Source organism: Paroedura picta, chromosome 11 (assembly GCF_049243985.1).
Source record: "Paroedura picta isolate Pp20150507F chromosome 11, Ppicta_v3.0, whole genome shotgun sequence".
Lineage (NCBI taxonomy): Eukaryota > Metazoa > Chordata > Lepidosauria > Squamata > Gekkonidae > Paroedura > Paroedura picta.
The window spans coordinates 3,190,862-3,332,448 of record NC_135379.1 but is presented as its reverse complement, the minus strand read 5'-3'; the positions used below and the strand labels follow the sequence as shown (position 1 = coordinate 3,332,448).

The 141,587-nt window shown below is 49.7% G+C and overlaps 2 protein-coding genes and 1 long non-coding RNA gene across 9 annotated transcripts; 1 reads left to right on the top strand and 2 right to left on the bottom strand.

The window, feature by feature from the left end:
- The first annotated feature begins 24,979 nt into the window (after positions 1 to 24,979).
- ADCYAP1R1 (ADCYAP receptor type I) lies at positions 24,980 to 113,099 on the top strand. 7 transcript variants are annotated; one of them, XM_077304777.1, is made up of 18 exons: positions 24,980 to 25,492; positions 48,633 to 48,788; positions 59,980 to 60,085; positions 72,044 to 72,151; positions 76,464 to 76,499; positions 77,934 to 77,972; positions 80,207 to 80,322; positions 81,168 to 81,265; positions 81,757 to 81,889; positions 86,140 to 86,293; positions 88,176 to 88,236; positions 89,643 to 89,712; positions 90,943 to 91,034; positions 97,659 to 97,700; positions 99,625 to 99,708; positions 103,641 to 103,770; positions 104,185 to 104,226; positions 106,451 to 113,099. In XM_077304777.1, the coding sequence occupies exons 2-18, from the start codon at positions 48,738 to 48,740 to the stop codon at positions 106,637 to 106,639; spliced, it is 1,551 nt and encodes a 516-aa protein (XP_077160892.1). In that variant the 5' UTR covers positions 24,980 to 25,492; positions 48,633 to 48,737; the 3' UTR covers positions 106,640 to 113,099. The 7 variants fall into 7 exon arrangements, with proteins under 7 accessions (XP_077160892.1, XP_077160891.1, XP_077160894.1 ...); XM_077304776.1 differs by having other exon boundaries at positions 106,438 to 113,099; XM_077304779.1 differs by lacking the exon at positions 97,659 to 97,700 and having other exon boundaries at positions 106,438 to 113,099.
- Positions 113,100 to 113,242: 143 nt separating this feature from the next.
- LOC143821138 (vasoactive intestinal polypeptide receptor 1-like) lies at positions 113,243 to 140,856 on the bottom strand. The gene is made up of 13 exons (XM_077304783.1): positions 140,639 to 140,856; positions 127,740 to 127,839; positions 126,752 to 126,859; positions 126,153 to 126,262; positions 124,531 to 124,628; positions 123,907 to 124,039; positions 122,382 to 122,535; positions 120,622 to 120,682; positions 119,782 to 119,854; positions 118,968 to 119,059; positions 117,742 to 117,871; positions 116,538 to 116,579; positions 113,243 to 114,998 (listed from the first exon to the last, which is right to left on the bottom strand). The coding sequence occupies exons 1-13, from the start codon at positions 140,672 to 140,674 to the stop codon at positions 114,819 to 114,821; spliced, it is 1,317 nt and encodes a 438-aa protein (XP_077160898.1). The 5' UTR covers positions 140,675 to 140,856; the 3' UTR covers positions 113,243 to 114,818.
- Positions 130,249 to 136,287, bottom strand: LOC143821139 (uncharacterized). The gene is made up of 2 exons (XR_013225696.1): positions 136,082 to 136,287; positions 130,249 to 130,506 (listed from the first exon to the last, which is right to left on the bottom strand). It is a non-coding gene; the product is annotated as an uncharacterized LOC143821139 (long non-coding RNA).
- Positions 140,857 to 141,587: the final 731 nt, after the last annotated feature.

Here is a 141,587-nt window from a genome sequence, read left to right as displayed (position 1 = left end):
ATGTTCTGGGAAGTGAACCAGAAGGCTCCTGTACACAGAAGGTATGGGGGGTAAATATTGATCCAGGGCCCTAGAAGGAGTCATGGGTCATCACTGTTCCTCGCATGCAAGCGGCAACGTTTATCACAACAGTAGGGACCACGCCAGATTCGAAGCGCATCCCTCGGAGACAGGCCCAAGCGAGATGATGCGAAAGCTGTGTCGGCAACATTATCCCTGCGCTGCATCAAGCTCCGCCGTCGTTTCTCTGTCTAAATAATGAAATGGGCAAGGGCAGGCTGCCTGCCACGGGGACCGCATTTATCTGTGCTGAAAAGCGGAGCGGCCGGCTCGAGCAACCCCATTGTCCCGGCGCAGGAGAAAACACTCCCGACGACGTCTCACCGCAATCTGGACCCATTTGGTTCCGCCACAACAATGCAGCATGTTTGCCTAATGCCTCTTCTGTCACGGCGGCCTTTGTCAAACCGCTCTGCGCTCGGAGAGAGAGAACCCTTTCGGAGACGAGGAACAGACACCGGAGAGGGGGGGGGTGAGAGCTGGGGAGTTTTCAGAGGCTCTCGGGCTCCAAGGGGGGTGTTGAGCTGGTTTTCAGGTTAGGAGGAGAGCTGCCGACTCTGGGGATCTGGGTGGGTGGCGTCGGAGGGAGCAGCTCAGAAGAAGAGCTGGGGTTTATTTGCACTCCGCTTTTCACTACCCGGAGGAGTCTCGGAGCGGCTTACCTTTCCCTTCCTCTCCCCGCCACAGGCACCCTGGGACATTGGTGGGGCTCAGAGAACTGCTCTGCGAGAACAGAATTAGGACTGGTCCGAGGTCACCCAGCTGGCTGCATGTGGAGCAGGAGCGGAGAATTAAACTCGCTTCGCCATATCAGAGGCTGCTGCTCCGAACCACTGCACCACACTAGCTCTCCTTCTGGTACTGCCGTGAGCTGCGACAGATGCTCTGATCTGTGCTGACCACAGGCCCAGTGTCGGTGTGAGCGACTCAGCATGCTGTGGCATCATGGGAGAGAGCACTGCAACACTTGATCATCCCCTTGAATTGGATGCCTCTCTTTGCCTTCATTAGGCAGGTGCCCTCTGACCCCTCTCGATCATTCTGTCTTCTCCCTCCCTCCATGTGGCCTTCCATGGAGATGTGCATCTCTTTCTATCATTCTGTCTTCTCCCTCTCTCCACATGGCCTTCCATGGGGATGTGCATCTCTTTCTATCATCCTGTCTTCTCCCTCCCTCCACGTGGCCTTCCATGGAGATGTGCTTCTCTTTCTATCATTCTGTCTTCTCCCTCCCTGCACGTGGCCTTCCATGGAGATGTGCATCTCTTTCTATCATTCTGTCTTCTCCCTCCCTCCACGTGGCCTTCCATGGAGATGTGCATCTCTTTCTATCATTCTGTCTTCTCCCTCTCTCCACGTGGCCTTCCATGGGGATGTGCATCTCTTTCTATCATTCTGTCTTCTCCCTCCATCCACGTGGCCTTCCATGGAGATGTGCATCTCTTTCTATCATTCTGTCTTCTCCCTCTCTCCACATGGCCTTCCATGGAGATGTGCATCTCTTTCTATCATTCTGTCTTCTCCCTCCATCCATGTGGCCTTCCATGGAGATGTGCATCTCTTTCTATCATTCTGTCTTCTCCCTCCATCCACATGGCCTTCCATGGAGATGTGCATCTCTCTCTATCATTCTGTCTTCTCCCTCCCTCCACGTGGCCTTCCATGGAGATGTGCATCTCTTTCTATCATTCTGTCTTCTCCCTCCCTCCACGTGGCCTTCCATGGAGATGTGCATCTCTTTCTATCATTCTGTCTTCTCCCTCTCTCCACGTGGCCTTCCATGGGGATGTGCATCTCTTTCTATCATTCTGTCTTCTCCCTCCATCCACGTGGCCTTCCATGGAGATGTGCATCTCTTTCTATCATTCTGTCTTCTCCCTCTCTCCACATGGCCTTCCATGGAGATGTGCATCTCTTTCTATCATTCTGTCTTCTCCCTCCATCCATGTGGCCTTCCATGGAGATGTGCATCTCTTTCTATCATTCTGTCTTCTCCCTCCATCCACATGGCCTTCCATGGAGATGTGCATCTCTCTCTATCATTCTGTCTTCTCCCTCCCTCCACGTGGCCTTCCATGGAAATGTGCATCTCTTTGCAGGCCTCTCTGTAGGGACAATGCCCTCATGCTCCCACGCACAAGATGCTGGACCAGCTGGCCATTTGTGATCGCGAAAGCACTCTTCAGATGAGGCTTTTGACAGAGCCCCACGGTTCCTTTAAGACCGACAAAGATTTACTCAGGGGATAAGCTCACAGGTGCATGCACATTTCTTCAGTGACCAGTGCGTGCATGTGCGCATGAATAAAACATCGTTGGCGGGGGCTTACAGGGATTGTAGTCCATGGACATCTGGAGAGCCACAGTTTGGTCTCTCCTGCTCTACAGGATGTCTCCCCACCCCCAAAATGTACCGTGTTAATGGGCTGTAAAGAAGGCCGGGCCTTTTGCAGGGGTTCATTGAGTAACCTCGGCCCTTCCTATAGACATTGAACTGCAGCTGCGGAATCCAGCTTAATAATGTGTGTAAATAACAGCTCTCGGAGGCCTACAAATCACTCAGTAGCGAGAAGCTTTTTCAGGCTTTATTACCACGTTGTGTTTTGATGGTAGGCCTGTAATAAGATTTTTTTTTTTTTGTAAAGCACGGCAAGCCAGTGTGTGCTGATGGGAGCTTCCCCTGCTGTGAGAATGAATTTTACATTAGGTTCTTCATCAATATCCATTACCCACAATGTTCTTGGTGATCTAAATGTGAAATATGGGAGCCAGCTTGGTGTCGCGGTTCAGAGCAGTGGTTTCTAATCTGGTGAGCCAGGTTTGATTGCCCGCTCCTCCACAGGCAGCCAGCTGGGTGACCTCAGGCTAGTCACAGCCCTGGTAGCCACCGTTCTCACAGAGCAGTTTCTCTCAGAGCTCTCTCAGCCTCAACCACTTCACAGGGTGTCTGTTGTGGGGAGGGGAAACGGAAGGTGAATGGAAGCTCCTTCGGGCAGTGAAAAGTAGGGTATAAAACCCAACTCTTCTTCTTTTAAGCTTGGGACAGGGATTTTTGGGAAAGGGACTGAGAACACAACAGTCAGTACTGTAATGACCTTGTATAGATTAACGGTGTGGCCTCATTTGGTCACTGCATCCCCAAAAGGACATTGCGGAACTGGGGGGAAAAGTTTAAATGTTGAAGGTGCGGAACCCCAGAGCGTAAATACGAGATGGGGCGGAGCACCAGACTGCCTTAGTGGACAAGATAATTTTCAGCAAGAAGAGAAACAATTATGTATAGAGAGTATACTAGGCATAGAAACTTTGTGTTATCCCAGCTGCACTGGCTTCTGTGTGAGGACGAATCAAGGCCCAGGTGCTGGTCCTTACCTTTAAGGCTGAAACAATCTGGGAACCTGCCTGGGATAGATAAGAATTTTTTTAAAAAAATTTTTCTTGCACTCCAGTATATTGCTGACTGCGGAAAGAAATGGTTTTATCAGTCAATCAGGCTGATCTAACTTCATTAGACCCCTTGGATTGACAATAATGACGCCAAGAGCAGGAATCACAGACGTCTGGCCCCTACGCCGGAGGAATGGTTGGCACAACAGTTTGGTGCCTAGAATTTCCCAGATGGAGATTTTCCCCTGAAACAAAATGGCAAACATCCCCCTTTGGCGCCTGCTAATTTCTAACGAGGTTAAACCGTGCTTCTCCAACCCCACCCCATGGCGAGGGGCTAGGAGAGATCTCCCTGTACAGATTCTTGGACTTCCCTGAGACTAATCTCCCCTTCTGCAACGTCCCTGAGCTGCAACCGATGCTCTGGTCTGTGCTAACTACAGTCCCAGTGCTACAGTGAATGACTCGGCCTGCCTGGACATTGGGGAGGCTGGATTACTCTCGGTGTGAACGGGTTCAGCATTATCTCCTTGAATGGAATGCCTCTCTTTGTCTCAGCCTGGGGTCACAATAAATCCTGGATGGGAGACCACCAAGGATGACTCTGCAGAGGGAGTGGATGTCAAACCACCTCTGCCTCTCACTTGCCTTGCAAGTCCCATGCTAGAGTTGCTAGAAGTCTTCGATAGGAAACCACCAAGGAAGACACTGCAGAGAAAGATGATCTCAAGCCACCTCTGCTTCTCCCTGGCCTTGGGAGCCCTTTGCTGGGATCGCCATAAGTCTTGGGTGAGAAGCCACCAAGAAAGAGCCTGGAGAGGAAGGCAACGGCAACCTCCTCTGCTTCTCACTTGCCTTGGAAACCCTTTGCTGGTGTCACCATAAGTCTTGAACAAGAGACCACCAAGGAAGACTCTGCAGAGGAAGGCACCGGCAACCCATTTCTGATTCTCCTTTGCCTTGAAATCCCCTTGCTGGGGTCACCAGAAGTCTTGGATGGGAGGCCACCAAGAAAGACTCTCTGCTTCTCTTTCGCCTTGAAAACCTCTTGCTGGGATTACTTTAAGTCTTGAACCACTAAGACCACAAAAGAAGGCCGGGGCAACCCATCTCTGCTTCTCTCTTGGCCCTTCAAAACCAACACTTCTTCTTCTTGAAATGAAATTCTCAGGTCAATATTTCATCAACATTTCAATGCTGCCAAAACTGTAGATCCATAAATCCAGGGAGTGGGGCCATGAGCAGCCAAGATAACCTGCTCAAGACTTCAAAAAGGAGAGGACATGGGGAGAGAGAGCCATCGCCAATGGCATAAAACCACTTCTAGGAAACCCTGGACTTTATATTGTACCTCTCTAGGAATTGTTGGAAGCCACAGAATTTCTGGCAATTCCTGGAGTAGACTGCTGTTCCTTTGGGGTTTCCCCCTTGGAGACGATATCACATCACCAGTAATTTGGGGGGGGGAGGAATCTCCTAGCACCATGATGGCAGTGAGAAACTAGTGGCTGGGTGGACCATCGCCTGTTCCCGCTGTGGGGTGTGCTGGTGGTGGCAGCCAGCATCATGTAGATCCAGAACTCAGTAATCCTGATGTGAATGGTTTTACTTCCAAGCAAACCGGGTGAAGGATTGCGGCGTTAACCCCCTGCTCTAATCTCTGCTCCCCTTCCCCAGCTGCTTGTCAGTCCAAAAGAGGATTAGACAAGTGGCTCACATTAGACTGTGTTCTTGATGCGCATAATTACTCTTAGCATCGAACCATCGGGCTGCATTCAATGGCAGCATTTCATTTGGGAGGGAAAAGTGGAGTGCCCTCCCCCCTTCTTTCATCCACCCACTTCTAAAACAGGAGCCGTATTATTTACCAACCTGGACAGCAGTTTGGAGAGCCTTAATTGATTTGCGTTTGGATAGCAAGCGGAAAAACCGGTCGCACGGATGAAAGGCTCTTTAGATGTGTTTCTTACGCTTTCATTTCCTCCCGCTCTCCTGCCTTGGCTGGGGAACTAATTTCCAGGTGAGAATATGCTATTAACGTTTTGGCTTTCCGACCCCCCCCTCCCCTCCCCTCCCGCCCGGTACTCTGAACAAGTTCGCCCGTAGTATTTTCATTTTCAAATCGCCCCCAGGGTTCCATGGAGAAAATTAAACATCGCTTGGATATTTACTTCTAATGAAAATCATGACACGCAACGGGAGAGATCGCGGTGATGAAAATCTTCATAAAGGCCGTTGCTGAGCTGGAAAAGGAACAGGGAGGGTGAAGGAAAAGATGAGGGGTTGGGGAAAGGCCGAAGGGCCTGGGACACTTCACTTTAGAAAAGAGACGGTGAAGAGGGAGGTTTATGTGCACAGGATGGAGAGACTGCAAGAAGAGGATTTTTTTTTTCAAGAAAAGGGGAAGCTTCCACATTCAGAGGCACCAAGCGTCTGATGTCCAGAGTTTCAGAGTTCTCTCAGCCTCACCTACCTCACAAGGTGTCTGTTATAGGGAGAGGAAGGGAAGGTGATTGGAAGCCGCTTTGAGGCTCCTTCCAGGGAGGGAAAAGCAGGTTACAAAAACCAACTCTTCTTCTTCTTCTTCTTCTTCTTCTTCTTCTTCTTCTTCTTCTTCTTCTTCTTCTTCTTCTGTACATACACTAGATCAGGGGTAGTCAAACTGCGGCCCTCCAGATGTCCATGGACTACAATTACCAGGAGCCCCCTGCCAGCGAATGCTGGCAGGGGGCTCCTGGGAATTGTAGTCCATGGACATCTGGCGGGCCGCAGTTTGACTACCCCTGCACTAGATGGTAAATTCTAGGATTCCCAAACCCATCCTTTTCTTCTTACTACAAAGACATTGAAAGCCTTAATGGGGTGGAAAAATAAAAACTGAACCTAAACATAGTCTAATGTTGATTTAAAAAAAAAATGTATGAAAGCAAATGATCCATAATATTTCTTGATGGGTTTTCTCTGCTTCCAGATGCTTCTTACCTGTAAACACAGTTTGTTGTTTTAATCCAGCTTTAAAATTCTCTCCCCAGGAACTAACAGACATGCTCAAAAATGGAGAAGATGATTATTTTCGACGCCACCAGGAACAGAGCTGTTTGCCCGAAACAACCAGCGGATAACTTCGCTTGGGTTTCAGGGGAACTAGCAGCTCCCAGGGCCCCTCGGATGGGGAAACAAGAAACAGGCGCTCACTCATGCTCCTATTGACAATGGCCTGAGAGTCCAACTGGGTCGGCTAATTTCACCGATTCCAGATGCTCAAAAGCCGCAGAGGAATATCTACTGTCTCTGGATCTCGTCAGCTGGGTCCACGTCCTGCCAGTTGTCATTAGCTGAAGGCTTGTTTCCAGGAACGGCTGAGAATGCCCATTTCCCCTTTAACATCCTAACAGGCCTCCGTTCTGGATTCTTAATGGGTCCTTTTCTGGTGGCATAAGAACATAAGAGAAGCCATGTTGGATCAGGCCAATGATCCGTCCAGTCCAACACTCTGTTCCCACGGTGGCCAAAACCAAGGGGCCATCAGGAGGTCCACCAGCAGGGCCAGAACTCCAGAAGCCCTCCCACTGTGGCCCCCCAAGAACCAAGAAGACAGGCACAGTATTCCATCTCTCCCTTGTGGCTAAGAGCCCCTCATGGACCTCTTCTCCACATGTTTATCCAGGCCTCTCTTGAAGCTGAGTATACATCAGGGCACCACAATTTCCTGCAGCAGGGAGTCCCATATATAAAAGTATACTGGGGTGGGGGGCAACGACACCTAGTCTTGTATTTACATAAATACTACAGATTTTCTCTTGCGGGGAACAGGGCAAATTTACTTTCATATCCCGCTCTGCTAACTTGTTCTACTGGGTTTTATTTTGTCGCTGCTTCATTTTTTAGGGATCATGATCTGCTTTGATTTAGCTTTTCTGTTGGATTTCGGCTCACGTTGCACATTTATCTCGGCCTGTGGAAAAATCATTTTTCCATAGTGAAAGTGTTTAGATAAATGCTTTCATATCGAGGGTATTGGAGGCCCAAACTTTCTGATCCTGTCGAGCCTGGGAAGCCAAGCAGAGTCTGCCCCAGTTATTATTCGCACTGAAAAACCACCTGCATGACCTTGGCCAGTCTCAGTTCTGTCAGTACTCTCTCAGTCCCACCTGCTTCACAGGGTGTCTGTTGTGGGGAGAGGAAGGGAAGGCGATAGTGAGGTGCTTTGAAATTTCATCAGTAGTAAAAAGCAGAGTACAAAAGAACCAGCTCTAGTGTAGTGGTCAATAGCGGAGAATTATTATCTGGCAAGCTGGGTTTGATTTCCCTGCTCCTCCACATGTAGCCAGCTGGGAGACTAGTCATGGTCCTGTGAGAGCTGCTCCCACAGAGCAGTCCTGTCAGAGCTCTCCCAGCCTCACCTCCCTAACAGGGTGCCTGTTGAGTGAAGAGGAAGGGAAGGCAATTGTAAGCTGCTTTGAGACTCCTTCGGGCAGTGAAAAGTGGGGTATAAAAACCAACTCTTCTTCTTGAATAAAACTTTGTTGGTCTTAAAGATGTCACTGGACTAAAACTTTGTTCTGTGGAAACTGGTCTTCCTAATCTGCTACTAGCATTTTTAAGGAGGCCCAGTCTTTCCTTTAAGAGCACATGTTTTCTCCTTTGAAATGATAAATGCAGACTGGGAGATGGGGGCATGTTTTCAGTAGCAAATGGGATTGGAGGTTGAAGGGTTAAAGCAGGGGTAGTCAAACTGCGGTCCTCCAGATGTCCATGGACTACAATTCCCATGAGCCCCTGCCAGCATTCGCTGGCAGGGGCTCATGGGAATTGTATTCCAAGGACATCTGGAGGGCCGCAGTTTGACTACCCCTGGTTTATTACATCGTTCTCAAAGAGCTCATGGGAATTGTATTCCAAGGACATCTGGAGGGCCGCAGTTTGACTACCCCTGAGTTAAAGGGTTAAAGCCCCTCTCCTTTCTCTGCATGGTGCTGAGGCCAACTGAGGCTGCCCAGCTTTGGGATCTGCATTCTGCTGATGGAACGGTGACACGGTCATCTCAGATTCTCGCATTTTGTCCCGTTAGGCCCACAACAACAACCCGGCCTGTAGGGGAGGGACGTTGGTGGTATGGTGACCAAAGTCATGGCAGATGTGGCCTCACTTTGAACCTGAACCTCCCGCTCAAAACCTTTCTGCATCTGGGGAAAACAATGTCACCGTTTGCAGGGACAATATTGACCCTGGGGCATTTGCAGAGCGTTTAATACGAAACAGATGTTGGCCTTCCCATATCGAGGCGCAAACACCCAAGGGGCTCCGTGTCGGTGTTGTACACATCTCAATAATCTTCTGCACCTGCTCCATGGACGTTTGTGCTGCTTTGAACCGCTCCCATTCGTCTTGCGACCGTGCTGCTGCATTGGGACAGGGCAGCTTCTCTGCTGAGAAAATTCGGGCTCTGCAAATTAAGAACATTTGGGCAGCATGTTGACCCTGCATAAGCTGATGTCATCTGAGAAGAACAGCTTGAAACTGCTCGGAAGAAAGGAAGGGTTGGAGTTACGCATCTCCGGTTCCCCCCTCCCCACCCCCCACTCTGTCAAGGGAACTCCTGTTGTTTAGCTTTTCCCCACCGTCTAGTTCTCGGAACAACCCTGTGAGATAGACCAGTCTGGGAAAGAATGTTTGGTCTGGGGGAACTTCCTGTCCAGCGTTCTCATCCCTCCATTGCTGAGTCCCTCTCGGATGGGCTGGTAGGACTTCCAGGGCTGAACAAAAGCTCTTGAGGAAGAATCTGCATGGATTCTATCTGGGAAGATTGTCCTTTCTCACAATCTGGATAACACGATTTCAACCCACGTCAGCCACCCATCTATGTCTCTCCCGCCGTTTGCAATCCCCACGGCAGAAGGGCTTTTATCTTCGAAGGACATCCAGAACAAACTGAAGTCTGCATGTTCATACTTAGAGGCCAAAAGGCGGCCAAAAGGCGACCAGAAGGACTCGCTAGAGCAGAATAAGAGAGAGTATCGTGAAGGATACTCTCCACCCCCTGTGAACTGACTCTGGTGTGGGCATGTGGATCGGTTTCAGGAGTGTTGCAGATGGTCAACGACATTGTGCATAACGGCAAAACTGTAGCGATTTCAATTAGTAACCATTGTGCTATTTTGGACGAATGCGGAACGGCTCCTAGGTTCACCTCCAGTGGTTCCTTAGAGATTAACAAGATTTTGCTTTAGAGCACGGGTAGCCGAATTGTGGCTCTCCAAATGTCTATGGACTGCTAGCAAGGGTTCATGGGAGAACTGGGTTTGAAAACCCCGCTCCTCCACATGCAGCCAGCTGGGTGACTTTGAGCTAGTCACAGTTCTCTTGCAACTCTTCTTGCAGAGCAGTTCTCTTAGAGCTCTCTCAGCCCCATCCAGGAAGGGAAGGTGATTGTGAGCTGCTTTGAGACTCCTTTGGGTAGTGAAAAGGGGGGGGTCTAAAAAGCAGCTCTTCTTTTTTCAGATCCTGGCTTTCTGCCTGCCTCCGATTAGCTGAGCAGCCCAGCCTTCCCCCCATCAGCCGAGAAATTCGACTTGAACTGAGCCAGGCAGCGGAAAGGAATCCACATGGATTATGTCAGCGGTGCTGGACAAATGGGCACAGAGGACAAAAAGAGCGCACGAGCGATACGGATCGATTCTCTTTGCCAGGAACAGTTATTCCTGGACTCCGGCTGTCTGGTACATCCCTGCCCTGGCAGCCAGAGCCGGTAATGAAATCAAAGCTCATTGCGAGGCGGCTGTTTGCCTTGGAGAGGGGCCCATGTGGGAAGTGCTTGACGCAACTGACCCCAGCGGATGGACTGTGCCGCTGCGCATGGCTGCAAATGTCTCACAGCTGAGCCGAACCGCGGTCAGGAACAGGCCAGGAGGCTTGCTAGACCCTTAAAGAAAAGAAGAAGACAAATAGAAGAGTTGGGTTTTTGTACCCCACTTTTTACTCCCTGAAGGAGGCTCAAAGTGGCTTACAAGTGCCTTCTCTTCCTCTCCCCACAACAGACGTCCTGGGAGGTAGGTGAGGCTAAGAGAGCTCTGAGAGAACTGTGACTGACCCAATGTCACCTAGCAGGCCTCATGTATCTCAAAGCGGCTCACAATCACCTCCCCTTCCTCTCCTTCCAACAAGCACCCTGTGAGGCAGATGAGGTGGAGAGAGCCCTGAGAGAACTTGGGGGTTCTTTTGAGGAGGGGCTCCTGCAGCCACACTGCAAGTTTCATTCCTCTACCTCAACCCCACCCCCACCCCCCATAGCTCAGGAAAGACAAAAATGAGAACTTCCCCCTTTATCTTTCCCTTTAAAGTTTAAATGGCCACTTGCTCGAATCACCGAATCACACTGAATTGTTATCCGGCAATTCAGTCAAGGTCAATTTGGCCACTTAAACTTATTGTGAAATGGCTGATTCATGCCTGAATGAAGGCTGATTTGGGTACTTTTCAGCCGGATTAAATTGTCTATGCAGCAGAGCTCGCTTTTGACTACACTGATTTTCACTACCCAGAGAAATCTCAAAGTGGCTGACAATTCCCTTCCCTTCCTCTCACCACCACAGATACCCTGCGAGGTAGGTGGGACAGAGAGAGCTCTGAGAGAACAGCTCTAAGAGGACTGTGACTGGTCCCAGATCACCCAGCTGGCTGCATGTGGAGGAGGAATGGGGAATCAAACCCGGTTCTCCAGATTGGGGTCCACCGTTCTTAACTATGACACCACACTGGCTCTCAAGGTCAGGGGTTACATGATTGCCGTGAGCCAAATCCAAGCCTGGATAGATTCTCCACTAACTATGTTATCATCGGGGGTGAAGTCGGGGTGCCTGTGGAGGAGTGGGGAATCCAACCTGGCTCGCCAGAGAGAAGCTGCCACTCTAAACCACCACACCAAGCTGGCCCAACCACTACACCCAGCTGTGGTCCCTGATTCCCACTGCCTCTACCCCTGAATCTCCAGGGGTTTCCGAACTTGGAGTTGGCAATCCTGCCCCTCCCGGTGGCAGCCAGGGGGACCGGACTGCCCTCTTGCAATCCGCGACCCCGCCAGCACCGCCGACCTCTGGAACGCTGCTTTGACCTGCAGCTCCCTCCCTGCTGGGACCCTCCTTTTTATAGAAAGCCTACGGCTCGGTCTCGCCTAACCTCGTGGCCCAGATGCCGTTGTGAAAATCTTTCTCACGGTTGTTTCCCAAGACCAGGGAGGCCTGTTGCATTGTGTTTTTAGTAAAATAAAATGGGGGGTGGGGGGAGAGACACAACAACCTCCATCCATCCTGGAACAGAAGGCATCGTTCTGCCGGGTAACGGTTCTTTCTCTCTGTTGCGCATCTCGCCGGTTGCCAGCGAGGGGATTAAAAGCAAGGCTGGCCGTGCATTGTAATGGGCTCCATTGGTATGCCATCTGCGGGACCTCCCTCGCTGCAGGTTCCGACGCATTTTGCAAACTGCGGCAAAGGACAGGGCCGAGGGATGCCGCGCATGGCGGCTCAGCTCGACAACAAACATTAGCTGCAGGGCCGGTTAATCCATGTGGCATGTGCCGTGGGCCCTGCGCGATTCCTTCCCTCTATGGAGCACGGCCATAGTCTCCCTCTCCTCCCCCCTTTTCCCTCTTTAAGGACTCTGGAATTGACACCCTTTTCCACTGGGCGGGAGGGGGGGGGCTCCTCTGACCCCAGTCTGGCTGCTCCCGCTGCCATTGTACCCTGCGAGGTCCCTGCAGATCCTTTCACTAGCCCTGGTGCTCCGGGCCCCATGAATCCTTAAGTCACACCAGGTTAGCTGACTTTTTCCTCGAGGGGAAGCAAATATTTGCAGCCACGAGATGTCATGGGAAACCCCTTAGAGGTAGAAGAGGGAGTGTCGGGAACCTGATGTGTTTGGCATCTCTCTTCCTCCTTGCAGAGCTTCCGCTGTTATTCACGACTATTTGGCTAAGAAGAAGAGTTGGTTCTTATATGCCGCTTTTCCCTACCCGAAGGAGGCTCAAAGCGGATTACAGTCGCCTTCCCATTCCTCTAAGGAGTCTTATGGGCCGGAATGGACATCAGAAGACCCTCCTGGGTCCACCTAGTCCAGCACTCTGTGCTCACAGCCCCCAAGCACCTGCCTTTAGGAAACGGACACGCAGGCTACCCCCGACCTCATCAGATCTTGGAAGCTAAGCAAGGGGGGCCCTTCTTAGTACTTGGATGGGAGACCACGGAAGAAGTCCAGGTGCCAGGGTCAAGGGCAGAGACAGTGTATTTTTCACTTAGACCTGGATGATCTTCATCTCACCAGGAAGCTAAGAAGCTGGGCGAGGTGAGCAGACGGGAGACCACCAGAGTTACTATGGAGAAGCAGGCCACAGCCAACTCTAAAACAGGGGCAGTCAAACTGCGGCCCTCCAGATGTCCATGGACTACAATTCCCACGAGCCCCTGCCAGCAAATGTTGGCAGGGGCTCATGGGAATTGTAGTCCATGGACATCTGGAGGGCCGCAGTTTGACTACCCCTACTCTAAAACATCTCTATCAGTCAGCGGCAACGAGGGAAGCCTTTCCATCGCCAACAGCAGCCCTGTGAGGTAGGCCGTCGGGAGAGTCACTAGCCGAAGTCCGTCTTAGGCGTTTCATGGCTCAGTGGACGGTTGAATTTGGATCTCCTTAGCCCTAGCCGGTCCTTCCTGGCAAGGCTGTCTCCTGCAGCCCTAAGGGCCTGTTAAGTCACAGGCATGTTCTTTTTCCCAGTCAAAAGACAAAATTCTCTTCAATTTCTCTTTGTAGTTTTCTGCTCTACCACAGGGTGGAGCTCTATGGATCCTTTTTTGTAACTTCAGCCGTTGCAGTTATTTTAGGTTACACACCAAATGGTGGCGCTCTAGAATATAATCACAATAAATCTTTATTTTTTTTTCCCGAGCCCGCCCTCCCAATATAGCTCTGCACAGGTAAACAACATCATCAAAAATATGCCAACAATAGAATTTAAGTGGGCAGCCGTGCGGAACAAATTTTGAGCCCAGGGACACCTTTTACAATGGATGAGCATTTGTGTGCATTCATACTTTGGGGCAGAGTGTAAGAGTGAGCGCATCGCTTCCCAAAATCTAGCTGTGCTTTTTAACTATCCCAGCATGCGGGTGATCTTGACCCACTGGCTGTTCTTTTCAGCTACCCGGACCAATCTGAATTCTGGCAGCCAGATGTACATGCAGAGCTACATGAATGCGAATGTTTGCAAGAGAAACCCCACCACCACCCCAAACAGGGACACATCATACCCTCTGAACAGATGTCAGCCCAAATGGCCAGCACATGGATGCATGGGAGGTGCCCTCATTTCGTGCGCTTTCAATGTTTCCTTGGGCTCCCATAATGGTGGTTTTAATGGCATATTGACGGTGCTGCGTCTTTTACAGCCATGTGACAGGGGCCGGGGACGCTGGCAGGCATCTGATGCTTTCAAACGATAATGCGACGGTAGATGTCTAAGTTGGCGTGATTTAATAACTTTGCTGGTGCAGCATCTGTCTCTGAGCAAAGTCCCATGTCTCGGGTCCATCTGCAGCCTGACTTTCATCTATCCCCGGTTCACCATCCTGCACAACTTAAGAACGTTTCAGGGACTTGTTATCAGGTGGTTTGTGTCAGGATCTGACACTGTGACCAGTTGAGTCTGTGGAGCCCTGGGGTCACACATGAACACACACGAAGCTGTTTGCATTGAATCACACCCCTGGTCCATCCAGGGGTATTGTCTATTCCGATTGTTAGCTGCTCTCCAAGGTCTCAGACAGGCGTCCTTCCACATCACCTCCTGCCTGGTCCTCTTACCTGAAGATGCTGGGAACTCAACCTGGGCTCTTCTGCATGCCAAGAAGGTGCCCTCCTGCTGAGCTTCCAGGCCAGCCACGCCATCCAGGTCAGGGCAAGAGACATTCAGAGGTGTTCTGGCATTGTCTGCCCCTGCTGAGCAGCCTGGGACTCCCTTGGTCATTCCCATCCAGTTACTGACTGATCCCACTTGGCTTCCAAATTGTGATGGGATCAGGCTGATCTACACTATCCTGGTCAGCTGGGCAACACCTGGACAACTCTCTCCTTGAAACCCGAAAGGACTGCCCAGCAAATTTCAACTCAATCTTTATGTTCAACAGAGATTATGTCTCAGGCCTTCAAAGGACCCTGGAGGTAACCAACCTCAAGGGAAAAGTTAACCTGTTCTTCCTGTATATCATCGAACCATAGATTGGGAAGGGGCCATCAAGGCCACCTAGTCCCACCCCCTGCTCAATGCAGGATCAGCCTCCAGCATCCAGGAGAAGGATCTGTCCAGTCACTGCTTGAAGACGGCCAGTGAGGGGGAGCTCCCCACCTCCTCCGGCAGCCCCTTCCACAGCTGAACTAGACTCACAGAATCCTAGAGTGGGAAGGGGCCATGGAGGCCATCTAGTCCCACAACCCTGCTCAGGGCAGGATCAGCCTCCAGCATCCAGGAGAAGGATCTGTCCAGCCGCTGCTTGAAGACGGCCAGTGAGGGGGAGCTCCCCACCTCCTCCGGCAGCCCCTTCCACAGCTGAACTAGACTCACAGAATCCTAGAGTGGGAAGGGGCCATGGAGGCCATCTAGTCCCACCCCCTGCTCAGGGCAGGATCAGCCTCCAGCATCCAGGAGAAGGATCTGTCCAGCCGCTGCCAAAGTCTATTCCCAAAGTCTATTTCCTTCCACGACGAATCGCTATCTAATCATTTATTTATGGCGAGTGGAGCTCGTTGTCACCCGAGCATGGTTTTTTAATTATGGTATCAATTTTTTAAAAACGGGGGGAAAGGTGGAGGGGGCAACTCCGCTCCATGGGGACGCTCACCGTGGCTTGTCAAGCTGATCGGCTCTTGCAGAGGCGCAGCCTTGTTTATGGCCCCCAATCTGGCGAGCCGTCACGATTTTTCTTCCGAAAGGGGACTGCCAGTGACTTTCCAGTGCTTTTCTCCCGCTGGCAATCTCCGGGGTGGGCTGCGGATCATTAAACCCACCTTAGAGCCCCCGGGGTCGGTGAGCGGATGCTGAAGCTAGATTTCAGTTCCCAGGTCCTCCTCCCACTCGGCCACCAGCAGGAGGATAAGGGGGGATGGTTGCCAAATCCACGCTGAGACACGACTGGAGATTGGGGGATGGACCCTCAGCAGACTTCCCATCTATTTGGCTCTCTACTTGACGCAGGGGTAGTCAACCAGCGGTCCTCCAGATGTCCATGGACTACAATTCCCGTGAGCCCCTGCCCGTGAAAGCGGGCAGGGGCTCATGGGAATTGTAGTCCATAAATATCTGGAGGACCACAGGTTGACTACCCCTGGACTAGAGGACAGCGATGTGCAACATGGGAAATGAATAAACCTCGCCTTGGCCAGGGCCTGTTTTTGAGAATTTGGAGACCTCCATTTATTTTCATCTGCCCCGCTGGTCCACAGGTATGACTAAGAGTCCACACCTTGCCCATCGTCTGTGACTCCCCATTCCTCCATATGCAGCCAGCTGGGTGACTTTGGGCTCATCTATGCGAGGGAAAGACCCAGAGTCAGGGGAGGAAATGTAGCAAGCTACTCCTCTGTGGGTTTGCCCCGCAGTAAATTGTCCCCAAGGTGCTCATGCGTGAGGCTGCAGGAGACATGGAGGCAAGGCCTCGGGAGGAAAAGGGAAGCGGGGTGTCCTGTTCTTCCCAGCGGACGGCCCTGGACAAGGACCGGGTGGCAGCAGTGGCTACTCAGAGAAACCCTTTCCCAACCCTCCCAGAGTTGGCAACCAGGCAGGAAAGGGGGTGGGCAAGGTGGAAAAGTCAAAGCAAGCCTGTTCCATCACAGGGCTTGCAGAGTAAACGTGGCCTCTTCCACCACAAAGGTTTGTGTGTGTGCTTTTTTTGGGAGGGAGGGGGGGAGTATTTCTCCTGGCTCAGGTTAGCCCAATGCACACGCTTAGAGGTAGCTCCACTTTGGATGGAGCTGTATCTCCCCTCCTTGGGCCTGGGCCGTAGCTGCTTCCATAGCGATCGGCTTTTCAGCCCAGCTTCCTTCTTGGCCCGCTCTTCCCTCCGCTCGGCTCTCCCCTTGTTCACATTATCAATGGTCAGCGTTTGAACAGCAGAGCTGCTCTGGCACGGAACCAGCTCCTGGCGTGGCTTTGTACCCTCGCTGTTCCTGTTCCTGTGTGTGTGTGTGTGTGTGTGTGTGTGTGTGTGTGTGTGTGATTTTAGCTGCACAGGGCCATTCGGTGCCCGTGTGGTTAAACTCTCTTTTGTCAGAGGAGGCGAACTATAGTCATTGGCCACGGGGAAAGGTTTCTTCGTCCGGACGGAAGCCTAAACATATCATTTGCTTTTACCCTCGGAGCCAACTTCCTCGCAAACCCCCAATCTGGGATGGGCCTTTGAGCCAACACTCGAATCATGGAACAGCCGTGTCCTTCCAAGGAAGGTTGCTGGACTCCAGGTGGCACCTGGAGATCTCCTGCTCTTGCAGTCGATTTCCAGATGACCAAGATCTGTTCCCCTGGAGAGCCAGCCTGGATAGAGTCTGCATGGAGCTTTTATTCCAATCCCAGGTCGATTCAGTCCCTGCCAGCTCCACTGAATGCGATTTCCATTTTGATTTTGTCCGATTTAAATTTTCCCTCTGCAACAAGCATGATTGATCCGGAGTGACCCTGCCTTTACCCTGCAATATCCTGGAGTAGATATAACCCTCAATATTTGAAGAATCGGATTGAGAAAGCATGCAGAGCTCTGCCTGCTTAGAATTTGTTCCTGAACACCAATTCTCTTAGAGCTATTCCTGCAGAGCAGTTCTCTCAGAGCTCTCTCTGCCCCACCTACTCACAGGGTGTCCGTTGTGGGGGAGGAGGTATTTGTAAGCCACTTTGGGACTCCTTCAGGTAGTGAAAAGTGGAATATAAAAAACAACTCTTCTAATCTGGAGAACCAGATTTGATTCCTCACTCCTCTGCAAACAGCCAGCTGGGTGACCTTGGTCCAAGTCACAGTTCTCTCAGAGCTCTCCCTGCTCCAACTACCTCGCAGGTTGTCTGTTGTGGGGAGAGGAAGGGAAAGGTGTTTGTAAGCCGCTTTGGACTCCCTCAGGTCATGAAAGGCAAGGCATACAAAGCCAGCTTTTCTTCTTCTCAACAGCTGCCTCGGTCTTCAGCGAACCCACATCGGAGGTCCTTTGGCTGACTGGATTCCCATAGGGCCTAGTAGCTTCTTTCCAACCCAGGGAGCAGCCAGAGAGGCCTGAGGTTCAGGTCACGACCCAAAGAAAGCAGGAGAGGAAGAAGGACGGTCACGAGTGACAGGTGAGCGATCGTGAGCTGGAGCCCTGAAAGACCAACGTCTGAAAGCCTCGTCCCAGACAGCATCTGTCTCTGCCAGGGCAGGGAGGCGGAGGCGAGGCAGGCGGAGGAGGGCAGCCCATGAATCAAAGACAAGAGCGATCAGAGAGGAAGGGAGCCCTCTGCGCTTTCCTGCCTCAAACTGGCCATTAATAATGCCAGAAAGGTCTGTCAGCAGGGAAGGTGGCCCAGAAAGCAGGCGAAACGACCTGCAGAAGAGGAGTCGCGGCACACTTGCAGTTAGAGAAGCCCCGGTGCTCGAGACACGCTTATAAACGTCTCTGTCCTAAAAAGGGCTGTTGCCAGCTCCTCCTGCTCCCAGCCGAATGTAGGTCACTTGTCGGGGAGGTTCTCTGTCTGCGGATCGGTGTGTCGAAATGAGGCTTAGAGAAGTCTGCATGGCTCTGGGCAACCTCCCTTCCCGCTGGAAAGACCGAGAGAGCCTGCGGGGCGGCCAGAGCCCAGTCGGCACAGGAGGGCTCCATCATGAGATAGCATCAACCACGACACGATGGGAAGCAGGTTCGGGACTACAAAGCCCATGCCGCAGTGTCGCTGGGAGCCACGCTTGTGCGGGTCAAAGTATCTGAAGGCTGTGATAGAACGGAAATGAGGGGAGAAAGCTTATAGAAGTCTGGCTTGCATTTTGTGCAGCCCCCCTCCCTTTTACGGAAAGGAGTGAGGGTACATGGAGTGCTGCTGGATCGGCGGAGGCTCATGGGAACAAATATATACAAGACTCAGTCCAGAAACACCATGTTCCTGCATGGTCGTACAAGAGAAATACTGTCTGTGTAGCCTTGAGAAGACGTCACCCACGATACAGCAGGAACTGCTGCTGAAGAAGGTTCAGGACTACAAAGCCCATGCTGCAGAGACACTGTGAGCCACACCTCCATTGGTGAAAGTATCTGAAGGCTGTGATAGAAGTGAAATGATGGGAGGAAGCTTTTGGAAACAAATACATAAGATTCATTTGAGAAATACCATGTCCCTGCATGATTGCACATGGGGAATACTATGTCGCTTCAACAGAACATAATCCATGGTACAACAGGAACTGCTGACAATGAAAGTCCAAGACTACAAAACCCATGCAGCAGAGACATTGTGAGCCACACCCGTATGTGTCAAAGTATCACAGGGCTGTGATAGAACTGAAAATATCGTAAGTATGTCATGCAAAGATGGTCCACCAAGGAAGACTCTGCAGAGGAAGGCCGTGACCAACCACCTCTGCTTCTCCCTTGCCTTGAAAGCTGCTTGCTGGGGTGTTGGATGAGAGGCCACCAAGGAAGACTCTGCAGAGGAAGGGATGTTTGGAGGAGGTTTGCCATTGTCTGCCTCCACATTGCACCCCCTAGAGTTCCTTGGAGGAACTACTGCCCAAATCCTTGGAGGTCTCCCATCCAAATCCTAGTCCGAGATGTTTGGAAGGGGTTTGCCATTGCCGCACTCCTAGGCGAGATGGACGACATGGCCCTGGAGGACGAGGAGGGGGGAGTGACAATAAGCAGCCCCCTCCCCCAATTGTTTTCCTGAGGCTGCCACTTCGGTTGTCCTCAGCTCTTGAAAACGAGAGCCATTTGTTTCGAGAGGAACACGTAGGACAGAACGAACAAGCTTTTAAAAATCTTTGTAAAGGAAGAGGAGGAGGAAAGGCCATATTACAAAGCCGAGGATTCAAAGCCAGAGAAGATGAAAGGCGAGAAACTCAGAAGATCCAAAGTCCAAATAGTCCTTCTCAGAGGGGCATTCTCCTGGTCTTTCAGAGTGTATCGATGGTGCCAGATAGATTGCCTCTTCCGTTTGTGTACCCCCTAAACTCCTGAAATCTCTTCCTTCTCTACAGGTGTCCTGTTATTAGGGGTTGCTGTGCCCTAGGTAGTGGCTACTGGTCTCCTGAAATTACTACAGGTCTCTGGTCCCACTTTTCCCTACCCAAACGGGTCTCAAAGTGGCTTGCAATCACCTTCCCTTTCTTTCCATTTGAGGCGGGTGGGGCTGAGAAAGCTCTGAGTGAACTGCTCTTCAAGAAGAGCTTTGGGACTGGCCCAGGGTCAGCCAGCAGGCCTCCTGTGTCTCAAAGTGCCTGACAATCCCCTCCGCTTCCTCTCCCAAATAACAAACCCCTTGTGAGGTCCCTGGGACTGAGACACATGCCAAAGAGAACTGCTCTTTAAAAAGAGCCCTACAAGAACTGTGACTGGTCCAAGGTCGCCCAGCCAGCTGCACATGGAGGAATGGGGTATCAATCCCAGTTCTCCAGATTAGAGTCATAACCCTGGGAGAGCTCCAGGCCCAACCTGGAAGTTGGCAACCCTAGGTTGGAAGCTGGGGTCTTCCAAGGGGGGGCTGCTGAGAGTTGAAGTGCATTTAAAGTCTGTTCCTTGAATCTCTTTCCTGGAAGGAGAGAGCTGGGAAACTTCAATCCAGAAAGAAATCCAATTTATCTGACAGGACCTGTTTTCTGCACTGACTGGACTGTGTCTGGACTGCAGTGTTTGTGTGTGTGTGTGTGTGTTTCCTGGCCTCCACCTCATCCCTGTGTTCTCCCCCCCCCCCCAGTAAGAGACTTCCAAGGCAAGGGAGAAGCAGAGGGGGTTGGCCATGGCCTTCCTCTGCAGAGCCTTCCTGGGTGGTTCCCCATCCAAGACTTCTGGTGACTCCCAGCAAGGGGCTTCCAAGGCAAGGGAGAAGCAGAGGGGGTTGGCCATGGCCTTCCTCTGCAGAGCCTTCCTGGGTGGTTCCCCATCCAAGACTTCTGGTGACTCCCAGCAAGGGGCTTCCAAGGCAAGGGAGAAGCAGAGGGGGTTGGCCATGGCCTTCCTCTGCAGAGCCTTCCTGGGTGGTTCCCCATCCAAGACTTCTGGTGACTCCCAGCAAGGGGCTTCCAAGGCAAGGGAGAAGCAGAGGGGGTTGGCCATGGCCTTCCTCTGCAGAGCCTTCCTGGGTGGTTCCCCATCCAAGACTTCTGGTGACTCCCAGCAAGGGGCTTCCAAGGCAAGGGAGAAGCAGAGGGGGTTGGCCATGGCCTTCCTCTGCAGAGCCTTCCTGGGTGGTTCCCCATCCAAGACTTCTGGTGACCCCAACAAGGGGATTTCAAGGCAAGTGAGATGATTGGCCATGGCCTTCCTCTGCAGAGCCTTCCTTGGTGGTCTCCAGACTTCTGGTGACCCCCAGCAAGGGGCTTTCAAGGCAAGGCAGAAGCAGAGGTCTTCTTTGGGGGTCGGTAGACTTTGCTTATCTTCCAAGATCTGATGCAATCCGGCTCCACTATACTATTCCACATAAACTACCCTCAATCAAATGCTGTTCTTAAAAATAAGCTTTTCATGCTTTTTTTAGCGGTGTAATTTCTGAGCAGATGTAATTGCTTTTGATCTGCTTGAAGGAACTGAATTTTGTTCCATTCAATCTGATCGTTCGCTGGATGAGTTATTTTGCCCCGAGTGACAACTATTAGAATATACGTTCAGTGAAATGTATGACATTTGAAAGGGTAGGGAATTTATTCTTCTTGGGGCCATTCGAGGGGAAAGAAGGAGGTTAATCCTTTGCAGTAAGGCAATTCTATTTCGCACAACAACAACAACTGACCACCGGAACAAAACAGGTATGGGACAAGACACACAAGAGCATTTCTGGTGGAAAGGCATTCGGTGCTTTCACATGTGCTAAAACATCACGCAGCAAAGTGGGCCAAAAGCGTGTCCTTTAGTGCGCATGAAAGCGCCCAGTGCTTTGCTGCGAGACACAATGCAGTGTAGCAGAGACAGTGTGGGACCTCAGTCTTGGAGACTCCACAGGCTTGTCCTCATTCTGTCATGGGGGACATTGGGCCGATCCCACAGTCTCAGCCTTGCCCACCTCACAGGGTTATAGTGAGGATACAAGGGGGGGCGGTATATAAATGCAATAAATCTTTAACACTCAGATGCTCTTAATATTTGAGCTGTGGACTCCAGGGCAGAGCCGGTCCGCCCTCTCTTTCCAATCCATGGGCCAATCAGGATGTGCACAGTCCTGATTGGCCCGTGGACTGGAAAGAGAGTCCGGACTGGCCCCCAACGAACCAAGTGAAGGGCAGTCTGGTGCAATCGGCGACAGGCTGCCCCTGACCGCCGCAGGGAGAAGAGATTAGTGGGGCTGGTTGGGGGGGGGAGAGAAGGGAGTTCCTTGCCCTAAAAAGGCCCACCAAGGCTCGGAGAGGCTGCAGAAGGCCTTTTGGGGGTGGGGGAGAGCTTCCGGGAGGGGGGGGGAGTGAGGAAAGGGGAGGCTAGCGCGTGTTGTATTTACAGATGCAACGGGGTTTAAATCTAGTAAGTAAATACTCCACATTGGGCCTCCGTGGGAGAGAACAGCAGAGGATAAATATAGGAGAAAGCTGATGGGCAGGGAGTTCAGGAGGGACGAAAGGAAGCACTCCTTTGCACAGAGCGCTCTTAAAATGTGGGATTTGCACCCAGAGGCTGCAGTGATGCCAAGCAGATGCTCTGCCCCTCCCCTAGGCTATGATCGATCCGCTCTTCTTAACGGTGCCCCGCTATAAACATGGAGTCGAATGGAGGAACACCCCGCCTGGAGACGTACTCTGGAATTGGAGATCTGGTCTGGAGGTGGGAAGGAGCAGCATTCTTTGCTTAGCTAATTTGGGGGGATATGATTTCGCCTCCCCTACGCTCACCTCCGGGGACTCTACGGGCAGATGGCTAGCAGGCTCCCTCCTCTGCCACCTCCTCTGTGTTTATGCATGGAATGTGAGCGCCTGCTGGCAATGGGAGCTGCACAGAGAGAGGTGCCGGCTTCCAGAATAGCTTGCTGGGAACAGCCGTGGGAGCAGAGGACTGTGCTGGGATGCCAAGGAGGGCTAGTTCAAATCTGCCCAAGGGAAGGGCTAGATATTTTTTTTCTTAAACCTTGGCTCCCCTCATTGGCCACGGTCCCATGCCAACCATCCCCCCCCCCTCCTTTCACCCAAGGGAGGCAGAGAGTTTGGACGGATCCATGTACTGGAACAGTGAGCGAACAAACATCATTTTGCAAACCATAAAGCGTCAAAACTTTTGTTACTGAGCTGGTTTGTGCTGGTTCTGACCACAGTCTAAATTTGATAGTGGAGAAGGAAGGAAGGAAGGCGGTAGGCTTGCCAACGCTGTCTTGGGAAATTCCTGGAGATGTGGGATGGCTGGCTCTATAAGGCAGAGTCTGAGGAGGGCAGGGAGCTCAGAAGGGAAGTATTTTCATGGGGACTCTCAATTCTCCTGGACTTTGTGGTCCACCTTCCTGGCAGGCCTCTGGAGATACCATTTCCTCCAGGGGAACTGAGCTGCGCAGTCTCGGAAATCTGGCATCAAGGACAGAAAATGGGGGTAGAGGAAGAGGAACAGATTGAAATAAAGGGGGAGCAGAAGGAGAAGGGAGGGAGTCCTCTGAATCAGGCAGGGGGGTACCAGGGCCTGGAGAAAAAGAGACTTTTCTCTTTTCGGGAGCACTTTCCCAGCCTTTGCCTAATCAGAACTAGAGAACAGAGGGTGGGAATATTGAAGGGCATTTTATAGAGCAGGGGTGGCCAAAATGTGGTTCACCGGGTGTCCATGGACTACACTGCCCACGAGCCCCTGCAACACTGGCAGGGGCTCATGGGAAATGTAGTCCATGGACATCTGGAGAGCCACAGTTTGGCCACACCTGTTATATGGTTTCCAGGTCTGCCCTGGTGGTCAGCGGGGGGTGGGAGTAGGGTTCCCAGATCCAGTTTGGAAACTGGTACTGGTTGGGGGATGGAGCCTGGGGGAGGATAGGGAGTATAACGCTATAGGGTCCCCCCCTACAAGTATCTATTCTCTCCGAGGGGACTGATCTTCCTAGTCTGGAGATGAGCTGTCATTCCGGGGGATCCCTGGGTCCCACTTGGGGGCTGGCCTCCCTAGTCTGATGGTGTATCATATCATAGACCATGCCATTAATATTCATGGCTGCTGAGAAGAATGAGAGTAGTGCCTTTTCTCCTCCCTCCGGAAATTATTCTTGCTCTGAAGGTTTTCGAAAATTCCTCACAAAAACGTCTAGGCGGCAGGGTCTGATTTATTATGCTGCTCCCGCAGAAGCAAAAGTGACAAGGCCTCTCTAACAAATACCGGCATTTGTACAGTTGCCAACTCTGAGGTGTGAAGCTCCTGGACATTTTTATTCAGGGGCGACCCTGGAGGGGGGGGGGCCTTGGCAGGAGAACATGTTTTAGAGCTGACTACCCCAATGGGCCACTGAGGTTGTCCCCATCTCCTCCTGCCTGGTCCTTTCCACTGGAGACAGTGGTGATTGAACCTGAGACCTTCTGACCACCCCAATGGGCCACTGAGGTTGTCCCCATCTCCTCCTGCCTGGTCCATTCCACTGGAGACAGTGGGGATTGAACCTGAGACCTTCTGACCACCCCAATGGGCCACTGAGGTTGTCCCCATCTCCTCCTGCCTGGTCCATTCCACTGGAGACAGTGGGGATTGAACCTGAGACCTTCTGACCACCCCAATGGGCCACTGAGGTTGTCCCCATCTCCTCCTGCCTGGTCCATTCCACTGGAGACAGTGGGGATTGAACCTGAGACCTTCTGACCACCCCAATGGGCCACTGAGGTTGTCCCCATCTCCTCCTGCCTGGTCCATTCCACTGGAGAGGGTAGGGATTGAACCTGAGACCTTCTGACCACCCCAATGGGCCACTGAGGTTGTCCCCATCTCCTCCTCCTGCCTGGTCCATTCCACTGGAGACACTGGGGATTGAACCAGAGACCTTCTGACTACCCCACAGGCGTTCTCCCAACCAGCCATCTCCTCCTGCCTGGCCCCTCTAACAGGAGATGTTGGGGATTGAACCGGGGACCTTGTGGGTGCCAAGCGCACGCTCTGCTGCCGAGCCACGGCCCCTGCTGGCCGCGATCCCCCCGCCAGGCTCCGTCCGGCACCTGGGCTGCCCACCGCCCCGCGACTCCCCGCCCGCTCCACGGAGGGACTCTGATTTAAGGGGCCGGTGGGCAGAAGCCCCGCCCCCGCCGCTCCCCGATTGGCTCTCCCCTCCCGACCCCTCTCCGGCGATTGGCGGCCGGCTCTTCCCACCGCCGCGCTCCCCCCTCCGCTCCGCTCCCCTCCCCTCCCCTCTGGCCGGCGGGCGCCGCGAGGGAAGCCCGGGCAGCTTTCCCTGCAGGAGCGGGAGCCTCGTTGGGGACCCGGCGGAGGGGCTGCGATCCCCGTGCCCTTGGCCGCTCGAGAGACCCTGCCCGGAGGAGAGCCGCCGCCCGCTGCCTTGCAACAAAGTTTGCCGCCTCCGTCCTCCGCGGGACCCGTCTCCAGCCCGCCAAGGCGCCCCCCACCCACCCAGCCACCCTCCCACCCGCCCGCCCGCCCCCTCGGGGCAGAGCCGCCTGCCTGGGGTCGCGGGGAAGCGATCCCCCAACCGCTTGCGGGAGCGCCATTGCATCCTTCCCCCCGTTTCGTGGGGCTCCTTCGCTGCAGCAACCCGGAGGGCTCTTTCCCCGCCGCCAGCCTTGCAGCAGCCGCCCGCCTCGGCCCCGATCCGAGCTCCGGAGCGCGCCTCTCCGGGAGCCCCCCGCGGACTTCCACTGCGGCTCGCCTTCCCTGCGCGAAGGGCCATGGTAAGACGCGGGCGCTTGGCTGCCGGGGCTGGGGCTGGGGTGGGTGGGTGGGGTGGGTGGGGTGGGGGCTCCCCCCTTGCTCACCGCGGGGCTTTGCAATGCAGGGGAAGCATTGTTTGCACACACCCACACACAAAAGGGGGGGGGGGTCTTGCAGAGAGACAGAGAGAGAGAGAAAGGGGTCCGGGTTAAGGTTCTGCGGAGAGATGTGGGCTGGTCGTCTTGGAAAGGAAAGGGAACACATGGCTCCTATGCCTGGGGAGGGGGATTGGAGAGGTAAACGGGGTGGGGGGGGACTGGTCTGGCTGGAGAGTGTTGGTATGTGGCTCACGTCGGCCGGGGGATGCGGCATGGCTGAGAAACTGCCCCCCACCCATGTCCGCCCACCCCGGTCAAGGCGAGGGTTTTGAATGCCCAAAACTGATTCCCAAACCAATATGAAGGTTTGGCCTTGGCCCTGCTTGGGAGGGAGGTTCCAAAAGCCACGAGAGTTTGAGCAGGAAGGAAAGGGGGCCATGCGCGTGTGCCTCTTCTCTCTCGCCCCTCTCCATCCATGCTTTCCTGCATACTGTGCTCTGGAACATGGCTTGCCCGTGCACTCGGGATTCCTCCAGGCTGAGCTCCGAAACGAACCCCTTAAACCAGGGGTAGTCAAATTGTGGCCCTCCAGATGTCCATGGACTACAATTCCCATGAGCCCCTGCCAGCGAATGCTGGCAGGGGCTCGTGGGAATTGTAGTCCATGGACATCTGGAGGGCCGCAGTTTGACTACCCCTGCCTTAAACGTTTTCCTTGGGCCGGCTGGAACCGATACAGTTCCCCAAAAGGGAGGCAGCGTTCTCCTGGTGGCGAAGGGGTTAAAAACCCTGGCTGCTCATGGCTCCCAGGGTGTGGGTAGGTGCTCCCCCCATGCCGCCACTGTTTGGACAGCTGGTTTCCATATCGTGGTGCTCCCAACCCAAGGAGAAGCCAGCCAAGGGATCTAGCCTGAGGTAGCATGAATGTGGGGGGGTGACTGGGGTTTGTGTTGAAATGCTTATCCCCTCTGGGTAGGGGCCGGGGGTCAGTGGTAGAACATCTGCTGGCCATGAAGGTCACGCCCTGGCATCTCCAGTTAAAAAGGACCAGGCAGGAGGCGATGGCAGAGACCTCCACCTGACGTCCTGGCGAGACCCTGCTTGTTTCAGTAGACAGTATTGACCTTGTTGGACCAAGGACCAGGTTCAGTAGAAGGCAGCTGCACGGGAAGCTCCAGGGCTCAGTGGCAGAGCATCAGCCTGGCATACAGAAGGTCCCGGGTTCTGTCCCAGGCGTCTCCAGTTAGAAGGACCAGGCAGCAGGGGATGGGAAAGATCTCAGTGGCTCAGTGTTGGGCCTTTGCTTGGCGTGCACAAGGTCCCGGGTTCGATCCCCGGCATCTCCAGTTGAAAGACAGGCAGCACGGGGTGGGAAGCACCTCTGCCTGAAACCCCTGAGTTGACAAGACTGGCCTCGATGTATCCAAAGGTCTGATTCGGTGGAGGGCAGCTCCGTGTATTTACGAATGTGTCGGTGGTGAGAAAGCAGCTGCTGGTCAGAGTCTACTCGCTTTTAGATTTATGCCTTCATGGGTTTAATGTACCCCATGGCTCCAAATCTCTGAATATTCCAGCCGACAGCACCTGCATGTGTCAGCGTGGGTTTTCGCTCTAATCCGAAAGCTGTGGTATGTTTTCGGGAATCTGGTGTGCTTCAACTCCGGGTCGCGATCTGGGATCGAACACAGTGGAAGCCAGAATCAACAGGAGGCAACATTGCACCTTTCCTTGTGCCGCTGGTGCCCTGTGTCTGCCTTGTGATTTCGGGGTGGGGGCAAGAACGCCACACCAGTGGAGATCAATGCAGGTTTTCACACTGCCCTTATCGGGCGCTGGCATGGTTGAAGGAGGGGGCTCCATTTCATGAGACTTGACGGTTTTAGTGAAGTGGATGTCTGTGTTTTTATTCATTTGGGGGCTTTGGGCGCCCGAATTGCCCCCTTTCCTTGGGAGAGAGACAGTTGGGTGTTTTGCGTGGAAGAGCAGAGAAGGCTTGCTCAAGGAACATTCATATAAATTTTTAAAAATGTATATTACTTGTTGCTGAATACTTAAGGCTGGAGTTGAGAGAGGTTTCAGAGGGGGACGCCATGATGCGGGCTTGAAAAACGTCGAGTTCAGAGGGAAGGTAGTGTAAATAACAGCTTGAGGGAGCCAAGCTGGTTCGGTGGTGAAGAGTGACGGCCTGTAATAGTTGGGTTCCCCGCTCCTCCTCCGCCTGCAGCCAGCAAGACGATTTTGGGCCAGTCACGGTTCCCTCAGAGTTCTCCCAGCCTCACCTACTCCACAGGGTGACTGTTGCGGAGAGAGGAAGGGAAGGCGACTGGAAGCCGCTTTGAGATTCCTTCAGGTAGAAAAAGGCAGGGTATATCAACCAGCTCTTCTTCTTGAGAGCCAGCATGGTGTCGTGGTTTAAGAGTAGTGGCGTCCAATCTGTACAACTGGTGATTCTCCACTCCTCCTCCACATGCAGCCAAGCTGGGTGACCTTGGGCCAGTACAGTTCTCTCGGAGCTCTCTCAGCCCCATCTGCCTCACAGGGTGTCTCTTGTGGGAAGAGGAAGAGAAGGTGATCATAAGCCATATTGAGACCCCTTTTCTTCTTTTGATGTGTCCTCAGAATACTCCAAGTGTACATTCATACTAATGCCAGCTTTCTGTTCCTGTATTTTTTGTCTGGTCAGTGGAGGCATTAGTATGAATTTACACTTGGATTTTAAGGAGGCTGTATTTTAAGTCTTGGGTTTTTAATTTTAATTTTAATAACTATTAATATTCAGTTTTACAACACGCGCTACCCCACAGAGACTTGAGCACATTGGGCCCTCCCCCAATCCAGAGCTGGTAACCCTAGCTCAGGGGTAGTCAAACTGCGGCCCTCCAGATGCCCATGGACTACAATTCCCATGAGCCCCTGCCAGCGTTGGAATTGTAGTCCATGGGCATCTGGAGGGCCGCAGTTTGACTACCCCTGCACGAGACGGACCTCTGTCATATTGAATTGCAGCGTTCTATTTTCTTCCCGCTACTGATCAGTGTTGCTTTAATGGTAGCTTTTAATCATCCAACCAGCTGTTTTATGTTTTGTAGTTTAATAGAAACAGTATATTTTTTTTAAAGAGAGATAATGGATGGATGATTGATTATTTATTATTTATTGCCAGTGAGACAGAGAGTTTCAGCGGACCAATCCAGATTCAGATCTCCCCTGTACTATGAAAGCGTCAAGAGACCTCGGGTTTGTCATCTTTAGCCTGCCTATCTTGCCTAATTTGCAGGGCTGTTGTTCAGATACAGTGGTGAGGCCCCCACCCGAAATGCCTTAGAGGAAGGGAAGTTTTGTTGTTGCTGTTTGGTCTCGTGGCACCTTTCGGCATTACGCATGGTTTTTACAGAACTTCCAAAGCCAAAACAAGAAGGAAGGAAGGAAGGAAGGAAGGAAGGAAGGAAAGGAAGGAAGGAAGGAAGGAAGGAAGGAAGGAAGGAAGGAAGGAAGGAAGGAAGGAAGGAAGGAAGGAAGGAAGGAAATTGGAGTGGAATAGGAAGGGAGGAAGGAAGGGAGGGAGGAAGGAAGGAAGGAAGGAAGGAGATTGGAAGTGAAATGAAAAGGAAGGGAGAGAGGGAGGGAATGCACCTTGTTATTTTAAAGTAATAATTGTACTCTTCTTTTAAAAATGAACTACTTTAGTGATAGAAAGGTGGAACGCGGATTTGGGAAACCAAATAAACAGCGTATTGCCTTTTGGATTGTTCGATAGGGGAATGCAGGTAGAAAGACCAAGGAAAGCCTGGCACCGCTGAGCAAGGGTTCTGTAGTACATCTCATCTCCTGTTGCCTGAGCAGCCACAAGACCACCTTTACGCTGTAGCTAAATTGCTTGTCTTTTTGCTGGAACGTTTTGCAGGATCGCTTGTCTCTATAAATATGGATGAAAAGCTAATGGTAGTGACCTGATCCAGGGGAAAATGACAGGAATGTATGGGGTTTGAACCACGGAGCTGGGAAAGTCCTGCCTTATGCAACTTTCCCGTGTAAGAACAAACCAGACATGCATCAAGCGCTAGAAAAAAACGGGAGGTCAGTAAGGAAAACACGGGATTGTGGTCTAGGTTCTCAGTGGCCAATGAGCAAAACCGAAGTTTCAAGGTCAGAGGGGAAAGCTGACGTGGCCTCCTGATCTCCTTCCACTGTGCCATGCTGCAGAAAGGTGCAAGAGTTAAAACATTAAACACATGTAATTTCACCATCACAACAATCTGATAAGGTAGGCCAGTATCAGTATCAATCCCAGCAAGGATGAGCCCTGTAAGCTGGATGAGTGGGAGACCCCATAAGCCACTCCGGGGACTATGGGGGACACAAGTGACACGAACTGCAATTTGGGTGAATTGTAGCAACTCAGTTCCTTACTAGGACCCTGGGAAGGACCCATATTGGACCTGTCCTCCGAGAGCTGCACTGACTACGGGTTGAATTCGGGATCAAATTCAAGCTATTGGTTCTGACCTGTAAGGCCTTGTGTACCCAAGGGACCGCCTCTCCCAAAACGCCCCCAGAAGAACCCTAAGTTCATCAAGTGCAAACATGCTCACAGTCCCGGGCCCTAAAGAAGTGTAACGGGCCCCAACCAGGGACAGGGCCCTTCTAGTCCTGGCCCCAGCTTGGGGGAATTCTCTGCCAGTGGAGACCCGGACCCTGACGGAACGCAGGGGCTGTAAAATGGCACCAGGCGTACGGTTGAGGCCAGAGCAAATAAATAAAATCAATAGCCCCCCTCCCCGCAAATATACCAGCGTAGTAGTAAGAATAGACTAAGTGATATAAAGGGGCACTGATTAGAATTTTGTGTTTATAGAGAATTTTAATAAGTTGTACACTGCCCCAATCCTATTTTGGGTGGGGCTGAATAATAATAATAATAATAATAATAATAATAATAATAATAATAATAATAATAATAATAATAATAATAATAATAATAATATTTAAAATGCCTCCTGTGAAGGTCATCCTTTTTAAACTGCCTTTCTTGCAAATAAACTTCAGCATTTCCCTCCCGAGTTTTTCTTTTATGAGTGCGAAGAAAAAAACCTCTCTTTCTCTCTGTTATTCATCATGCACATTTCCCCACTATGCTTTGAAGATGGGGGGGGGGGAGGGAAACCACCCACACAACTAAAAGCTGTTTCACATTTGGCACAGAGCTTTTTTGAGTAGGAAGGGAAATGATGCAGACTTTGGGCTTCCTTTTTCGGGGGAATGATCTGAGCCATGAGAAGATAGAAATACATTTTTGACCTTTTTTTTTTTCTTTGGGGTTGGGAGTTCTGATGTCTCTCTCACTGGGGGAGACATAGCTGTGTAGAAATGCCGTGACAAATTCAACAGTCACGTACGTCATTTGCACCATCCGCACAACAACTTTATAAGGTAGGCCAGGATCAGTATGCCTGCATTTGCTGGTGGGCGTGGGGCAGGATGCGTTAGGGCAGGGGTGAGCAAACTGTGGCCCTCCAGATGTCCATGGACTACAATTCCCATGAGCCCCTGCCAGCATTCGCTGTCAGGGGCTCATGGGAATTGTAGTCCATGGACATCTGGAGGGCCACTGTTTGTTTGTCCCTGCGTTAGGGAATTTGTGGCAGAGGGGCCCTTGGTCCTGGGGATCTCACTTGGGGTTGCCATCTCTGGCTTGGGAAATACCTGGAAATTTGGGAATGGAGAACATGGGGACGGTGCTTTTTTGGGGGAAGGAAGGGCAGTCAGTAGGATATAGCACCACACAGCCTACCCTCTAAAGCAGTCGTTTACTCCCAAGGGAGTGATCTGAATCATAGGGAGACCAGCTGTAATTCCAGGAGATTTTGGCCCTGCAAGAGGCTACGCTCCAGAAGCATGCAAAATATTATGCACCAATAATAACCCCCAAAATCCTTAGTCCACACACTGCACGTTATGAAAACAGCAAGATGCATTGTGAGTCCTAACCGACCCTGGAAGAAGATATTCTAAACAGGAAGCATTCCCGGGTGTTCTGTTGATCATCATTTGCTTTCGGAGAGTGTTTGGCAGCCAGAAATTGTGACTCCATGGTAGATTTCCACCAAGCAAGAAAAGATAACCGGCAAAGAAAGATTCTAACAGAGGCTTTTCGTGCTGTGGCGGGACCAAGGACCTGGAAGGCTATTACTGTAATCCTATGCTATTTGTTAATACATGCAATGTGTTTTGGATTCAAGTCTCCACTGTTTGTACACAGTGTTTGGTATCCTTCCAGAGCACACATGCATGTTACTGTGTGTCTTGTTTGTTGACCTACCAGGAGACTTGCATCCCTGGATTTCCTCCTCCTCGCGGTGGCACTTAAACCAGTTTGCATTTGATTTTCTGCTTCGCCCCCATGGAGGACACTAGATTGCTCTCTATGAACGTTTACAGCACTGCTCAAAAGCGGAACGGAAAGTTACGAGGAGTGTTGCAATCGGTCCCTATAGATTTCGCCTGCTGCAGGATTAACGCAGGCCTCGCTTCTGCCTGTAAAACGTAAACATAAAAATGGAATTTCTAAATCACTGCAATGCGAGCCCAACGTTACAAAATGAGTTCCAGAAACCACCCGGGCGTCTTATTACACATCTGCAGGATCCCACTGCAAAAGTCGTCTTTCTTTTGTTTGGGAGTACAGGAACAGGAGATGGCGTCTTGGCTTTGTCTCGGGGAGGTAGAGAATAGGAAACTGCAAACTGAGGACCATGCATTCTCTTCAGGTGACTACCTCTACCTTGGTGCAAAGGTTTCCCCTATTCCAAGTTCTTGGTGAATGTCACAAGAAGAAGAAGAAGAAGAGTTGGTTCTTATATGCCGCTTTTCCCTACCCGAAGGAGGCTCAAAGCAGCTTACAGTTGCCTTCCCTTTCCTCTCCCCACAACAGACACCCTGTGGGGTGGGTGAGGCTGAGAGAGCCCTGATATCACTGCCTGGTCAGAACAGTTTTATCAGTGCCGTGGCGAGCCCAAGGTCACCCAGCTGACTGCATGTGGGGGAGCACAGAATCGAACCCGGCATGCCAGATTAGAAGTCCACACTCCTAACCACTACACCAAACTGGCTCTCAGTTTTACAACACGCGCTGCCCCACAAAACTCAAAGTGTGTGTGGGGGAGGAGCCTTTTGTGGAAGGAGGCGTGGGAGGTAATATTCCGCTCCCTGTACTCTCTTCCACAATCCTTGGCAGGTTCAAACAGCGGGTGAGAGGGAGAGGATGGTTTCTTCCTATATGATGGACTTCTGAGCAGCAGAAAAAGCTAGAGGGACACATGCTGTGCTTTCACCAAAGCCTTTCATAAGAACATCACACCAGTGGCCTACCAGTTCCTCTGGATGACCAACAACAGGGCAGAGAGGCCTTCACCTAATAGTCCTGCTGGGTCAGAGCAATGGCCCCTTCCATCCAGTGTCCTGTCTCACCCAGTGGCCTGCCAGTTCCTCTGGATGACCAACAACAGGGCAGAGTGGCCAAGGCCTTCTCCTCAGAAGAACCGCAGAAGAGCCCTGCTGGGTCAGACCAGTGAAGGTCCATCTAGTCCAGCCTCCCGTCTCACCCGGGAGCCAACCTGTTCACCTGTAGGGCCTTATAAAGGCTGCCAATCAGAACGTTAATTTCTAAAGGGGGGAGGCCTCGTCTACATCTCCCTGAGGCCTCAAGAGTAAGAGTGAGCTGTTTAACCTGGCAGGGCTTCGATCCTGAGTAAACATGGCCGCCTGGCGTCTGGGGAAGCACGTGTGAAATACTTGGAGCCCTGGAGTGCGACGCTCATTAGAACGCTCTCAAGATAAAGTGTTTCAATAAGTGGCCTGAAGTGTCTGTTTATTCACAGAAACTTTTGCACGGTAGCGAAGTCTCGGGAGAGGAGGGGCATGTAATAAACCAGCAGGGCTCTCCAGGAAGCTGGGAATCCCAGAGGCCATGCAGATCACCTCTTGGGCTTTGAGAAGGGCCCTAGAAGGTTTGCGTTGTGGCCACTCATTTGGGTTGGTTTCTTGGGGAACAAACTGGCTTTCAGTGGTGGGTGTTTCTCCTTAGGGGGCCTGTGTCTCCCTGGACAGCTGAATCGCCATTATGCATGTCTTATGCATGAGCCAGTTTGGTGTAGTGGTTAGGAGTGCGGACTTGTAATCTGGCATGCCAGGTTCGATTCTGCGCTCCCCCGCATGCAACCAGCTGGGTGACCTTGGGCTCGCCATGGCTCTGATAAAACTGTTCTGACCGAGCAGTGATATCAGGGCTCTCTCAGCCTCACCCACCCCACAGGGTGTCTGTTGTGGGGAGAGGAATGGGAAGGCGACTGTAAGCCGCTTTGAGCCTCCTTCGGGTAGGGAAAAGTGGCATATAAGAACCAACTCTTCTTCAACTCTTCTTCTTATTATGACTCGGTTTTAGGTAATATTTCATTTTCCCCGTTGGGATCTTCTAGCCCTCTTTCTGCACCTGCATTGCAGGCCTTTGTACTGAAATGTGGGGTTCCAAGGTTGAAACGAAAACGAATGAGGGGGACCCATCTTTGTTTTAGCTCACAAAGGAAAAGGAGGCAGCGGGGAAGAGGGAAGCCCAAGGGAAGCGAAGGGAAAGTCCACAACAAGTCAGCCAAGAGGTGAAGTCAGCAAACCATAATTAAAAATATAATTACACTCGATGTTTCAAAGCAGACAGGGGTGATGTCCCCTTTCAGCCCAACACAATCGTAGGTGCTTCATTTCTCAAGTCTGATGTTCCCGATTTTGCCTAGGAAGATTTCCCAAACCTGTTTAGGAATGGCTTGCAATGTTTCTAATATTGTTGTTTTGAAAGGAGAACGCCATTTTGCATTTTCATTTTTTTTATCTTTTCATGATGCTACTTTCAGGGATTGAAAGATTTCTTTCTGTGGAAAGTACCTTAGTAGGTTGTGTTTATTAAAAAAACAAACAAAACAAGAGCCAGTATATTGTAGTGGTTTAGAGCGGGGGTAGTCAACCTGTGGTCCTCCAGATGTTCATGGACTACAATTCCCATGAGCCCCTGCCAGCATTTGCTGGTAGGGGCTCATGGGAATTGTAGTCCATGAACATCTGGAGGACCACAGGTTGACTACCCCTGGTTTAGAGCAGTGGCCTCTAATCTGGATAGCTGGGTTTGATTCCCCACTGCTCCTCCACTTACAGCCAGCTGAGTGACCTTGGGCCCTCCCCAGTTCTCTCAGAGCTCTCTCAGCCCCACCTACCCCACAGAGTGCCTATTTTGGGGAGAGGAAAGGGGAGGCAATTGTCAGCCACTTTGAGACTCCTTCGGGTAGGGAAAAGCAGGGTTATAAAAACCAACTCTTTTCCTAAATTATCACCTGTGTTTTTAAATTATGCCCATTGTGAGCAGCAGGACAGGCAGCTGTTGGCCCCCCATAGAAAGGAAAAAAAGACCCTGGTTGTTACAGGTGGCTGTTCTTGGTGCTAAACCAGATCCCCTTATAACCGGGATAGTTAGCATCTTCTAAGGCTGCCAGTTCCCCACTCCACACAGTTCTCTCAGAGTTCTCTTAGCCTTGCCCCCACCCCACAGGGCGTCTGTGGTGGAGACAGGAAGGGTAGTCAAGAAAGAAAGAAAGAAAGAAAGAAAGAAAGAAAGAAAGAAAGAAAGAAAGAAAGAAAGAAAGAAAGAAAGAAAGAAAGAAAGAAAGAAAGAAAGAAAGAAAGAAATGGCTCGAATGACCCTGGGTGGTTTGGGAAAATAGAGGCAGGAAAAGGTACTCCGGTGAAATTAGTCATGCATCAGCTTTGCTGCAGAAAGGCGATCTCTTCTGCCGAATGGGAACGGGCAACATCATGCCCAGCTGCTGCCTGTGGGCTTCCTCCCTTGCAGCTCCTGCCTTCCTCGAATGCTGCAAAAGGGGACTGTCCCAGAGGGCTTCCATGCACAGCTAATCGGGTTCCGGCACACAAAACGGTTTTACATCCCGGCTGGGATAAATGACCGGGGAACGAGAGTCTCGACTTAACAAAATGTTTGACAGGGGAGGCACTTTGAGGCTGCACTCACTTGTTCTGATACTTCTTACTTCTTTGGGGATCTGCTTTCCATACAGAAGGTGCCGGGTTCAATCCCTGGCCTCTCCAATTAAAAATATCCGGTGGCAGATATGAAACCTCGGAGAACTGAGTGCTGATCTGAGTAGCCTCCTGACCTTGGAGGGCTACAGTTCCCATTTAAACATATTGTTAGTCTTGAAGCTGCTCCCAGTCTCTGGCTCTTTTCTACAGACTAACACGGCCACCCATCTGGGCCCATCTCCATAGAAGGCACCACACTCAGCCCTGCAGGTATCTGAAGAAGTGAACGGCGGCTCCCAAAAGCTCCTCCCTTTGCCTGAATGTTGTTGGTCCTTGAGGCGCTCCTGGACTTTTGCTCTTTTGTCCTGCTCTAGCCATGGCGACCCGTCTTGACCTAGCTGGAGAAGCAAGCAATGATGCACGAAAGCTCCTTCCCTGCCACCCATTTGGTTAGCCTTCCATTGCCGCTGGACTCTCTTCTCCTGCTCCAGGCAAGCACAGCTACCCATCTTGGCCTCCCTCCATGGAAGTTAGCCATACTGAATGGGACTCCAGGGGTCTGAAGAAGGGAACAGTGACTGCCAAAAGCTCCACTCCGGCCTCAGTTCTTGTTAGGCTTTAAGGCGCTCCTGGACTCCGGTTCTTTTCTACCGCTAGAGACAGACTGATGCATGCAGCCTTCTTGATGAGCCAGCTACTAAAATAAGCGGAACTGGGAGGGAACGTCCATTTCACTGGCCCCTCCCTCGCCCCAGCAATCCAGGCCTGCTGCTCTTACCCCATCCTCCTTCGCATCCCGATGTGACAATCCTATTAATTTCCTCGAAGCCCCCTACATTCAAGATCAGGATTCACTCCCGCCCCTCTCCCCCCTGGCCCTGTAATTGCCACTTTTCAGGGGCATTTGTAGGAAGGAAGAGGAAAGAAACGTGTTGTTAATGGGCGGCCCCTTCTTTTCTTCTGTTTCCCCCCCCCCAAAGCAAAAGAACATCTGTTGGAAACAGCTGAGATGAGGGGAGGTTTTAAAAATAGAGCACCCCCCCCCACGGGGCTTGAATGAGCAACCAACTCCCCAGGAATGATCCTTTTCATTAAAAGAAAAGAGGAGAAAAACAGCTGGGGATTTTGTACTCTGCTTTTCACTACCTGAAGGAATCTCAGATCGACTTACGAACGTGTTCTTCTTCCTCTCCTCACAACAGACACCCTGTGCAGCAAGTGGACCCGAGAGAGCTCTGAGAGAACTGGGACTGGCCCAAGGTCACCCAGCATGATGGGGACTCCCACCCTGTTCTCCAGATTGGAGGTCGCCACTTTTAACCATCACACCAAGCTGGCTGTCATGAGATGCCTTTTCCTAGAATTTGTGCTTATGTGTGTGGAATAGATAAATGCAGCTGTGCTTGAACACATCTCCAGGGGCGTCGTGAGAACTCAAAAACACCTTCCTGGCACTTGAATTGTTTATTTGCACATTGCCTGAATGATGCCCAAACAAGACAGAAAGGAAAGCAGAAGGACTCTGGGAAGGAAAAAATGATTTTGATCTGCACATTGGATTTTATATATGCATGGGGGGGGGGGATATAAGAACCCTGCTGGTTCAGACCAGTGGTCCATCCAGTCCAGCCTCCTGTCTCACAGAGTGGTCAACCAGTTCCTCTGGAGGGCCACCCACAGGGCAGAGAGGCCGAGGCCTTCCCCTGAGAAGACCCACAGAAGAGCTCTGCTAAGTCAGACCAGTGAGGGTCTATCTAATCCAGGATTCTCTCTCACACAATGACCAACCAGTTCTTCTGGAAGGCCAACGACAGGTCACAGAGCCCTCCTGGTAAGATAATGAATGGAACCTCCATCCGCCTCTTGGCCTTTTCAAACGCTCATTCAAAAGTGTTCCTGGAACGGCTCTCTTGCTAGCTCCATCTCCTCTGCTTCCGAGCACCCTTAGTCAAAGCAGTGGAAGTTACTCATTTCCTCCTGCAATGGGAGAGGGTGGTGGGTGAGGGGGTGGGTGGGTGGGAGAAACCTGCCTTTCAGCTCATTCTATTTCTCTCCCGCAATCAGCCCAGGAAGGGAAGAGAGAGGAGCAAGAAGAATGGAAATGCTGTCAGGGCCTACAGCTGGGGAGACAAGCTGGTAATGACTAAGGCCACGAGTTCCACTCTGCCTGTCAGAAAAGCCGCAGCCTCCGTAAATTGGTATTCATTGTTGTCAGTGTCGCAACACTTGCTGGTGGGTGAAGAGCGGCCCAAAGGAACCCAGTGGAGAATGGACTGGAAGATTCGATGCCCCCTGAGCTTCACGGGAGGTGGAAGCCTGACACTGTGGAGATTCCTGCTTTGATCGGCCCTCCCAGAAACTTGGGATTTTGATACGGAGAAGGATTTTGTGAACCATGCTTTTAGGACCAAAAAGGTCTCAAAGTGGCCTTACGTTCCTCTCCCCACAGCAGATACCTTTGTGAGGTTGGTGAGGCTGAGAGAGCTCTCAGGGAACTGTGACTGACCCATGGTCAACCAGCTGGCTGCATGTGGACAAGGAGTGGGAAGTCAAATCTGGTTCTCCAAATTAGAAGATTCTGCTCTTAACCAGGCTAGTCAACTAGAGGAAATATCTACTCACCAGAGGCAAGTAGGTGTAATCAGTAGGTTGAGAAATTACTGTTTACCAGATTAATTAATGAGAACCAGTTTAAACTAGGGGGTATGCAAAAAGGCCATGGTATTTTTTTTTGTTCAGGCATTTCCTGATACCATTATGGTATTCAGATTCAGTAAATATTATGGAATGCTGAATTTTTTGGATTCCATGAGTCTGAGGCATTTAAAGGGACCAAGATCACATCATTCCAAGCTGCAATTTTGGAGTTTGGAGTGCAGAAGGCATTTAAAATCATTTCTCTCTCTACTCCTAGGTGTGATGTCTGAGGCATTTAAAGGGATCAAATTCCCTTTAAATGCCCACTCCACTCTGAATCGCAAAGTCACATCTTGGAATGAGGCGTGAGTCTGAGGCATTTAAAGGGATCTTGGTCCCTTCAAATGCCTCAGTCTTCACAGCTTGGAGAGAGAGAAGGCATTTAAATGGCTGATTGGTTACCCCACCACTGTTTTGTATGTTTTGAGTTATTGTTTTTATTGTATTTTATTTGAAACCTTATGGTTTTAATTGTAACCTTCCACGAGCCAGCTTTCTGATAGCGGTGGGGAATAAATCAAAATAATAAAGGAATAAATAAATATTATTTCGACATAAAGAAACCATCGTAAAACCTAATGAGTACAATCTGAGTTCCACAAATACTATAAGGCAAGTGGCCACACATGCAGAAATTACCTCCAGTGAACTGCTCTAAATACATGTATTCAGAAAAAATATTCAACCTGCATCTAATCCGAATTCATCTTTATGAACAAAATAGAACATACAATAATGAAGACAAAATTAATGCTTTACCTTTTCAGCAGAATATCATCAAATTGCACAATAATAGAGTCCATCAGCTGCTTTGGAGGGCGAAGTCTATGGTACTGTAGGCAGCTGTGGTTCCTCCCCAAACTCCGCCCTTCTCAGGCTCCGCCCCCAAATCATCAAGTATTTCCCAGTTTGGAACTGGCAACCCCAATAAAAAGCATAATATTCACAGGAAGATTGAAAAGCAAACAATAAAGATGGGCTCCCTACTCAGTTTTCAATGTGTCAAACTGAAATTTCTCATGCGTCCCTCCATTTTTTATGGAACTGTTGGTAATTTGTCAACATTTAGTGGGTTTTTTCTTCTTCTTCTTCATCTTGATGGATGTGATCCTTCCTTGAACTTTCCTTCAAGATTAGCACTGGGCCCCTTTTGGGGGGTGGGTGGGCGGGAGGTCGCATTTAGCATCTCGTTTGGTTTTTCCGTGACTCAGCACCGCTAAGATCTTAATTCCTCATTTGTTATTCGGCTCCGACGTGTTTGTCGAGGGAGAGGAATTACTTTCATTTTTCTCCCTGACACTGACAAGTGGTTTGACGAGGAAGCCTCGGCAGCCGTGCCCCAGAGAGCTTTCTTCGGAGCCGAAATAAATTTGAGGGAAGGGGGAATCAAATTATTGAGCAAATTCTCCTAATGAAAATTTACTTGGTAAACATTTGGCAGCATTGCCTCTTCTTCGTTCAAACTTGCCTTAAATATATTTTTTACAGTATTCTCAATTACAGCGAACACTTGCTGAATTCAGATGAGCACACGATAGCTTCCTTTGTATGAAGTTCCATTCTTCGCTCCCCAAATCGAATTCCTCTAAATCAGGGGTGGCTAAACGGTGGCTCTCAAGAGGTCCAGGAACTACAATTCCCATGAGCCCAGCCCTAAACGAAATAGGAGAACTACACTATGGTCACCTTTGGAGGCATTGCTTTGGAGGTTGGCACCTCCTGAGATTAGGCAGGTGGCAACTCAGGAGAGAGAGTTCTTCTTGGCCATGGCACCAAAAATCTCTCCCAGGGAGAGTAGCTTGTCTTTTTCTGCTGCCGGCAAATGAAGGTGTCTTTAATTTCATTTGGCATTCCATCAGCGAGCCCTTCTTCCTAACTTGGGTTGCCGGGTCTTTTTTTTTTTCGACAAAATAAATTTTATTCAATCTTTGGTTATTGACAATAGTTGTTCATGTTATAATTACATTTCTCATTTTCTCCCTCCCTCACTCCACCCCCACCCTCCACCCTACCTGCCGTTTCCTTATAACTCTTTCAACCATGTACACAGCTTCTTGATCCCGCTCAAGGCTTTATTCTTACTCTCCCTGTTCCCAGTCGACCTCAACCAATGGAAATACTTTGTCCAATTACTATTTATCCTTTCCTTTTTCTCTTCCCATAAGGCCTCCCCTCTTAAACAGATCACAATTTCAGAGCTAACATCCTCATAGAGATACTGAAACCAGCTTTCCCATGTCCACTTTGATTTATCTTTCCATCCCCTAGCAACAGCGGCTTGTATTGCAAGTACCATGGCTTTATATAATTTGAGATCCTTTTTTTCCTTTAAATCATATCCCAAAATACCTGCGAACAGCATATTTGCTTCTTTCACTATTGTAATTCCTAGAATATTTTCCATTTCCTGAATTATATTTCTCCAATATCCAGAAACTTCGGTACACTCCCACCACATATGTATATAATATCCCTTATCCTTTCCACAGTGCCGACATTTTGGGGTCAGCCCTTTTATCATATACGCCAACTGGGCCGGCGTTCTATACCATTTCCAAATTAACTTTCTAGTCATTTCCTTATAATTGTCTAATTTTATCTGTTTATTTCCCTTTATAATTTTATGTACTACTTGATCAGGCAATTGGATGTCCCTCTGCCATTTTATTTGAATCACACGTCCTATATAATCCTCATCGCTTACCATTAGCTTATATAACACCCCCACTACTCCTTTTTTTGCAGTTTCCATTCTTTGCATAGTCCCCTTCATCCGACTATCCTTAGATAATATCCCTAAGCGTGAGAGTTTACTCATAGCCTCGTATAGTCCGTGGACCCTCAACCAATTCCTTTCCCCCAACAATTCCATACATTTTTCTTTTGATATCATTACTCCCGATTGGTCTAATAAATCCTTTACTCTATTCAACCCTTTCTTTTTTAAATTTTCCCACCATATAGGGTCATCTAGTTCTTGTAGTAATTCTACTGGTATCCATTTCACGAAGTCTGCTGACCATACTCCTTCCCATCTTTTCCAGGCTCTGAGGGCAACCGCCCTCGGCCCTGTTGTTTCTTTAGTTTCTAATGTTAAATTCTTTGTAAACACCCCCCATTTTCCTTTCCCCTTATTTACTTCGTTTTCTATCCTTACCCATTTTCTTTCTCTGTTTATCTCCGCATCCAATAAATGTTTAATTTGAAATGCCTCAAAGTATCTCTCTAAATTTATTAGGCCCCATCCCAACTCCTCTTGTGGAATATAAATTAATTTTTGTTTAAACCTAGCTATTTTGCTTCCAAAAGTCCAATCCCTCAGCTGTCTATTCCATTCCTTAGCTTGTATTCTTGGTACTTCTGATGGGAGTACCTGGTATAAATAGCTAAGCTTTGGAATTAAAAACATTTTAATTGCTCTAATTTTAGTTAATATATTCATTGTTTTAGACTTCCAAGCCTTCATGTTTCTGCGTATCTTCTTCCATATTTCCTGGTAGTTATTTTTTCCTATTTTGTTTATTCTTTTAAAAATTTTTATGCCTAAGTATTTTAACATTTTACATCCCTTTGGTATATCTGTTTCTTTCTCCACTAATATCTGATCCCCCTTAGGTATGTTAAAATATATAATTTCGGATTTCCCCATATTGACTCCTAACCCTGAATATTGTTCAAAGTCCTTTAATATTATCTTAATTTCCTTGGCTGCTGTTAGTGGATCTTTAAGTACCAGAAGAATATCGTCTGCAAAAAGATTAAGTTTGACCTCTTCCTGACCCACCTTATATCCTTCTATTCTAGGGGAGTTCCTTATTCTATCTGCCAAGATTTCTATAGCCATTACAAATAATAGGGGTGACAATGGGCAACCCTGCTTTACCCCCCTTGAGATTGGAAATTCTTTTGATCTGCCTCCATTTATCCATAGTGTTGCGATTCCTTGTTTATAAAGCTCTTTTACAGCTTCCAAGAAGCTCCCTTCTATTCCACTATCCCTTAGTGTTTCCCAGAGAAAATTATGTTCGACGGTATCGAAGGCTTTGAATATATCTAGTTTCAATAGTGCCAATTTCTTTTCTTTATGTTGCTGTTTATGTGCTAGTACATTTAAAATATTCCTTATTGGGTGGAAAATTTGTCTGTTTTTAATAAATCCATACTGGTCCTCCCCTATTATTTTTGGTAATATTTTTTCTAATCTGTTAGCTAAGACCTTGGCGAATATTTTGTAATCTTGATTCATCAAACTAATAGGCCTATATGAGCCAACATCTTTGGGATCCTTAGACTGCTTTAGTATCACCACCATCTCTACCTGTTTCCATGTATTGGGGATGTTTCCGCCTGTCATTATATCGTTAAACAAATATGCCATTTCTGATATTAATATTCCACTCATTTCTTTATAATATTCGGCCGTATATCCATCTGTCCCCGGGGATTTTCCTATTTTTAATTGTCTAATTACCCCTTCTATTTCGGATGCACTTATATCCTTATTAAGGGATTCCTGATCTTCTTTAGTTATTTTTGTGTACCACTTCTCCTTGAGTTGCCCTTTTCCTGAGGACTCATATAAACTTTGGTAATATTTGACAAACGCTTCTCTTATTAGGTGCGAATCCACCAGCTCCTTCTGGCCCTGTCTTATGCTTTTTATTCTCTGTTTGTCTTTTTTCCTCTTTAAATATTTGGCTAATTTCTTTTGTGAGTTTATATTTGTTCTATGCCATTCGCTTTTAATTAGGGTTTCCCTTTTCCACACTAATACTAAATCTTGGGAGTCTAGATCATTTTTTAAGATCTGGATTTGTCTTTGCCGTTGTGTGTCAAATTTATTTTGCTGGTGTGCTTGCAGAATTTTTATCTGCCCCAATTTACTTTCAATTTCTTCATCTCTCTGACGTTTTAATAACTTTTCCGTCCAGATTAGGTGTCCCCTCATAACGGCCTTCGCTGCGTCCCACACAATATGGGGCTCCGCCGATCCTATATTTTCTTTAAAATAATATTTTAGCTGTTTCACTATATTTTCCCTGTTTTCTTTTTTACTTAGAACTATGTTTTTGTATCTCCACCTCCCTTCCGATTTTTCCTTTTGTATCGTCAAGTCCACAATAATTGGAGCATGATCCGAGATCAATATTGGCTGTACTCCTGCGTCATTAATCTTCAGTTCCTGTGAATCTGAGATCAAGACATAATCAATGCAAGTATATTTTTTATGTCTCGCGGAAAAAAAGGTTGGTCCCGATTTTTTGCCCATTGCTTCAAACACTTCGATTAGGCCCCATTTCCTGACCTTCAATGCCGAGAGATCCATATTAAAGTCCCCTGCCATGACTATTTCTCCTTCGCTATAAGCCTGTATTCTTTGCAGGATTCCCCGCATGAAACTCTTTGATCCCACATTTGGTGCATACACATTAACCAAAGTAAATATTTTTTTATCTATCTTGCACTTCAAGAAAATATATCTACCTTCCTTATCCACTTTACGCTCCAGTACCTCCAGATTCATATCCCTTTTTGCCAAGATGGCTACCCCCCTTGCCTTTGCCGTTCCCCTTGCCTCTGCCACTACTTCCCAAAGTGGAGAGGACAGAATTGGTTTAGTATCTTTTCTGGCCTTATGAGTCTCTTGAAGGTATATTAATCCTACCTTTAGTTTCCTAGCCAGAGCTATGAGTCTATATCTTTTCACGTTTGAGGTCAGACCGTTCACATTCAGAGACAAAAGTTTGACCATGACCCGAACTGTACCTTTTATAGTTGAACAAAGTAACAGCAGTAATCCCCACCCTGTGCAAAGAGTTCGTACACACAGAAAGAACCTTCCTGTTCCCTTTCCACTCTTCTAGGTTCCACTGGTCCTTTCCCTCTCCCCCATCCCTACTTATCTATTTTTATTTATTTTTACTATTGAAACCCAACACTTTCTCCCCCAAAATTAGTATTACAGCTTTGGACTAGTTTGCACTCGACGTTTTTTACCCCTCCCTCCTGAAATGGGAGATCTGCTGCTCTCTTCTTCTATCATTCCCCCCTCTTCTTCCTCTTCTTCTTCGTCAGGGGGCTGAACCCCCAACTCAGCTAGCATTTTTGACGCTTCCTTCTCGTTTCTTGCCATGTATCTTTGTCCGTCTCTGAACACTATCAGAGTAGCCGGATATCCCCAGGAAAAGAGAATGCCTTTTTCCAAAAGTTTTTGAGTCCATGGCTGTAGCCTCTTCCTTTCCTGGAGTGTCTCTGGAGAGAAATCTTGACGTACAGTCACTTTCCGGTCTTTATACTGAGGCTCCTTTTTCTTTTTAAGTTCCTTGAAAATTGATGCTGCTTGCTTCTCCCGTGCAAACCTCACTATAATTTCCCTTGGAGTCCCAGAAGCTCTCCTTTCTCTCACCCGATAGGCTCTTTCTATATCGTTCTCCTGCAGTTCCAAACCTTGGTTTTGCAGCCATTTTAACAGCTCTTTCTCCACCTCTTGCCGTGGGATATCTTCTGAGAAGCCCGTAAATCTCAAGTTTGATCTTCTTGTTCTATCACTCAGTCGCCCCATCTGGGCAGTAAGTTGATTTATCCTTCGGTCATTGTTATCTGCTTTCCTCTTAGCTTCCGCCGCCACCTTTTTTGCCTCTGCCATCTCTGCACCGACAGAATTCACTTCAGCCTGCAGGTTACTAAGGTCCCCTCTTATATTCTGTTCCATTTTAAACAGCATTTCTCCCACTTCCTTTAGGTTTTTCGGTGGATTGAATTGTGCAGGTGTGGCCATTTCCACGCTTGTTACCAGCAGCCTTGAGAGCAAGAGAAGCTAATTAGCAGGCTTTTTAGTCTTCACTTACAGATTCTGAAGTTTTCCTTGGCAGCCGTCCAGATGAGGCTTCCGAAGATAACAAATTTATTTCCCAAAAAGCTGTTTTGTTAATTTGTTGGGTTATAATCTCTTCTGTTGTCGGAGCGGGGAAAAAGGCGACCTCTTCCTTCTACCGCATGCGCAGAACCGGTTGCCGGGTCTTTTGACACTGCCCGTGGGAGATGGGCAGGAGTGTTCTGGGAGCGGAGAAGGAGATGAAGATGAAGATGATGATGTTGGCATGTTGTAGACATTGAAATGCAACACTCTGGCTTTTGAGCACAACTCTGTAGTAGAATTTGCTTCAACCCACACAACAAAGCCACTCCCACTTAGGCAGAGGTTTTTTACAAGTGTAATATATATATATACTAGTAATTAAGCCCGCTGTAAAAAAAATACAGCAGGCACTAGCCGTTCCCTACTGCCCTGGCAATGGTGGGAAGGGCTGGGTGTATCAGGAGGTGCTTCGTGTGTCTTGCAATTGGTCCCTTGGCGCCGGACTGACAATCGGAGGGCCCAATCGGCAGGCGCTTTGCGCCTGCGGATTGGGCCCTCCAATTGTCAGTCCGGCGCCAAGGGACCAATAAACAGATAAGCAATCCCACAGATTTGGGCTGATCCTGCGTTGAGCAAGAGGTTGGACTAGATGGCCTGTATGGCCCCTTCCAACTCTGTGATTCTATGATTCTATGAATAGGACTATTTATGAAAGATATATTCCTCAATGTGTTGGTGTGAGGATTTCACTCCTGCTTTTGTTTCTGGGAAGAAGGGAACGTTTTTGACTCTCTGCTTTAAGAAAAGGTTTAGAAATGCCTGGTATTTGGCAACTGGGAATCCAAGGCGGACTATCCCCTAAATAAGGACGTTGGGAGGACCCCCACCACTCCTTTGTAGAACACCCCCCTCCCCGACCCCTTTAAAACCCCACAGGCTAGGGCTTTTTATCCCTCTAATGTTTTCTTCATGCTCAGACTTTGGAAAAGCAAGTCCAAGATGGCAGGGAGTAAACGCGGCTCCGAATACGCGGCGCAGTCAAATTTTAAGCCATTATATGATAATTATATAATGGAACAGTCACCCGGTAATTACCCAACTCATTACGGAGCGGAAACCGACAAGTCGTCGGAGGATAAACTTTTTAAATGTTTAATACTGAGGCGGTTCTTCCCCGTCATGGAATGTGGAAGTAATGGATTATCCCTCGGCAGGAAAGAAATGCCCCTCAGTTCTGGGCTCGCAGTGGACCCGCTCCATCGGGGAAGCTTGGAGGTCTGGTGCAGAACCAGAGGCAGCCAAGGAAGTTCCAACTTCTGAGTAGGGAAAGCCGGAATAGGGAAAGCCAGGCTAGGACTGTTCATCGATGGAATCTGCCCCCACAGAGGGTAGGGGGGACTCCTTCGCTGGTGGGCTTTTTAAGTCTCTGAGAAGGTGGGGGTCTGTGCCGGATGGCCCTTGGTGGCCTCTTCTGGCTGGGTGTGATTCTGATTTAGTTGTAATTCCAGGAGAACTCCAGGCCCCACCTGGCAGTTGGCAACAGTTGCTGGTACGTTTGTCATGGCCTAGTGACCCTCCATGGAGGCATGAATGAGTGAGACTTTGTGTGTTTAGCAAATAACCATCAGGAAGGGGGAAAAAAACCCTTTATGTTCCTATCTAAGGAGACCTTTTCTCTCCGGAGTGACATTCCTTGGGGTTTTGTGCAAACAAACGCCATGCCTCATTAGCCCTGAATGGCCCCAACAGGCAGAGTTAAGCTCTGTGGCTTGACAAAAAGACTTTCTGTGGATTCAAAGGCCGTCCTGGGGGGGGGGGGGTGGAGGAGGGAGCAGGAAAATCCAGCTGATTGACTTGCAGTAACAGAGATGGTTACACGCAGGCTTTGAACTCGCCACTCTTTTGGGTTCCTGCTGTGGCAGGGACTGGATCGAGCGCTAGCCCTGAAAGCTGTCCACATGCACTTTCCCAGGTCTCAGGCAGATGTCTCTCCCATGACCCACTGCCTGGCCCTTTTAACTGGAGGTGCCGGGGATCGAACCTGGGACCTCCTGCATGCCAAGCAGAGGCTCTACCGCTGAGCCACTGAGGACTCTCCCATGACCCACTGCCTGGCCCTTCTAACTGGAGGTGCCGGGGATCGAAACTGCGACCTTCTGCATGCCAAGCCGAGGCTCCACCACCGAGCCACAAACCCACCCCTCAGTGGCACACACTGTCACGTACTTGCACCTCCGTGCCCCATCCCGCTGGTCCTCATGCCACGCCGACCAGCGAACGTGACTTTGAACAGTCAACACACCGTGGCGTGAGACAGATGTTCCACACACCAATTTAGGACGCTTTGATAAGATTTGTCAAAGTTCTCCGCGAAGACGTGTGTTTCGTGCGTTTCTCACATTCGATACAGTTTCTGTCTTGTGCACAGTGTGCTCGTGTGGTGCTTTTGGGGAGGGGGGGGATCGAATCATCGATGGAGCTTTGGGCTGGCTGAGGCCGTGTGGATGTGGAAAGGGCCCGCTTTGCTGCAGTGTCCTTGGGAATGTAATTAAAGTACTCCCCCCCCATTCCCCCCCCATCTCCAGTGAGGGCGCTTGAGGGCGGGAGACACTTGTCTCTCCAAAGGAAGGGGGAGGCTGGCGATATCCTCGTTGTTATGTCAACCGCGGCCTTCTTGTGTCGAGATAAAGAGGCAGAGAGGCCTCTGTATCCCCGTTGCGAAACAGTTCTCTGTCTCTCCCTCGTGCGTGCCCAGTTCTCTGTCAGCCCTTTCCTGTGTGAGGGAAACACGCGGATATTTGCCAGGGCCTTGGTCGCCCTCTTGCACGACAGCAGGGGTTTCAAAGCCTGAAGGAGTCCCAAAGCAGCTCGCAAACAGTTTTCCCTATGGGGATGGGGCAGACTCTGGGGCAGGGGGAGTCAAACTGCGGCCCTCCAGATGTCCATGGACTACAATCCCCAGGAGCCCCTGCCAGCAATCTAGCACGCGTTGTATTCCTGATTGCAACGAGCTTGGCTCCTAGTCACTCAATATGTCATAATCCTGCCCGCCCCCATAAATACTGTGACTTTTATCCATCCCGCACATATACATCCCCATGCCTATGAGTGAGGCCAAATTTAGGAGCCAGGATCCTTTACTGATTTCCCCCATCACCAGCAGTTTTGTTCTCAAAAATCTGATAAATATTTGTTAAACCTCTTGCATGTCAGAAACACCGATATCCTGCCAGCAGAAATATCCTTTTCGCCAGCATTCATATCCCAAAGTCCTAGGCGAGATCTTAACACCTTGCCCTTTCCTTTTGCTTTCCACATCTGCTTATTTATTAACATTCCATCGCTTACACCTGTGTCTCTGTTGCACTAGTGCCTCCACACCCCCATTTGCCTGCTTCACGATTTGTCCCCTTCCTTCTTTTGCAGAGGTTTGAAGAGCCCCAAACTGAGGTCTGCCGGCGTCTTGCACACTTCACATAGGAAAACTTTTCTACCCTTTCGTTGAAGACTGCGGGTTGTGCGACAAGCGAGATGGCTGTCTACTGGAAAGCTTGTGTGTTGGCAGTTATGTTCCTTCCCACGGTAAGGAGCACCGGAAATATTACCTTGATGCGTTTATAGAAAAAATCAACACTGCATTTCGGTTTGATAGCTCAGTGTTGAAACTTATGGCAAAATTTTCATTACAAACACTGCGGTGGCACCCTGACGGTAGAATATCTTTGCCTCTCATCTATGTGTGTTGCCTATGTTATTGTCTTTTTGATGCTAAGTAAAGTTGTGAAGTTGTCCTTTCTGAATGGTTTGCTGTCCGTCTAGCCCTTCTCAGTGCAGTGTGTGTGCGTTCCCTTTTTTATCATCACAACAGTTGTGAGTTTCCTGCATTTGCAGGGGGTTGGACTAGATCAGGGGTCGTCAACCTGTGGTCCTCCAGATGTCCATGGACTACAATTCCCACGAGCCCCTGCCAGCATTCGCTGGCAGGGGCTCGTGGGAATTGTAGTCCATGGACATCTGGAGGACCACAGGTTGATGACCCCTGGACTAGATGACCTTCAGTGAGTTCCGTGACCTCCCAGATCCTGGGCCCGCACTCTTTGCTGACAATGCACAAGGTCTACAAGATTGATCTTATCTCTATAGAAACTTTCTGTGCCAGATCTCCGGGGATTCTGCAAGAGACAGTCATCAGAGCCTCCCTCTCTTAGCGGCAACCGTCTCCAACCCATGAGAAGTGCTCTGAATAAAATAAGAAATTTGCCCTTCTTCATACTGCTGGGTCCTTTCATCTTCCTCTAAAAACCAGAAGCACATTACGAGACAGCAGTGTGGTACCATGACATCAAATCCAAGGTTTTGGCCATTACCTTTAAAGCCCTAAATGGACTGAGATCCCGGAATCTAAGGGTCAGCCTATTCCCATATGTCCCCCAAAAGAATTTAAGATCTAAAGAGCAAAATCTGCTCAATTACAACACCCCCCTACCCCCCCCCCCAGGACTTTACATTCAAGTGAGAAAAATCTGCTAAAGGTCCCCGGCCCTAAGGAAATCAAGCTGGCCTCAACCAAAGCCAGGGCTTTTTTGGGCTTGGCTGTGGCCTGTCAGAATGCTCTGCCAGATGATATCAGGACCTCGGACAGTTCCACAGGGCTCCTGAGAGGGAAGTGTTCGGCCAGACAAATGGTCAAAGCCAGAAGTAACATCTAATCCCGTTGGCCTCTCTGCCTGACCTCGCCAGGCTGAGAATGGTCAATTAATATTTTAATGTGTAAGACTTTAATGTACATGTTTTTATTGTACGGATTTTATGTATGGTGCAAGATGTAATCTGCCCTGCGTATCTGAGGACAGGGTGGAATATAAACCCCATAATAAATAAAATAAAGGTTTTATTATTTTAGATTGTTCGGATTAAATCTTAGCTTTGCCAAATCCCTCATGACAATCGGCAGGGGATTCGCCTTCCTAAGGAGGAAGGAGGGCCCTTTGTGTCCCCATCCGTAGATGTAAATATCCGCAGATAGGATCCCTCTCGACTAGAAGAAGAAGAGTTGGTTCTTATATGCCGCTTTTCCCTACCTGAAGGAGTCTCAAAGTGGCTCACAATCGCCTTCCCTTCCTCTCCCCACAACAGACACCCTGTGGGGTGGGTGAGGCTGAGAGAGCCCTGATATTCCTGCTCAGTCAGAATAGTTTTCTCAGTGCTGTGGTGAGCCCAAGGTCACCCAGCTGGCTGCATGTGGGGGAGTGCAGAATCGAACCCGGCATGCCAGATTAGAAGTCCGCACTCCTAACCACTACAACAAACTGGCTATTAGAAAATGCTGTTCCTTTACCAGCTGAAGCCAGTGGTTTGCCTCTCCCCTGATCGAAGCTTGACGTGGTTGTCCAGGTTGACCAAAGTCACTGTCTCGTTGTTTTTCTGTGCCCTCCTTTACTTCTGCATGGCCCATCTATTCTAACAGCCCCTGACATATTTCGGCTGGCAGCCTGTCTTACTCCCCAAGGTCACCTGAAAAGAAGGTTTCCACAAAACCCGTAGTGAGGATCCAGGTACGCTACGGTGCCAATCAAAACGGATATCTGTATCCTCAGATAGAGGAATATCGCTCTGGTGCTTGGTGTGTTTTCCTTCCTGCCTCGTGTCTTTAAGACGCCGCTCCAGATCCTGTGGAGGCATTTTCGCCAGGAAAGCTCAGCCAAGGCACGGAAATTACAGAGGGAAGGAGAGGGGCGGACCTTTCTTTTGTGTCCTTGTCCCTTTTAACTGATGACAAAAGGCACCTGAGAAGGAATTTGATTTGTGAGTCACAACCGCTCCTCAGGGCCTGGGGACGGCATTTGAAAGCCGACTGCATTGCAGGTGTTTTAACTCCCGGCCGTAATTCAGTCAGGTGGGTTTCTGGTGCGCAGGATCGGCGCTTCAGGCTTGGAGTGCGCGGATAATAAGGCAGTGTTTAGAATGATAGCTCTCCCCACCCCAGAAGGTGTGAACAAAGCTCTCATGTGCTAATAACAGGGTGTGAAAGAACACTGTGAATGCTGGAGAGGTAAATATCAGCCCAGGAGATATCCATCTTTATACATGGATCCTCACTACAGGTTCTCTGGAAGCCTTCCTTTCCGATGACCCGGGTTCGAATTCCCATTCCTCCATCATGGGGAGTCTTTAGACTGGTTGCTTGCTTTCAGCCAGAACTGCCTCGCAGGGTTGTTGTGAGCATTAAAGGGGATAGCAGGTCTACTGCCCTGAGAGCCTTGGAGGAGGACCCAGGAGACCTCACCTGACTTCGAATCCCCACTTGACTGTGCAGCTGGCTTTGACCTTGGGATGTCGCTCTTCCCACCTGATCTCCCCTGCAGGGTTGTTGTGAGGAGAAAAGGGGAGCCGCGTACACCACTCTGTGGAGAAACTAGATCGACAAGTCACTTTCCCTCGTCGTTTTTGACTTCTCCCTTCCCCGGTCTTCTAAACGAAGAAGAACAGCCCCAAGGGGAGACCAAGAACCAGCGAAAAGCCTCCAATGGCCACCAGTTAGGTGGTGTGATCTACAGCAGGGGTAGTCAACCTGTGGTCCGCCAGATGCCCATGGACTACAATTCCCATGAGCCCCTGCCAGCGAATGCTGGCAGGGGCTCATGGGAATTGTAGTCCATGAACATCTGGTTGACTACCCCTCATCAACAGGGGAGAAACCAAGAAACTATAGAAAGGGGAGAAACCAAGAAACCTTAGAAAGGGCTGCCCCCCCCTTTATTGGGGGTTTCTGCTGCTTCCCCAAAACGCTACGCTTGCCGGGAATGACAGAAAGCAGCCTGCCGAAAGAAATTTCGGATTTGGCTATTAATATACCCCAGGCTGTAATAAGCTTTGTTTGGACTGCCGAATCAGCAAGCGGCTTGCCTGCAGCGTCAGCAAAATGAGGCGGTGGAAGCGGCTGGGGGGTCGGAAAGGAGGAGAGGGCCATGGAGGCTGTACTAATGGGAAAAGATATATAAAAATTAGAGGAGCGTCACTTATCTGCTGCTGTCCAGCTGTCTGGTCAAAGAATAGCGAGGCTTTTAAATATGCTCCGTGCCCTTCAGCGATTCCCAAGCGATACTGGATCCCTCCAGGCCCTCTTGAATCTAGCGGTTAAAATTGGGTTCATCATCATTTTGTAAATCTTCTCCCCCCCCCTCTCCTTCCCTCCCCTCCTCTTGCAGGCTTCTAACTGCCCTGCCGAGTAAGGGATGACCAGAGAGCCAGCTGTGTGTTGGGGTTAAGCTTTTGGAACTGGGATGAAGATCTGGGTTCGAGGGAGGAAGGTGGGAAGCCGTTGATGGGACTCTACTGAGTTCCGGTGAGCCAGTGTTGATCCTGCCAAGACGGCACAAGCACGGAGATGTTGGAAGAGCTCCATAGTGTCATCAGCTGGGGTCATTGTCTCTTAAAATTATTTATCATATGGTGTGGTTAGTCGCCAGGAGATCCGGGGATTGGCTGGCAGCCAGGCAAGGGATGTTCGGAGGTGGTTTGCCAATGCCTGACTCTGTGTCATGCCCCCTAGTGTTCCTTGGAGGAACTGCCACACGAATCCTAGGAGGTCTCCCATCCCAACACAAGGCATGGTTGGCTCTGCTTAGATTCTGGGATCTGACAGGATTGGCTTGCTTGGGCTATCCAGGTTTTATAGCCTGCAAGCAGGCTCAGGATGGTCCACATCACACAACACCGATACATGTGTACTGTTGAAATTACAACTAAAACAGAAATAAAACCTTGCAGTGCTCAGATATCCCCTTTGATGCATTGGGGCGGGGGTCAGGGCGTAGGAAGCAGAACCAGAAAAGAAGGTGCTAGTTGGGTATTTTTAGACAATGATCCTGCACCCCCCCCCCCCCCGCCACAAGGCCTACATTTCCAAACAATTGCAAGACAACCAGCCCGAAAGATCACACGAGGTTGATGATGTTACTGGCTGATGTCATCCTGCCCTCCTTGGCAGATCTGTGATTCAGCACGTTGGAAGGAGAAGCTATTGCAAGGAGTCATGATTCTCTCGGCGGTTTGCTTGCATTGGGATGAGCCTTTGGCCTTCGGTGGCATTGCCTTGATGGCCCCCTGATGCTCGGGGAGAGATTAGTCTGACGTGCGCCTGAAGCTATGGCATCGATGCCCCTGTGTGTCTCACCCTTCCCTGGGGTCTGCTGGAGAGACTGCCCACTATGTGGTTAGGGGCACGGACTGGGGTTGGCCATACCTGGTGATCCAAGAATTTGAGGAAGGAGTGAGGCACAGGGCTAGTTAAAGTGTTGCCAACACGAATACCGGCAACATCTGTCATAGGGTGGCTGAGGACCAAGAGGAGGATTGCAGGTGGGAAAATAGGGGGCACAACATCTGCTGCACTGCTACATCACTTCGGGGCCAACCCTAGATGTCATGTAGGGTAGCTCTAGGAATCCCCAGGAAATCTGGGATCAAACCACGGACAGACAACGACAGCACATAGGGCCGAGGCCTTCCCCTGCAAAGGAGCTGATCCAGCAGGGCACTTCTTATGTTATTATAAAAGAGAAGGCCTCGGTCTCTATGTCTTTTTGTGGGCCCGCCAGAGAATTGGTTGGTGATATTGTGTGGAACAGGATGGAGGCCTAGTCACTCCTTATGATCTGACCAGAGAAGGCCTTGGCCTCTCTGCCTTGTTGTTGGACCTCCAGAGGAATTGGTTAGTCACTGTGTGGGACAGGAACCCGGACTAGATGGACCACTGGTCTGATCCAACAGGGTTTTTCTGGTGTTCTTTCCAGGTGAAGGCCTCTCTGCCCTGTTGTTGGCCCTCCAGAGGGACTGGTTGGCCATTGAGTGAGACAGGAGGCTGGACTAAATGGGCTATTGGTATGATCCAGCAGGCCTCTTCTGATGTTCTTCTGCAACAGACCCCTCCCCCCTTCTTCTCTGCAAAAGACCCACCTGGTTATGTGAACTGGACCACCTGACTTTCCCATTTCAGAGGCTTTCTTTGGAAGTCCCAAAAAGAAAGATCAGCCGAAACACTTCCCTGATTACTATCTGGCTCTGAGTGGAGCAAGAAAATGACAAAATCCACCCAGGGAGAAAGTTTTAATTGGTTTGGTAATTAAATTGAAACTATCCTGCTCTCATCTTGGCTGCGTCTCAGTGTCCTGTGAAGATCTCCTTCTAATTGTGTCCCCAGAGGACTTTTGAAAGGGAGAGAGTTTTATCAAAATGAACAGTTTGAAGAGCTGGACTAAAAATGGACATGGGGAGAATTGGCAGCTGGGATTTCGAAACCAATGGACTTTTCAAATCATTGCCATTCAAAAAATAAATAGAGCTGAGAAGACCGCGGTGTTGATGCCTGTTGTCCAAGTTGGAAATGGCTCTGCTCAAAACTCTTCAATGGGATAATTAGGCTGAAGTCTGTGCCCGGTATTGGCTTCGCTTACGGCCTCTTCCTCTCAATGACCCTTTTCAATCTCTCCCCTCCCTCTTCCCGGTATGGTCTTGGGGAAAGAAGGAATAAAAGTGGGTCTCTTCCCAAACTAAACCAGGACCTGTGTGACACAATGTCCTGGACGTACCAATTCCGAAACATCACCTCAGTGAAACAATGGATCGGACCAGGGGTCCATCCGGTCCAGCCTCCCGTCTCACACAGTGGCCAGCCAGCTCCTCTGGAGGTCCAACAACAGGGCAAAGAGGCTGAGGCCTTCAGAGAAGATCAGAAGATCAGAAGGTAGTGGTTGACCACCTCTGCTTCTCAGTTGCCTTAATTCTCAAATGGGAGACCACCAAGGAAGGCTGTCTGTCATCCCATGTTTAGCTCTGTTCTGTGCAATTAAACTGAGATCGCCGGCAGTTAGGCTGGCTACCTTTGTTCACTGCTGAATAGGGTGGTGGGAGGGAAATGCGGGGGGGAGGAATGGCATCCCCTGATTCTGTGATATCAGTTCAGTTCAGTTTATTTACGGTTCTTTGACCAGCAAACTCTGTGATATCACATCTGGCCGGGCGACAGGAAGTGACACCATCATACTGTGGGACATTCTAGGATCCTTCCGATACTCTATGGTGGAAAAGCACAGAGTTGCAGTGCAATCCTAGCTGTCGCTTCCAGTGATGCAGCGAGGAGTGATGGGGTCTTGTTTCAGCCCCAAATTTTACCCGCCAACCTGCTGAGCGGCAATTCAGGACGAGGGCAGAAGGATGAAAGCAAGCAGATTGTCGACCCCAGCTTCAGTGTGTATGTTTGCATCATAAATTTTTGTGTGTGAGAGAGAGAGACAGCTGGGAAGCCCCCCCCCCACAAAAACCCCACTGCAAACAAAGAACCCTAAAACTGTTCAAACCAATGGCCACCCCCACCCCAACCCCAATAATTATTTCCATGGCAGCAGAGTTGAGCAGGAGTAGAACTCAGCACAAAGAAAGATTCTTGGGCAATGTAGGCGAAGCTGATTGAGGCTATATCTGTGCACTCTGCCATTGAGCTATGGGGTTGCCAGCTCCTGACTAGGGAATTCCTGGAGCCAGATGGGGCGGGGACTAGGGAAGGCAGGGCTTGGAGAGGGGAGGGAACATGTCACAGAGTTTTCCGTGCAAACCAGCCATTTTCTCCAGGAGAAATGATTTGTCATCTGAAAATCAGCTGTTAGTTACAGAAGGAAGGAGAAAAGCTGAGTTTTGTACCCTGCTTTTTACAACCTGAAGGAGTCCTAAAGAAGGAGAAGAGCTGATTTTTATACCACGTTTTCCCAAAGGAATCTCAAAGCAGCTTACAATCGTCTTCCCTTCCTCTCCCCATGACAGCTACCCTGTGAGGTAGGTGGGGCTGAGAAAGCTTTGAGAGAACCGTGACAGGCCCAAGGTCACCCAGCTGGCTCTCCAGATTAGAGTCGGCCAGTCTTAACTACCGCACCATGCTGGCTCCGCACTGGCTGGCATCTCCTCCTCTGTGTCCATAAGTCCTCGGCCGAGTTGCTCTCGTATTTGCCTTTTAAAAAAACTTGGGAGAAATTATGGCAGATCTATATTCTCTATGGCTGTTAAGAGTCTCTCCTAGCTAGGCTCCCTGGAGGGATCTGCAGAGCAGTGAACATCATTAAATTTTAAGAGGGAGCTGGCTGGATCCACAAAGGACGCTGGGGGAGGCCTTTTGATTTAGTGTCCCCCAAGCAGACTCCTTGGGGCTGTGGGCTTTTGCGTTCCCCTCTGATTTTGGAGCAGCGCCGTTTCTCGCCTCCCAAAGGGATCTCACATGGCTGACGACGCGACTATGTTTTCTTTTTTGGTAAAAGCATCGTCCGCAGGATTAGAATCGGACAGGCGCTGTGCTCTTTTCTCGGGGGGTTTATTGAACAAGAACAGCAGATCCCGAAGCCGTGATATGGGGAAGGGACAGGCAAGTTAGCCTATCCCTTAGAGAGGAGATGTCGTGGAGAGGAAGCCCCACTGCAGCTGGCCAGATTTGCTTCTCGTTGAACATGCCGACAGACGCACCTGAAAAGGATCTGTGGAAGAAAGAGAGTGGAGAGGAACTCAACATACATACAAGGAATGGACCAATCAGAGAGATCTCCTCTGCTTCTCCAGACTATGTCCTGAGTTTCCGGCCTAGATGGAAAACACAGGATTTTTTTTATTGTATTTTATTTCCTTCATATGTATCTAGAACAGTCTTTCTTAACATTTTTACACTTGAGACCCCCCTGAAGCATCCTTCAAGGCTCTGGGAAACCCCAGAAGGGGTGCGATAGAAGGAGGAGGAGGAGGAGGAGGAGGAGGAGGAGGAGGAGGAGGAGGAGGAGGAGGAGGAGAAGGAGAAGGAGAAGGAGAAGGAGAAGGAGAAGGAGAAGAAGAAAGTTAGTTCTTATATGCTGCTTTTCTCTACCCAAAGGAGGCTCAAAGCGGCTTCCATTCACCTTCCCTTTCCTGTTCCCACAAGCGAAACCCTGTGAGGGAGGGGAGGCTGGGAGAGCCCTGAGATTACTGAAAAAGAAGAGTTGGGAAGCAGAGCTGTGTTCATGCCCACTTGTAATCCTCCGCATGAACACATGACATCATTCATGACAGGCTTCCTGCTTGTTTGAGCAGCCTTCCTCCCTGCTTGCCTCCGGAACAGTAGTTGAACAGAAGAATGATTGCAGATAACAGTTAGAACAGTTAGGTCAGTCTCTCTCCTCTCTTTCTGTACCAAGTTGTTTCTCTTCTGAATTTAAAAAAAAAACTGTTTTATTCTTTAAGCAGCCTTGGCGTATTCCAACTCTGCCAACGTATTTACACCCCACCTTCCTCCCCAAAAGGAGACACAAAGCAACTGGCATCCTTCCCCTCCCCTTCGTTTTATCCTCACAACGACCCTGTGAGGTAGGTAGGAGAGAGTGAGGCTGGCGAGCTCGCCTCCGTGTCATCTGGTCGCCGTGTCATTTGCAGCACTCTTCACATTTAGTAGGCTGTTTGGGAAGTGGCAAGGCCTGAATAGGCCTCTTAATCCCTTTTGGATTTTTTTTTTAAACTCGCTGCCAGATGTATGTCGCGATTATAATAATTTGCCATCCATTCACGGTGGGGAACAAGAGCCCAATCAGAAGCCCTTTCTGGCGGGAAACCTGTTCAGGCGCCTGCCTTTGTGGCGAGCCCAGATGGCGCCGATTCGTTGCTCCAAGGCCAGCCAATCGCATCCGTACATGAAGCGCCCCAATCTGTAGCAGATGCAAATGAGAAATAATAAGACTCATACTGAAGTGTTTGCACGCGCCTTCTTGAGCAAACCCAAAGCGTCTGGGATCCGTGCAAGAGCCTGTAAAGCCGGCCAGTCTGATCCCAGTGATGCAGCCCAAAGCGGGACAGTTTGGGATGGTCAAGTCAGGTCCCTAAACTTCCTGTTTACTTTCAGATCTTTGGTTGCTGTCCCTTTGAAGGTAGATGGATGTCCTCAGGGGGCGTGTGGTCTCCTCCCTCCTCCTTTTACAACTCTTGGTCCCTCTCCGAGAAGGCTCTCTGCCTTTGACAGCAAGGATGTCAACATCTCTCTGCATCTTAGACCGTTTCGCCTAGAATAGCTCTCCATCCCTCCCTATCCCAAACAGGGTAGATTCTAGTGGGTCGCCGTGTTGGTCTGAGACAGCACAACAGAACAAAACCAGAGTCCAGGGGCACCTTTAAGACCAACAAAGATTGATTCAAGGCAGGAGCTTTCGAGTGCTTGCACTCGAAAGCTCCCACCTTGAATCAATCTTTGTTGGTCTTAAAGGTGCCCCTGGACTCTGGTTTTGTTATCCTGACAGGGGTGGATTTCCTATAGTGCAGTCCTGCCTGCAGCCCGCTTAATCGTGGTTGATATTTTCTAACCTGCACTCACAACAGGACGTGTTTTTCCTTCCGTCGTGCTTCACCTTGAGCACTCTGCTATCTACATGCAAGGAACTGGCCAGCGGAAAGACAAGCCCTCAGTCTTTCCCTGAGCCGCAATGACCGATCTCTTCAGACATGTTTACCTCTACAAGCTCCATCTGCATTTGCCACCCCCACCCCACCCCCCAGCTCTCGGCTTTATTTTGCAACCTCTTTTCTTTCCTTCTGAGCAGGGCGGCTTGTTTTCCAAGCAAGCGTCTTTGCTCACGATGCGGCAGAACTTGGAATGCTTCAGCATGCTAAGTTTGTTTCCCCTTTTGATTAATTCGTGTTCGGCTGCCGCTGCCTCCTCCGATCCAGACTCTGCCTCCCCCCTCCCCGCCCCAGCAATGACTCTCGCCAGTCAGATTTTTTCCCTCCCAGCCTCCTTGGAGATTTGGAGAGCTCGATTCAGAGCATTTCCCTTTCTTGCCACCCACCTCTTTGTGTGTTTCTGCGTGTGTCGGCTCTGGGTTAGCCCTCGCACTGCACCGCGCTCTGTACATCTCCCTGGGAAGTGGAAACCAATTCATCTCAATTGCATGCAGAAAGCGGTAAACATCCTCGAGGCGAGGCGAGCCAAATCAGGAAACTTGCGACCTAAAGAAACTCACACTTAACCGGATCGTTCTACGCCGCACAGCTGCTAAATGATTGTGCTCAGGAAGCTGGAGGCAGCATTGGCGGGCCTGAATGGCAGGCAAAGAGCCTAGAAAACGGAGAAAGGAACTGGGTTTCATATTATGACGGCTGTTGTTTGGCAGAGTTTTAAATGTGCAGGACAGCAAAGCCCCTCGGCTGCTTAAAGAATATAATAGAATAAAGAGTGAGAGGGAAGGAGACAGAGAGAGAGGCCTGTCTAACTGTTGTTCTGCATTTATTCTGTCTCTTCTGCAAGCGAGTGGGGAGGAGATGTGCTCAAAAGGCAGAGAGTACTTAAAATATATATATATATATATCAGGAAGTTCCTAATGTAACGATGCTAAATTCTGAAGGCAGCTTTCTTGGCTCCCCAAAACAGGTTCTATGTGCATACCAGCCAGTTGCGAACAACTTTTGACAACCCAGCAAGGGGCTTTCAAGGCAAGTGGGGGGCAGAGGTGGTTTGCCACTTCCTGCCTTCCTTGGTGGGCTCCCTTTCAAGCTGCCGGGGAGTGTTTGGGCTTGACATGATCTGGAACTCACGGATTCGTCAGCCTCTCCGCCAGCACCCTGTGTCAGATGGGATGCAATGAAATTGTAATGCAAGTTCTCTGCCTTCTCCTGTAGGCTGGAGCCCACTGATTCGGCTTTCGGGTGGTCAGACTCTCCACTGGTACCCCGTCCTCATGCGATGGAATTGTCATGCGAGTTCTCTGCTTTCTCCCGTAGGCCCCCGCCATGCACCCCAACTGTTTCATTAAAAAGGAGGAAGAGGCCTGCTCCGAGACCATCCGCAAGATGATGGATCTGGCCCCCCTCAACGAATCGACTCCAGGTATGTTGAAAGGCCGCCAGTAACCAAATCTTCCCCTTCCGGAGGTTGCTGTATAAAGTGTCTGGGGGAGGAAAGGGGTAAGATGCGGGGGGGGGGGGGCAGATGGGACTGGATTATAAGCAGGCCTACTAAATGCAACAGCCAGTAAAGGGGGGGGGGGGGGGAGTCAGAGTAGGTTTTGTTCCTTTTCTGCCAAGAAGCAAACTGCAAAGAGCACTGAGACACAGGCCAGAGGCAGAGGCCGGAGAAGAGAAATGCCACCTGCGTGACAGCCCAGGGCTTGTGGATGCTTGCAGCCAGGCTACAAACACAGCTCATAAACAGAGCCGGACAAAATGCCAAGAAGTGAGAGAAGGAGAAGCTGTCCTGAAACATGTTCTCGGCTCTGCATCAGCGATTGGATTTGTTTGCATAAATGTCTGGCGGGGAGAGAAGCACGCCCTGCATTGAGGCAATGTCCCTCCTTCAGGAGCAAAGTCCCTGGCCCGAGGGAAATCTGCCTGGCCTTGACCAGGGCCAGGCCTTCTCCGTCCTGGCCCCAACCTGGGGGGATGAGCTCCCGGGAGAGCTGAGGGCCCTGGCGGAGCTGTCACAATTCCGCAGGGCCTGCAGAACAGAGCTATCTGCCCGGTGGAGGCCAGGTTAAGTAAGATCATGAGCTCCTCCCAGGTTTGCCAGGTCATCAGGTACGTCTCTGTCCCCCAAGGTGTGCCACTGTCTGGGTGGGTGGGGAGGAGGGGTTTAGGATATTGGATTTAATTGCTGTGGGTTTTATTGAGATTTTAATGGGGGTTTGATTGAGGGAATAGTGGACGTTGTTACCCACCACAAGCCACTTGCGGGAGGGGCGAGCCAGAGATAAAAAAATAAATAAAATAAATATTTTAGGATTGAACGGATTTCTCCACCCTCCCACCACATCCCATTCCTTCATAGTTCTGGAATTTCCTTTTGTCTCCTGCACCTCCTCCGTTCCAGTCGAACGAGGAACATTTCCAAAATTAATTCAGGAAGGAGGTGGCTTGCGGCTTGCCACGGCAGCCAGTGACACACAGCCGTCGAGAGAACCCTGGAGGCAATCCCATCTATCAGTGGACTGAGATTTCTTTGGTGAGCGCAGAGTCCTGGCCGGAGACACGCATGAACTTCCGTGTCCTGTTGAAAGGCACGGCCTGCCCAACACTGAGGCAAGGCAAACTGGAGACCTCAGAAGCGTCTCTCTCACCCCTTCACTTAGGACTGGCCATCAGTGACAGATGAGGGTAGGGCTGCCGAATTCAAGTTTTGGACCTCCTGGATTTCTGGAGAGAACTGGAGGAGATTATTCGAAAATACCGGGACATTCCTATTTTAACTATGCTAAATGCGTATCTTCTCCAGTGCCCCCTGCAGGACGCTCTTCATATATGCACACTGCAGACCTTGCCTATTCCAACACAGGGAGGAAGCAGCAGTCCTTTTGCTCTGGTCATCTATAAATTGGCTGCTACGGCGGCAGCTCTAACATGCCAGCCAGGCCATTAAGAGGAAAGGTGAGGTAATGTTTGGATAGCTTTCCCTCGCAGACAGTGCCATGGAAATGTATTTTTAGAGCTGTCAACCGGTTCATGGGAATTCAGTTAATGAATCGTCAGGGAGAAATGAGATGCAAGGGGAAATGTGTTTCGGATCCTACAAAGAGCAACACTTCTTTATCCTCCTACATAATGCTTGGTAGAAATTACCTGTATCTCTAGGATTTTTTTAACTCTGGCTCTGCCCCATATCATTGGCTCCTGTGGCAGGACATAGGGTGGGGGGGGTACAGAAAATATTGATTAGGTTGTTAGCCCATCTTTCTTCCCCAAAATGATCCCACCTTTCTGCCCTTATGGGGCCGGCGAGATTGCGGACAAATTAAAACAGACCTCATCATCAGAGGTCATCTAAAAAGCTATTCAGAGCAAGAGAAAGGCTCCGTCATTAAAACGATCAGAAATGGAGCTAAAAAACTGTTTATTTACTTCACTTGTCTTGCACCCCAGCGTCAATTGACCACGGTAGCTAAATGGAACCTCCATGGTCAAGAGCAGGAACAGTGGCATTCAGCTGATCACTGGCAGTCTTCAAGCAAAGGTTGGATGCACACTTTTCTTGGATGCTTTAGGATGCTTTGGGCTGATCCTGCATTGAGCAGGGGGTTGGACTAGATGGCCTCTATGGCCCCTTCCAACTCTATGATTCTATGAAATGTGTGTCGACCGTCAAATCTTTAAAGTCGAGATCCCCAGTGACCGTGGCTGGCTTCAAAGAGGTGATTGTCCCGGCCGAATGTTCGGCAAGCGGCTCGCCCGTGTCCGAACAGTCCTAAACCCACAGGATTGTGGGAAAGCTCGTTGTGTGGTCCCTTCCTTTCCAGCTCTGGCTTCCTTTCCTCCAGGCCTTCTGTCCTCATTGCTGCAGCCTCGTCTTTATTCCTTCGTTCGCCTGTGCTGTGCAAATGGCTGATGAACGCCGCGTTTACCTACAGCCAGCCCACTAACTGCGAACCCTTCTGTAGTTTCCTGTTTAGCTGGTCCCTTGATTACCATCTGGTCGTGCTGACAGGGCCATTTCGTTTCTGCGTCCCATCTCTGCCCACGTTCTGGCTCCTTTGGTGATGGGGAATCGAATAGGGGTGGAATCGAAGAATTGCCCCCGGGGGAGGCAGTATCTGTCGGGCGGAGCGCTTCCCCAGCTGTGTTGGCCCAGAAGCCGGACAAGAATTCATTCTCCAACCAGAATAGGAGTGGGGGGAATGAAGAAAAGCACGCAGAAAGGCCGTGAACGGGCGGGAGATCGATGAGGCATTGCAGGAGGACCAGGGGAGCTTCTTGCTTGTTGAAGCAGAGCCGCTGTAAGACCCTGTTGTTTTTGGAGGCTGTAAAGTGCTTTTCGAAGGGCACAGCTGTGGAGTAGTCTCTGCCATGGCGCTTGGCAAAGGAAAACCCGATCGCCAGTTGGTCTCTGCTCATCCCACATAACAGACACACTCCCGCCTTCTGCCAATTTCTGGCATGCCGTTGATCTTCAAGCGACACCGAAGCTCATGGCCTGTTGAGTGGCACACGGGGGCCGTTTTGAGATGTCAGAGTTTGCAACGCAGTTCCTGGGTTCAAGCACAGATCAGGGCAGCCTTTCTCATCCTTTTTACCAATAAGAAACCCCCCGAAACATTCTTCGGGCTTCAAGAAACCCCAGAAGTGGCACAATTGTGCAGAATGTGGTTGGGAAGCAGAGCTGTGTACATGCCCACCCAGAGCCCCTCCCCTTCCCACCCCCTCCAGGCCCATCATTGGCCACTTTGGGAGGGGGGAGCAGGTTGACATGACTGTCTATGGGGTAGTCAAACTGCGGCCCTCCAGATGTCCATGGACTACAATTCCCATGAGCCCCTGCCAGCATTTGCTGGCAGGGGCTCGTGGGAATTGTAGTCCATGGACATCTGGAGGGCCGCAGTTTGACTACCCCTGATATATGGTCATATTACCCAATTAGTTTACTCTGTCCGTGTACCTGCACTCTGATGATTCCTATTTCATAGTGCGTGTCCTATTTCGTTCCTATTTCAAGAGAGCGTGCACATGAAAGCTCACACCTAGAAAAAAACTTTGTTGGTTTTAAATGTGCCCCTGGGCTCAAAGTTTGTTCTGCTGCTTCAGACCAACATGGCTACCCACCTGAACCTGTTGATGTTATTGTTGTTATATTTCTAAACTGCCTCTCTCCCATAAGGCTCGAGGAGGTTTAAAGAAGAAGAGCTGGTTTATTTCAGGATGTTCTGTTACTACCCAATGCAGCATCACAGCGGCTTACAATCACCAGCCCTTCCCCTCCTCACATTAGTCGCCCTGTGACCTGCCACTTGCCTCAGTCTTGCTCCTGCAAGCACTCATCCTCAGGGTTGGTGCCAGGCTGGTGCTGTGTTGCTAGGCAGGCACTGCACCATCTGTCTTGATGGTCCCTCCCTCCTCATCTTCCTTTGGTGGCAGTCCTGAGGCTCTGGGAGTGGGGGCAGGGCTCGGAGGCGGAGGCGCCAGTGTGCTGGTTGCTGGCTGAGGATTTATGTCTGCCCCCTGAGACCATCTCCTCCTCCAGTGCCTCCGCCCCTGGCTCTAGAATCATAGAATCCTAGAGTTGGAAGGGGCCACACAGGCCATCTAGTCCAACCCCCTGCTCAATGCAGGATCAGCCCTAAGCATCCTGAAGCATCCTCTAGTTTGTTGGCTGCTCTTAGAGGAGTCTTCTATTGGCTGTGCTGGGCTTAGCTTGGGGGTTTGGCAGTTGTCAAGGGAGACCCTGCCCCATGTGAGGCATGGGGCCAGCTAGAAATGGTTTTCTTGCAGAAAAGGGGCCATTTTAGGGAGGGTTACAAGGGTGGTTTGCAGAATTATACAAAGAACAGATGTGCCGGGCGTAGCGAATGCTTCTGCATCCCTTCCCGTCCCATTGAATGCGTCACATTCTTCCCAGGATTCGCAAAACGACTCGCTCGGCAGATCGTTCTGTAATCTATAATGCAAGACGTTTTCCTTCCCTTTGCTTCTTCCGTCGCACACGCACGCGTGCATGCCAAATCCTGTTTTGTAGCGCCCCGGTACGAGAGACCCTTCCGGGAAACTGTACTCCGCTCTGTCCTGACTCACAAAGAGCATAGGAAATGTGACTCCAAGGACACAGTCTAGATCAGGGGTAGTCAAACTGCGGCCCTCCAGATGTCCATGGACTACCATTCCCAGAAGCCCCTGCCAGCGAATGCTGGCAGGGGCTCCTGGGAATTGTAGTCCATGGACATCTGAAGTTTGGGAATTGTAGTCCATGGACATCTGGAGGGCCGCAGTTTGACTACCCCTGGTCTAGATGTAACGGGAAGAGGTGGGTAGGAGCCAGAAGGATCTCTGCTTGCTTCGGACGGCCCTGCTTTAACGACGCTCCGGCTCCAAGTAACAGCTGTCTCCCAAGCATTTCATCCTGGGGGCTTTCCAAAATCATATTTCTGGATCGTGCCGGGAGATCTCCCAGATGCCGCCTCTCTCGTGTTCTCAGCTCTCTTGATTCATCAGCTGCTTCTTAAGCTCTTGGCTGTCCCTCCCTGCTTGGGGTGCCAGCCTCCTGGCGGGACCTGGGGATCCCCCCAGAATCTGCAGACATCAGTGTTCAGATCCCCTGGAGAATAAGGAAGCACTGGAGGGGGGGATCTAGGGTAGGGCTAGTCAACCTGTGGTCCTCCAGATGTCCATGGCCTACAATTCCCATGAGCCCCTGCCAGCGAACGCTGGCAGGGGCTCATGGGAATTGTAGGCCATGGGCATCTGGAGGACCACAGGTTGACTACCCCTGCTCTAGGGTACTGTAGCCCGCTGAGTGCCCCGTCCTCTCTGGGTTCCATGTCCAGATCTCTGTGAGTTTCCCACCCGGGATTTGACAACTCTCTCCCACCCCATCCCTTCCCAGTAGCTGGTTGGGGTGGGGTGGGGGCAGCTGTAAACCCTGTTCATTACCTGGAGAAACCCAGGAGGAGCTGGAGACTTGCCCCTCCCCCCCCAAGGCCAGGCTCAGAAGAACTGGGCTGGCATGAAGCAAGCAGTACCTTCCGTGGATGCCTTTTCTGTCCATTTAGAACCTCGGAGAGGGAAGTACATTTGAAGGTCCAGTCATGGAAGGTGCTTGTGCAAGCCAGGGTCAAGAGAGTCCTGAATGGCTTTCCGTCCTGGTTTATGTTCCCCGAGAATGGAGTCACCCACAGGACTGTCATGGCTCCCCTCCCGGATCCCAAACACACTGTGACCTTTCAAAAATTTAATTACATTTTATAACATGACAGGCAGCTCTCAAAAGGAGACCAGAGGCAAACGAAGAACAGCTCCTGCCAGGCATTTCAGGGACAATGATCCAAACCAGATCAATAATCTGCCAATAAACAGGGAAGGCGTGCCCCCCCCCCCGAACCACCACCACACACACATGCACAAGGGTTTTTCTGCCCTCTTCAGGCTCCACCGCAAAAATCTCCAGGTATTTCTCAGTCCAGAGCTTCCAATCTCTACCTGTAACCTGGGAGCTTCTGTAGACCAGATTCGCCATCCGAGCCATGGCCTTCCAGAGAGCCAGCGTGGTGTAGCGGTTAAGAGCAATGGACTCTCATCTGGAGCTTGAGGATTGAGCCCCCACTCCTCCTCCACCTGCAGCCAGCTGGGTGACCATGGGCTAGTCAGTTCTCACAGAACAGTTCTCTCAGAGCTCTCTCAGCCTCACCTAGCTGACAGGATGTCCTTTGTGGGGAGAGGAAAGGAAGGCGATCGGAAGCTGCTTTGAGATTCCGTCAAATAATAAAAAGGGGGGTATTAAAAATCAGCAGGTCTCCTCTTTCTCGTTGAACCCCCCAGCACAGTAATCAGGCCTTTCTCCCTGCGTTTATTTTGCAAAAGTTGCTCTTTCTTTTCTCTTTTTTGGCCTGTTCTCTCTCTGGCATGCTCAGCCAAGCCTGGCGCATTGATGGCCGTTGCAACATCACTTTAGCCAATGCTTTTTTTGTGGTTCTTGCTGCCGTTCCAAAGAGAGGACAAAGAAACCCGCGTCTCCCAGCCTGAGCTCAGAATCTCCCTCCAAGGGCCGGGAAGAATAACACAACTAACTTGGATGGCTTTAAGCAAAGGGGGGGGGGGGCTGTGGTTTCCCAGTGGCCGATAAGCAAGCCCGCCCTTTCAAAAGGCCATTTTCCCACGTGTGAAATATTTGGGTGATGCAAATGGCTTGGCACCTGCCTGGCCTTCTCCAGAGCTATTGAGGGGAGATGAAAGGGGAGCTTTTCTCGCTGCTGCAGGAAGGGTTGGCTTTTCGAATACGAGCCCTGAAGAAGGAAGTGGGGGGGTGGGGGGGTGGGGGGTTGATTCATGCTTCGTGTCCCCGTCTCTCCTCACTTGATGCGTAGGGATGCCCTCTGATTCCTGGGCCTGGTCTCTTTGTTAAGTCTTGCATTTGTGTGCTCCTTTACGGCAATTCCCGGATCTTGCTTATTGCCTTAATCCCAACCTTGGCTGGTTTCGCACAATCACAGCTTTTATTTCTTATGGATCTTCGGTTCTAGCCAGCCCTTCCTGGCAGTTACTGCCCCCGCCCCGCCAGCTCGCCCTCTGTCTACCTCCAGAGAAGCAACTTGATTTAGTGGTGAAAAGCAGCAGCTTCTAATCTAGAAATCCGGGTTTGATTCCCCGCTCCTCCACATGCAGCCAGCTGGGTGACCCTGGGCTAGTCGCAGTCCTGCTAGGGCTATTCTCGCAGAGCAGTTCCCGCACAGCTCTCTCAGCCTCCCCTCCCTCACAGGGTGTCTGTCGTGGGGAGAGGCAGGAAGGCGATTGTGAGCCGCTTTGAGACTCCTTCGGGTAGAGAAAAGTGGCATATAAGAACGAACTCTTCTTCAGTAATCTCAGGGCTCTCTCAGCCTCCCCTCCCTCACAGAGGAAGAGGAAAGGGAAGGCGATTGTGAGCCTCTTTGAGACTCCTTTGGGTAGTGAATAGCAGGGTATAGAAACCAGCTCTTCTTCCCGTCAGATTTCCCAGTAGCCATTCCGAAACTCTGCTGTGCCAAAGGCCCACTGCTGCTCCTCATTTTCTAAAAACATTCAGCGGGCTCCGATAAAAGTGTCAGGCGCTGTGGGGCACTAGGGGCGCCACGTTGGGGACCCCTGCCCTAGTCAATTGGCCTGTTTTATGAACCACGTCTGCCTCCGGGTAAGAGAACTTTGAGGCAGGGACTGACGTCCCACCTTGTTATTGTACAACAGCTCAGAATACTCCGCATTGCCTGCCGTCATACCCAAGAGGGTGTTAGTCCCTGGTTATTGAGGAAGGTGCCCTGCCTGGCACACCCTCTGCCCAGGAGAAGGAGCTGAAACAATCCTGCATTTGACCCCATTCACAGCCCCCACCGCTTTTATCGGTTTCCCGCTTGACGTCACCGGACACCCCATTGTTAAAATCGTCAGCCTTCCAACGGAGAAACAAGCAGGCAGCCGTAATGCAGCCACACACTCAAAATGATTCACGAGCCGTGTCCACAGGTAAAATATCCATCCTGTGCTAGCTGGCATCCTTGCGCTTGTTCCTCACTCTCCTCCTGCACATTTTAAGCTGGCGGTCAGGAATAGGGAGAGCATAATGGGAACGTCCAGGGAGGAAGACTGGAATTTGGAAGCGCAAATTTAGAAGTGGCAATTCGGAAGATTCTGGGGGAGGGGGTTGCAACCGAAGCACGGATGTTTTCGTATTTCTTGTTCTTGCTCTTTCTGGATGAAATGCCTGGTGCTGGCTTTGCGCAAAATCAAGCCTTAAATTCAGCATCTTTTCCTGATCTCCTCATGGGGAATTCCCCCCCTAAAATGCATGCCGTCTGTGATGGTATTTGTGCTTTAGAGGAGTGAGATCCTGGTTGGTTTGTTTTTTCATCAGCAAAAGACAGAGGAGGGGGCAAATCTCACCCAGTTCCCCTCTTGGCGACAATCCGGTGTGGCTTTTTGTGTAACTGCCCCTGGCACACTCTTTTGACCAGGGGTAGTCAAACTGTGGCCCTCCAGATGCCTATGGACTACAATTCCCATGAGCCCCTGCCAGAAAATGCTGGCAGGGGTTCATGGGAATTATAGTCCATGGACATCTGGAGGGCTGCAGTTTGACTACCCTTCCTCTCTCCTGCTCCAGTTGAAAACCCCAGTGTTGCCATACAGAGGCTGGCAAGGGCCACTCACCTCTGGAGATCCCTTGTCCTGAAGACCCCATAAGCCAACTGGGACTTGATGCCACTTTCCACCTCCAGCACTTTCCTAGGGTGTCCCCTCTAGATGGGCCCTTAGATGGAGATCCCTCAGGCTTGATTCAAGTCCCGGAGTGCCTCAGAGGCATGAGCTTCCTTCATCAGATATAGAGTGTTCACTCTCAAAAACGTATATACCCCAAATCCAGCGAGTCTCTTAGCTGTGAACGGACTTGCATCTAGCTCTTCTCCTGAAGACCAACGTGACGACCCACCTGAAAGGACACAGGAAACTACTAGAATCGAGTCCAGGAGCAGCTTTGAAACCAACATGTTTTTTTTTTTGGGGGGGGGGTATGAAATTAAAACAGCCAGGTAAAGAGCTTTTTAAGGCTAATACCCTAGGGATGCCAACCTCCAGGTGGGTGTAAATCTGGCTACCGAACCAAAAAAGGTATCTTACAAGAAGGATATATTAATGAACAATAGAATGAGTACATAGTGAGGAATTCTGGCAGGCTGAGGTTTTTTTCCCACAAAAAGGCCATTTCCCCTGTTTAATTTGGAAAAACCAGTCCTGTTCTTGAAGATTTATTAGCGCTGAGTCATTAGGAGCCTTCTTTGATTCATAGACTTCTACGACTTTGCAGTCCTGGCCTGCCCCTTGAAGAAGCTGGATGTGGGGCAAAATGCTCATTGGATGTGAATTCTCCTAGAATCCTGTTTTGTTGTGAGAAGATGAGGCAGCCTTCTTGGTGTGGCATTTGGCCTGCAAGCGGTGCTCACGTTCTGTTCTCCTTCTCTGGATTATTTGTCTCTTGTTTATTATGGTTTATGGCTATACTATCTGTTGTGAACGTTTTATCGGCTTGTTAAAGCCCGTGCTGACGGTTCATTTTGGTTGATGTACTCATGGTATTGCTCATTAATATATTCTTGCCGCAAGAGACTCTGTATTGTCTATATCGGGCTTTCTCAACCAGGGTTTTGTGACACCCTGGGGGGTTCTTGAGGGCTTTTAAAAATTCCTTAAACATTTAGAGGCTGATAGGACCATATTTGGTCATGTTGACCTGCCCCCCCTCCCCAAATGGCCAATGACGGGCCCGGAGGGGGCGGGAAGGGGAGGGGCCTCAGGTGGGCATGGATGTAGCTCTGCTTCCCTACCCTATTCTGCACCATCTCAACCACTTCTGGGGGTTTACAGCAAGGCTAGTCTACATTATTTAGTTTGGTAGTCGGTTTTACACGGACCTCTAAGTTTCTGTTTGCCTAGTGCATGGTCCATGCTCCCTATGTTGTTTGCTTGGTTAGCCTCCAGGTGGGACCTGGGGGGACTCCGAGTATCACAACTCATCTCCAGCCTAAAGAGTTTAGTTCCCCTGGAGAAAAAGGATGCTTGGGAGGGCCTACTCCAGGGCGTTGTAGCCCATTGAGGCCTCCGTCCTCCCCAGGAATCCCCAAATCTCCAGGAGTTTCCCAACCTGGACCTGGGGATCCTGTTACACCCCCAAACTCTCTAAGGTCCGACCGGATTCGAATCTAGCTGTTCTCCTGCAGGCTGGCCTCCTTTAACAGGCTCTTTGCGTCCGCCGTTCGTTGGTCCCTCCTTTGCAACTGAGTCCGAATGTCTGCATATCTTTGTTGCCGAAAACACTGAGTGACACGCAACTCCCCATCTTTTTTTGGGGGGGGGGGAATATAAAAACAGTCCTACAAAAAGAGACCTTCGCAGGTTCATTCATAGCTCCGTTGTACTGGGTTTCTCTCTCTGTCTCTCTCTCTCTCTCTGTGTCTCTCTGTCTCTCTGTCTCTCTCTCTGAGCTGCGCTTCCAAAGGAAGCTTTTCTCTTCCCCTAAGCTGCTTAGCAAAGGGAAATTGTGAAGAGGTTGCATTCAAGCCCCAAAGAGGAGGATGAAAAGGAGAGAAAGCGTCGAGGGCGGATGGAGGCGGAGGCTTGTGGCTTGGCGGCCTCTAATGCCGTCTCTCTGGTTTTCCTCCTATCGATGGACAATGTACTTTCAAAGAGACGGCTCTCTAGATCTTGTCCTATTTATTGGTGGAGTCCATCTCTGGTCCCCCTCTGGCTTTTTTTTGTTTTTCTTTTTAACCTTCTGGTTCCCGTGGCTGTCCTTTTAAAATCTGCCTGGTTTTTCAGGACTGGTTATAGCTCCATTCAGAGCCATAGGGATAGGATTCGCACGCAGATCCTTTATGGCTATTAGGGCAATATGGGAAGTAGTCTTCCGATCCAACCCCATCTCAGTTTGGTTCCCCACTCTAGCTTAGGGGTAGTCAAACTGCGGCCCTCCAGATGTCCATGGACTACAGCATTCGCTGGCAGGGGCTCATGGGAATTGTAGTCCATGGACATCTGGAGGGCCGCTGTTTGACTACCCCTGCGGACAAGGCTCTTTCACAGACTCAGAATCCTGTTCTCAGAGAGAGATGGTCAGATCCTTGAGAGTCAGCGAGGTGTCCTGGTTAAGAGCCGCAGCTTCTAACCTGGAGAACCGGGTTTGATTCCTCACTCCTCCACATAGAGTTGCCAACTCTGGGTTGGGAAATACCTGGGGACTTTGGAGGGGGAGAGCCAGGAGTGGGTGGAATTTGGGGCTTACAATATCATTGAACATATCTGTCTTTTTATTGGCTTCTTCCTTCTAATCCTTCATTTGCTAGGACTGTTTGTTGTCTTTCTTTGCATGTTCACTTCAATTAGACCTTGCCGTTCTCCCAAACGGAGAACCAAAACTGTTCCTGTCATTCTTCACCCCGGGAGGAAGTTTGGCTGAGATGCTGCAACTGATATCTAACAGGGGTTCGGTTCCAGGTGATGCCACAATCTGAGGCTAGATGGCTGGTTACCTGGGAAAAGGTCTTCCTGGTGGCGGCCCCAAAATTATGAGATTCCCCTCCTGAGATTTGCCTGCCTCCTTCTCTCCTCATCGCCCCCTAGTGGGCGAAGTTTGTTTCCTGCTTGGCTTGCTTGACCTTCCTTCAAGTGGATGTTTTGGTTCATTGTTGTACGTACCGATGAATTATTCATCGCCTTGAGGAATCCCTCAGTTGGGCAGAAAGCTCAGAGTGAAATGCTTCCAGGAAGTCAAGCCGCTAATGATTAAAAATGAAGTCTCATCAGGAAGTCAGAATCCTTTGTGGCTTAACGGGTTGCCCTTTCTCCTCTGCAGACTGCCAAGGGATGTGGGATAACATCACCTGTTGGAAGCCAGCCTACATTGGCGAGGTCGTCTACGTCAGATGCCCCGACCTCTTCATGATGCTCAACATCGAAGATGGTACGTTGCCTGATCCCTCCGCCTTCACCCCCAGAAAGGGTCTCCCAGTCTGAGCTGCCAATACTGCCCTTGAGAAGCCAATACTCTGACTCAGTAGAAGGCAGCTGCTTGGGGAGGCCAATCCCTCTGAGGTTTACCGCCCCACCGTTCTTCTTTCCTCCTGCCACAATGGATCTTCTTCAATATGGAGAGACAATATGTCATGTAGTTGTCAGTACATTGTCAATATGGACCAGAGGTGGTCCAACTGTGGCCCTCCAGATGTCCATGGACTACAATTCCCATGAGCCCCTGCCAGAGAATGCTCATGGGAATTGTAGTCCATGGACATCTGGAGGGTCACAGTTAAACCACCCCTGGCTATGGACCATCTGGACAAAGTCTTCAGGACCATTTGGGCTGAAGTCTTCTTGGAGAGACCCTGTTTATACGCACCTTGCATTCCCAGAGTCACCATGCCTTTTCCTTATTGTCAATATAAACTTGTAACCAGAGGTCTTAAAGCATAAACAGTTATCGGATATTACCCATGTCAAAACTTCTCCACACAGAAGAAGTAGAGAGAAGAGCCTATTTTTCACTCTCCAAAGGAGTCCTGAAGCAGCTTACAAACATCTGAGAGAACTCTAAGAGAACTGCTTTCTGGGGCTGAGGGAACTCTAAGAGAACTGCTCTGCAAAAATAGCTCCAAGGGATTGTGAATAGCCTCAGCTCACCCAAGTGGCTGCATCTGGAGGAGTAAGGGATGAAACCCGTTTCTCCAGATTAGTGTCCGGTACACCACACCATGCTGGCATGGCCAACTAGCACATTAAGGAAACAACTAGACTTGAACCCTTCTCTCTGATTCAGGTAATTTAGAGAAGAGAAAGAAAAATATATATTTTTTGTACCCCGCTTTTTACTACCTGAAGGCATCCCAAAGCGGCTTCCAATCGCTCTCCCTTCCCCTCCCCACAACAGACGCTCTGTGAGATAGGTGAGGCTGAGAGAGCTCTGAGAGAACTGGGACTGGCCCAAAGTCACCCAGCTGGCTGCATGTGGAGGAGGAGTCAGGAATCGAACCCGGTTCTCCAGATTAGAGGCTGCCGCTCCAAGTCGTGCAGTTCAGGGATGACGTGACCTGCTCAACTCCCGGCCTGGATAAGGCCTGGCTTAGTTCCTATTCTGTAGGGGGGATCAGCTTTTCAACAACATGGCATTTAATGCCCTCCTCGGAGGACCCAAGCAAGATGGCTGGTTGGAGGAGAAAAGTCCTCGTTTCCGCCGTTCAGGTGGGGCCGATCCGCAGATGCGATCGCACACGCGTCCTTATGGGTTCTTTCCCCATCACGAACGGCGGGCCAGCGTCTCCATGGTAACGGATGAAATCTTTGGGAAATGATAAGTACATTTGCTCCTTGCGATGCCGGAGGGGGGGGGGGCGCAGGGGCTCTTCAGCAACACCAGCCAAAGCTCTGGATGGAAGCATGCCGACAGACACAGCGAGAGAGGGGGGGACCATGGCTTCGACTCCACTTCAGGCAAGGGAAGCAAAACCCCAAAGGGCCAGCCCTCGAGGCACGGGATCCTCCACCCCGCTAGGCACGTCTCGTATCCAGGTCCGTACAGGCCGTCGTCTCAGCCCTGCTGGGTCGACCTGGAAATCTCCATCATAAGGGTCATCTGCTTCTTTATTGTTGTCCTGTTCCCTTTCCCCCAGCTGCATTTCATCCGGACAGAGGTAGAGCCCTGCTGGATCCGACCGGTCACACTGGAGTGGTTGAAAGTAGAGCGAGGCCTCGTCCTGAGTTAGACCCCTTGGACCAGGGATCCTCAACCTGTGGTCCTCCAGAGGTTCATGGACGACAATTCCCAGGAGCCCCTGCCAGCAAATGCTGGCAGGGGCTCATGGGAATTGTCGTCCATGAACCTCTGGAGGACCACAGGTTGAGGATCCCTGCCTTGGACTACCAAGATCAGCACGGGCTATTCTGACTCTCAGAGTGGAAACCTTTCATATCATTTGCTGCTGGATGCTCAGGATGCACGAAGCAGATGCTCTGCCACTAAGAGCACTTTTTGAGCACTTCTATGAGCCCACTGAACTCCCACTGAACTCTCCACTCCACCTTTCTTTGCTGGCAATCTTTCCTACTGGATCCTCTCCTTTCCTGTTCTGTCCTTCTAACGGCCCGATTCCTCTGCCTCCTTCTTGCCAGAGCAACCTGCAACCAAAGCAGTCTCTCCCCGACTCCTCTCTGCTCCTCTCTTCAGTTCTGATCGGCCACCCCTCCTGGCCCACTGCTTCTACCTCCCTTCCCACAACGCTCCTGAGATCTTTGGATTCACAAGCAGACCTGTGGAGAGTAGGCACGTGCACGGAAAAACACAGAAACTGGACCGTTTTTGCATTCCGCCAGAATTGATTCAGTCGAATCTGGATCACCCTCAAACTCCCTTCACTCAGTCGGTTTTGGCCAAATTAGTTCAGCCAAATCTGAAACAGTCAGAATTTTGTCACGTGCCCCTCCCCCATCGTCCCAGGAAGTAGAGAGCATCTCTGCTGCCTAAGAAAGCAAGCGGGGATCCATTTAAAGGATCCACCAAGCAGGGATCGTGACAGATCAGCTCCTTGGGGCTCTCTCTCACCCCTCCCCTTCCTTTAAACTGGCTGAGTCATGGCTGAATTGCCAAATCGCGATTCGGATATCGGTGACCCACCCATGGATGCTTGCTGCGTGACCTTGGGTTGGCCATATATTCTCAGCCTCTCTCAAACCTCGGAAATCTTCTGGTTCCTAAAGCACTGCCGGATTCAAATCTGGGTTGTTGGGGGGGATTTGCTCACCTTTCTTCCCAAAAGGCCCCAAATGCAGCATGTTCTTGTGCACCCACTGCAGGAGAGACAAGTTCTGCATACTGGCCTGCAAAGCCCGAATTCAGTTCCCAACTTGCCCATTCTATTGCATTCATTCTGCGGATTTGCTTTCTGAAGCTCCGTCAGTTTTGTTGCTATTAGAGAATTTAAACTCACTTCACTTGTGCCTGATGGAGGAAACCTAAAAGCACCGTAGAAGCTCTAGTGCAGGGGTGGCCAAACTGTGGCTCTCCAGATGTCCATGGACTACAATGCCCATGAGCCCCTGGCAGCCCCTGCCAGCTCTGCCAATTTTAGAGCTGAGGCCAGCAGAAAGAATAGCTGAAACATCTGATGGGGGCCTCCTCCTCCCTGCTCCTTCCTTTCCCCCGCTTAAAGGACAAGCGGTCTCTTTATTTATGTTTTTGAAGGTTTTAGTAGTACTTTTATTTATGTATCTTGGTTTTTATGTTGACTGTCCAGCCAATCCTATGTTATACACTGCCCTGAGGCAATCAGCCACGAGGGAGTGCCCTGGAAGGCCAATGAATGAATGAATGAATGAATGAATGAATGAATGAATGAATGAATGAATGAATGAATGAATGAATGAATGGCCCATGGACTTCTGGAGAGCCGGTTTGTCGATGCCTACTTTAGACTCCTTCCAAAGACTTTCAAACTCATTAACAAATTCTGAACTCCAGAACGGAAGAGGTCCTGTTCACAGGGCAAAATCGGAATAAACCATTCTGGGGCTTTTCAGGTTAGGGATGCTTCTGAAACGTGTCCAGCCTTTTATACAAAGCAAAGTGAGGAAATCTGCAGAGGGCCCAGCATCATCTAGTGGTGAAATGAAAGGCTGCCGAGGTGGAATGCAAAGTCCCCCGAAGAATGTAAGGTCCTCTGTTGTGTGTAGAATGACCTCCGACAGACTTGAAAGCAGGAAATAGGGAAGACTGCAAGAAGAAAAAGGTAAAATGGAGGGCTGGGGAATAGGTAAGTCAACTGCCCATTCAAGACCTGTGTGTGTGTGTGTGTGTGTGTGTGTGTGTGTGTGTGTGTGTGTGTGTGTAGTTAAATGGAGAAGAGCTGGTTTTTATGCTCCACTTTCCCCTATCCAGGGGATAGGGAAAAGCGGCTTGCAACCATCTTTCCTTTCCCCACAACAGGCTCCCTGTGAGGTAGGTGGGGCTGAGAGAGCTCTGAGAGAACTGCTCTGCGAGAACAGCTCTGCAAGAACAGAACTGTGTCTGGCCCAGGTTCACCCAGCTGGCTGCGTGTGGAGGAGTGGGGTAGCAAACCCAGCTCCCCAGGTTAGAAGTAGGTGCTCCTAACCACACGCCCAGCTGGAAGAAAGGAAAATGGGAGCCTAGAACAGGGGAGGGATCGATGTTCAGTTCCGTGGTGTGTTTTTATGGATTATTTCTGTGGAGGAGATCTGACCCGGTGTGTTCTTTTCTTTTCTTAAAGGGCAGGACGTGAGCAGCATGGCTTATGCGCAGCCAGGTAAGATGGCGTTCTGGTGTTATCCTAGGAGGGATGCCCCTTGGGGAGGGCAGGGGAGGGGATGGCCAAACTACATTGATCCACCTCACTTTCCCCACAGCCACACAGCAGGTGGGTGGGATGGCATTTTCAAGGCCCACAAGGGCTCAAGTCGGCTTTGGACCCCAGCGTGGGGTTGCCAACCTCCAGCTGGGGCCTGGAGCTCACCCGAAATTACAACAGATCTCCAGAGAATGGAGATCCGTCCGCCTGGAGAAAGTGGCAGTCTCAGGGGGTAGACTCTATAGCAGGGGTGGCCAAACTGCAGCTCTCCAGATGTGCATGGACTACAATTCCCATGATCCCCTGCCATGTCCATGGACTTCAATTCCCATGCGCCTCTGCCAATATGTGCTGGCCAGGCCTCGTGGGGACTGTACTCCATGGAGATCTGGAGAGCCGCCGTTTGGCCACCCCTGCTCTACGGCATCACACCCCTGTGAAGCTCCTCCCTCAGTCCTCCCTCCCCCAGGCTCCAACGCCAAAATCTCCAGAAATGTCACAACCTGGAATTGGCAGCCCTCAGGGGGAGGAGAGGAAGCTGTGGCCTTACACCAAATCAAAATGGCCGTGGCCTGACTCATTACGGAATGGAACATGCAGTGTTGCCCTAACTGGAAGGAAGGAAGGAAGGAAGGAAGGAAGGAAGGAAGGAAGGAAGGAAGGAAGGAAGGAAGGAAGGAAGGAAGGAAGGAAGGAAGGAAGGAAGGAAGGAAGGAAGGAAGGAAGGAAGGAAGGAAGGAAGGAAGGAAGGAAGGAAGGAAGGAAGGAAGGAAGGAAGGAAGGAAGGAAGGAAGGAAGGAAGGAAGGAAGGAAGGAAGGAAGGAAGGAAGGAAGGAAGGAAGGAAGGAAGGAAGGAAGGAAGGAAGAAAGAAAGAAAGAAAGAAAGAAAGAAAGAAAGAAAGAAAGAAAGAAAGAAAGAAAGAAAGAAAGAAAGAAAGAAAGAAAGAAAGAAAGAAAGAAAGAAAGAAAGAAAGAAAGAAAGAAAGAAAGAAAGACTATAGCTTAGGGATGAAGGATTTTCATGCAGATGGTCCCAGGTTCAGTCCCTGACAACCCTGCTTTAAATGATCCATGCAAAAGACCTCACCTTGAGATCCAGGACAGCTGCAGCCGGCCAGAGGAGCTGAAGACATGAGCACCTGAAGCTGTACTTGTACTGAATCAGACCCTTGAGCCACTGAGTCCAGCGTTATCTCCTCAGGCTGGCACAGCCCTCTGGGGTCTCAGATAGGGGCCTTCCACATCCCCTCCTGCTTGTTCCTTTTAACTGGAGATGCCAGGGATCAAACGTGGACCCTTCTGCGTGGCAAGCAGCGGCTCTCCCCCCGAGCCACGCTCCTCCCCTAAAGAAGGGCCAGATGGCAATGCTCTCTGTATTTCTCTGCTTTGCAGGCGATCTGGAACTCCTGGACAGCGCCGACGAACTGCTAGGTAAGGAAAAGCGATGCCGTAATGCTTCCCTCTCGCGAGGAAGGGATTTGAGGCTGAAGCTGAGCTGATATTAATTTCCTAATCGATTCTAATTACAGTGGTAAACTTGGCAGCCTATTACTTTGCCGGGTATTATGAGCATGAATCCTCGACTGCTACGATCTAGCAGGGACGTAATTATAAATTATACTTCTCGCTGTAACAGCAATTTTCCAGTCACCGAATCCCCCCCCCCTCCCAGTGGTGGATCACCAGCAACGCCTGTCAGAGGAAGCAAGGGCACACGAATTGCTTCCGAATTGCGCATGGCGCTCCTTTCCAGGCCCAAAGCGCGGCTTGCTCCATCCCGTCGGCCAGGAGGGACAAGGGCACGACGTTGCTACATCCCCGATGCTGACCGAAAACAAGGGCCGCATCAGCTCGTGGTTGATATGCTTGCACGCTCGGGAGCATGGTGTGCCAAAGGCAAAGAGCTCCCTCCCTCTCATATCTGCAGACTGAGATGGTAGCATGAAATCATAGAATCATAGAATCATAGAGTTGGAAGGGGCCATAAAGGCCATCTAGTCCAACCCCCTGCTCAACGCAGGATCAGCCCTAAGCATCCTAAAGCATCCAAGAAAAGTGTGCATCCAGCCTTTGCTTGAAGACTGCCAGTGAGGGGGATCCATTCCCTGCAGAACGTTGTCTTATGCATGAGGGATAAGAACATAAAAAGAACCATGCTGGATCAGGCCAGGGGTCCATCCAATCCAGCCTTCGGTCTCACAGAGTGTTCAGCCCTCTTGTTGTTTCCCCACTCCAAAGGAATACCTCGGGCTATTTCGAGTGGGGAAACAACAAGACTTCAGAATGGATAATAAGACCCTCTCACTCGCCATTCTCCGCTCCGAACTGCAGCCTCCCAAGCCTCCTTCTCATTTAAACAAAAAAAAACAAAGATGAGGGAAAGTTTTATGCCACTGCGTGTCGACCTGCCATGTGCCCTTGAACGCCCTCGCGCATCTGGCCTTTTGCAGAACACATTAATTTCTGAGACGTAGCTCCCTTTGTGCTGGACCATCCTTCAGTCTGAACTCATTTCATTTTCAGTCCCTTTATGGCTGCCGTGAAAAAGGCAGAAGAATTTTTTCATTACGGGGAGAGCGCCGGCAGCCGGCCACTGACAATAGCACCAGGGCCCGACCTTCATGGGGAAATGCTCGACAGGAAGTTCCTCACCAGGGCGGGGGTAGGGGGGGTTGGAGTGGAAGAGTCATGCCCAGGATTTGGGCAAGACACGCTTCTGATAGATCTTCCCTAGCGTTTCCTCTAGAACAAGGGTAGTCAACCTGTGGTCCTCCAGATGTCCATGGACTACAATTCCCATGAGCCCCTGCCAGCGAATGCTGGCAGGGGCTCATGGGAATTGTAGTCCATGGACATCTGGAGGACCACAGGTTGACTACCCCTGCTCTTGAACAAAGTCCTGCATCATGCTGCCTCCACACCTGTATGGGCCCTGGCAGAGTGAAAGGCAGCTTGGCGTTGTGGTTGTGAGTGGCGGCAGGAAAAGAGGAAGAAGAAGGAACGTTGTTTTTTATCCCCTGCTTTTCACTACTCAAGGCAGTTTCGGAGCAGCTTACCACCGCCTTCCCTTCCTCTCCCCACACCAGACACCCTGTGAGGCAGGTGAGGTTGAAAGTGCTCTGGCAGAACTATTCTGGGAGAACAGTTTTAACAGGACTGGGACTAGCCCCCAAATCACCCAGCTGGCTTCATCTGGAGGAGCGGAGAATTAAAGTCCAGCTCAGCAGATTAGAGGCCATTGGTCTCAACCATGACAGCACACTGGCTCCGAGACCCAACGACAGATAGATCGACGCCAGCAACCCGAGCAAGCCTGTGAAAGACAGGACGTTTTGGAGGTCATTCACTGATAGGGTCACCCTAAGTCGGACTCGGAAGCAGCCTGAAGGCTCATAAAGACCAGGAGCCCCTCCCCCACCCCTCGTCCCGCAGGTGGGTCACAATTCAAGACAACGGAATCATCAAGGACTCTTTTGAGAGCCAGCTTAGACTCATAGGATCATAGAGTTGGAAGGGACCTCCAGAGTCATCTAGCTCAACCCCCTGCAAAATGCAGGAGATTCACAGCTACCTGCCCACCCACAGGGACCCCAATTCCATGCTCAAGTGTTATTCACCGTGCGGCCCTTTTCTAAAGCTGCCCCGTTCCCCGCTTGAACCGGCAGGTGGGTCTGATTTAAAGATCAGCAGGAACTGCACGGAGGTCGGCTGGTCCGAACCTTTCCCCCATTACTACGATGCCTGTGGATTCGACGAGAACGATACAATGGACAAGGACCAGGTAGGCTGGAAAGCGGCCGAGGGGCGGACGGCGTCGGCATTCCACCGCCAAATTTTTGAATACCGAATCTTCGTAACAGTGGCGCTCAGCCGCAGTGCATCGGAGAAGTCGGCCATTTTGAACTTTTGGAGGAGAGGGGCGGGACTGCAAAGCGCCAGGAAGTTGCGGGCGACTTACGGCGCCCCCTGGTGTTGATTTCAAGGCAAGAGGTGATCAGAACTGGTTGCCCATTGCCGGCCTCCATGACGTGTCCCTGATATTCCTTGGAGGCCTCCCTTCTGAGAACTAACCAGGGCAGCTGTTGCTTAGGGGTCAGGTTAGCCTGGGCCTGCCTTTTCCAACCTCCTGACCATGGAGGAGCCCCTGAAATAACTTTTCAGGCTTTGAGGCACCTGGCCACGCTTCCCTGCCACACACCACGTCACTAGAAAGGACATCACCACTCGTGTTAACAGGCAGGCTCAAGGAGGACTCAGGGGGAGGGCGGGGGGACAGGAGGCATTTTTAGGCAGTAGGCGTGTAGGCTCCGCCCCCTCCCAGGTATAGAAATCATGAGCGAATTCATGCTCAAGAGGATGGGAGCAAAGGAACCTTACCTGGATACACCAGAGATGGAACATAGGACCTTCTTCCGCTGAGTCAGCCCTCCTCAGAATAAGGCTATGCAAAATGACCTTCTAGAAAGTGGGTGTATTTGTCCCTGCTAGCTCAGTGGTGTCCTCCCTAGAGGTCCTGAGGACCTTGGGGTCAGGGGGACTTGAGCCTCCTGCATGCCAAGCATTGCTCTGCTGCTGAGCTACGGGGGATCCTCTCCTAACGCTTCCGTTGTGGCTTGACTTCCTCAGGATTACTATTACCTCTCCGTGAAGGCCTTGTACACCGTGGGCTACAGCACTTCCCTGGTGTCGCTCACCACTGCCATGGTCATCCTGTGTCGCTTCCGGTGAGTGGGCGTGAGAGACTGAGGTGGCCTGGGTGGGGAGGAAGCCAGGCTCGTCTTCAATGACGGAAAACCAGATCCGATGCATCTGGAATACCCACAAAAGTCACCCTGTGAGGGAGGTGGGGCTGAAGGAGCTCAGATCCCAGGGTCACCCAACAGGGCTTCATGGGGGGAAGTGGGGAATCAAACCCTGGGTCTCCGGCCCACCAAACAGGCTCTCTCTGAAGCAAATTGAGGCTGAAAAGCTCCTACCACCTCAATCTTGTTGTTCTCTGAGCTGCTACTGAATTCTAATCTAGCTGTCCTGATTGTTTATTGTCCAACCCAGAGTCCCACCCTCGAAAGAGGAAGCCGTAGAACCTCCTGGCCGCCATTTCTTTCCTTATCAGGGAACGTTCTTTCCACTTTTCTTGGGTTTGGCTTCTAGGAAAGGCGCTTCTGTTTGGCACATCGAGACGTTGAGTGCTTTTGTCTTCTCCTCTCGTCCCCAGGAAGCTTCACTGCACGCGGAACTTCATCCACATGAACCTCTTTGTGTCCTTCATCCTACGAGCCATCTCGGTCTTCATCAAAGACGGAGTCCTTTACACGGAGCAGGACAGCAACCACTGTTTCATCTCTACGGTAGGCACAGCCAGAATCCGAAGCAGAATGGTTTCTCACCTGATAAGGAGGAAGGACGGACATTTACGATTTAAAAAAACAACAGTGAAGTAGACTCCTAGAATCCTAGAGTGGGAAGGGTCCTCGAGGCCATCTAGTCTCACCCCCTGCTCAGTTCTGGATCAGCCTCCAGCATCCAGGAGAAGTCTCTGTCCAGCTTCTGCTTCAATACTGCCATTGAGGAGGAGCTCACTGCTTTTCATAGAATCATAGAATCCTAGAATCATAGAGTTGGAAGGGACCTCCTGGGTCATCTAGTCCAACCCCCTGCACTATGCAGGACACAACCCTCTCACTCCTCCACTGTCAGCTGCCACCCCCTTGAGCCTTCACAGAATCAGCCTCTCCATCAGATGGCTCTCCAGCCCCTGTTTAAAAATTTCCAAAGATGCTTCCTTTACCACAGCATCATGCTGTCTGCTCATATTTAGCTTACAGTCTACAACAAGAATAGGAAGAGTTGGTTTTTATACCCTGCTTTTCCCAAAGAGTCTCACAGCGGCTTACAATCACCTTCCCTTCCTCTCCACACAACAGCTATCCTGGGGCTCAGAGTGCCTTGACAAGACTGCTCTGTGAGAACAGCACTATCAGGACTGTGACTAGACCAAGGTCACCCAGTTGGCCGCCTGTGGAGGGGCAGGGAATCCAACCTGGCTTGCCAGATTAGAAGCCAGCGCTTCTTACACCAAGCTGGCTACCCAGAAGTGTCTCTCTCATCCAGTATGCGTGTTTCAAAGAGTGCAGCAAGGGAAGAATGTAAACATGTCTTTAAGAGCCTGCCTGACTTCCTCACGCCCACCTTTTCCTCCAATTCCTTATTCCAACCTCCTCCTCCTTCCTCTTGTTCTAATTTCCTCCAAGGTTTCTTGATTGCAATTTATGTTATTCAAGGATCTTATATTTTCTGGGAAGGAGCTGCACGGTTTGTGTCACGCTTGCCGCTGTTTATAGAGTTAAAAAAAACAAACACGCGCACCCCGATCTGAAGTTTGGCAGCCTTCCCGCATGCCGTCCTGGCTTTCCAAAATGGAAAATGCTGTGAACATCCATAATTTTCTGTTCCTCACGTAGAAACGGCACCTTTGCCTTTGACGGAGAAATGTGCCAAGCAAGTGGTGGGTTTAAAAATTCTGCTTGCCAGCACGATGCAGCGGCTAGAGTTTTGTGCTATGTTGAGGGAGGTGAGGGGCTAGGGTTTAGGGTTTTTTGCCATGAAGCTCACTGGGTGACCCTGGGCAAGCCGCTCTCTCGTCCTTTCAGCCTAACCAGCTTTGCCACGGAGGGGGAGAGGGGGGAACCATGTGCATCAGACTTAGAAGGATACTGGAAAGGATACAGAAAGGTAGCCGGGAGGGTATCAGAAACCGGAAGGGAATTTCCCTGTGAGTTTCTCTTGTCCCCATTTGTAAACGCATGATTCCTACTACTCTCCTCCATGGAATCTACGGCTTTCCTCTATTCTATAGAGCAGGGGTAGTCAAACTGTGGCCCTCCAGATGTCCATGGACTACAATTCCCATGAGCCCCTGCCAGCGAACGCTGGCAGGGGCTCATGGGAATTGTAGTCCATGGACATCTGGAGGGCCGCAGTTTGACTACCCCTGCTATAGAGGCTTCCTCTCAAGGAAATGTGTCGTTCACTACAGAGAGAGAGACTTTAGTGAGGGAGTCTTTTTTTGCCAGTGGCAAAACAAGCTACGTTGGGAGGAAGGCTCCTGCTGGGGAAGGAGGAAAGATTCGAACTTGGCAGAGTCAAGCGGCAGGGCGCCAGCCTTGATGAACGCCGCTGGGGTTTGCGTCCGAGGGCAGCCACGTTGATGTGCAGTCAAGCCCCGGACCCCTTGGAATGCTTATATCCCCGAAACCTTATTAGTCCCTCAGGTATTACCGGATTTGAAACGAAAAGTGGAATTGTGTCCCGTTCCGATGGCTAAGGAATCAGAAAGGCAGGGCAGGGCCAGAACTCGAACTTAAACTGGTATTCTAAATCATTGTAAACCGCTTTGAGGATTATGTGTTCAAAAAAAAAAAAAAAGCAATCGAGAACCTTAATACCTTAAACTCATTCTGTTGATACAGAACAATCTGTCGTGAGTCCTCCCCCCCCCCCCCCCGGCCACGTTCCACGTGCCACAGAGTGCGGGGTGGCCTTGAACATTGACGGTGTTCTGAGAATTCACACATTGGACCGCTCTGTAGCTCTCGTCCCTTCGTTCCGCAGAGTTCGGACCGACGAACCTCTGAGGGTCACCCCATACAGCGCATCTTTTCCGAACGTTCCTAACAATTTCCCGGCATTCTTCCATCGTTGGTGTTTAAAAGGCTTCTTGGGATTACTCTGCAGGCCCACAATGGGCAGGCACACAGCTGGGTTCCTTTCTTGTATTCAAAGGAGGCCTGGAGGACTTCAGTCTGCCAATTAGCAGCCATTGTTGCTTGGCTCCCAGCCTACACTTGAAATGGTGAAGTTTCCCTGCGTGCTTTCATCCAACACCTTCTGAGGTCTGAAATTGCTTCACTGTGATTCCGAACGGCAGCTCCTAAGTGGCCTTCGGCATTTCCTCGCCCTGCAACCCCCCCCCCTATAAATCCTTTTAGATGTAATTTGAAAGGAAAGGTCAGGTTGCTTTCCCCCCATTAATATGCCATTTCAAAATCACGGAAATTGTCTCCGCTGCCTGTCAAACCCACGTCAAGCGCAAGCCATGGATCTTAAGTTAGACGTGAATAAACATTCCCTTTTCTGTCCCCATTTATATTAAATTTGGGTTTTCCGCACTCGGTTTCGGCTTTCCATTTTTTGGCTCTGCTTTAGCATATTCGTTTGTGGGACGCACACATGCTGTACTTCTGTTTTGACTTTGGGCTTTTATGGCATGTACAGGATGCGTACTTACGCAGTGCTGTTTTATTAATGCCCCCCCTAAGACTGAGAAACATCTGCATTTCATAAGAAAAATTCATTGTGAGGCAGCTGAAAATGGAACAATGCAGTGAAAAAACATGGGGTTCTCTTTGCGGAAGGAAGGAGCAGAACTGAAATTGGGCGGAGGGGCTGTGGCACAGTGGAAGAGTCTCTGTTTTGCACACAGAAGGTCCCAGGTTCAATCCCTGGCATTTCCAATTAAAAGGGCCAGGTAAACAGTGACCAGGTAGGAGGTCTTAGGGACTGTATCAGTCCACTCTTGGCTCATCTTCTGTGGCTTACAATTTCAAAGCCCTAAATGGTTTGAAGCCAACATAGCTGAAGGACCATCTAATCCCACAGCCTCTGTGGTTATCCTTAGAGGCCCTATTTGGGGTCTTCTCTCACCATCTGAGATCAGGCAGTTGGTGACCCATGAGAGCAGGGGTAGTCAACCTGTGGTCCTCCAGATGTTCATGGACTACAATTCCCACGAGCCCCTGCCAGCATTTGCTGGCAGGGGCTCCTGGGAATTGTAGTCCATGGACATCTGGAGGACTACAGGTTGACTACCCCTGCATGAGAGGACCTGTGAGGTAGGTGGGACTGAGAGAGCTCTAACAGAACAACTCTGTGAGAACAGCCCAAAAGAGACCTGTGACTAGCCCAAGGCCACCCAGCAAGCCTCATATGGAGGAGGAAGGGAAAATCAAACTGGGTTCACCTCCCTTAAACACCACACCATGCTAGTTTCCAATTTGATAAAAACGTATCATTTTATCCTGATTTGAGGTTGTAATCTGGGCCTATAAGTGTTTTTTAAATTGATTTGTAATAAATAACATCTCTTCGCCTGCATGGATTTTCCTGTATTTGATAGCACGTTTGTTGTTGTTATTGCTGCTATTGTTATCAATTACATTTTATGCTGTCCCTCCCTGTGGGCTCAGGGCAACTTAACACATAGTATAAGCAATTAAAACATATAGATATTAATGAATAGCGATTAGAAACATATAGATATTAATGAAGCCATAAAATTTGTTTAAAACGCCACAAGTAGCCATCTTCTGTCAATACCGAGATTCAGCGTTACCGGGCCCTTAAATTTGGATTTCTTTAATCTTTGTGTTGTTCGTTCAATCGGGGGGGGGGTCGGTTTCTCCTCCCCCCACCCCCTTTCCTTCCCCCCCCCCCGATTCGATGTCAAGCCGTTCCATGCGTATTCACGTGCATTGCCTAAAACGAGACTTTTCATACGGGTCCAACGGGCAGGTTGAAAGCTGCTGTTTTTCTTCTCCAGGTGGAATGCAAAGCAGTGATGGTCTTCTTCCACTACTGCGTCATGTCCAACTATTTCTGGCTCTTCATTGAGGGCTTGTACCTTTTCACCTTGCTGGTGCAGACCTTCTTTCCGGAGAAGAGATACTTCTACTGGTACTCCATCATCGGCTGGGGTAGGGTCTTTTTCTCCCGGAGCTTGAAAACGCATGCTTATTCCTGGGACGGTCATTGCATGTTCATGCACGGGGATGTGGGAGATACAGCACAGCCAATGCAGTGGTTCTCAACCTGGGGGGCCGGGACCCCCTTGGGGGTCGAATGACCCTTTCACAGGGGTTGAGGCAGGGCAAGCAGCTTGGCCGGGGTGGGAGGGCACCATCCACACAACAGCCTTGCGGGGTAGATCGAGACAGAGCATTCGTCTGTCTGGAACAGCGGAAAACAGCGAGACTGGAATGGTGGGACAAGAGGCAGAACTGAACTGAGAAACCCTGGGGAAAAAAAAACAATTGATATACAATCATGAACCGTGGATCTTCACACCATTGGTCATTTGCAGTTTAGTTTCTGTGAAAGAACCCGTGCATAGTTTTATGGTTGGGGGTCACCACAACAGGAGGAATTGTATTAAAGGGTCGCGGCATTAGGAAGGTTGAGAACCCCTGGCCTAGCGGGTAACATGTCTTTGTTCCATCTCAGAGACCCTTGTACGAGGGTCTATTTTAATCTCCTGTTTTCTCTGAAGATTCGACCTATTCTTTTCCCTTGGCAGGCCTGGGTTTCGAGGCATTTGGCCCATTTCAGGTGAAGAGCTGTGCTTGGCTATCTTTAGACATGGCAGTCCCAGTTTAGTTTCCACAATGGCGACTCCTTTGGCGAATGTAGAATACCGGCCCATTTCAAACTGCTTTGGCGTTCCATTTTTGTAGGTGGTTGCTAATAGAATTTTTCTGTTATTTCAGACAGACCTGTTTTAGTAGCCAGCTGCTAGGGGAACTTCTGCCCCTGTTCATACAAACCTGCTGGTCTCGGATGAGCAAGGGGAAATGGCTTTCTTCCATTTTGTGTCCCTTCATTGCATCACTGTGGTGCCCTGCTTCAAATGTCCATAGTGTTTCCTACACTGCCGCCTCCCCACCACCCCTTTTTGCCGTGCGACCTTCCATGGACTTTTTCTTGGAGCCTTGGGTTGAGTGCTATACTGCTAAAGCAACATAAGACTTCAGTGCTATAGCAGCACCACTGAGATGCCTTTAAAAAAATTTTTTTTAGATATATGAAAAGTAACATAGAAGAAAAATAGACATAAGGGGAAAATGAATTGATACAAAGAATTCATATATTCATACCCACATTCTTAAAAGTCTTCTGGAGGTCTTCGATTAACCAAGTTTGTGAATTTAGCCATCATATGCAAGTTCTCTAATTTTTCCAAACCAGGAGTCAATATGGGGAGGATGTTTCAATTTCCACCCTGATGCTAGCAGCAGGCTATAATTTAACAATAAATAAAAATAAAAATACAGTTTATCTTATCTCTTCTTTAATGGTAAACAAACAACCAAAATGGCTTCCAGATTTGTACCGTTTTCAATGGGGCATTTTCTTCAGTGGTTGTTTCCAACTAGTATCTGCTGAGGATCTAGTCCTTCACTAATTATATGATCTATTGTTCTTCACTTAAATTTTAATTATAAAATTATATATTGGCCTCTAGCTCCAAGGTATGGGGAAGCTTAGTCAAAACACCATCCCTGAAAAACTTTACTCAAAATTGGGCCAGCAACGAATAACATCTAGTTTAGGACAATCATGTGAAAATCTTCTTTCATTCCCCAGATATATGCTGGGGTGCAACGGAACATTAGAAAGGAACTATTGTGAGACAATTGAAGCCCAAAACCACTAATGATGGTATCAGTTGCATCTCTGCATGAGTTGATGTTCAGGCCTTGTCTCCTTCAATACAAGGAGGTCCCTCACTCAGGTAGAATGCTTCAAAGGACCATCCACAAATTTCTACTCTTGTCATCTGCTTTTTTTTTTTTCTTGTAGGAACGCCCACCATTTGTGTCACTGTTTGGGCCGTCCTGAGACTTCACTTTGATGATATTGGGTAGGTCTCTCCCTCTTTATCCTTTAAAATAGACCAGATTCAAATGGTGCCCCTTGAATGGTGGAATGAGACATGGACAAAAGGAAATACTTCATTACACAGCAAGTGATTAAAATGTGGGATTTGCTGCCAGAGGATGTAATGATGGCCACAGGAATAGACAGCTTTAAAAGGGTCAGATAGATTCATGAAGAATAGAATCTATGGTGACCAAAGAGAAGCTGCACCTTCAGTAGAGCCAGTTTGGTGTAGTGGTTAGGAGTGGTTAGGAGTGCGGACTTCTAATCTGGCATGCCGGGTTCGATTCTGCGCTCCCCCACATGCAGCCAGCTGGGTGACCTTGGGCTCGCCACGGCACTGATAAAATTGTTCTGACCGAGCAGTGATATCAGGGCTCTCTCAGCCTCACCCACCCCACAGGGTGTCTGTTGTGGGGAGAGGAATGGGAAGGCGACTGTAAGCCGCTTTGAGCCTCCTTCGGGTAGGGAAAAGCGGCATATAAGAACCAACTCTTCTTCTTCTTCTTCTTCTTCTTCTAGTAGCCAGTCTCTTTCAGCCAGAAGGCTGTTGGCCCCAAGATGGCTAGTCTGAGAGTGTCTAGAAATGAATGAATGAATGAATGAATGAATGAATGAATGAATGAATGAACGAATGAATTAATGTTCTTATCAGGGAAAGACCTTGGCCTCTGTGCCCTGTTGCTGGTCCTTCAGAGAAACTTATTGGCCACTGTGTGAGACAGGATGCTGGAATAGATGGACCACTGGTCTAATCCAGCAGGGCTCTTCTGATCTCATTATCAGGAGACGGCCTCAGTCTTTCTACCCTGTTATTGGCTGTCCAAAGGAACTGGTTGGCCACTGGTCTCATCCAGCAGTGCTCTTCCTATGTTCTTATGAGACGAAATTTCAGGAGTCCAGCGCTGCAGAGGGAGGGTCTTTCCTGATGAGGAATTCTCAAAAATCTGCCATAAAGGACTGCAGAAGACCAATCCTCACACTTTACAAGCACAAATGCTCTGTGGAGTTGCGGGGATTCGAGATGTGAGAAATAAGGAGCTGGAGTCCAGGGATCAATGAAATGTGTCCCAATAGCTTGCAAGGGTAGAGTCTGTCTTTCAATATCCAACAGTCTCTGGGGCATCACTTGAAAAGGGCTGGACCAACAAGAAAATACCAATTAGGGGATTGATACTGTTTGAAAGACTCCTGCCTGAGAGCGGGGGGAAGACTTCCCCCAGCCTGTCTGTGTTCTCTGTGGCTGTTAGTGCTAAATAAATATGAAACAGGCGTGATATTAGTCATCATTTTGGGAGCAGATGTGTTTACATTCACCCAGCATCGTAATATGGCTCTTTTCTCTCTTTGGTTCCCAACCCCGCTCCCTTCCCTCCATATGGGTGTCAGATGCTGGGACATAAACGTCAACACGGCCCTGTGGTGGGTGATCAAAGGCCCCGTGCTGGCCTCCATAATGGTAAGTCGCCAAGGCAAAAGAACAGTCTGTGTGGGAGGCATCACAGCGAGCATGAATTGTCAAGTCACTGGGTTCTCAAGGGTGCAAGGAAAGGGCTGGTTCATGCCAGTGTCTCAGATGTCAGGGGAGGAGGGGACGTTTAGAGGTATAGAGATGGACCCCCTCTCTTTCTATTTTTATGCAGGCCTCCTCTTTCTGACCCTGGTGTTTTATTTTGTTATTTCACTGCCAGCCCCTTCAGCGGTAGGTTGGTGGATATAACAGAAACAGAGGAAATCACTAAAACCCTAGTAGGTTATGAAACTAATTCAGTGACCGCTCTTTCTGGCTTGGGTCTCACATGCAGAAGAACGAGGGATTCATGATGCAGCAAAAGGACATATCCTTCATGAAGTTTATCTAGCTTTTTTTTTAACCCTCTTTTAAATCCATCCAAGCCCCATCTTATGTTGGTGAGCTCCACAAGTCAGCTAACCATTTGGGTGAACCAGTGCTTCCTTTTGCTTGCTTTAGATCCCTGATTTCTAATGTGAGGGAAGCAAAATAAACATTTCTGTCCACTTTCTCCACCACGCATAATAATGCCAATGTTCGTGATGCCGTTTAAACTCCCAATCACCTTTCCTCCCCATAAAAGCATTACAGGACAGCAAGATGAAAGTCCAGGAGCACCTTAAAGACCACCTAGATTTCCAGGGTATAGAGTTTCCAGAGTCAAAGCTCCCTTGGTTTGGCAGCCAGTGAGAGATAGTAGAGGGAGGGACTTTTCAGTATCTCCAAATGCAGTGATAACACTTGTGTCATGACCCCGATTCCTTGTGCCAAGGAAGACACTCTAGCTTTCACCCCATTTTATCAGAGTTTATATCAGAGTTTATAGTTATGGAGGATTCTAAAATGTTGTACACCAATCCAAGCCTCTTAAGGATGGGCAGTTTATAAATCTATTTCATCATCATCATCATCCTTAATTCCATAACTGGGCAGACAGAATATAGAGGGACATTGGGAAATTGACAATATTAGTTACCAGTTCTTGGAAAACCCATTGTCCTAATTATGCATCTCCCCTGGAGAGATATATATAAAAATGCCTAATTAAGGTCTTCTGGCTGTTGAATATGGGTTATCTGGATGCATCATTTGATTTCTCATTATTTCCCTGCAGCATTCACACAGCCTCAACGTTTTACCGTTCATTTACTCCTTCTTTTCTTCCTTCTTTCCCAGATCAACTTTTTGCTTTTCATCGGGATCATTATCATATTGGTCCAGAAGCTCCAGTCACCTGATATCGGGGGCAACGAGTCCAGCATTTACTTGTAAGTACTGCCTGGAAGTATCCAAGGAGCCATTATCGATTTTGAACTCTGACATACACATACGAAAAAGTAAACCTGGGGCTCAACAGATTGGGCTTCCAATGTTGATCCTTACTGAGCCAAGCCAAACGTCAAGTGAATGCAGCATCTCTTACAAACGGGCACCCATCTTCAGCCTCCAATAATGTAGGTTACCTTTCCAAATGGGTTTCAAAAATTGGGAGACTGGTGGTGCTTTCAAAACGGGGCATTGAAGGAGTCGTGTTTGGGTTGGAGAGCCCCTCCCAATAGTTTCAGAACAATTGTTTCAGATCAATCATTTCAGAACAATTGTTTCAGATCAATCATTTCAGAACAATTGTTTAATCATTTCAGAACAAAAAGGAGACATCGATGTAAATCTGAAACTCCAAAACCAACAGGGCAGCATTTTAATCTTCCAGGATTTGGTTTATTTACTCTTTCAATCAAGAATTTTAAAAAATTGCCGCCTTCATTCCAATAGGAAGGAGGAAGGGTGTAATGCATGATTATTAAGAATTTCTGAATGGTGTAAAGATATTTGCTGACTTGTGCAGGCAGGGCCCAGTTATTGATGGTATTGTCTTCATAGGCCTCAACTCTAGGGCTGGTGGAATAGCTCAGTCTTATGGCCCCGCAGAATTGTTTGTGGTCCTGCAGGACCCTGATCTCCCTTGGCAGAGCCTTCCACCAGGCTGCTGCCAGGGCTGAAAAGGCCCTGCCTCTGATTCAGGCTGGGTCCTTTAGCACAGGGGTAGTCAACCTGTGGTTCTCCAGATGTCCATGGACTACAATTCCCATGAGCCCCTGCCAGCATTTGCTGGCAGGGGCTCATGGGAATTGTAGTCCATGGACATCTGGAGGACCACAGGTTGACTACCCCTGCTTTAGCAGATATTGCATGCTTGACCATAGGTTTCTTTCAGGGGCGTAGTGGAGAAGGTGGTCCCGCAGGTCCCGTCCCAGACCTGCGAGCAGCAGTCCTCCGACAAAGAAGGTGGGAGGGGGAATCGCAGCACAAAATTGCTGAACTTAATTTGAAAATGGGGAACAATGAGTGGACACAGGACTCTGATCTCGTTACAGATGCTAATTTACTGCCCCTAAGCATTTATCCTTCGCTCTAACCAAGCTGATCCCATTTTGCATGGTACCTTTCCATCCTGACTCCGCCCCCCCTACTTTTTTTGGCAACACCCCTCCAACCTTCACCCTGGACTGAGAGACCTCCATTATGACTTGTATCTGATGGAGCTTTGATTCCCAAAACCACATGTCCTGTTAGTCTCCAGAGTGTTGCAGCACTCAAATCTTGACATTTCCATGGGATGCCCTTGGAGTGGAATGCTGCCCCACACCCCCCTCCCAAGTGGCTCCACACCAGTATTCCCTCTTCCTGTGACCTCACCCCTGACAGTCAGGCATTGGGGAGCAGCTGAGGCCCTCCTTTAACCCCAACAGGAAACCAGCTATATCATGGGCAGGTGTCCCGCATGACCATTGTCCCCTACACTCGCTTCAATGGAAGCCCCCAATCCACTCCCAGACATGGATCCCTGCCCAGGGTCCTTCAGCGACTGCCTCCAGTCGCTGCACCTGGACTTCACGCTTAGGCTGTGAGAGAACTGGGCATGCCAGTGTCCTCAGGGGTGTAGCTGATGGCCCTGCGGCCTAACAGGGTCCGTTTGCCTAGCGCGACGTCACCTAGCAACATGCTGGACTGGGAAAGCTTTATGCTGTTTATTTAGCTGCAGCAAAGCAAAGACAAGATCCAGGGGGGATATGTGCCCAATGTGAGGCTGTATAGCTTCACCTTAGGGCAGCCTTCCTCAGAAACCCCTGAAATATTCCTCAGGCAATGTCACAGCATCGAGAATCTGACAAATCTCTCTGGTTTACCACAGAGATCTGTCGGATTCCTAGAGCGGCACTGGGAGGCGGTAACGCTGCCTCCTTTCCACCCCTCCCCTGGCTGGAAGCAATTCCATGCATTGTGCAATGCCGTTTCTACTTCCCCACTCCCCTGGAGGCCTCAATGTTTTCTCCTCCCGCTCATTCAAGCAACGTTAGGGACCAGGAAGAGATTGGCCGGAGATCTCCCCCTGGAAAGGACAGAGTGGCATCCCTCTCCTCTATCTCCTCTCTCAGTTTGCTGTGTCCTTAGAGCCACCTCCTTGCAGCCATGCCTATTCCCTGGATCCTGAGGCCCAGACTGAGTGCTCTTCATCCTTTCTGCCCCTTAGTTGCCCTTCAGGCCCCACCTTGTTCTTTCTCTGCTCAGCAATCTTCCAGCTACCCATCTTAAGACTGCAGTGCCCCAGACTTAGGGGTCTCTTGGAATACGGCAGATGCACATGGGATACCCAAGCTCGTTGCAGGTGTAGACTGCATGGCTGGAGATGGCACTATAATTCTGCTACTGCAGGCATTTGGGGCAAATGTCATCATGGTCCAGTTGCCAATGATTGTTATCCTACGAGGTATGGGCACATTCCTATCAAAATGGATGCTTGCTGACTTCCAGAGCACGGCATTGTCTCGAGCACCAGCCCAGCTAGCGCCTGTGGCATCGCCCTTGCTTGCAGCATGGGGTCTGTGATACTCTTGCCTGCAAGAACAACAGTGTCTCCTGCTGGGAGGAGTCATGGAGAATCAAGGGGATCTCCTAGCAACAGGCCCCACCTCACAGCTTGTCCATCATTCATCCACAGCAGAGTGTGGGGAGTGCCAGGAGTACTGAGTGAGTGCACCTGGCCCTTCCAGTGGTGGCTGGTCCGAATGATGGAGCAGGTTCATCTAGGAGGACCTGTGTTGGCTGCCCAGCTTGATCTGGTCCAATCTGGGCAGCTAAGCCAGACTGACCCTGGCTAGTATTCGGCTGGGAGACCTCCAAGGATTTGGGTGGTGTTCCTCCAAGGAACACAAGGGGTCATGACATGGAGGTAGGCCATGGACAACCACCTCCTGATGTCCCTTGCCTGGTGGCCACACAATCCCTGGATCTGCTCACTGCCTGATACACACATGCTGTAGGATGAGTAAATAATAGTAGGATACAGAAGGAACCTGCTGGTTTCTCCCTCTTCCCGAATGTCTGGTACGGAGTTCCATCAGGAAAGATGACACAAGGGGACCATCTCATCAGGACCTTTTGCACTGCAGCCTTTGATGTAGAGAGTCCAGCATGCAGCGAGAGCATGCAGGTTTTGATGCCTCAGGCGTCACCAGGTTGTCCTGGAGGAAAGGATTCTTGGAACCAGACGGGTGGGAGAGGGAGCTTTTCCACAAAGACCTTTGGTTGACACGTGACTGCTGGTATTTCAGAGCTGTTGAGGAAGGTCATGTCCCATACTCAGCCTGACTCTGGTTCACAAGATGGACACTTTTCTTGCTCTGACCCACAGGACAGGAGGCTGCCTTGATAGGTTCTCAGCATCTAGAGCACACAGGAAGCTGTGCTGAGTGGACTCTCTACATCAGTACTGCCTACTCTGACTGGCAGAAGCTCTCTAAGTCTCTCAGATCTCCCCCATCCACCTGTCACCTGGTCCTTTTAACTTCAGATGCTGAGGATCGAACCTGAGACCTTCTGCATGCCCAGCAGATGCTCTGCCCTGAGGCAGACCTCTCCCCAACTTACCAGTATTGCCTACTCTGACTGGCAGAAGCTCTCTAGGTCTCTCAGATCTCCCCCATCCACCTGTCACCTGGTCCTTTTATCTTCAGATGCTGAGGATTGAACCCGAGACCTTCTGTGTGCCCAGCAGATGCAGTGCCCCCGAGGCAATCCTCTCCCCAACTCACCTGTCCTACAGTTCTGGCTTTGTTGCACGTTCTCACTCTCAAAACCCCTACCTGGAGTCAGGCGCAGTTCTTGAGAGGTGACACCTTCCCTAAGCCTGGGGGGTCCTGCTGCCTTGCGTGGCCTCAGGTGGGCCTGTGGGCACTGGAAGATGCAGCATTCATGCGTGAGAACATGTTAGGAGGTCCTTGCCCAACTGTCCTGAGTTGCGACTCCCGTCTGGGCTCCCCCGGGCTTTGCTTCCTTCACATCCTAGTGAACCTGCTTGTGTTGTTGTTGGCGTCCTGTGTGCATGCGCATGCCTCTGTTCCTTTCACCATCCCTTGTCTATGGACCTGGGGCAGACCTGGCGCGTTCACACTCCTCCTGCGGCGGAAATGGGTTTCTTGCATGAAAGCAGGTGAGGAGGAGCAACCGTTCCACCTACAGGACCCCCGTGACAACAGAGGGCAAAGAACAGAAAATCAGGGCTTCTTCACGCCTGGTGTGGAAGCAGGGGAAAGCGAGGCGGGGCAGGCAGCTCTGCACAGGCGTCTGTTTATTATCATTTGCAGAGCCCATCTTCCCGGCGAATCATGCAGTGCAAAGAGAGGGTGGTCCCAGAGCATGAGACAGCCCATGCAGTATAACCAGAATGACAAATCATTCATTCATTCATTCATTCATTCATTCATTCACCCACCCACCCATCCACCCATCCATTCATTGGTTTGAATGCACTGCTCCTCTCCGCACTCAGGTTTAGGCAGTTCACAACACACATCACACAGACATCATCTATAAAATCACAGCTGAAAACATTATTAAAAACTCACGGTGCTCCATTACAGCCGCTCGAGCCGTCAAACCGCCTCCTGGCCCATTTCATAGAATCATAGAATCGTAGAGTTGGAATTTCACGGACGGTATGCTCTTTTAATTGGGTCCTAACTTGGTGGAGAGAAGCTCGGAGATGGAAGGAGGGTGGCCGGTAGATTTTATTGGGTGCTCGTATGGCCTTGAATTTGAAGCAAAACAAAAAAGAAAGAAGAAGAAGAAGAAGAGTTGGTTCTTATATGCCGCTTTTCCCTACCCGAAGGAGGCTCAAAGCGGCTTACAGTCGCCTTCCCATTTCTCCCCCCACAACAGACACCCTGTGGGGTGGGTGAGGCTGAGAGAGCCCTGATACCACTGCCCAGTCAGAACAGTTTTATCAGTGCCGTGGCGAGCCCAAGGTCACCCAGCTGGTTGCATGTGGGGGAGCGCAGAATCGAACCTGGCATGCCAGATTAGAAGTCCGCACTCCTAACCACTACACCAAACTGGCTCTCAAAGAAAATACCAATCATGATATATTATAAGCAGTACAGAAAATCGGAAAAAGGAAATTGGAAGATGATGCAGTGAGAGATCAGGGTCATGCTGATCACAAGTTTGGGGTTCAGGAAGGAATTTTGCTCCAGGGCAGATTGGCCCAGGGATCTTGGAGGTTTTTTGCTTTCTTCTGGGTGTACTGCAGGGGTCACTAGGGGAGTTGGGAGGGCAGGCCTCTGCCAATGGCCTGCATTGTGCCGGGGGGGAGGGTTTCCTTCCTTGGGTTTCCTTCCAGCTCTATGTCTCTATGACGGTATAGGTTACTCCGCCCGACAGTTCTCTGCATGGGAACCCCTGGTCTGATCCGGCAGGACTCTTTTGATCTTATTAGGGGAAGACTTCAACATCTGCCCTGTAGTTGGCCTTACAGAGGAATTGACGGGCCGCTGTGTGAGACAGGACGCCAGACTCGATGTTCTGATGCAACAGGGTTCTTCTCATGGATGTATTAGTGGCAGGCAGTTGTTGGCCATCCAGAGAAATCAAACTGCCAGCCCAAAGTGGTAGACCACACCGCAGGTCTTTGTTGCCTTTGAGGAGGGCATCCATGTGCATGGATCCGGTTCTTCCACAGGACAGGTTTGCCTTCCTGATGCCAAATGATCTGGTGGCAGCCTGGCATGACCAAGGGACTGGGTCTCACGGAGGTGGTAAATCAGATTTGGGACTATCCCCTCAGAATCCCAGCTGGGAGCCCAAGAAAGCTGTGAGGTAGGAAACAGAGACATGGAAGGGCAGCCATGAAGGTCCCAGAGCAGACCCTCCAGCATAAGGACGTGTCCCTGGCGACCAAGATACGGATAATTCATACAGTAGGGTTCCCCTCGTCTATGCACGGATGTGGAAATTGGCCCTCCAAGGAAGCTGACAGGCAGAAAATTGATCCATTTGAAAGATGGTGTTGAAGCAGAGTTTTACCGATTCCATAGACAAGTAACAAATTCTAGATGAAATCAAGCCTCAACACTCCCTTGAAGAAGAGTTGGCTTTTACACTCTGCTTTTCTCTACCTTAAGGCAGGGGTAGTCAACCTGTGGTCCTCCAGATGTTCATGGACTACAATTCCCATGAGCCCCTGCCAGCAAACGCTGGCAGGGACTCATGGGAATTGTAGGCCATGGACATCTGGAGGACCACAGGTTGACTACCCCTGCCTTAAGGAATCTCATAGCAGCTTACAATTGCCTTTCCTCACAAGGCAGGTGGGACTGAGAGAGCTCTAAGAGAACTGTGACTAGCCCAAGGTCACTCTTCTGGCTTCATGTGGAGTTCACAGTTTTCAGAACCATGCAGTAAGCCAGTGTCCCCCCCCTCCCGTCCCATTATTTTGCTCCTTCTCTTCCTTTCCTTTTGCCATCGTAAGCATTATTTCTTTGTTGAGCATGTTAAAAACCCAGAGCATGCGTAGATCCCCCATTAATGCAAGTGTATACCATTCCTCCAACTAGCATCATGGTGAACAGAAAAGAGAAAAATGGCACCCCCCATCGGTAGGTATTATTTTGCTCGCAGTCCAACTTAGTTAGAATAACAAGCAAGGCTTATATCAATGGATTTTTAAAACGCCACAACCTGACAATCTGTTTTATATTACTGGTTTTAAATAAAACTCATACAAAACACATATTCAGAGCCTATATACATGTGCTTGAAGTTAGCAGAGTTTAAAGATGTAAAGGGCAAAGCAGGATGTGTAAAAAGAATAAAATAATTTTTATTTAGAAGAGAAACAGTTTGGCCTAGAAAGAGGGGAGTGAGAGTTCAGTTTAACTGTCTGCAAGAAAAAGAGCTGTTTTTTACAACCAGCTTTTCACTGCCCAAAGGAGTCTCAAAGCGCTTTCCCTTCCTCTCCCCACAACAGACATCCTGTGAGGTAGGTGAGGCTGAGAGAGCTCTAAGAGAAACTGCTCTGGGAGAACAGGACTGTGACTAGCCCAAGGTCACCCAGCTGGCTACTGGTGGAGGAGCAGGAAATCAAACCCAGCTCTTCAGATTAGAAGCTGCCACTCTTAACCACTATGTAAAGCTGTCTGCCTTTATTCACTCAGTGCTCATTCAGTCGTGCGTGTGACAAATTAGTTCCTTTCCATTTGAAAACTTTTTTACTTTTTGTTGATGGATAAAGCTGTGAACAAACCGTCGTTGGACTGTGCCCCCAATCAAGTGGGATAGCACCCCTGGGAAGCACAAGAGCAGATGTGTACCCTTTTAAGTCCATTGAAGCCAACAATCCATGTTTGCCCTTTGATTCAAGGAATGGGTCTGCTCACAGTCAGGATTGTCAGATCTCTTGCTCTAGGATGACACCTAGTGGTTGCAGCCCCAAATGCAAAACCTGCTATGTAGCAGCGATGAGCTAAAAATATTTTATCTTGGATCTATGACTGCAAATAAATTCAATGAGGTAGACAACAATGACCAGGAAGTTCCCAGTCTCACTATGCCAAATTCACACCTCCTCTGATGCCCCCTGCAGGATATTCTTCACATGCTATTGAATTATGCACACGGCAGAGCTTCCAGATTCTGACGGTTTCAAGAGTTCAAGCTCGATCAGATAGCTGACTTATCCGATGAAGGGAAATTTGGCTCTTGGAACCTTATGCCCCCCCTCCCAAAAACTCTAGCATGATAAGTTGCTAGTGGATTCCAATTTAGGTGTTCTGTGGCAAGTCAACACAACTACCATCTGAAGTAGTTAGTTAGTACAACGGCTCACTTTTGGATAATCGTGCTAACCCTCGGTTGGTTTCATCAAAGCACGGTTTTGCGTTTGGTCTGAACCGAGCTTAAGAGAAGGAGGCTTCTGCTTCAGTCCAAGCAGTCCCCATTACGAAAACATTACAAAGTGAGGAAGGAATAGGGAAGGCAGGGCTTGGATGGGCCTTTTGAACCGGCCTCCGAGCTAGAAACCTGGTTTCCAAAAACTGAAGGGTTTTAGCAATTGGTTGGTGACTAGCGTAAGTTATGCAGTCTGGTGTGGAGTTCAGCATGGAGTGTAGCGCATGTGTATCTCCTCCGTCCCCCAAACCAAACGCGCCCTGTCCTCCAACTCTCTCAAGTGCGTTTGGATTCATAGAACCCCTCCCCTCGAAAACCTTTGGCTAGCTCTCTGGCATATCCCACCATGTGCTTTCCGCCATTTTAATTTTTGTTGCTTCCATCAGTTTGCAGCCTCTGGCCAGCCTTGTGGCTCAGTGTGTCCTCCCCTTTCTTCCCTGCTTCCACTTCCTCAAGCGAGTGTGCAGTTCGTCTCACAGTCTTCCCTCGCCCCCCCCTACTTCCGCTTCATGCCGCAACTCATGAAAACACGTTGAACGTTGACATGCTCTCTTAGCCTCGCCGTGGAAAGCTGGGGAGAAAACAAACACACACATATTTTTGTGTTTTTTTTGCTAATTTTGTCGTATTCAGCAGCTGCGTTCAGAACTGCCACTGTCAGGCCCACAGGGCTAGCCAGCATTCTTGCAGGATGTCAGAACTTTCCGCCATTACCTTGTAAGTGTTTGCGATCCTGTGACGATACCTGTGTTTGTTTGATGCATGCTGCAGATCCGTGGTCAGTAGCGGCAGGGGCGATGGAGGGTCACTCCCGTGTGTCTCGTGTGCTGCATGTTGGCTCCGTGTAGTCTGTTTCCTCTGGTGTGGCTTTTGCTGGTAACTCCCCTGTCGAGAGAGTCGAACGTTACCTGTCCAAACTGTCCCCTCCGTTTGTCGATTGTCGCCGGCTAAGAGGGGATAAGGGCAGCTGCAGCTTCAAATGATGCCCCTTCCTGTGCTTTGCACACGGTAGCTCCATAGGCAGGTCATCCTGTTAAATTTAGATGACCGTTTCACGGGGTTGTCCCTATGGATTCACCTGTATCCTTTGGATAAGTATAGAAGGGAATAAGGGTAAACTTGATAACTCGGTAGAGATGTTCACTCTGCCAATGGGCGACAGGAGCATCTTCTAGGTAAACAGTGCTGTACTGGGGTATGCATTCGGCTAATCCAAATAAAAAAAAACCCCAGTAGTAAAACTGTATTGCATATGACTATAGGTCTTTGCAAACCCAAAACACACAACAGTAAAACACGTTTCAATCCAGCTTGACAATGGACAGTACACCATTGTAGAATACTATTCAGGGGTGGCCAAACGGTGCCTCTCCAGATGTCCATGGACTACAATTCCCATGAGCCCCTACCAGCTGGCAGGGGCTCATGGGAACTGTAGTCCATGGACATCTGGAGAGGCACCGTTTGGCCACCCTTGCATGTATGTACAGTATCCAAAATACTCCAGTAAAATAACAGATCAGAGTTAAAATCTTTTACCTAACTTGTATAAAATGTCCAAAAGCCACCTTGAATGACCACATTTGTCAAAATGACACGAGCTCTTTGTTGCAAACAAGGCAAACAGAGACATTCTATATGAGATGAGATGCTGGAGTCAATATCTGACAGCAAAGATATCAACTTATCTATAAAGGAGTCAGATTTTGAACCACCTATAAACCTGGCCCTAGGGGGTGAGGACAGAGGGCATCGGAGGATGTGATGTGGTAAATCCTCCACAACTAGGAAGCCACAAATGACAAATCGGTTGGTCCTTCAGGGTCCTGTTACAGCGGCCAAACTGACCGGTAGTTGGCCTTGTTTCCAAGCACGGCGCCGTTAAGGGCCGCTCTTAAATTATTATTAGAGAGCCTAGCTAGGCAAGATGATCTACGATGGAAATTTATGGACATGTGGATCTGTAATTGACCCCCGGAGAAGATCCATTTTGGATCGAAACTTGTCAAGGTCATTTCACTATGGGTTGTTTTGTTACCTGGGTCACTCGTCTATTTTCTCCTGAGATGGTAATGGATTGTTTTCGAACTGACCTTTAGCACTCTGCAATGAAATGTGTATTTAATAGATTTTTAGGAAAATGATTTTTAGACTCCTCAACCTCTTTTGTACCGAGCCTGATTTACAGATTGGGTTTGCTTCTTTTCCCTTCCCTTTCTTTCCCCTCGGAGTAGATTCCTGTGTGCTTGAGACAGCAATAGGTCCACATTTTTAGAGTTTGTGCTCCTTAGCTGCCTCTTTTGGCTGAACCCCCAAACAGCCCCTGCTTCCGGAGAGGGGGATGGAATAAGATGGGACTTCCCTCTCAAATTTAGCCGATTGAGATGAAAAAAGAGGAGGCAGCCATTCACAGTTCTCTTGGAGCTGCTCTTGCAGAGAAGTTCTCTCAGAGCTCTCTCAGCCCCACCCACCTCACAGGGTCTCTGTTGTGGGGAAGGAAAGGGGTTTATAAGCTACTTTGGGTAGTGAAAAGTTGGGTATTAAAAAACAGCTCTCCTTCTTCAGCTTGAGGGAGGCAATGCTAGATGGGTTTAAGTCAGGGGTAGTCAACCTGTGGTCCTCCAGATGTTTATGGACTACAATCCCCATGAGCCCCTGCCAGCGAACGTTGGCAGGGGCTCATGGGAATTGTAGTCCATGGACATCTGGAAGACCACAGGTTGACTACCCCTGGTTTAAGTGACAGGAGGGGGGTTTTGCTTGTGTGTTTGGAGAACTTTGTAGTCTGAGCATAGAACCAACGGCCAAGCAGATGGATGGCTCTCCTTCACTTTTGCTATCCAGGAAAACACTGGACAGCCCTCCTTTGGGGAAGCTGTAGTGGTGGAAATCCAGCATTCAGAACGGGTCTTGAACGACATGGCCCCTTCCGGCTCGAGGGTGCTATGGGGTGGATCCAACCATTCTCTAAGGAGCTTCCCTCCAACTTCCATAGCTATTTCTCCAACTTTGGTGGCCCTTTCTCCAACGGAAGAGCCCTGTGAATTGGCAGGAGACCCCATCGACTACAGGAAGGCCTCCAACTTGAGCCCCAAGTTATTTCATTCCATTCTCTTCAGAGCAGACCCCAAATAGCTTCCATGATGTCCCCAACTGGCTGCATGTGGAGGAGCGGGGGACCAACCCCCATTGTCCAGATTAAAATCTGCTGCTCTAGGCATTTCCCTCCTTGTTCCAGGCCGCACTCTTCTCCATCAAAGCCGACAGGGATTTTTCAGGCACAGGATTGCGTCATCTGTGGCTTTGTGACAGTGTCATAGCTGGGTTTCATCTGTAGCCTCATCCTGCTTTCCCTTCACCACCCCCACCCCAAAGAAATTATTCCATATCCAAGGCCAGCCAGACCTTGTGAGCCCTTGGAAGCTAAGCAGGGTTGTTCCTGGTTCATATTTGGATGGGAGACCTGCCAGGAAATTCGGGACCATGACTCTGAGGCAAGTCAAGGCAAACCGCCTCTGAGTGTCTCTAACCTCGAAAACTCTACGAAGTCACCATATGACAGCCCTTCCCACCACAATGGAAATCTCTCTGCAAGAGGAGATTGTTCCTCCAAGGAAGAATGATGGAACACTCTCCTCTCATGGTGAGATTTCCCTGTTGTTGACCTCTTCAGGATGGCAGAAGGTCGTTGCAAGACAGCAATAAGATCGAATATCCTTACAACCAAGCGCTCCCTTGTTAGTAGCTGCAGCATGCTGCAGGGCACTCCGACATTCCATGGACAGGATCCGTAGCTCGGTGCAGTTCCTGTCCTTTGCATGAGGGAGCCAAGTCAGGAGGAATGGAAAAAGCTTTGCAGAGCTGCTGCTGGGCAGAATAATTTCCACGGAACAAAATAGACTGATAAGACAGGACACCACGACAGAGTTCTTCCAGTCCCTGAGGAATGGGCACATATGTTAATGTTATGTAAGATATTTATTTATTTATTGGGGGATTTGTCATCCACCTCTTTGTTGCAAATCATCCACAAGAACGCAAAGAGGGGAAAAAAGTATACATACTTTTCCCCAGAGTTAAGCCCAAAGAAACTTCAAACCAGGGGGGCCAATCCGCTTTGAGAAAAGTGAGGTATGAAATGAAATAAAAATCTAAAGAAATGTCAAAGCAGGGAGGGCCAATCCACGTTGAGAAAAGTGAGGCATGAAGGAAGGAAAATAAAAATCCAAGGGTGCCAGTTTGAATGGGGTTAGTGTAGGCAGCCCAAAGAGATCTAGAAATACAGATGAAATGGAATGGAGCAAAGAGATAAAACTAAAGGGTAAGAACTCAGACCCAATTAACAAAAAATGAGTCATTAAAAGGATGTACCAGTTGTAAATTCTTCCAGCTGGACAGCAAAAACTATCCATATTGAAATATCAAATTTGAATTTGGAGTGAAGCAGCAAAGAAAGAAAGAAAGAAAGAAAGAAAGAAAGAAAGAAAGAAAGAAAGAAAGAAAGAAAGAAAGAAAGAAAGAAAGAAAGAAAGAAAGAAAGAAAGAAAGAAAGAAAGAAAGAAAGAATATTCAGATTGGTGAGCGTTTGTTCCATTCCAGGGGAAGTCATAATATGTGCATGTGAGACAGACCCTGTTCTCTCTTCACAGGCGATTGGCTCGCTCCACTCTCCTCCTGATCCCCCTGTTTGGAATCCACTACACAGTGTTTGCCTTTTATCCCGAGAACGTCAGCAAGCGGGAACGGCTAGTTTTCGAACTCGGCTTGGGATCTTTCCAGGTAGGCGCACGGCAAAGCAGCCCATCTGTCTGTTCCACCCATGGGGGAGCTTGGTTGGTCACAGAGCTTTCCCACGCACTAAATAATGCACTTCCAATCTGCTTTCAATGCCCACTGCCACTGGATTTTAATTTAGAGGCTAAATTCAAAGCCTACGTTTTTACATTTGTATTTTGAGAGCACTGCAGATAAGCTGTGGCAGCCATTTTGTGACTGCCTCCGCCTCCTGCAGCAGCCATTTTGTGGCAGCAGTTCTGTGACTGCCCCCACCACCCTGTGAAAACCTGCAAACAGTCACTGAAGCGCATTTTTTGGCATGTGTGACAATGCCAAACGTTCATCATTTTTAGGGGCATTTCTGCACAAGTCAGAAAAGCACACCTGTGTCTCTTTTTCTTCCCCCTCTCTCCCCAGGGCTTTGTTGTAGCCGTCCTCTACTGCTTCTTGAATGGGGAGGTAAGGTTTTTGAAATGTCGGCTCCATCTCCCATTGCGTCTTCATCTGACAACTCTTAGCGCTTTGCCTGCCATTCGTTCTGCCTCTCAGCGGTTCCGCCCCATAGAAACAGATTTTTTTCACCAGTTCTGTCAGAGCTCTCTCAGCCCCAGCTACCTTAAAGAGTGCCTGTTGTGAGGAGAGGAAGGGAAGGTGGTTGTCGGCTGCTTTGAGACTCCTCAAAGTGGTGAAAATCTGGGTATAAGAAGCAACTCCTTCGTCTTCCTTTTCCTGTTTCCCAGCTGGATTTGTGACTCAAAGCCCACATTTATTTTATTTATTTTTTTGCCTTATTTATAGTCCACATTCACACTTGGAAGGGAAGGCATTTGGAAGTTTCTTTGAGACTTCTTTGGGTAGTGACACGTGGGGTATAAAAACCACTCTTCTTCTCCCAGGAGAAAGGGGGGGGTCACATAAGCCACCAAAGAACTGCCCTTGGACCCTCGATGGGAAATTAAGTGGATTTCTAAGCACACAGAGTCCACCCTGCAAAGCAGTCATTTTATCCTGGGGAACTGATTTCTGTAGTCTGGAAGAAGCCGTAAGTCAGGGAGATCCCCAGGCCTCACCTGGGGCTTGGCAACCCTAGTTCTTGCTTGATGTACATGGATGTCATGTTCATCTATATTTACTGTGCATTTGGTAATGATGAGATGTATCCTCATTTTGTTTTGCTGCTTAGCCTTCTAGGTTGCTCATGCACCCAGCTGAACATGCATCGAAGGTCACATGAGCATTACTCAGCTCCATACAAATAACCATCAGTAATACGCTGTACATAGAGAGCGCATGTGTTCACTGTTATGTGTGAATAGAGTTGCTGAGCACATGCAAAGCATTGCGTCTTAAAGGAAGGAGCCCGGTCTGTGTGAGCATTCCTTTGTGCAGGTGGATTGGCTTTTCATCCTGAAATTAATAATGGGGAGATGGCCAGATGCTCCAGAACCGCATCTGCACATATGAGCTCCTAAGGATCTCTGGAGCAGGATATTGGGCTATGATCAGGCCATTTCCCTGGAAAAGGGACTCTTCATTGCCCCTTCTCCTCCCATCACAGATCTTCTCAACCAACACAACTTGAGAGGCTGCAGATGGAAATAAACCAAGTCCCAATGGAGGAGTGAAGGGGCAGCCTCTCTCTTTTGGCTTAATCACCTCTCTGTGATGTGTGTAAGTGCTGTCAAGATACTTCTGACTTATGGGGATCCAATGACTTAGTGACTCTCACCTGGATAGCCCAGGCCAGCCTAATCTCTTCAGATCATGGAAGCTAAGCAGGGTCAGGTGCCATGTTTTGTGACAAAGCTTCCCAAATGAAGGCAAACTCAAAGTTCTGGCTAGAAACTTAGTAGTTTATTCAGGAGAGTACACGTCGTGTTCCATGGCAAGTGTCCCCAAAGAAGGCAAAGTTCTGGGTAGAAACTTAGTAGTTTATTCAGGAGTGTGCACTGTCATGTTCCAAGGCAAATGTCCCCAAAGAAGGCAAAGTTCTGCATAGAAACTTAGTAGTTTATTCGGAAGAGTACATGTCATGTTCCATGGCAAGTGTCCCAAAAGAAGGCAAAGTTCTGGCTAGAAACTTAGTAGTTTATTCAGGAGAGTATACTGTCATGTTCTGAGGCAAATCTCTCCAAAGAAGGCAAACTCAAAGTTCTGGGTAGATCTGATCAAATCTTGGAAAGCTAAGTAGAGTTACCTCTGGTTAGTTCTTGGTTGGGAGACCATGAAGGCAATCCAGGCCTGCTACACAGAGGCAACTAATGGCTATCCACCTCTGAATCTCTCTTGCCTTTTTCTGGTTGGCCCAGACTCAACTTATCTCATTAGATCCCAGATGCTAAGCAGGGCTGGTCCTGGTTATTATTTGGATGGGAGACCTCCAAGGATGTCCAGGGTTGCTACACAGAGGTAGGCCATGGCAAACCCCCTCTGAACTACTTTTGCCATGAAAACCCTCTGCGGTCACCATTAAGTCAGCTGTGATTTGACAGCAAAACAACGCATAAGCTCCAAAACATCTTCCGGTTTACAACCTTGCTCAAAATCATGCAAACTGAAGGCTTTGTGAGATCATCTAGAGATGCTTTTCTCCAAAAAAAAATAAATGCTTGTTTATTTCTCAGCATGTTCCCAAGCAGCAAAGTACATTAAAAAAATGACCTTTTAAAGTTTCTCCCTAAAGGTGCAATCAGAAATAAAGAGGAAATGGAGGAGCTGGAAAGTCAATCGGTATTTTGCTGTGGATTTCAAACACCGCCATCCCTCCCTGGCCAGCAGCGGAGTCAACGGGGGGACGCAGCTGTCGATTCTGAGCAAGAGCAGCTCACAGATACGCATGTCGAGCATAAATGCGGAGAACCTGGCGACATGAGCGCGTAGAAGCAGCCCCGCCCTGCCCCAGGAAAACAAAAAGGGTCCTTTGAAAAAACACACCAAAAAGTCATCATCCCAGTGGAGTGGATTGCTGTGATTTCTTTTTTCAAACACACCTCTCTCTTTTCCCACAAAAAAAAATATATATCTACATACGCGATTGTCCTGGAAACTTAAGAGTGCATCGTTTCAGTTGCGCGGAAGAGAGGGCATCAAAGGATATGTAAATATGCCAATGGATATCTTCTCAACAACAGGAAGTCCCACCCACTCCTTGCCCCTCCCGCCCTCCGCTGCAAATAACCCCACTGTCGACCTCGCATCGTTCCCGTGATCGTCGTGCTGTCGTGAATTTTGGTTTTGCCAAGCTGATCTCTATGAACCTCTCCTGGGATTTTGCCCCCCTCCCCCCTTTGTCATTTCCAAACTCATTTCTCCCCTCCGCCTTGGACCGTGCTTAAGTGTTCTGCTTTTTGTGACTCCGAAGGTCACCCAAAAGCTTACGTCGACTGGACATCAGCCCCAATGTTGGGATCGCCATGACAGATTCCACCCAAAACATCCCGAATGGCATCTCCTGATGTTCTGTGGGACGGCCCCATCGGACAGATGGGAAGTCCCCGAAACAAAGATCGACCCAGCAGTGTCTCTCCTTGCCAAGAATGTATTAGAAAGATTTACGTGAAGCTGTGACTTTTCTAACAGGGCCTTCCCGACTATGATAGAGCTATATTTTTGAGGTGGATGGATTCTTTTTTTATTATTCTTACGAAAAGCAAAAACAGGCTGAAAGGAAGTTCTGTATCTCCACCCCCTCCCCCCATTACGTATAGATAATCCTAGGAATATAGGTTCTCCTGGACTACGCACATCATTCCCATCACTGATACATTTCTAGAGAACGTGGGACGTAACTCGTGGTGTTGAGCATCTCCCAAAATGGCGGACCTTCAGGAGGCTTCTGCAAAGAACACGTGGAGTTCGTTGTAGGGCTAGGATGCTGACCCTATGGATTGCATAGCTATAGCCAGGGGGACTCCATTCCACTGGATCTTGGAGCGACAATGCCACCAGCATCCCTGGACGATCCCTTGCTGTGAATGGGGGGCCATAAAGACTCTGTAAGGGAGGGGGAGGGTTTTTTTTGGAGATCTAAGCACTTTTCTCAGATGTTGAGTGGTGTTTTTTGTTTTGTTTTGTTTTTGTTTTTACTTCAAAAAAACAAACAAACCAGGGGAAAGTCAATAATGTATGGAGAACGAACGAAAATCGTTTCCGAGTTCTCCGTTTCGTCGGTTCCCTGACTGTCACCGAACTTCTTCAGCCGAATCAAAACCATGATGTCAATTTTTTGAGGGGGCTTCGCGCCTCCAGTGGACTCTCGTGTTTCCCTAGCGGGTGGTCTGAGCCCGTTTCGATGTTGCGACACCTTCTCTAACCTATCAGTGTGAGTGTGCGAGTGTGGGTGTCCGTTCAAGAAGAGAGGGGAGGGAATATTTTGCTAAATACGAAGGGACGAATGGCCTGGACAGTTGTCACAAAAGGGCTGGATCTTTCTCCTGAACCGAAATGAATGTTGTTGCTTTTCTCGACAAAAATGGACAAATGGAAGATGTACAGATTGGGGGGAGGGGGAGACCTAGAGATAAGCTGTCGCTTGGTTTCTGCATACTGAGCGGCCCAATTCTCTTTTGTGTGTGTGTGTATGGAGCCTGTGGTCCTGACAGGAACTTCTGCACATGATGGACTAATGCATGGGGGAAAGATTGTGCTAAGCATCGGAAGGCGCAAAGAGGGCTTCTGCATGAAATCTCCTACCCACAGTGAGGTAGCTGCTTGTGGATAAGGTTTACCCACCATGTGAAGAGGACTGTGCTGAATGACATGTATCAGTCTTTTCTGTATTTTGGAGGGGAGGGGCTGTGGCTCAGTGGTAGAGGATCTGCTTGGCATGCAGAAGGTCCCAGGTTCAATCCCTGCCCTCTCCAGTTAAAAGATCTGGCAGTAGGTGATGGGAAAGAAACTGGCATGAGACCCTGAAGAACATCTTCTAGTCTTAGACAAGACTGGCCAAGGGTCTATTTCTGTATAAGGCAGTTTCATGACTCGGTGGAAGAGCATCTACTTGGCATGCAGAAGGTCCCAGGTTCAGTCCTTGGTATCTCCAGTTAGAAGGACCAGGTAGGAGGGGATGGGAAAGACCAGACCCTGGAGAGCGGCTGCCAGCCTGAGTAGGCGATGCTGACTTTGAGGGACCAACAGTCTGGTTCAGTAGAAGACAGTTCCCCGTGTGTTCATGCATTGGCCCTGATCCGTCATCTTTGATGGTTCTGTGGGAGCTCCAATAGGACGCGGTTTGTGCAGCTTGTGAGGTGGGAAATGCAATGTCCGGCAACTCAGTTGTACATTGAGGGTCGCGAGGTGACCAAGATGTCTTCCTCGTTCTGGTCCCTTGACCCCCGTTCTGGTCAGCCGGTCCTTTTCACAGTGCTTGTTGGGCCACCAGACATTGCCGATGGTTTGTGTTCATCTTGGCAGGCCACCTGCTGGGCTGGAATCAGCAGAATGGGAGAGTTGGGCTCCGGTGTTAGGACAGCTCAGCACACCGGTGCTCTGGCACACAGTCTTTCCCCGGCATGGAAGTAAATGAGGGAATTGGTATCCGTATTTAGCCCACTGGACCTAATGGAACAAACTCATGACTTTTTGAACAAACTGATGCTACTTGGGAGTCTTGAGCTCCAAGAAGGGGTCATTCCCCTCCCACCACTCCTATTGATAAATGTAAGTCCTATGTAGGCTTACCAGGACCTCCCCCTGGCCTCTGGTAGGGGGGTAGGGTTGCCAGATCTGCCTGGCATGCAGAAGGTCCCAGGTTCTGAGTTGGGAAACTGCCGGAGGTTGGGCTGTGGGGTCCAGGGAGGACACAACCTCAGCAGGATCCAGTGCCATGGGGTCCCCCCGCCGAAGCCCCCATTTCCTCCAGGGGAACTGATCTCTGTAGTCTGGAGGCGAGCTGTAATTCTGGCGGTTCCCCAGGTCTCAACTGAAGGCTGGCATCCCTAGGAATGAATGGGAAGGCTCATGTTTGTCACTGCTTCCTGCCTCCTGCTTAGAGGTAAACGGGCAGTTCTTTGGTGGTCATAGCGGGAGGAACCCCCCCAGTACAGCAGTCAGAGGGGGGGAGGGGTAATGCATGCTGACATGGGCCAAGGAGATGATGTTTCCGCCTTGCCCTGCAATGCAAAAGGCATCCTTTGCTGCCATTGTGTACAGAAACTCTTTGTTCTCTTTTATATCCCCCCCCCCCCAGGGTTTTATTGTTTTGGAGTGTCGTTTTGTTTTTTAAAGTCTGCTTGTTTCGCTTTCAAAAGAAGAACGGAAGCAAATGTGTTCTCTCGCGGGGCGGGGCTGTACAGGGAACCCAGAGGCAGGTGTCCCTCCAGCAGTGGGTTGATGGACAAGCTGATGCATGATGGAGAACTAATGATTGACAGCTGCCTAGAAGGGTCTGCCTCGTCCACGCTGCTTGCAGAAGACTGGCAGGAAATGGAAGAGAAGAGATCCTTGGGGAGGGATCGTGCCAATGCTGCCCACCCCTCCACCCGTGGACTCTTGGCAGGTTCTCCCCATAGGACCTCATCCCTTTCCACGTGGTTCCTTCTTCCTTACGTTACAAGGGGAGATCTACAGGGCATGGGCTTTTGCGTTGCTCTCGGGATGGGCGATTCAGCATCTTTTTGCCAGTGTCTGAGTCTCCCTGTCTGCTTGCTCCGTCTCTACGATATGGCCGTGTCATGAAAAACAGGGGAATGCAATGGGGGAAGGGATCGACTCCCCCAGAGAGTGCCAAAAAGTTTCAAGTTGCCAGCCCCCATAACGGTTGATGTCAACAACTCTGTTGGATTCCTAAGGGGCATTTGCACTGCTGTTGGGGGGAACTTTCCCCTGTCCTAGCGACAGACTGCCTGTCTTCAGCAAAGTGTAGAAAGAAGCCAACAGACAGATAGAACCAGGCTCTTTGGGTTCCACAGGGTAGTTTGGGCACAAATAGCCAAGCACAAGCCAGTTTCAGTCAGGTCTGGGGAGCTAAGCAGGGCTGACCCCGGCTGGTATTTGGATGGGAGACCTCCAAGGATTTGTGTGGCAGTTCCTCCAAGGAACACTAGGAGGGGTCATGAAACAGAGGCAGGCAATGGCCAGACCACTCCCTGACATCCCTTGCTGGGCTATAATACGCACACACACCATAGGATAAATAATGCTATTTAATTTACATGCCTTGACCTGGTTAGCTCAGGCAAGCTTGACCCAATCAGATCTTGGCAGATAAGCAGAGCCGTTCCTGGCTGATATTTGGATGGGAGACCTCCAAGGATTGGGATGGAGTTCCTCCAAGGAACACCAGAGGTCATGACACAGAGGCAGGCAATGGCAAACTGCCTCCGAATGTCCCTTGGCTGGTTGCCAGACAGTCCTCTGGCTACACTACACACATGCCATACAATAAATAAATAACCTGCTTTCTCATTGCCCACCCTCCTGCTGCAGCATACATCTGTCCACATCCTGCCATGCCTGAGCAAAAGGGAACCCTGGAAGCTGCATGGGAGCCAAAAGGGGTGGGGTCTGAAATGGAAGAGAGATTAGCTCAAATCAGCCCCTGCCCCCTTCCATTAGCAGAGGCCTGCTGCTGGATCTGATCCAGAATGGCTAAATGTCTCTTAATTCGTAGCGATATATCGCAGTATCGATAGACGCTAGTTCCTAACATACCGCCGTATGTTGGCCTGACCGGGACAGAGAAAGTGAGAGCACAAGAAGGGGCCAGAATTGATTTAGATTTATTTTGCTTACAAAATGTACAACCTGTTTCAAAATTTTACAACGTAGAACGCGTAAACCACAAAAATAACAATGTTTCTAACCATTGGATTAAAACAAACAAACAAACTAGAATAGCCCTGGGAAGTAGCAAAGATTAAAATCAAATGTCCTGACCAGGATGGCCCAGGGTAACTTGATCCCATCCAATTCTGGAAGCTAAGCAGAGTCAACCCTGGTTTGAATTTAGATGGGAGACCCCCAAGGGAAATCAGGGTTGCCATGCAGACCTGGCAAAGGCAAACCTGTCCATCTCTTGCTTGATCTGGATGGGCCAGGCTAGCTTGATGCCATCTGATCCTGGAAGCTCAGCAGGGTCATCATCCCTGGTTCGTACTTGGATGGGAGGCCACAGCAGGTGCCCATGGTTGTTATGCAGAGGCAGGCCAGGGCAAGCCACCTCTGTTCATCTCTTGCCTTGAAACCCTGACCAGGTCTCCATAGTTTGGCTGCTGCTTGCTGGAACTTTCCACCACCTTTCAATCAAACAAGGCAGAAGGACTGGAGAGCATTAAAACCCTGCTTGGGGCAGAAGACCCTTACCAGCCAAAGTCTAGTCTCCCAAGCAAAATCTGAGATGTTAACTCTGCTATTGAGATGAGAAAATTCTCCAGTTAGTAACAGAAATCTTGCTGAAGACCATTACCCATTGGTGAAGAAGAAGAATTGGTTTTTATACCCAACTTTTCAATTCCTGAAGGAGTCTCAAAGTGACTGTAAGTCCTTCCCTTCCTCTCGCTGCAACAGACACCCTGGGAGAGCTCTGAGAGAACTGTTCTGTGAGAACAGCACTAATAGGGCTCTTTCAGATGCCCCTGGGACTCAAACTTTGTTCTGCTTCAGACCAACACAGCCCCCCCCCCGAACCATTTATGGTGAGCCTGGTTTCAGGACCATGGAGAGGGTAACCCCAGCTGGATAAAATGAAGGCTTTAAGTGTTTTGAAGAGAACCTGCCAGGGCTTATCATAACCTTACTGAGAGCTGAAGTGCCTTTAAGGGAAAGGATTTGCCTTTTTGGAGGAAATCCTCTCTCTGAATCGAAACAGATCTAGTGCAACAGCCCCGCAGAGTCCCTCCCCGTGGATTTCATTTGCCTTTTTACGTAACTACGGGGCTCTGAACTTGGTCAGCGCAGCAGTACATGGGAAAGGGGTGTCTGAGGAACGGAAGGTGATTGGAAGCCGCTTACTCCTTTGGGTAGAGAAAAGCGGCATATAAGGACTAATTCTTCTTCTTCAGTAATATCGGGGCTCTCCCAGCCTCCCCTCCCTCACAGGGTGTCTGTTGTGGGGAGAGGAAAGGGGAGACTCCTTCGGGTAATGAATAGCGGGTTTAAAGACCGATTATTTCCCCTTAAATCAGCACTATCTGTGAACAGACAAATAAGGTACGGCCTTCTGTTTCTCGGGCTGTCCGTTCAGTGCTCACCGGTGCCAAACTTATTTCAAGAAAATAATTGCATCTCTGTGTCTTTAATCCGTCTTGCATTCTAGATGCCTTTCTAACATTCTCCTAGAAAAGCTAACTCACTCCGTTATCCTTTGTGGAGCAATCTCTCCACCCCCCCCCCCACAAATAAAAAAAATATTGTGCCTCATCAAACAACCGGTTCATTTATCGGAACGGAATTGCCAGTTCTAACCGGGCATCGCACAAAGGTACTCTCTTACGGGTAGCTTTCTGTTGAATGTAAAAATAAAGACAACATCGGGTCATCCGGCGAGTTCTGGACTTTGCCTGTTGAAGAAGGAGATCGTTCTGTGTAAGGAGCAACCCAGAGTCAGAATTGCTTCTGATCAGAGTTGTAAAGATCACTTTTTGTGTTCAAGTAGTGCTCTGTTTTTTTCTGTTCTCCCGTACTGTGAGATATATTTTGGAGTTTGAGAATATATGTTATTAAAAAGAAAATGTAATAATATGAATTAAAAAGTGCTGAGGCGTGTTCCTTGGGCATCTCGGGTTTTGTGACGACAGCCGGACGACAGTTCTCAGGAGAAGTCAGAAACGGCAAGATGATCAGAGATAATCTGCGGTGTCCCCTTTTGTTCTGAGTTGATCTGGGGTGTGCCTCAGTGCCCTCACTCGCCCCCTGTTTTATTTCCGCAGCTGTCAGTGAGGCCGTATATATGGAAGGGATGCAACGATGAGGTTGAAAAGGAGACGTTTCTTTTCACAGGGAAAAACTGGCAGGAAGAAGGGGGGGGGATAGAAACACACCTTGGTTTCTCACAAGGGAGAGACAGAAGCAAAATGGGAATGTGCAAAGGTTTGGGAATGTGGGCTCTTCCCTAATGGGAATGCCCTGAAAAATTTCGCCAGGCTGATCAAAACGATATTAAGAACATAAGAGAAGCCACGCTGGATCAGGCCAAAAAATTGACTGCTACCCTGGTCAGCGTGGAACTTCTGCCTGGTTCATAAATCTAATGTGGGATTTGTCCTGGAAAGGTTCAGTTTGTGGCTTCTGTGAGTTAATGAGGGAGGGCTCAGTGGTGGGACACCTGCTTGGCGTGCAGAAGGTCCCAGGTTCAGTCCCCGGCATCTTCAGTTAAGAGGACTGGGCAGCAGATCTCCTGTGACCTTGGAGACCTCGTGCCAGTCACAGTGGTTGATGCTGAGCTTGATGGACTGTCTGGGTGGGTCGCCAGGTCAGTCTGTCTGTAGCAGGAGAAAAGAGCCTGAGTCAAGACTAAAATGTGCGACAGGGGAGGAGTTTTCGGGAGCCACTGCTTCCTTCTTCAGATATGTCTTCCGATTGGCGGACCGTGAGCTGGTGCAGCAGAAGGCACCTTCACACCTTCAAGGTAAGTCAAAAGGCAACAGCAATCTCTGCAATGGAGATTTCTGGAACCAGCAGGTGGAGCCCAAGGCCAGAGATGATTTTTCTCAATATTTAATTAGATTCCTATCTGAAGACAGCACCAATAGCGACTATTAGAGACAGGGAAGCCTCTGAAATTTACAAACACTCTCAAATTTGGGAGGCAGTATCAGCAAATCCAGAATGCTCCACTCCTTCACATGCAGCTAGCTGGGTGACCTTGGGCTAGTCACAGTTATTGGAACTGTTCTTGCAGAGCTCTCTCAGCCCCACCTCCCTCACAGGCTGCCTGTTGTGCGGCGAGGTGTATGTAAGCCACTCTGGGTTTCCTTCGGGTTGTGCAAATCGGGTGATTATCCCCCTACCAGCTCTCTTCTCTTCTTTGCTTCTGGTGTCACTCCCAGCTTCTGTCTCAGCGTAGCACGAGGCGTGTTTTGGGGGACATGGAAGTTGGGCCATGTCAATCAGCTTCAGAAGGAGGAGCTATTCGGGCAGTTGCTCTTTTGGGGGCTGATCCTGTCCAGCAGGGAGAGCTGCGTGAAATAATTGACCGGACTGTTGTCCCCAGAGATTCTCCGATGCTTTCGCGAGAAACGCAGGTAACGTTGGTAGCGCCATTTGCGCAGGAATTTCTTGAACTCAGCCTGGACCTAAGGGGAGAAGAGAAGAAGAAGCGCTCTTGACAGCTCTGGGAGGTTTGTGAATTTCCTGCAGTCTGCAGGGGGCTGGACTAGATGAGCCTGGGGGGGCCCAACCTTCTGGTTCTCTGGTTCTATGAAATCAGTGTTGATATTCAGAAGAAACTGGAGGCCAGTCCTAGACTAAATTGAACAGTAAAATCAAACTTGCAACAGAAGAAAAAGGAGCGACCTTTAGACCAGGGGTAGTCAACCTGTGGTCCTCCAGATGTCCATGGACTACAATTCCCACGAGCCCCTGCCAGCGTTCGCTGGCAGGGGCTCGTGGGAATTGTAGTCCATGGACATCTGGAGGACCACAGGTTGACTACCCCTGCTTTAGACCATATATAATAACTATGGGGTTAGTAAACTATCCAGATGATATAAAAGCATGAGATCTGTATTGGTAAATCTATGTTTCCTGAATATTCTGCCTTTCTTCCAAAGAGTAGCTGTAGTATATAACTGCAATACAGTACTTATTCTTCTTTCTGTATCTTTCTAAATAAATACAATATATTAAAAAATTAAAATTAAATAATTAACCCCACTAATCCAAAGCCATGGCTGCCTCCTCTTGGCCAGGAATTTTAGAGGGCCACTGATCTGAAGGGAATCCTTAGAGGGTTTATCTAAGGGGTGGATTTTCAAGCAGGGAGGCCAGTGTATTCTTGATCTCGTTAATTTGGTGAGGTCTTCTGATTAGGCAGATGAGGTCTTCTTCATCCGGTATTCTTGATGGCATTTCTAGACCTGAGCCATACGCCTGGCGGAAGAGCTGTCTTACAGGCCCTGCGGAACTGCCTTTTAGGGTCTGGCCCCAGCTTGGTGGAGCGCTTTACCTGGGGAGATCAGGGCCCTGCGGGACCTAGAACACTTCCGCAGGGCCTGTAAAATGGAGCTCTTCCACCAGACCTAGGCTTGAGGCCAGAAATAATCTTGAAATTATGGCCTCTCTGGTGAAAAAGATCAACCAAACCATCACCAAACTGGTCAATTTTTATGTGCATCGACCTCTCATGAGAGGAAAGGAGACGGCGCTTGGAACGAATTCTTTTTAAACTGGAATATATATTAATTCACAATTTGAATGTTATGATTTAATGACATTGTGTTATTTATTGTTCAGTATGCCTGTGGTTACCGCCCTGAGCCCTCTCTTGCCCAAATCCCCTCTTCTCCAGGATCCGCCCCCCCAAATCATAGAGTTGGAAGGGGCCATACAGGCCATCTAGTCCAGCCCCCTGCTCAACGCAGGATTAGCCCTAAGCATCCTAAAGCATCCAAGAAAAGTGTGTATCCAACCTTTGCTTGAAGACTGCCAGTGAGGGGGAGCTCACCACCTCCTTAGGCAGCCTATTCCACTGCTGAACTACTCTGACTGTGAAATTTTCTTTTCCTGATATCTAGCCTATATCGTTGTACTTGATGTTTAAACCCATTACTGCTTGTCCTCTCCTCTGCAGCCAAATCCCCCGTTCCAGAGTGGCAATTCTGGCTTCTACTCACCTCTCCATTCAGGAAACAGTAGAGAAGGGCAACAAAAAAGCCCTGAAAGGAAAAGCGGGAAAGAAACACCCTGAGATGTGCTGTCTCAGCACCCATCAAGATACGAAAGTGCAGGATTAACTCTACCAGTTGAACAGCAGTATTAGGGGAATCATATACATGGTTTAAGGCTACACACATCCAGGTCCTGCATCTCTTAGAGACCACCTATCTGAATACGTTCCCCGAAGGGCTCTATGCACAACCAATGCCAACAAGCGTTGATCAGAGAATTTTTGGCCCTGGCCCTGGCCCTGGCCCTGGCTTGGTGGAATGGGCTCCCATGTGAGATCAGGACCTTTTTTTAACTTCAGCAGTTCTGCAGTGCCTGTAAAATGCAGCACTCCCACCATACTTTTGAATGAGGGCAGCACAGATACAACCAGGTAATTATGGGCCTCCTCCTACACACACACACACACACATATTCCGTTTCATCAGGAATTGCTTCTATAAGCCTTGGGTGGCCATTTTCGGGACTAGAGGTCAATTCATCCTAGTCTTATACATTGTTTGGTTTTATATAAATATATTGGTTTGGTCATTTTTACTGCAATTCAAGATGGTTCTTGCACTGCCTCTGGCCCACTTGAAGATTATGGTAGTTATACTAAAAAAGCGGCATTGGTTTTTATACCCCTTTTCCCACTACCCAAAGGAGTCTCAAAGTGGCTTCCTATTGCTTTCCCTTCCTCTCCCCACAACAGACATCCTGTGAGGGAGGTGGGGCTGAAAGAGACTGAGACTGGCCCAAGGTCGCCCAACTGGCTGCATGTGGAGGAGCGGGGAATCAAACCCAGCTCTACAGATTAGAGGCCACCACCCTTAACCATGACACCAAACTGGCTCCCTGAATGCAAACTTCTCTGCTCGGCAGGGAAACAAATCAGAGGGCCAGGGTTGCTATCTAGAGCCAAACAATGGCAAGCTACCTCTCAATTAGGGATGTGCAAAGAAAAGGATGTTTTGGGTTCAGGTATATTGAAACCGAAAATATCGGTATTTCCTGATATTGTCGAATCCCAATATTGCTATAGCATTCAAAGTCATGGCTTGGAGTGAAGTCTCAGTCCCAGGCACTTAAAGGGTCTCTTTAAATATCCTGAAAAATCCTAAATATAGCATGTGAAGCTCCCTATCTCTAGGTTCCGGGCGCATCCCTTGCCTGAAAAGAGCCCAAGCCCAGCTCGATGTACAGTCTGGCGTCCATCCCGGTACCCTCAGGGAAGAAAGCAAAGACAACATAGTGTACTCCAAAGAGAGGAATGAGAAGCAGGGTGGATTTGGCCAGTCTCCTGAAAAAGAAAAGGACACGAGTCCCGTTCAGAACTGGTGCTGAGCCAAAATAGGAACATTTCCAGAAAGTTATCATTATCTTCTCCAACCGGGCAGCCTGGCCTCTGGCTAGAACCTCCTGCCAATCACCGCCATTGTCTGTTGCAACTCTGGGAGGCAGCCAAACATTTTTATTTTAAACACTTCCTCTTCCCACAACAGACACCCTGTGAAGTAGATGGGTCTGAGGGGGCTTTGAGAGAACTGTGACTGGCCCAAGGTAACACAAGTGGCTTTATTTAGAGAATCCAATCTAATTTTCCAGATTAGAGTCTGCTTCCCTTAACCACAGGACCTCGGTGGCTCTCTACAATAGTAGCTCTAGGAAGTGCTGGAAACTCTATGGTATAGATTTTCCAGCACTTGCTAAACTGCCCACTGTCAATTGTGGGTTGTCCCTGGAAGAGACATAATGATGTTCACACTGTTTCCGACATCCCACTTTGCTAAGTCCCCTTCCCCAACCCTCCAGCTGGTCATCACACCTTGTACTTTATCCCAGATGATTTAATGGAGCCTCCATGCTCAGGATGAGCCTCTTGTGGCGCAATGAGCCTCTTGTGGCGCAGAGTGGTAAGGCAGCCGCCTGAAAGCTTTGCTCATGAGGTTGGGAGTTCGATCCCAGCAGCCGGCTCAAGGTCGACTCAGCCTTCCAACCGTCCGAGGTCGGTAAAATGAGTACCCAGCTTGCTGGGGGGTAAACGGTCATGACTGGGGAAGGCACTGGCAAACCACCCCGTATTGAGTCTGCCATGAAAACGCTAGAGGGCGTCACCCCAAGGGTCAGACATGACTCGGTGCTTGCACAGGGGATACCTTTACCTTTACCTTTACCATGCTCAGGAGCAGGAAAGAGGCAGCTTTGCGCTTATGGGCCTGGACCAACTACACTCTGTTAAAATTCCAGAGGTTCCCGCAGGCTGAAAGGGGATTTTTTTGGGTGGGGGGAGACTTTGGCAAAAGTATTTTCATACAGGGAAACCTTTCTGCTTACATAAGTCGAGGGATCGAGCCCAACGTCTTCTGGCAATGTGTGTGAGAGATCTGATTACTTACACAAAATTTCTTGGGTGTCTTCCTCTGGCCTCTGAAGATTTTAATTTCTGCACCAAAATTCGTATAACGTTCAGGAAAATCATGAAGTTCACCTGAAAAGATGACAGGAGGAGAAATCCAGATGTCAGTCACTAGGACAGCTCGATAAATATGGCTGATTCCATGTGACCATGCAGAGGCGGACAACGGCTAGCCCTCTCTCCTCCAATCTAGGAAGCTACGCAGGATATGCTCTGGTTAGTTCTTGGTTGGGAGGTCACCAGGGAAGGTCACCAGAGGTGTTTTCAGATCTTGGACACTAAGCAGGGTTGTGTTGACATATGCATGATCTATAGCGCGCATGCTTCAACTATCCTGTAGGGGGCATCGGAGGAGACGTGAATTTAGCATATTTAAATCAGGAACTTCTTGGCATTTTTCAAATACTCCTGTGTCCTGGTTGGCTCAGTTGGAGACTTCGTTGAACACACTTCTTCCCTGATTGCCTCAAGAAGACCAACAGGTAGTTAGACAGTTAGGACTATCGCTTTCCTCACTCACTCACCAAGTTTGTTTCTTTTCTTAAGTCCAGAGTCGCTAAGCCGAGACAGGCAATGACAACCCCCCTCCGAACCTCCCTTGCCTCGATTTGAAATCCCTACAGAGTCACCTTAAATCGGCTGCCACTTGATGACCAAAAGAAGAAGAAATGAAATGAAAACATGTTTGTCAGTTCAAAAGGCTCCGAGCCACTCCCCTACTCCCCCTGCCCCTGAAGACAATTGCTGGGCTTTCAGAGCTTCAAAGCGATCAAGAGATGAAAAGGAACACTCACCAAGACCGCTAAGAGGATGGGTCCCTTGATGATCCACAGCACGGCCGAGCTCTCCTCCTCGTCATCCCAGCATCTGCCAGGGGGGGGGGGGGGAAGAGAACCAGAGAGAGGAGAAGAAACTGGTTACATCCATCCAGGAGGAAGAGACGCTCCCCTCATTGATAAACATATTTTGATTTGTATCCTGAGATGTCTCCATCTCATGAACTTGACCTCCTCTTATGATCCGGTGTGGACTAGTCGTTAGGGTGGGCCTTCTCCAAACTTGGGGTTTCTTGATGGCCCTGGAAAGGTGTTCCAAATGGGTGGGAGTTGATATTTTACTTATTTTCAAAATCTGTTAAACATTTATTTGTTATGACTATATATGGTCATGTTGACCCCCCCACCCCCAACATGGCCAATGATGGGCCTGGGGGGAAGGGGAGGGCCCCCGGGTGGGCGTGTCCACAGCTCTGCTTCCCAACCCTATTTGGCCACTTCTGGGGTTTCTCGAAGCCTGAAAAAGGTTTCAGAGGTTTCTCAATGTTTAAAAAGTTGAGAAAGGATTCATGAATCTCCGGCTGAGAAAGCCTGGACTGTGGGAACCGTTGAGCACAAGGGTCTCCCTAGGCTAGAACAGAGTCAAAAAATTCAGCATTCTTGAATATTTATTGAATCCGATTACAATACCAGCAATGGGATTCAGGAGAAATGCTGATATATTTTTTGGTTCAATATGCACACGCAAGCCAGAGTGCGGGTGGGGCGGTGGACTTCAGGGGTCCCGTTTGCCTGAACGTCAGCCTGAGGAGTCTCGTGGTGGTCATTCTCCCCTTGGGATGTGCAGCATCGACTCACCCGGTGTTCTGCTTGTAAAGTCTGGCCAGAATCCATGCCAGCGTGAGAGCCACAGGAGCGCCTGGAAAGAAGAGAATGAAATGCCACACGGTTCTAGAATAAAGTTCGAGTCTGGGGGTGCCTTGAAGACCAAAGAAGTTTCTTTCTGGACATAACATTATGCATGCATGCAGACTTCTTCAGAGACATCGAAGCTGAAAACTCTGACCATTCCATCCAGGTTTGTTAACTCTTTTATGACTGCTATGCTAATTGGCTGCTATTCTCAGCTCTCTTACAGATTGCTGGGAGGGAGGGAGGAAGGAAGGAAGGAAGGAAGGAAAGGAAGGAAGGAAGGAAGGAAGGAAGGAAGGAAGGAAGGAAGGAAGGAACTGTTCCAATGAACCCCTTTTTATTAATAGGTGAAGCTGACTCCAGAAGAGCAGAGAACCAGGTGCTAAAGAAATCCTGCCTAGCAGGCAAAGTTATGTCTGCTGAACTAGATGGGCTTTGGAGCACACAACTCTGTTTAGGATTGCTGGGAGATGTGAAAGCCTTCCTTTGATTCGGGAACAGGTGTCAAAGGTCTGGGAGAAAGTTACATGCCCTAAAGCTTATCAGTAATTTGAGAGGGACGTCATGCAGAGCGACCTTAAGGATGGACCGCTAGGGGAAATGTGCTAATTGTCCCTTGTCATCCAGCAGCAAGAAGGCATTGTATTAGGGGGTGTCTTTCCCTGACTGTATTGCTGAGAGCTGTATTTTTGTGTAATTAATCTCTCTCTTTTTTGTCCTTGTCAACTGGAGGGAATTACACTAACAATCCAGCAGCTGCCGGTTGACCGGTCCTTTGTCAGGTTAACAGCATGGAATGGTCAGCTAGCATGACTCAGAGAGCTTTTTAATTGCTGGGAGACGACAGGTCTCTCTCGAGGGTCCATCCGAGCCTGGCCCGGATGACTCTTCCAGCGGTGGACAAGAAAAAAGAAACAGAGGAATTGTGATGGACAGAGATGGGAGGAGGAGGAGGAGGCAGAGAATGTGGGTAGTTGGGTGCAACATCTGGGCAGGCATCTCTGTGTCTCTCTGTCTCTCTGTCTCTCTGTCTCTCTCTCTGAGGATCTGGTGGGGGCAAACCAAGCAGTGTTCTTTGTTGGCCTTAAAGATGCCATTGGACTCCGTTTGGTAAAGTGGTTAAGAGCGGTCGCCTCAAATCTGGAGCAACGGGTTTGATTCCCCACTCCTCCACATACAGCCAGATGCATGACCTTGGGCTAGTTCTCACAGAGCTCTCTCAACCCCATCTACCTCACGGGGTGCCTGCTGTGGGGAGAGGAAGGGAAGGATTGTAAGACCCTTTGAGAATCCTTCAGGTAGCAAAAAGCAGGGCATAAAACCAGCTCCGCTTCTTCTACTAAAAACTAAAATAAGAAAAGGAAAGTCCATAAAGTTAAAGAAACTGTGCCTGCCTTTGCACGAAGAACATAAGGGAAGCCATGCTGGATCAGGCCAATGGCCCATCCAGTCCAACATTTTGTGTCAGACAGTGGCCGAAACCCAGGGGCCTTCAGGAGGTCCACCTAGAACTCCAGAAGCCCTCCCACTCTGACCCCCCAACTACCAAGAAGACAGAGCATCATTGCCCCAGGCAGAGTGCTCCATCTATACCCTGGGGCTAATAGCTACTCATGGACTTCTGCTCCATACACTTATCCAATCCCTTCTTGATCTGCCTAGTCCTGTGGCAGTGGTAGGAGGAAGAACCAAAGTTGTTGACTCACCCCACCCGATCAGGACGAACTTCCAGGCGTAGCGCTTGTCGGACACAAAGGTCAGGATCAGCAGGGTCTGCAGATAAAGGCCTTCGACCAGCAGCCAAAAGAAATTGGCCAAAATGCTGAGCTGGAAGAAAGCCATGGCAGCTTTGCAGAGGACCTAGGGGACAGGAAAGAAACTCGCCAGTCACTCGCCAAGCAGGAGATGGCTTCGATGTGAGATTGAAACTCAGCCTCAATGCTGATTTCTTGGCAAGGATACTGTACCCATGGCTGGATCCCCAGAATTGTGGGTTATCCCCAGACTAAAGGGGTCAGATCCCCTGGAGAAAAAGGCTGCTTTGGAGGGTGAATTCCATAGCATTATCCTCCACTGAGGTCTCTCCCTGCTCCAGATCCAGTCCACTCCCGTCTCCACCCCCAAATCTCTCAGTTTTTTCCAACCCAGAGTTTTCAACGCTAGCTGTGTGGGCGCAAGGCTTCTGTCAGGGCCTGCTTCGGACTGGCCCCCACAACAGACTGTTTCCTTTTCAAAGACACTTTTATTAGAAATTTTATAAGAAAAAAGAGAGAAAAGTTCAGTAAGAGAAAAAAAGATCTTCAAAAAGGAGTGATAAAGGTATCAGTATAATTTTTGTATTTCTCAGCAACAAGGACATGGACAATTACCAGCTCATCCAAAGTTTGAGTCCGGGACCAATGAGGTTTTACTCAAGTTATAAAACACTGCTGGTCTTCCAGGTACCCCTGGACTCCAACTTTGTTCTGCTGCTTCAGACCACGACATCTACAGCTTGCTGCTAGATCTGGAAATTTGAAGGTTTCTCCTCAAACTAAACACGGGAGAAACCAAAATCCCTTTGCCACACCAGGAGGGAGGGATGTGCCATACAGGTAATTCTCCATCAATAACAGTTTTAATTGCAAATTACTGTCAAGTTTCTCTTGGAAGCATCTTCTAGAACAGGGGTAGTCAAACTGCGGCCCTCCAGATGTCCATGGACTACAATTCCCAGAAGCCCCTGCCAGCATTCGCTGGCAGGGGCTCCTGGGAATTGTAGTCCATGGACATCTGGAGGGCCGCAGTTTGACTACCCCTGTTCTAGATATTTGTAGTGAGGGAACTGAGCTGATATTGTTTATTGATTTAGTTTTGGTTGTGTCGCTTGCCCTGCCTTTGGGAACTCTGCGTGTTTTACCTGCTGAAGGTTAGCATTGGGTGTTGCTTCCTGTTTGTACATTGACAGATGCTTCAAGAAGCCTCAGGAAACCCAGTGTATTCTCTCCTCCCTCCTCTCTCCTCCCTCCGTCTTGCGAGAAAATGGGAACTTAGGCACAAAATCGGTAATACCAGATAAGGTCAGACCTACCCTTTCCCCCTCACAAAAGCACAGATATAATTAAGAAAGCTCAATGGCCTATAATTAACCAAGCTACACGCTGAGCGATACAGTAAAATCTGAACCCAGGAGTCATGTTTCAAAAGCCCAGGGGGTGGGGGTGGGTGGGGAGGGGGAGATGAGAGATGCACCGTTGATGTCAAGCAGTGGTCCAGGCTGTCGTCCGAGAACAAGATGGCGTCTTTGGTGAAAACAGCTGCAGCTCTCAGGATAAACGAGGCAAACAAATGCATGTGGATGTAATTCCGGGTGCAGTGGAATTTTCTGAGAGGAAAGAGAAGAAGAAAATGATCAAAACAGAAGAAGAAGTGTTTTTATACCCCGCTATTCTCAGAAATCACCTTCCCTCCGTCTCCCCACAACAGGCACCCTGTGAGGCAGGTGGGGTTGAGAGAGCTCTGTAAGAACAGCGCTATCAGGACTGTAACTACAGGGCCATTATGATACTGCTGGGTTTGTTTTCGGGACCCTTCCTAATGACCCCCCCCCCCAGTACAGCACTGGGCCTTTTTAGCACTGGTCACATGCTGAGTGGACCTCTTTAGTGAGTTCTCCACCACATGACTCTAAGATCTCTCTCCTGGCTGGCCTCTACCAGTTCAGGCCCCATCAACGTGTATCTTTAGAGAAAGGCAGAGGTAATTTTAAACCTTGCATGCAACGAACCAAGCTGGATTTGGAACCGGGAAAGGGAAAAGGGAGGAAGTCCAGTGTGGGTGAAGGTGAGGTTTCCAAAAGGCTAGATGGCCATTTACCGAAAGAAGGTAAAGATGAGAAGGGCCGTAAAGAGTGAAGCCAGAGATGTGGCATAGCCGGTGGTGTAGATGTACCAGAACACAGAGTAGTACGATTTCTGTGGAGGAAAAGACAACATTCAGATAGAGAGACCCGCGGGGGACAACTTGGCTCTCGGCGTTCCGGTGTGGTCTCCCTTGGCAACCACGGAGGAGGAGGAGAATGAAGAATTAGAAGAAACCTTTCTTCTTGGCTCCTGAGACACATGCATTGGCTTTCAAATTTCTGCACCAGAGATGGCCAACTCCTACGCTCTCCGGAAACAGGCTGTTCTCTCAGAGGTCATTCCGAGATCGGAAGCAGTGAGTCTTTCCGCACCTTGATCCGTCATAATCCACCGTCATGTTGGTGCTCTGTCTTTGCTTGTTTATTTAGCGTATGGCGTTGTCTGTAGAATAGCCAGGAGGTCCTAGGGTTGTCCAGAAGCCAGGCAAGAGGCGTTCAAAGGTGCTTTGCCATGGCCTGCCTCCATAACAAGACCCTAATGTTCCTTCGAGGTCTCCCATCCAAATACAAGCCAGGGTCAATTGTGCTTAGCTCGCCCGGGCTGTCCAGGCATAATCCCCTGTTGAGTTCCCGCCCGTCCCAAGACCCCGCCCCCCTAGCTCGACAGCCAACCCTCCAGGCATTCCCTGAACCAGAATTAGCACTCTAAGGTCTCAGTGTACAGTCTCAAAAACAATGACCTTTCAAGGATGTGATTCAGCCACGTGACAACAGGTGTTAATGTTGTGTTCACCTCTAGCATGCTATCCTTCTCTGCAGAACTTTTACGAAGTGAGAACCATCATGTTGGAATTCCCCCCATTAATTAGTCATTAACAATATTTACAGGCCGCCTTTTGCACGGGGGCCCAAAGTGTCTTCTTCCTGCCATGTCAATCTGCACAAGCCATTTGGCGAGATATCGACTTGGACCAGGACGGCAGAAATCTGAACAAGATGGGCAGATTAGATCGGACATTGAGTGCAAATGCCATTCTCCCCCCTCCCCCCAAATAGCCTTACATCAGGAAGAAATAACACAGGGACAGCAGAATAATATGTGTGGCAAACAGACAATATGTCCTGGAATAATAGAATAACAGAGTTGGAAGGGACCTCCTGGGTCATCTAGTCCAACCCCCGTCACAATGCAGGACACTCACAACCCTCTTGCTCCTCCACTGTCACCTGCTACCCTCTATAAGCCCGAAGGGGGGGGGATACATGGAGATGGCTGAAAACCTCCAAAATGATAGAGTAGTACCTGCAGTTTAAAGAAATCAATGGTGTCAGTGTCCATTGCTAGGCAACCTCACCAATATTGCCAGCCTTCAAGCCTTGCTTTCTGGCAGTAAAGGGCAGAAGGAAGGGTTCATTGCAGAGTTGTTTTGGCCATTAAGGGAAGACTCATTTGAGCCAGGTTAGAGGGAGGGGGGACAGAGAAAAGAAAATAGGGAATGTTGACGATCTGGGGGCTGCCAAGAGGAAGGAGGAAGGGAAAATGTTGGGAGGGAGTTCCATGGGAAATATTTTGTTAAAATCTACTTCTAAAGTGCATTATCCAACATCTGTGGAATGGGTTTAAGTCTTCACTGACCTGATCTTCTGGCCCTTTCATTAAACTTTCTTCAAATCCACAGGCCACAGAGTATGGTGGAAATGGCTCAGACCAGTAATTGCCCGGTGTACAGTTTCTGTGCAGGAACCCTGTAGAAGATGTCAACATAGTGTAGTAGTTAAAGCATCAGGCTAGGAGACCCATGTTCAGATCCTCACTCTGCCACTGAAGCTGGCTGCCTCTCAGCATAGCCTACCTAACAGGGTTGGTGTGAAGGTGAAATGGAAGAGGGGCAAGAGCTGTAAACCAGTTTGGGTCCCCATTGGGGAGGGGAAAGGGGGCATATAATTATAATTTATAATGTATATAAATATATATATATATATATATATATAAATTAAGTAAATAAATGCAGTCATTGCAGAGGAAACCCTCAGGCTCCCAGGGCATTGGCTGTGACACTGGGTCACTTGTATACCCTCTTCCTTGCCTGCCTCTCAGGGTTGTTGTGAGAAATATACACCAGCTTAAACACCTTGAAGGACAAGCACGCTAAACACAAACAAGCTAGATAGATCTGTGATCAGTTAAGTGTACAGCATGCCAAGAAGCCAACAGAAAGGGGTGACATTTCTTGCCTTGGACATTGGTGATTTCTTCGAAGAATGCTGGACATGAGATGGTCACGACCTCTCCGAAGGTGGCCGGTGGCCAGCAGTTCAGGCCGTCCCAAACCCCAGCGCACCCTGTTGAAAAAAGACCAACACACTTGGCTAGATTAACGTGTATAATCAGCATCTGAGGAGGGAAGCATCTGATACGGGATATGCAGTCATGATGAAAACAATAATATCACAGCAAAATAGACTGGTTTTAATAACTGAAGTAAGGATTATTGCAGCAATTAAGAAGAAGAGGAGGAGGAGGATGCTGGGGAGAGCCAGCATGGTATTGTCGTTAAGAGTGTCAGCCTCTGATCTGGAGAGCCGGGTTCGATTATCCAGCAGTCAGCTGGGTAATCTTGGGCCCGCCCCAGTTCTCTTAGAGCTGTTCTCACAGAGCAGTTCTCTCAGCCCACCTGCCTCACAGGGAGAGGAAGGGAAGGCGAGGGTAAGCCACCTGGAGGCTCGTTCTGGTAGTGAAAAGTGGGGTAGAAAAGAAACAGCTCTTCTTTGAGAGCCAGGGCTGTATAATGGTTAAAGATTGACGGCCTCTGATCTGCAGAGCTGGGTTTGATTCCCCATTCCTCCTCCACCTGCAGCCAGCTGGGTGACCTGGGGCCAGTCATGCTTCTGTCTCACCTCCCTCACAGGGTGTCTGTTGTGGGGAGAGGAAGGGAAGGCGATTGGAAGCCGCTCTGAAACACCTTTGGGCAGTGAAAAGCAGGGTACGGAAATCCCCAGGACTTCTCTCCTTTCCCCCCTTTCTTCCGTTCTTATGAGGACGGACTTTTGAGGAGGGGAGGGAGTTCAGTGTTGATGTGTTGCCGCAGTCTCCATCCTCCCCACCTTCCCCCTTCTCCAGGGGACCTGATCTCTGCAGTCTGGAGATCAGCTGCTGTGCTGGGAGATCTCCAGGCCCCGGCAGGAGTGGGGCAATCATAACCACAAGACCCACGTTGATTACCTTCAAAATCTGGGGCGAGCGCATGTTTCCTTTCCAAACACTCAGCCTCGTCTTTCAGGACCTGCTGGAAAATCTTGCATTCGGGATGGATGGAGGCCACCTAGAAAGAAGCAAAAGATAAGGCATCTCCCAAGCTGACTCACAAATCCAAGTGGGCAGAGGCAGTGCGTGGGGGCTCTGCATAGAGTCAGAAGGGGCGGCATCAGGAGTAAGTTTGCATGATTCCCAAGCCATATTGCCATGGGCGCGTAGGTAGCGGATCTGTCAATTCTGCTTCCCCCTCCATCAGAGAGGCAATCAGCACACCATAGTTGTGGTCAAAATAGACAAGATCTGTTGTGTGCGTGATTCAACAGCATATATGAAGAGATATCCTGCTGGGGGCATCGGAGGAAATGGGTATTTTTGCATAGTTCAATCAGGAACTTCCTGGTATTTTTCAAATTAGCTCCTCCCGCATCCTGATTGGCTCATTTGGAGACTTCCTGCTCCTTCGAGGACACTTCCTCCCTGCTTGCCTCCTGAACAAGCAGAATGACCACAGACAACACTTAAGAGTTTCTATACAGAGTTGTTTGTCTTCTCAATAGTTTTATTGAGAAGAGCATCTTCTCAATAAAACTCATCACCTGCAGAGATGAGCATCTCCATGGAAGGCCATGTGAAGGGTTGGTGACAGGACCAAGGGAGAGCGGAGGGGTCAGAGAGCAGCTCCCAGGTGAAGACAAAGTGAAGCATCCCAATCAAGGAGATTACACCTATGAACATTTAAAGTGACAGAATGACACCCCCCCCCGCAAATGTAGCTCACTCACTGCAGCACAAATTACATTGAGTAAGCATTGAAGAGAATTATTGTTCTTCACCCAGTCCAGCCCAAACAAGTCCTCTTTCCTCAGCCGAATGCCTGCAATCGGCAATTTCCTTTTTATTCCTTTTGCAATATTGAGATACCTACGTCCCAAAATAGTCTCCATCCTTATTCACAATCGGGACCCGCTTTTGAACATTTGGTAGGGCAGTGGCCATGTAATGTGTTTTGTTTGTTCAAAAAGCCATATCGGCCTGAACTGAATTTTGTGTGTGCGCACGTGTGTGCGTGCTGTGCCAGACCAAACAAATGCCCGACTTTCAGCAACGAGGACGGTAACATAACGGTTACTCTGAAAAGGACAATCCAATTTACATTTCAAAAGATCCTATTCAGGGGGGTGGTTGGAAAAATCACCCCCCTCCTCGCCCCTCATACACCCTTGTGCTACCTAAGAAGCTTTTCAAGACAGGTAATAGCACAGAATTATTATTTGCTGTGATACTTCTCCGCTGGGTTTTCAGAAATCAAGGGGAACAGAATTACAGGGCAAACATGTTGATTTGTAATTCCCCCCCCCCCACACACACACACACACACAAGCTTTTGTCTGAAAAGGCCCCAGACAATCTTCGGCGGGTGGCTGAATAGACTGAGGAAATGAATGCGAAACGGATTCATGAGAAGAAAATTGGTTTGGGTGATTTAGTCGAGAGACCGCTGTTCTGCCGGCAGGTTTTGTGGGAGACCTGGGTTATATTTGGGGTCACGAGCTGCCTGCAAGAAGTGGGAGATCTCCCACCCATCCTGCCGCCACTCAGTTGGAAGGTGGAAGGGAAATTGGGGGGGGGGGGGCAAAATGGGGCGGGTGATCAGAACTGCCCCATTCAATGACATCATTTCCGGCATGACCCGGAAATGAAGCAATCCCATTGGGTGGGGCTCTAGCTCCGCCCTTTTCAACCTGTTGGCCATGGAATATTTTTCAGGCTCCGAGGGACCACGGAAGTGATGCCAGCAGGCCACGCCCACTGCCAAGCCCCCCACACAAACAAAATTATAAAATAAAAATATGGAAATAAACATAAAAACCAGCACCCCATCTCCTCACCCCACCATCCTTTGCCTACCGTGCCCCACATGTAAATTAAAACTTTAAACATTAAATTAAATAAACTCAAATCTCAATTAAATGGTACTTTGAAAGTTCAAGGTGAGAGCTTTCTAAGTGAAGATCCGTTTATGTGACAAGATATCGTCACATCTTGGCCCGGCCTTCCCAATGGCAGTGAGGTAGGTCTCGTATGGCTTTGGCTTCAGGGGCATTTCTCTCATGCTGGACGGCACAGTGCAACCTTGGTTCCCGAACTGCTTGAGAAAATGGCAGTCCCACAAGTATTTTAAATAGAGTAAATAAACTCAGCAAAAGAACAGGCCTCTGGAACTGTCTCACCGGAGCAGAGAGGCTGTTCTCATGGAGCTCAGAAATCCATATTCAATATTTATCACCTTGATCTCGCCCAATTATGCAAACGAGGCCTGGCAAATCAGCTCCAGCTCACCTAAAATTATAACAAAGTCGAGCATCTCGTTAACACCCAAGCTTAAAATATCAACCGTCCTGAGTTCGATAAAAGTGGAGATCTATTGGAGATCAAAGCCCCGATTGTCAAGCGCACAGGAAACTCACAACAAAACTTATTCAAAAGAAAAATAGTTTTATTGATTAGCACTACACGCAATGGACTGAAAAGTCAAATCTGACTAGAAGCCAGATTTGCCTCAGCTTATCAATACATTTCTCCCGCCCAAAACTTGACAGTTCCCAAGGGGGGGAGGTGAGTGAGAAAAGACATATGTGAAACCAAAACAGGATTCCAAACTCCCATCCTTGAAAGAGGTGACAAACAGCCCTTTCTGCCCATAACAAGATAAGGTTAACATAACATCACTATTCTATTTTATTGCTTACAAACTACAAGGCCGGGACTAGCAGGCGCCGGGCCCCAACTAGTAATATAACTGACATGGAGGAACTCAGGCTAATTTATGACAGAGATTCTACAATCCTGACATCCCTCCACATTAAAACTAACTTCACTCCCCCAACTAGCCGGCATCAACCGGGCGAGGACAATCAGGAAATGCTCGATGGAAAGCCCGGAGAAGGCGGGGTGCCTTCACGTTCCCAGCCTCAACCCACTCTTTATCCCCAGAGGGGAAATCCTTCCAATCGACCAAATATTGAAGGCGACCCTTATGCAATCGAGAGTCTAAGATTTGGTTGACTTCATAGTGGGTGTCCTTATCGATGTAAATTGGAACAGGCATAGATGGAGGAGGGTGCCACTCGTCCGGGGCTGGAGCTCTTCGCAGCAGGCTGGAATGAAAAACCGGATGCACATTCCTGTAAGTTTTTGGCAGAGCTAGCTCCACAGTCACAGCATTTATCAGTTTCACCACTTTAAATGGTCCCACATACTTTGGACCAAGTTTCTTGGATTTCTGCTGGCACCTTAAGTTTTTAGTAGACAGGTAGGCTAAATCACCCACTTTCCAATCAGGTGCAGGTACTCTCTTCTTATCAGCTTGAGCCTTATAGGCATGTTTGGCTTCCTTGAGACTGGCAACGATCTCCGGCCAGCCCATACTGATGGAGGCTGCCCATTTGTTTATGTCAGGAACCTCCGCGGAGCTAAGTCCCCAGGTGGGGGCTGACACCAAATCAGTTCCGTACACCACCTTGAAGGGCGATACCCCAGTTGAGGAGTGGACCCCATTGTTATAGGCGAATTCAGCAAGTGGCAATAAAGAAACCCAATCATCCTGCTGGTGATTGATGAAACAGCGTAAGTACTGTTCTAGGATTTGGTTTACTCTTTCGGTCTGGCCATTTGACTCTGGGTGATAGCCTGAGGTGAGGGCTTGCTCCACACCTAATAGCTTAAGAAGCTCCCTCCAAAACTTGGAAACGAACTGGGGGCCCCGATCCGTCAGGACACGTGTCGGGATCCCGTGCAGACGTACCACGTGTTTAATAAAAAGAGAGGCCAGTTTTGGTGCTGAGGGCACTCCCGTGCAGGGGATGAAATGAGCCTGTTTGGAAAAAGCATCCACTACTACCCAGATAACAGTGTTCCCTTGGCTGGGGGGCAGGTCTGTGATAAAGTCCATAGTCACATCAGTCCATGGACGTGAGGGGGTGGGCTGTGGTTGCAAAAGCCCCTTCCTCTTGCCCCCAATTGGTTTTGAGGCAATACAAACGGGGCACCCCTGCACATATTTTTCCACATCTTTACGCAAGGATGGCCACCAGTACTGTCTCCTAACCAGGTGCAGAGTTTTTACAAAACCAAAATGTCCAGCGGTTTTTGCATCGTGGCAAAGTTTTAAAACTTTTCCCCGGGCCGCGGCAGGCACAAAGAGTCTTTCGCCTTTGAAAAAGAGCCCCCCCTTTTCAGACAGATCAGGGCGGAGGGAACAAAACTCTGGGTCAGTTGACAACTCCTTTTGGACCCAGCCCCCTGGGATGGGCGTATCAGTCTTTGTGTGGCTGCGCGTCACAGCGGCCATCCCCAGTTGGGCGGGGGTAAAGACGGTATCCACCAATGGGTCTCGTTTGCTGTTGTACTGAGGCAGGCGCGATAGTGCATCAGCCAAAAAATTCAGTTTGCCAGGGAGATGCTTTAGGGAAAAGTTGAAACGAGCAAAAAACTCCGCCCATCTCATTTGCTTGGCGGAAAGCGAGCGGGGCTGCTTGAGTGCCTGAAGGTTTTTATGATCTGTCCAGACTACAAACGGGATCGTGGACCCCTCCAGCCAATGCCGCCAGGTGGAAAGGGCCAATTTCACTGCAGCCGCCTCTTTTTCCCAAATTGCCCAATTTCTTTCCGCAGCTGAAAATTTCTTTGATAAATAGGCCAGGGGGTGCAATTTCCCGTCCCCCCCTTCTTGGAGGATCACGGCCCCCATTGCTACGTCCGAGGAATCTACTTGTACTGTAAATTGCTTAGATGGGTCGGCATGGGCCAACACAGGTTCAGACGTGAATAACAGTTTTAATTTATCAAACGCCTCCTGACAGGCGGGAGTCCAAAGGAGAGGCGCCCCAGGTCGGCTTGCCGTCTTCCCCCCTTTGGTTTTTAACAAGTCAGTGAGGGGCAGCGCAACCTTGGCAAAGTTGGGAATGAAGGTCCTGTAAAAATTAGCGAATCCTAAGAAACTTTGTAATTGCCTCCTGGTGCGGGGAGGCTCCCACACCAGCAAATCGCGCACTTTGCCAGGGTCCATTTCGATCCCAGCCTGGGAGACCCGGAAACCCAAAAACTCCACTGCATCGCGGTGGAACTCACATTTTGACAGTTTAGCAAACAATTGGTGCTTCCGCAAGCGGCGGAGCACTTCGCGGACCAGCTTAGTATGACTCTCAACATTTTCTGAATACACAAGAATATCATCAATATAAACCAACACCCCTTGGTACAATAAATCATGCATAATTTCATTTATCATATTCATGAACACGCCCGGAGCGCCGGCGAGGCCGAACGGCATTACGGTGTATTCAAACTGCCCCAGGGGCGTATTAAAAGCCGTTAAATATTCATGCCCCTTCTTGATCCGAACTCGATAGTAGGCTTCCCTTAAGTCCAGTTTCGTGAAAACGCTCGCCTTCCCCAAGTGGCCCAACAAGTCTTTTATCAGGGGAAGCGGGTAGGCGTTGCAGGTGGAGACCGCGTTCAACCCGCGGTAGTCTGTGCACAACCGCAGCGAACCGTCCTTCTTTTTTACGAAAAGGACCGGGGCTGCCAAGGAAGATGTGGCTGGTCTAATAAAACCCCTTGCTAGGTTTTTATCCAAAAATTCCCTAAGCTCCGCCATCTCCCGCGGGCTCATGGAATAAAGTTTGGCTTTGGGGAGAGGCTCTCCCTTCTTTAATTCGATGGCACAGTCAGTTTTGCGGTGGGGGGGAAGCTGGTTGCACTCCACCTCCGCGAACACATCACCAAAGTCCCGGTATTCAGGAGGGAGCGCGTCCACCCCCACCCCCAAAGCAGCCACCACCCCGGACCTCGGAGGACCCTGCTGCCGCGTGTGCTGCTCGCAGGCGGCGGAGGTAAATTCCACAGTCCCTTCCTTCCACTTCACAAGGGGATCATGTTCCCTCAGCCAATCCAACCCCAACACGCATGGGAAGGCAGAGTGAGGGGCCACCAAAGGTTGGATTTGCTCCCAATGTTTTTTTATGTCCAAGTCCATGGGGCGAGTCTTTGCCGTAGCTTCCCCTCCGGGAGCGCATTTCCCATCTAACTGGGTGATTGGCAAGGGTTCCTTCAGTGCCACTTTCCCCACCCCCAAAGTCTCGGCCAGTGCTGGGCTCACCAGGGATTGGGTGCACCCCGAGTCCACGATACATCGGATTCCCACCGTTTTTCCCGACTTGGGGTTAGAGAGGTTGGCCGGTAGGAGTAGCAAGGGGGAATCACTCACCACGCGTTTGCCCCTGTTGGCGGCCTGCTGGCGGGGCGCCTTTACAGCAGACCGTCCTCGTTTCCCGACTGCTCCTCAGCTTGATCCTCGTCCTCCAGCCCGCTTCCCTCCTCGAACGAGTCGTCTACCGCTGGCACGGCAGTCACTGGAACCAGGAGAGATTTGGTGCTTTTCTTCGTGGTGGTTTTCTTGGCAGGCGCGGCTTTCGATGGGGCGCTGCTCGCAGCTTTCGGGGTCGAAGCCGCTTTCGTTGGGCAGTGTGCGAGGAAGTGCCCGGCTTGGCCACATCCCAAGCACAGCCCTTTCTCCATGCGCCGAGTGCGCTCCGCCGGTTCCAATTTGGTTCTGGGCTTGGTCTTCACCGGGGTGGAAGTCTTCGCCATGGTTTTCCCGGCCAGGGCTTGCACCATTGAGGCCCGTTCCAAGCGGTTTTCCATTTCTCCAGCCAGCTGGACCCACCCTTCGACGGTGAGGGGGTCTTCCAGGAGGAGGCACTTGTCAGCCAGAGTGGGATTGAGACCCCCCACAAACGCCAGCACACGTTGGGGCTCCGTCCAGTCCGGCACAGAGGAAGCCAGCTCCTTAAATTCCCTGGCGTACTCAACCACTGACAATTTCCCTTGCCGGTGAGCCCGGAGTTTCTTCTCCGCAGTCTCCCGTTCAAACGGCTCCACGTACATCTGGCACAGGGCCCTCATGAAATGGTTGTAGTCGCGGGTGGCTTGGGGGTGGTAACGGTACAAATCCACAAACCATTTGGCGGCTTTGCCTTCCAGGGCTTGCCCCACGAAACGCACCCGTTCGGCGTCGTCTTGGAAAGTGAACCCCATGTCCATCATGTAGGCTTGGAGGTGCACCAGGAACGTGGGGAAATCGGAGGGGTCCCCAGAAAACTTTGCCTTGAACTTATAGGTGTTCCGCATTTCCACCCCACGGAGGTGGGCAGGTAGGCGCCCGGGACCCCAGTCCGCCGGTGCTGGGGCCGGGGCCGGGGGTCTCGCACCCCGGCCAATGCCTCTCCCTCTCCCAGCCGCCGCTCTCGCTCGTTCCGCTGCCTGCGCCGCTGCTGCTGCTCGCGCGGCCGCTCGCGCTGCTTCACGCGCCGCCGCTGCTGCCGCCGCCTCGGCTCCCGCGACATCCGCCGCTGCCCGTGCCGCCGCCGCCGCTGCTGCGTCCTCGCCTCCGTCCGCGCCGTCTCCGCCAGCACCGTCGCCGCCCGCGCCGCCTTCGTCCTCTCGTTCCTCGCCTTCGTCTTCTCTCTCCCTCTGCGCTCTTGCGCGTGCTTCCGCCTCTGCTTCGATTTCTAGCTGAGCCCGGGCTCTGGCCAACGCCTCAGCCGCCTCTGCCGTTGCTTGTGCGGCCGCCATGCCGTGTTCCTGCAGTGCAAACCCACCGCTCTCTCTCCGTGCACTAGTATCGTGTGCACCCCCACCGAGCACGTCCTTAAGCAGGCGTTGTGTTCGGCGTCTCTCCTCCGGATCCAGCCGACCCGAGAGGTCCTGCAGCCAGTTAGTCACCCTGTCCAGCTTGTACTGCAAGTCCTGTGTCTCACCCACAGGCTCCAGCGCGTAGCTAGGCAGTCCCAGGTGCTCCGGCCAGCGTTCATCCCCAGTAGGGCGGTCGTACTTTGACAATCGCCTGCGCTGGGTGATGTGACGTTCCAAAAATTCCTCGGGCCCCGGGGTTGCCCCCGAGACAGCCCGCATCATGGCCGAGCTGTGCGGCCCCGCACCAGCGCCTTCGGCCTGGGAGAGGTCCCAATCCAGGCCCTCTCCCTGATCAGAAAAAGTATGTCCCTCGCCCTGCATTTTGCAGGTGAAAGGAGTTGTGAGATTTGACTTGATGTCAAGCGCACAGGAAACTCACAACAAAACTTATTCAAAAGAAAAATAGTTTTATTGATTAGCACTACACGCAATGGACTGAAAAGTCAAATCTGACTAGAAGCCAGATTTGCCTCAGCTTATCAATACATTTCTCCCGCCCAAAACTTGACAGTTCCCAAGGGGGGGAGGTGAGTGAGAAAAGACATATGTGAAACCAAAACAGGATTCCAAACTCCCATCCTTGAAAGAGGTGACAAACAGCCCTTTCTGCCCATAACAAGATAAGGTTAACATAACATCACTATTCTATTTTATTGCTTACAAACTACAAGGCCGGGACTAGCAGGCGCCGGGCCCCAACTAGTAATATAACTGACATGGAGGAACTCAGGCTAATTTATGACAGAGATTCTACAATCCTGACACCGATGGTTAAAAATACCCTGCCTTTTAAAGCCGTGAGTTAATATAAGCAGACTTGTATCAATATCCGAATGTATTATGGAGCATCTATTTCAGGGCTGGCAGATCCGATAAATCTGAATTAACATGTAATGTTGAGATGCCAGGGATTCTTTTTTTAAAGCAAAAATGTTGCGGGCATTGCTAGGATATTAAAAACGCCGTTGACTTTTCTTCCTTCTAGGAATGAGGTTAAAATGCATGTTTGTACCCAGGCTTCTAATAGGTCAGTTTCTCTTATCAGCTTTTTAATTTGTGGATAGATTGTATGCAGCTTGTGTTTTTACAGCTTGTTTTTTATACAGTAGACTTTTAATCCTAAACGTGCCTTGACCAGGATTCTGGAGAGGCAGCCTATATTTCTCAAATGAGTGACAGGACCAAGGGAGTGAACGCTAGCAGGGGCTCATGGGAATTGTAGTCCATTGACATCTGGAGGACCACAGGTTGACTACCCCTGCTGTAATGCAGGAGGGGAAGGGCTGCAGACCTCCTCCAGAGCTCCTGTGGATCCTCAGGGGTCTGCAGACCCCTGGCTGGTTTGCAGATCCCTGCGAGTCAAAAGAGGCACTATATCTCCCCACCCCCCACCCAGTTCGTCTTTCAATGATCCCCTTCTCTTTCAGCTTGTCAATAAACGCCTGGCACCCACCTCCCACCCCAGGTAGGCGTCACCCCGAAGATGCTGTTCCGCCCCACTCCTCTGCAGATCGTGACGCCTTCCTCATCGAGCTGCCAACGCAGGGGAAAGTTTCCTTTCAGCGTCTGATGCTTCCCTTTGACATGTTCCGCTTTTCTCGCGGTCGTGCCAATTAAAAGTTCATCGCTGTCAAAAGTGCTTCGGATGCTTAGCGCATAATAGCAACGATCATTATTCCGAGAGCGCATCAAACGCCCAACCACAGCCTGCAACACCGACAAAACGTTTGTCACGTGAGGCGAAAGAAAAGAGAAACGGCCTGGGCAAAGTGGTGACTGGAGCCCTGGGCTGGGCAGAGAGGAGAAAGAGGCAGGGCCGGGTCATGGGCAAGGATGCCAGCCTCCAGGGGGGGCCTGGGGAATCCCCCGGAATGACAGCGCCTCTCCAGACAGCAGGGATCTGTTCCCCCGGAGAAAAGGGAGGCATTGGAGAGTGGGCTCCATAGCACTGCCCTCCGTCCCCAAATCTTCAGGAATTTCCCAAACTGGGGCTGCGAACCCTACCCCCCCTATCCCCTGCCTGTGTCCAAGTGGGACCGAATCATGGGTAGGCTTAGGTGGGCCCTCACTGACCCAAAAGAACTGCCGGTGGGCATCAGTCTAGGCCCTGAGTACTATCTTGACTAGGTAACTTGTTTTTTCTAACCTATCTCCGGAGGTCCTTTTGAGGCATTTGTGTCACTTAATAGGACCCCTGTATAATGACACAATGAGCCTCTTGTGGGGCAGAGTGGTAAGGCAGCAGACATGCAGTCTGAAGGTGTCTGCCCATGAGGCTGGGAGTTCGATCCCAGCAGACGGCTCAAGGTTGACTCAGCCTCCCATCCTTCCGAGGTCGGTAAAATGAGCACCCAGCTTGCTGGGGGGTAAACGGTAATGACTGGGGAAGGCACTGGCAAACCACCCCGTATTGAGTCTGCCATGAAAACGCTGGAGGGCGTCACCCCAAGGGTCAGACATGACTCGGTGCTTGCACAGGGGAGACCTTTACCTTTATGTTGCCTTCAGGGTGGTACGTGGGGTGAATTTAAATGGAGTTGTAACAGGAGCCAGCCCCAGCTGAGGCGGCTGGGAGCTCTCATCTCCTGACACCCCAGCTGATCGGTATAGTGGAATATTTATTTTATTTATTTTTATTTTTATTCTTATATGTGCCCCCCCCCCATTCAGCTTTTGTGCAAGCTCAGCTCTGTCCTTAGCCTATCAGATTGGAGAATCTACTCAGCTTAAATAATACCCAGAAAATACTGAATTATATTATAAGGAATTATTATAAGGAATTATAAGGAGCTGTTTTTTTTTTATACCCCACTTTTCTGTACCCAAAGGAGTCCTAATGTGGGTTACAAACACCTGTCCCTTCCTCTCCCCACAACATATACCCTGTTAGGTAGATGGGGCTGAGAGAGCTCAGAGAGACTGTTCTGCAAGATCAGCTCAGAGAGAACTGTGACTGGCCCCAGGTCACCCACCTGGCTACATGTGGAGAAGGAGCAGAAAATCAAACCCAGTTCTCCCAATTAGAGGCTGCCACTCTTTAGCTGCTGCACTCAGACTGGCTCCCAGCATTTAGCTTCATGCACGCTCCTAGTAGCTACTTGTGGGGTAGGTCAGGGGGAGCAGTGCAACTCCCACCCCTGAATGCTGCTCACAGGGGGCCAGGGGAATTAATAGGAGAACCCAAGTCAGGCCCAGGTAAGGGTAGCATTTGCCACCATCTAGTATGCTTGGACATACATGCTGCTTTTGCCACATGAGAAATCCATGGGAGTGGGTGTTGGAAAGGCCCATATCTAAGATTTATATATTAGAACTGCACAAATCTCACATTCCCGACATGTGGGGAAGGCTCCTCACTACAAGATTCAAATCTGCAAGAGTTTATTCTGTGTCTTCTTTTTTGTTGTTGTGAATTTCTGTTCCGGAAAACATGTACGTGTGCGTACGGTGGCACACGCATTGAGAGAAAAAGAGAAGCCACACAGTTCTGACGAGAGCTGAATTTGGGCCAAAAAATATTTCTTTAAAAAATGTCACAGCGTTCGGCTTTCAAACACCAAATGTTCTCAGGAAAGGCGTGTTTTTCAGCACGCCTCCTGCTTACGAAGTTTTCCTCCCTGTTGGTGTGCTTTCTGAGGACTCTGCTTATCTGACCGCCTCTGAAACAAAGTTGTGTTAGGATACAAACGATCAAATGTTCAAGGGGGTTGATTCGGAAAACTCTTTGGACATGAGTGAGCAACAGAGAGAGAAGGAATAGAAGAATCCTAGAGTGGCAAGGGGCCATGCAGGCCCCCTGCTCAGTGCAGGATCAGCCTCCAGCATCCAGGAGAAGGATCTGTCCAGCAGCTGCCTGAAGACCACCAGTGAGGGGGAGCTCCCCACCTCCTTAAACAGCCCATTCCACTGCTGAACTAGACTCATAAAATCCCAGAGTTGGAAGGGGCCATGCAGGCCATCTAGTCCCACCCCATGCTCAGTGCAGGATCAGCCTCAAACATCCAGGATAAGTCCTTGTGCAGCCTCTACCTTTCACTACCCCAAAGAGTCTCAAAGCGGCTTATAAACACCTATCCCTTCCTCTCCCTACAACAGACACCTGTGAGGTCAGGGGCACTGAGAGAGCTCTGAGAGAACTGCCCTGTGAGAACACATCTAAGAGAACGGTGACTGGCCCAAGGTCACCCAGCTGGCTGCATGTGGAAGAGAGGGGCATCAAACCTGATTCTCCAGGATGCCCTCTTTAACCACCGCTCCATGCTGACAGAGAAAGGCAGAGAGATCCAGCCGTGAATCTTTGCCAACCAAAAGTGCATACAGATGAGAGGGAGATCAAAGAGTGCATTCACCAGCATAATATATAAGACATGATCTACATCCAATCTATAAGGAAATCTGTGCTTTTAAATATTTTCCCATCTATTTTTTCTCCTGCTCCCATCTCCATAATATAATTTCTCTCTCTCTCTCTCTCTCTCTCTCTCTCTCTCTCTCTCTCTCTCTCTCTCTCTCTCTCTCTCTCTCTCTCTCTCTCTCTCTCTCTCTCTCTCTCATCTCTCTTTCTTAACAAAGAGAAATAAATCATATCTTTTTTTAAATGAAAAACATGGCTCATAGTCTGACAAAGCTGCCGATTGCTCCCTTCTGAGTCCTGATCATCTGTTAAAGATAAAAGTTTCTCTCTACGAAGGAGACCCACAGAAAGCAGCAAGAAAAGCCCAGGTGTGGACAGGGGAACAAAAACCCTGCATAAACTCCGTGATTGCCGGCATGACACATACAAGCTTGTGCCCATGCGTTCTGTGTTTGTTAATGTGGAGCTAAGCCCTGCATTCTACGGTCACAGTCACATCTTTGCGCCCCTCGGTTCGCCGGTGTGGAATAACCCGAATTCGACACAGGGGCTGTACGCTTCATGAAAAAAACGAAAAGCAAACTAAGGGTGTGATAAAAAGACGACTCTTTCTAACAACCCCACCGAGAGCACGGCAGAAGATTAGAGGCAGGGAGCAAGGGACTTTGGCGCGTACATGAAATGTGCAGCTCTCCCTTTCTTCAAAAGCTCCCCCGTTCCGACTCCCCCATGAAAAAGAAAAGCTGGATTTGCTTACCGGTGCGAGAAGCAAGCCGCAAAAAGTTAGCAGCATCCTCAGCAGCAGAGAACGAGGGAGTCTGCCCCTCTCCGAGCTCCCTTGACAATTCCCAGCCCCTCCTCTTGCCTGCACCTCTTCAGCTCAGCAGACCCTCCTTGCCCAGGTACCAAGGCTCAGGTGAGAGGAAAAACCTCCAGAATTCGTTGTCATTCCTGCCATTCTTGACGAAGTGCTTTCCTATCGAAACTACCGAACATGTTGCATGAGTAACACTGGAGACCGTGCAGAAGGCAAAAATGCAAATCCGCAGCAGCCGGAGGAACGGATGTTAAGGAGAAGCAAAGCTGGCTAAGCCGACCACATGGAGAACTTCCTTGGGCCACCATGTGTGAATGATGTAGTGACCAAAGGGTGGCTCTCCTGATGTCCATGGACTACAATCCCCATGAACCCCTGCCAGCAACATCTGGGCAGGGGCTCGTGGGAATTGTAGTCTGGAGACATCTGGAGAGCCAAAGTTTCGCCCCTCCCGAGAGAGATTGTGCAAAAAGCTTTCATGGGTGTTGGAATATGGAAGCCCTGTTGTGGTCATGCTTCAACAGCATAAGAAGAATATCCTACAAGGACATCAGAGGAGAGGCGTCGTTAGAATATTTAGATAAGAATTTCCTGGTATTTTTCCAGTTGTCTTCTCCTGGCTCCGTTGGAGACTTCCTGCTCCTTTGAGCACCCTTCCTCCCTGGTTGGCCTCCTGAAGAACAACAGTCACTTAGACTGCTAGGACTATCTCTCCCCTCTCTGCTTGACAAAGTGTGTTGTAGCGGTCAAGAGCGGCAGCTTCTAATCTGGTGAGCTGGGTTTGCTCCTCTCCACACAGACCACTGGGCAACCTTGGGCTTGTCACAGCCCTGATAGTCCTGTTACAGCTCCCCCAGCCTCACCTCCCTTACAGGGTGTCTGTTGTGGG

Excerpts from the sequence above, each read along its gene's own strand:
- LOC143821138 (XM_077304783.1), bottom strand. The coding sequence starts at position 140,674 with ATGCTGCTAACTTTTTGCGGCTTGCTTCTCGCACCG. Across the intron at positions 126,263-126,751 it reads AGAAATCACCAATGTCCAAG|GGTTCCTGCACAGAAACTGT; the intron begins GCAAGAAATGTC and ends CATCTTCTACAG. Across the intron at positions 119,855-120,621 it reads CTTTACAAGCAGAACACCGG|ATGCTGGGATGACGAGGAGG; the intron begins GTGAGTCGATGC and ends CCCCCCTGGCAG.
- ADCYAP1R1 (XM_077304776.1), top strand. The coding sequence starts at position 48,738 with ATGGCTGTCTACTGGAAAGCTTGTGTGTTGGCAGTTATGTTCCTTCCC. Across the intron at positions 76,500-77,933 it reads CATGGCTTATGCGCAGCCAG|GCGATCTGGAACTCCTGGAC; the intron begins GTAAGATGGCGT and ends TCTGCTTTGCAG. Across the intron at positions 88,237-89,642 it reads CTTCACTTTGATGATATTGG|ATGCTGGGACATAAACGTCA; the intron begins GTAGGTCTCTCC and ends TATGGGTGTCAG.